The sequence below is a fragment of the Astyanax mexicanus genome, chromosome 1, assembly GCF_023375975.1.
Source record: "Astyanax mexicanus isolate ESR-SI-001 chromosome 1, AstMex3_surface, whole genome shotgun sequence".
Classification (NCBI taxonomy): Eukaryota; Metazoa; Chordata; class Actinopteri; order Characiformes; family Acestrorhamphidae; genus Astyanax; species Astyanax mexicanus.
The window spans coordinates 33,343,751-33,463,907 of record NC_064408.1 but is presented as its reverse complement, the minus strand read 5'-3'; the positions used below and the strand labels follow the sequence as shown (position 1 = coordinate 33,463,907).

Below are 120,157 nucleotides of genomic sequence, written 5' to 3'. Positions count from 1 at the left end.
CACCTGACTTCACCTAATTTCACCTACTAATCCTAGAGGTTCACATAGATTTCCCACACTCACAAATATGTCATGTTGGATCATTTTAAAATAAATAATATTTTGTCTGAATCAAAAACAAACAGCCCAACAATCAATGTAGGCTATATAATTGGTTGATAGAACCAAACTGGCAAAGAATCTTTTGCAGTGAAACAACCTATTTTTAAATTTATTTTTAACTCAGAACCTCAGTACACCTTAGCTTAAGGTTACAGTCACTTCAGGGAAGGTTCTTCCATGTTTTCTCCATTTGTGAATAGTAGCAGTCACTGTGGTTCACTCTAGTCTCAAACCCTTAGAAATAATGTTGTAGCCTTTTCCAGACTGACAGCTGTCAATTACTTCTTTTTTGTTTTCTCATCTGTTCTTGATTTTTTTTTTTCAGATTGGGGAATAATGTGTTGTTTTTTGAGATATTTTAGCTGCTACATATTGTCAGACATGTTGTTAGTCACAGTTAATTCCTTGGGCGTGGGGTTTCACATTGGGCTAGGGTTATTTGGACTGCTTTTTTCCCATAATAGATGTAATTATCATTTAAAAATGCTTATTGTTTTCACTTAGATTATCTTTCTTTGATATTAAAGGTTGTTTGATAATCTGAAAAATCTAAGAATGATAAAAAAGCAAATACTTTTCATGGCTCTATATACAGCTCTGGAAACAATTAGGAGACCACTTCAGTTTCTGAATCAGTTTCTCTGATTTTGCTATTCATAGGTATATGTTTGGGTAAAATGAACATTGTTGTTTTTTTCTATAAACTACGGACAACATTTCTCCAAAATTCAAAATAAAGACAAAATGACAAAAGGGAAGCAGAGCTTTTAATAACCTTATATAATGCAAAGAAAACAAGTTTTAAGAGTTCAAATCAATATTTTGGTTTTTAATCACAGTTTTCATGCATCTTGGCATCATGTTCTCCTCCACCAGTCTTACACACTGCTTTGGTGTGGTCATCTATCTTCCTCTTGATAATATTCCAGAGCTTTTCAATTTGGTAAAAATCAAAGAAACTCATAATTTTTAAGTGTTCTCTTATTGATTTCCAGAGCTGTATGTTACCACTGGCTGGGAGCAGCAGGACAGGCCGCTGGGGGGCGCTGTTGTCGTGTATTGTTTGTATGTAAGATACTGTGTGCGCGCTCCTGCTGTTTGGGGATGGGGTGCTTTTCTGACAGGAGGGAAGGAAGACTTGAGAAGAGAGAGAGAGAGAGAGAGAGTAAGAGTGAGGGAGTAACAGAGAGAGAGAGAGAGAGAGAGAGAAATACTCGTAGTGAAGGAGGCTGAGGGTGAGGCTGTGCTGAAGCAGCTGCTGGACGAACAGTAAAGAGCTCCTCCAGTCTTCTTCAGCTCTCAGTGATGCTCGCGCCGCCGCCTGTGAACCTGCCGTAGTGAACGAGGTGAGTTTAAAACTTTATCCCGGCTCGTGCACGAGCGTGAGGTGCACCCGAGGGAAAGAGGGGCGCGTGCACCTTCCATCTTCATGTAAACAGTGCGTGCAGCACAGTAAACACAGTGTTTACACTCAGTGTTCAGATAGGTGCACGCGCGCAGGAACGCACGCACCTCTTTACAGTGAAGTTAGTTGATAGTTTGCTGCACTGCGCGTTTTTTTCCTGCCCGGTGTTCCGCGCTCGTGTGTTCACCTGCCTCACCGCTGGTGACCCGGGGTTCCGCGCACGGGGAGAGAGATGTTAATGGCTCGTGTCTCGGTGTCTCTTTATTATTTAGCAGCTGGTGAAAGTGTCTCCCACGTGTTGCGTCGGTTTCTAATAGCAGCGTTTCATTAAAGGACTGCGCGTGAGCATCGCGAGACCGCTGGGTTACTGTTAACCAACCGGTAACCCAAGGGTTAATCTATCAATAATCGATCATATCTGAAATGTTCAATATGATATATAGGGTGTGGCATATCGTATCTTACGCAATAATATCCCTAACATTTTTGAAAATCGTGAAAGATATTTTACCTTAAAATATTGTGCCATATCACGTGTATTCTCATATCACCAAGAATATTGTTGTAGCGAAAATACCATAAAATATTGTGATGCTATTTTAGGGCCATATCGCCCACCCCTAGTGGACACTGACTTCTTGGACATGTTTAAATAGCTTGATGTTTTTTGGAAAATAGTTAAATGAATCGTTAAAAAGTCTCAATTTATATTCCTAAAATCTTCCAAACTTCCAAATCTTATTTGTTAAACAGTGTTTTTATGAAATTAAACAACTATGCTGCAGACACAAAATCACAATATATTATGTTGGCCCAAGTAGTGTTTTGCCATCTTGGTGCTGTGATTTTTGAACAGAGCACCCAGTCCTTAAGTTTGAATGTGCCCAGTTAGATGATCATCTAATGTACCAAATTGAATAACTTAAGACCTATCAAGACAAATCTCAAGAAGGTTGACCAACGTACATTTTGAACAGCATTATAGGGCATGTTTTTGTTTGAGTTAGATGTTTACCTGGTTTACCAACATCAACGTGACCAAGCTCTATAACCAGCATGGCAACCATGACCTTGCTGGTTGACCTGAATGATAAAGCTGTCATATACCTTTCCGGTCAATTGCTAACTGTTAACTAGACAGCTTATACAGCTTAGACAACATAGAGTATGTTTTTATCTGAAAAACAGCTGCTTCTTAACCACAATGACCAGCAAATACCAGCATAAACCATCTGAAAGCAGCTTCCAACAGCATGACTGATAAACCAAGTAAGCTTTTGACTAGCATAGCTATTCAACCACCTGGTCAAGAAGTTTCACCTAGACCAAGATGGTTTCCCAGCACAACCAAACTGGTCTGACAGCCCAAATCTTCGTCAGCATAACTGATCAGTCAGCTACTCAACAAGCTTGTTGACCAAATTGGTTTACGAGAATGCCATGGCTTAGCAAGTTGGTCAGGCTAATAGACCATCAAACTACAGCTACCCCATCAAACTCAAATGACAACATACGCTTTCCTGGTCAAGAGCTAAGCTGGTGAACAACTTAAAGAGCTCTCTTACCAGCAGAGGTATGTTCTTTTCTGGATGACCAGCTTCTTAACCACCTGGACCATCACATTCCAGCTCATCTGGTCTTAAGCTGTTTTTAGCTTAAATGCTGGAACACAAATGGTCTAAGTGTTGTGTACATGGCCTTAATAATGCCATGTCAGTTCATTTTGAACTGGGACATTGTGTTTGCAACTGTGGAAATGTGGCATATCAATGAAATATCAGTCCTAAATGCTTAAGAGGTGTGTGGTCAAAGTCTGTGTAAAGTCCCAGTGAAGCTGATTAAACGGTAATCTAGCTCATGCAGTTGGAAAAGGTGTTGTTTTTCGAAATGGAAAAAAAAAGAAACAGAATATATTGTTACATCCTTTAATGACAAACTGTACAGGTGTGACCATCTCATTCATTTGCCATCACTGGGGCCACAACCGTACATGTCTAGATGGAAAGAGGGATGCCTCTTTCCCTGTTGTTACGACAGCAGATGTTCAAATTTAGAAAGTTTATTAAAAAGTAATAGAGTAGTACTACAGGAATTTTTAAATGATTAACATAAACACGATTCAAAGAATCATTCAAAGTATGAAAAATGAATGTCATGGAAAACATTATTACAGTTTAAAAATGAATTTTTAGCCCCAGTATTTAAAGCGTAAAAATACAGAAAGTAAGCTGCAGAAACATTATGATGAACCCCACTAGGCTGAAGTTGATTTTCTGATTGGTTTTACTACTCATTTGACTGTCTGTTGCCCCACCCTTTAGGTATTCTGGCATGTTCTGTCATTGAGGTGACTGTCTTTTGCCCCAACTTCAGAGCTAATTTGGACATTCTGATTGGTTTGGCAATTAAGTTGACTATCTTATGCCTCACCTCCAGAGCTGATTTGGACATTCTGATTGGTTTGGCAGCTGAGTTAACTGTCAGTTGTCCCACCCCAGTGCTGATTAGCTCTGTCATGTTATGTCATTAAATACACTGTTGGCTCACACCCAGCTAAAAAAGGACATTCGGATTGGTTCTGCCACTGAGTTGATTGTCTGCTCAACATGTGGTGAAATAGATCTGTTTGGTTCTGTCAGGTTTTGTCATTAAGTTGACCGACTGTTGTCTCACTCTTGACTGAATTAGACATTCTGATTGGTCCAGTCATTGAGTTGGCTGATATGTTCACATACATGCACTCATACACCTGTACACACTTACACACCAACACAAAAACTAAAACACAAATACAAACACACACATACACACACAATCCGTGTATCATTCGTTCATTTGATATTCAATTGAGAATCAAAATCGGAAAATTAAAAAACCAATTCGTTTTTTCGTTTTTGAATATAATACCAAAAAACGAATAACGGCTTGTATTTTGTATTTTTATTTGGTTATCCAAACAAAAATTGGAAATTTAAAAAACGGACCAGGAGCCGAATTTGATTTTGATTTTGAACTTGACCCATTTGTGTGCCCCGGAAGTTACTGATTTGTTTATTCTTGGTGGGTTTCTGTTGCGCGGGAGTTCACTGCAGTGTTATCTACACAGTCTGTATTGCTGTAGGCTTTGGATGGAGTTGAGGATGGAGAGTTTTATCTTGTTCAGAGGAACTAAACGCGTTGCAGTGAAAGAAGACGATATGACAACAGAAAAAATCGGCAGGATCTTTCAGGTGTTTGTCTAACGTTCCGTAGCTAAATGTCATATTTAGTTAATGTTATTCTGTGAATTGCCGCCTACTAAATATGACATTTAGCTACGGAACGTTAGACAAACACCTGAAAGATCCTGCCGATTTTTTCTGTTGTCATATCGTCTTCTTTCACTGCAACGCGTTTAGTTCCTCTGAACAAGATAAAACTCTCCATCCTCAACGGCCCTCTCCAATTCTGTGTTCGATACATGTCTTTTTCGCTTAAGGTCGTGTTGAACACAGAACCTTCTAACACTCATTGCAGAACATCGCTGGATCCCCATTTGCTGCAACGTGCACGAAATCTCTTCATGCGTCTTACCACCTTCAAAAAGATCTTTAATTAGGCCAGAATGTGGTTCCAGTCCGGCCATGCTGCCTACAGCAATACAGACTGTGTAGATAACACTGCAGTGAACTCCCGCGCAACAGAAACCCACCAAGAATAAACAAATCAGTAACTTCCGGGGCACACAAATGGGTCAAGTTCAAAATCAAATTCGGCTCCTGGTCCGTTTTTTAAATTTCCAATTTTTGTTTGGATAACCAAATAAAAATACAAAATACAAGCCGTTATTCGTTTTTTGGTATTATATTCAAAAACGAAAAAACGAATTGGTTTTTTAATTTTCCGATTTTGATTCTCAATTGAATATCAAATGAACGAATGATACACGGATTACACACAAACTGGGGAGTTAATCTGTGCGTTTTGAGCTGGTGAGGCTGTGGTGAGGTATCAGCACAGATCTGTAACACGCTGCGCTGACACATAAAACTCAGTGTGTGTTCAGCTCAAACAGCGGAGGATGGTCACACTGCCACCAGTAAGCTGTGGGGGGCTACTGTTTACCACACGCATGCATGCATACACACACACACACACACACACACACACACACACAACCATCCTGAAGCCCCAACTCATTAGTTCACAAAAGGTCCTGGTAATTGCGATCCAAACATATACCTCTCACTGTCTTCTTCTCTCATTCTCTAACAATCTCTTTCTGTCTCTGTCTCTTTTTTTCATGTCTCATTTCTTTCTTTCTTTTTTTCTAGTTTGAGCATCTGTCTGAAAGAGGGATTGCACTTTACTCTGCTGTTCTCTTTCAGTCTAATAAATTATATTTCACTCTGTCGACTGTCTGTCAAAATAGCATTTATTTAATGTGGTTAGTTTAATGCAGTTTTTACCTTTTTCATTTTACAGTGGCATTTCAGTTCCTATACATGTGCTATAAACTAGCATTTAAGCATTTTAGTATTCAATCGTATTTAATAAGTCAGTTGAATACAAATGTTTGGGCATGCCTGGCCAGATGAATAGAGAAGAAATTTGGTGGTTGAAAGGTTTGAGCATATTTGCAGCTGTCACAGTATAGTCATCTAATTTATTGTTCATATATTGACCCATTAGAACTTGTTGACATTATGAAATGTCAGCTAATGGATGTTACAGAGTATAATACATTATCTGGCTTTCCATTCAATGAGCTGACAAACGTTCAACCATGGAGAGAATTTGATATTGAAGCTAATTGGATTCTAAGAAAGGGAGGCTACATAATGATTTCAGATTGTTCACAGTTCATAGTTTCCAATTACCAACCTGTCTGTAAGAGATGTGCAGTTAAGTGAAATGAAAGTTCTAGAAGAAGGGTTTATCTCAGGGTTTTGCCGGTTTGAATCCTGTTCATGTAGCTTGCCATCTGCTACCGGAACCCTAAGAGAGCACAATTGGCCTCCCCCAATTTCCCCATGTCAATCCAAACGATGATGTTGATCAGCACAAAGCGTCTGTGAGCTGATGTATCCGAACCGAGTCGCTGGACTTTCCTCAGAGCGTTGTGATGCTTCTTGGTAAAGCTGCATTAGCAGCAGTTTGAAAAGAGGCGGAGACTGACTTAACATGTATCGATGAAGTCAGCCATATATGCTAGTCTTCACCCTCCTGGTGTTGGGGCATAACTAGTGATAGGGGGAGTACAAATGAGTAGGTTGGGTAATTAACCTTGTAAATTGGGGAGAAAATGGGATAAAAAAATTAGAAATTAAATTATATATATATATATATAAAGAAAATATATATAAGAAGGGTTATCCACCACAGGAGTGATGGTGCGCTGTTCTGTTGTGTGATGCTTGGAAGAGTCAGAAAAATCAGAAGGAAACTTAATGTGGTGTCTGGAAGTCTGGACTCGATAAGCTGTACCACGATAAGCAACAGGCATTTTGGAAACTGGTGATGTGGGCTGATAAATTAAATGCAGATTTTTAAATGCAGTCTTGAGTTTGTTCTTAATCAATTATTAATTGTGATTCTTTGCAGGTGGAGGAGGGCCGAACCCTCCCATAAAAACTGGGTCAAAAAAGTCGTGGCAAAACTTATAATAGAGCATACGAAGCGTACAGCTACAGAGTTAATTAGGAGGTTCTATAAATGTTGGCTTCCAGTTTATGATGTATTTCGAATCTTCATAATTGTAGCAGCAATTATTTATCATTGTATTTATTATCCCTTTTTATTCTCTGCTCAGATCCATTGCAAAATGTATACATGATGGTATAGTTACAGCAAGTGTTTAGGGGATTAAGAATATCTGTCTGTTTATTTGTTTTTGTGTATGTATTTGTATGTTATAAGAAATCAGAATCAATAAAAATACTGTATTAATCAATTATTGATTATTTTATAAAAATGTTTTTATGTTATGATGTTTAAAATAGTCATAAATCATAAAATATAAATTATCATTTAAAACTGTGAAGTCACAGTTGCAGTTTATTCAAAAGCTTCGTTCAAAAGGGTTCATTCGTGACCATAAAGTCTGCATTTTTCAAGAAAAGTCATGATACAGAATGAAGAGAGAACACAAGGCGGGACTGGACTGTAGTCTGTTTGTTTGCAGGATGTTCAGATTTGATTTATCTGTAAATGCTGAACACAGAGTTGGAGAGCTAAGATCAGGTTCCATAATTGTCTAGCTACAGAAACGCTCTGTAGATCAGCTCTCGTACTCTGAGGGACATTAGGAGAACATTTTTAGAGCAGGATAATGTTTTACTTGAAAGTCGGAAAGCTCATATTGATTTGTGTGGAGGCCATTAAGGCCATATTTGTGCCAGTGATTTGAGTCTGAAAGACTTTTAACGTGATGTGAGGTGCACTGATAGCATGGAAGCATCAAAATGGATAAGTAGAGGGTGTGAGGAGCTGGAAGTGGGTGTAGCCTGCAGACTGATTGAGACATGTGGACATTAATAATACACAGCGCAGTCAAGACAGCCAATCATCAGTCTACATTTAGGACTCAGCATGCTTGTTGGCTTATTAAAGTTGGTTTGGCCGAGTACTCAAGCTGGGTTTTGTGAAAAAGCTTTTTTGCCAAAGAGCTTTCATTACTTCTTGTTTTCCATTTTTCATTTTTTATCAGAGAGGATATGTGATGTTAAATTCAGCAATCAGGGATACAAAGCTAAATCCATAGTGTTAAAATCACAGGTCTTTGTTTATTTTGGACTGAAATTAAATTCACATTTTAAAATACAGTCTTGAATTTGTTGGTAATCAATTAATAATTACTTTTTAACATTGTTTTAGTTATTTAATGTTTAAAATAGGTCTATCATAGTTCTTTGTCTGTGTTTCTGTGCCTGCCATCCACACAAAACCAGCAATTTAGGTCAAAATAAAGCTTTTCAAAAATGCCGCACAAGGTGGAGGTTTGATGTGCAATAATTTCTATTTCTAAAGACTGATTAAAACATACCCAAACTATGAGCAATAATGTTTAAACTGAGTGCAATAATAATAATAATAATAATAATAATAATAATAATGTGCAATACATCTTCTTCTGGACTCTTGTATATTGTATTTTTCTTATTTTTTTTATTTCTTTCCAATTTTCTTTGTTTACTGTAATGATGCTGCTGAAATTTTAATGTCCCTGATGGATCTATCTATCTATCTATCTATCTATCTATCTATCTATCTATCTATCTATCTATCTATCTATCTATCTATCTATCTATCTATCTATCTATCTATCTATCTATCTATCTATCTATCTATCTATCTATCTATCTTTGTGGACTAATAACATGTGCAGCTTCATTTTATTTTACTCACATATCACGTAACACAGCAGAGATGCCAAAATGCTCTGTCCAGGTTTTTCGATCTGTTATTGAGCAGTACAATGTTAATTTTCTTCTTCAACTTGTGTTTGATGTTAGTTTGTAGGGGGTACAATCGCCCTTTACTGGGCTGGTGTGTTACTTTCAGTGTTTCTGAGTGTTATTGACAGGGATATTTCGGAAATGCTGCTGGTGTGGACAAATGTCTTCCCCAACCTTCCCAAATTTTTACCAACCAGAAAAAGCACTGACAAAAGATACTAGTGTGTTTTATTTTTCAATCAAGAAAGCAAAAGCAGGGAAGTTTTTTAGCCCAAAATAATACAAAATATTCCTCCCATAACTAACTTAATCATAAGAAAAGAAAGAAAAGAAACTCCCTAATCAAAAACATTAACAAACCACATCCTCTTCTGATAGAATGTTTAGAATGTTTTAGCTAAAGGTACACAATTTTACAAACCACCGTAAAGCATTAAGCCAATTTACAAACATTTAGTCATACACGGAAAGCAGGTCACATTGCTCCGCTTCTTTGTCTGGCTGGTAGGGTGATGGTAATAAAAATCAGGAGCCTGGAGGTAGCCTGGAGGTAGCTGTTCAAGTTGGTTATAAACTCTAATAAATCTCTTTCAACAGTCCAACCCATCAACACAGAAAGTCTTGTTCAGCTCAGCAAGCACAACTGTACACTGTAAGATATTCAGAAGAGGGTCATGTGTGTGTGTTTATGTGTTATATTTGCCTGTGGTGGTGTTGGGTTAAAAGATGAATAAGGGTCTCCAGTAGTGAGCCCCCATTTTATGAGGGAAGCACTGCTTGTTAAGGGTATTTCATGCTCTCCTACTGTTCTTAATAAGGTTGGTAAGAGGCAGAGTGGTGTCTCAGTGTTTGCTATGGTGTCTCAGGTGGTTCCTATGGTGTTGCTAAATGGTTGATTGAGGGTTGTTTTGGTGTTACTAAGTGGTTGGTGGGTGGTTGCTGTGTTTTCTGTGTGGTTGCGATGATATTCCAAGTGGTTGCTCTGTTGTTGATAACCAGATGCTGGATGAGTGCTACAGTGTGTCAAGGTGGTTGCTATGGTATTTGTGTGGTATATATGAAGTATACATATTAGGCAGCAAGTAAACAGTCAGTTCACATGCAGGTCAGGCAGGTCTTGTGAGATTTTCCCAGTGTGGTAATCATTATTGACCAAAAGTTCTCAAAGGAAGGACAAACTGTAATGTGGCATTATAAATCAAACAGAAATTATATTACTAACATATTGATGCTAGGTACCATATGACACCTTCCGAGGTCTTGTAAAGTCCATGACTCAAACAGATCAGGTGTGTTTTTGGCAGCATTGGGGGGGCTGCATAATATTAGATAGGTGTTTTGTTATGGATGATAAGTGTATCAGATATTGTAGTTTGTGATGTGTTAATATTCTATGGGATGAAACCATTTACAAGATGTGAGCTAGATACCCCAAAACGAACTATATTATTCAGACAGGCAGATTTAGGCTGGCAATCTAAACCAGAGATGGGCAATAGATCAATATTTTATCATCAGTCCTTTTCAAACCCAACTTTTCATTGCATTTCATTGCGAAGATTGTAAAAAAATGTTAAATTGAATAATGTGCATTACACAATGGATAATCATCAATGTACTGTGCAAGCAATAGTATTTGAATATAACTTTTTATATCCACCACTGTTGATGCATTTTGTCTTTGTGTCAAAATATTGGTGTAAATTCTGTATATCATAAAAATATTTGACATATCCTGATATAATTCACTTAATGTCCTCCATCTATCCACATGCAGCTACAGGCTTTCAGCAACACTGGTTATGTAACTGGATTCTCAGGAAGCAGCACCATGGACAGTGCAGGCTTCCCTGGAAGGCTGGTTGGCAGTGTGAGGTGATCTGTGGTCCCCCTGGCGTGGTCCCAGTGGCCACACATTCTATTAGTCACAACCACAACAGATACACACTGGAAAACCGTTTTAGCGTCTGCATTACACATGAATATCACTATAGCAGGAGAGCTAGCTCCCTGCATTGATCTGCTGATGTCCTGTAGTTCTGTATCATTGAGACACATTTGGAACTAATACAGGTACAGTTCATCAGAATCAGTGGAAAACATTCCCTCAGCGACACCCAAGCTACAGTAATCCAAGCTGTCCAATTTAAAGGGAACAGAGTCGGCCAAATCCCTGCATGCTAGTTCCCCTCCAAAAGATTTAAGATTACAAAGAGCTTCCTGCTCCTCTTTCTGCAGTTAATGGCGACCTGGATCTTCACTCTGTCTCGTAGTCCAGAGCTGGCAATCACAAAGCGTTTTCACACAGATCTACCACAAGTCTCCTGTTACATGACACTGACTATGACGATCATATCAGGATGATTACTGATCAATTACAGGGCCAGTATTCACTGTGTCTGCTGTGTCTTACTCGTTTCTTACAGTTGAGGTGTGATAAACAAACTAGAATAACTTTCAGATTTTAGATTCTATATAGTAACACCTCTTTGCATATATTGCTATTTTCTCAGTCAGCTTTATGAGTCACCTGGAATGGCTTTCAGTTAACAGCTGTGCTGAACTTATCAAGAGTTAAGTACTTGAATTTCTGAATGTGTTTATTAATGTGTAATGAGTTGTAGAAGATGTAGAGTTGGTTTACAGTGAATAGAGACCTATTTGAGGGAGTAATGTTGTAGTGCATATTATGGCAACAACTACCTAACTAAGTAAAGGACAAAATACTTTAAAAATAAAGGTCAGTCAAAACAAAAAAAAGGCTAACCTGCCCAGATGCTTCACAGTGTATTTTGGTTTGTTTAACACTGTTAAGTTAATTACATGATTCCTTATGTTTTATTTCAGTATTCATTTTACATATAAATATATATAAAAACCTTGAGTGAGAAGGTGTGTCCAATCTTGGTACTGTATGTTAGTAAACAGTGTGAGAGCAACAAGAGACACTAACGGCCATTCGTCTTCACTTCTGTACTTGAGGATAGTTACTGAATATTGCTTACAGGGTATTTCTTTATATGTTAAATACCTAATCCTGTTACATGTATTCCGTTACTCCTGGTGGCACTAGTATGAAATGTAACCTTAAACATTTGCGACTCTTTGTGAAAGAGTAGCTGTTTGTATGCTAAGAGTTACAGGGCAGCCAGCTGGCCTGTTTACCTGTTTACCCTTCCATTTATGTCATTTACAAAGCTTTTCAGGAGTCACCTTCCAACAGACACTGAATATAAAATATATATGTGTGTCTGTCAGATGATTTGTGTTTGAGAATGTGTGTATCTGTGTGTATCTGTGTGTGTGTGTGTGTGTGCGCTCAACCTCATTGTCTTGCTGCAGTGCTGAATATTGCATAATGTCCGTGTTGTGGCGAAAGGCAGTTGAAGTTGAGACTGCGGCTCCTTCTAGAGTGACCGTATCGCAGTGGTCAGAGAAAGTGGCAGGTGTAACGTACACCGCAGGACCTGAGCTCCCTCTGTCTGACCAGTTTAATTTGTGTGTGTGTGCGCGCATCCGTTCAACTGTATATATCTCGGTGTCTGTCTGTTGAGTTAGTCAGTCTGACTGTGTCAGACTGTGCCTGTATGTGTGTGGGTGCTCTTGCATGCATGTGTGCAAGCATGCATGTGCCTTTAGTTTAGTATGCCTGCTTCTGTTTTGTTTCTTGTGTCTTCCAAATCTTTTTAATTTCAGAATGATTTTAAAAGTCAAATCACGAAGTGGAATTCCTTTACACTGACATGCCAAAAGGTTATCTTTTAAAGCAGTGGTGGCAGGCCCAAACCATACTTGTTTAATATTGTTTGGTTTCAGTATCAGACAAAAATTCCTAAATATTTTTTTATATTTATATTTTTATTTAAATATAAGTTCTACATATTAAGGCTATGAGAGCAAGGCATGAGTCAGTCAGGGTCACATGTAATGGTACATGACCATAAGAGATTTTTTTAAAAACTAAGACAATATATATGACATCAGTGGTGTGCACAGACATTTTGGGGGGCAAGTGCTCAGGGGGGAAAAAGGGCACTTTTTAGCGCACGTGGAACACTTCATTATAAAAAAAAACGTTATCTATCATTGATTTGGGCTAGAGCAGCTAGTTTATCTCGTGACCAGTCGGCTAAAGATGCTTAGTAGTTTGGTGCTGTATGAGACATTTTACTACAAAATGATTTCACGTTGGGCAAACGGTAGGATTTTACTTGATGTGTATGTTACCTGGCTGGTGGGACACGGAGGAGATCTGTTGCCGTGCGTGCTGTGCTGAAGACTCGCTGAACTGAACTGCTGCTGCAGCGCATCTAGTGTGCCTTGCGCGCGACCGCACGGGGTCATGTGACAGAGGAAGAGAGAGGTCGGGTGTGTGCGAGCTGATTTCATGGCATTCTGTTTTCACTCGTTTTTAATCGCTCAGGTTTTCAAAAGATCATTTCAAACCGGCCTCAGTAAAATCTTAATAATAATAATATACATAAAAAAACAACGTTTCAAATGGCACTTTGGTTGATAAAGGGCAGAGTTGGTGGTGCTTTAGCAACATGTCATGGGGCAGAAGCTAGAAGCGTGCATCATGACTTTTGCCATGTTTAATGCAAGTTGAATGTCTCATTTCATAGTTTTTTCATTCATTTTAAAATGTCTAGTTGTGGTCTCTAGTATGAATGAATGCCATGTGAACTGTTTTTTGTAACAAAAAGTGCTCCGGTGATTTGGTATAACGCTGCTTTAGGCTGGTGGAGGAGAGGGTGGGGAAAAAATATAGGATTTTGGCTCTTGCTCATGAATATTCATACATGCAAATATATCTCCTCTGATTGGCTAACAGCACTGAAAGGCAGCGAGACAGACAACAGTTAGAAACATGTGTAATGCCCTGCTAGGTGCAGTTTAGCCACTGACCTAGTCTTAGAGTCCCTGTAAAACGAAAAATCCACCGGAGATAAAAATCTGTATTTTGTAAAATTTGTATTTTTACTTTTAGCACAAGGACACCTTTAAAGAATGCTGCACTGACCTATGGGAACATGGAGTCTTTTGCACTGAATGCAGATTTTATTTCTTATAGAGTCACTTGTCTGCCTGCTCTGAAAGTTCTATCCAGACGCAGACAGTCACAATAATTTCCACCCCCTTTGCACAGCCTACTCTGGGTCTGAATACTTTCTATGATGTATTCCTGGTGCATCCCTGACTGCGGATGGAGGAATGTGTGTCATGTGAGTGTATTTTTGTTTCCAGACTTTCCAAAACTAGAAATTCAATTGTTGACCTTTGCAGCCAATAACAGTCTCAATAAACTATTATTAAAATGTTCAAAACTGGGAACCCACTTAATATCGCTAATACATTAACACTCTACACTGTGTAAGTGTTTTCTCTGCTCTAATACCTGATTTACCCCATGAAAGACTTGATAATTAGCTGATGAGTTGAAATGGCAGTGTAAGAACAGGTAAACACTTTTGAGTGTGGATCTCTTGCCTTCCAAGCCTGCAGTCTGACACCCCTGAGTCTGAGCCAAGCGTGTCTAACATTAGCAAGCTCCAATTAACCAGATGCTTTAAGTAACATTAGCCTGATTTCTCTAGTACAAGTCAAGGCTGAAACAGTCTCATTGATCTAATTGTACCGTGAAATGCCTGCTTTCTAACTCAATCACTAAATCTGTTCACATAGTTCTACTTATGTCGCTGGTTTCAACCAAACCAAAAAAAAAATATTACAGATCCTTAAAAAATGAAGGAAAAAAAATAAAACAGTACATTAAAATAACATGACTTTGTTTCATTTGCATTGATCCATTTGTTGTGAAATGTTCATACAATGCAAATGGTAGCTAGTATTTTCTAGTTCTGAAAAGTTGGAAGAGTTTTTGAAATGACAGCAACAGTCTTAATGTTCTTGCCAAGGATTAATGAAGATTATATAAAATTCCACTTATTATGCCAGACTGTACACACTAGAATTTACATGTGATTCCATGAAAGAACCACTTTGGGTTATTTGACAAAATCTTTAATTACTGGTAAAATCTAACATTTGTAAATGAGATGCGTAAGTGTAAAAAATCCTTAAAAATTTAAATGACTTCTAGCAAAATGCCCTACATTGTAATATAACCTTTTTAAATATTTCACATGGAACAATAAGGACTTTTTCTGTTGTTGCTCAACGTACGCACATTTTTTAAAAATATGTATTTGAGCTAAACGATGTAACAGAAGTTCCTACTTTCAGTATTTTGAAACGTAAATCATTTATATAAATAAGCAGCCCCAGGGTGACATTGTAATTTGACAGCGTTAGAAAAGTTTAATTTAGTTTTTATTTAGTTTAATTTATTATGCCAATTAATAGGTGAAGATTTAAAATTAAAAAACATAGTAGGCATTACTGTCTTTGGGTGTTAATAGTGAACATCTAGCTAGAACATCAACATAAGTAATTAACATCTAGCAAACATTAGCTGCAGTACTGTAGTTAATATCTAGCTTATTATAGACATGTCCCTAATAATGTACTTCCATATAGGTAAACATGTGTTGGAACAGCATACAAACCTGTAGAAACATAAAATGAACCATAGTGATTTCAGTATATAAAAACTGTGTACACTGCAAACAGTTAACATAGTCTTTTAGTAATCACACACAGCCTTTATTATACGTTTGTTTACTATAGGTTTATAGGTTTCTATAAGCTAATATAGCTAACAGGTAATGGGAGCGAATATCCACTAGTTACCCTCATGCTGACTGCCTAAAAGAATCACATTTTCACCAAACCATTTAAAGTAGTTTAGTTATCAGTTATATATTTGTTTATGCATTTATACTTGGTTTCTGACAATTAATAACACATTGAAAGCTACAGACATGGACAAAACACGTTGCATAGTCAAAACAGTCACAGATATACAGTGAAGGAAATACTTATTTGATCACCAACAGTTGTCTTTTTCTTACCCAGTGTCTTACTTGTAGTTTTGTAACCCATTTCAGCCTTGTGCAGGTCTATGATCTTGTCCCTGACATCCTTGGAAAGCTCTTTAGTCTTGCCCATGTTGTAAATGTTAGAGTCTGACTAATAAATTGAGTCTGTAGACAGGAGTCTTTTATACAGGTGGCAGTTTAAGACAGCTCTCTTTAATGCATGTAACAAGTTGAGTAGGAGTTTCTAATCTGTTCTGTGTCTGTAGGAGCCAGAACTCTTAACCCTTTAAACCCCAGCCTATTTTGGTGAGCTTTTTCTTCGTTTTTATCAGTTCCCCTTTCACTTGTTAGAAAACAGTTATGTTAGGAGACAGCCACATGCTATTATATTTCTTTATACCAGAAGACATTGAGCTGCTCGAAAATGTCATCAATTGAGATGTAAATGCTTCCAGAATCTGTAAATCTGTATTGAATTTATCATGTTTTGATACAAATTTTACCCAGTTTTACACAATTGTACTTATTTTTGAATGTACAGACTGTAAATCAATTAACACAAGATTTCTTTTTAGGAATAGTTAGATTAAAGTGTATTTTAGTTGAAAGAAATTACATATCTTATTACTGTGATAGAATACATGAGCAGCACCAGTTGGATTTAATTTTCTTGATATTTCCACCTCTAGGATGCAGATTGCTAAAACCTTGACAGTCTAAGCAAGCTAATAGTTTGAGTAATTTGGGCCAATCTGGACACTACTGGGTTTATTCAAATGTTATTTTATTTCTTACCTCATATAAATATTTAGAAACACTAGAAGCAAATATTATTGGCTGAAAAATGCATTTTATTAGCATTTTTAATTAATTAATTAATTAATTAATTAATTAATATATATATATATATTTTTGACGAATCAGTGCCAGCAATGGCGTCATGAGTTTTACTGCAGACCCCAGGGTGAAAGTAAACATACGGATTATGGTGTTTTGAGACAAGAAAAGGCTTTATAATGTAATAAAAGCACGGAAATATAAGCCTATTCTTTAGGTGTTTTTCACTATAGATTTTTCCAAAAACACTTCAGTTCAGCGTGAGGTCAGTGCTAATTTTTTAGAAACAATAGGGTTCCCTATTTGTCACAATGTTTGAGTCATGTTGGTGCGTTCCTACAAGATGCAAGATTTTTGACGCAATAGGAATGGGGTTCTAAGGGTTAATGGTTGGTAGAGAATCAAGTACTTATTTCTATCTGCAAAATGCAAATAAATGTATGAAATGTATACAATATGATTTTCTGGTTTTTATTTTTGATATTTTGTCTCTCACTGTTAAAATTAACCTACTTTTAAAATTACAGACTGTTCATGTGTTTGTCAGGGGGCAAACTTATAAAATCAGCAAGGGATCAAATCATTACTTTCTTTACTGTATTAGCCTGAGTTTTGGTAAATTGTCAGAAACCATAAAAGCAAGCTCAGTAGAGAATACTTTTTGAGACTAACTGTTTGAGATTAGTGTGTAATAAGTTAGGTGTGCAGTTAGCACCATGCTAACTGGTTTGTTATTAGCTTATTGTTAGCCTATTGCTACTAGGGTGTCACGATTCTCTAAATCCTCGATTCGATTTTATTTTCCGATTTTAGGGTCACGATTCGATTCTCGATTTTCTTTTTTCTTTTTTTCTTTTTTACAGCAGAGAGGCCAATGCTAGTTTTAGATTAGTCTATGGTCATTCATTGGTTTGATTCATCAAATTTGCAATATCTTATTTCAAAAGGTGGGCTTGATATATAAGTGATGCAAAGTGATACAAGTGATCTGCCTTTTTTTCGTAGCAGCAGTGTGCACTATTAAAATAGTAATGTGCAACATAACAAAATAAATAATAAAAAAAAACAGGAACAGTCATGTACAAAATAATAGAACAATTAGAGCCTTAACAAACTGAACTCTAACCTACTATAACAGTTAAACATGAAAAATAAGACTTTAAGACTTTTTCGGTCCCTGAGAATGACAATTTTTTTTCTTTAATAAAGATATATTATTAACTTAATCTGAGAGAAAGATGCTTCTTAATGTACCAAAACTATTAACATATTTGAGGCTAGACAAAACAACTGTTATTTTTATATTTTTATGTTTTTCTTTAAGAAGATGAGAATGTCCACATTCTCTGGAGAAAGGGCGGCTCTTTGAGCAGTCACAATGTCCGCAGTGTCAGCCACAGTGTGCTGCGCCATTTGCGAAGCATGGGCGCGTGCTTGCGTAAGTTAGAGGGAGGGATTGTCAATCATCTTTTTGAATTTGAAGCTCGAGACCATGACATAATCTTGACACCCCTAATTGCTACATAATGCTCATATCTTCAGTGTGAAAAAACAAGCGAACTTCAGACACCAAACGACTTCGACTTGGACAATCGACTATATTTTGGAGTGAAGGGCACTGTTTCTATTTTCTGCCAAACTGTCACTTTAATTGTCAATGTAGCCAGAGCCTAATGGTGCTGCTAATAATAGCTAATGTTTTTAAGATCAATATGTGTGAGAGTGCGTGTGTCTGTACTTACCAGAAAACAGAGCTAACAGTAGACTCCTGCCTGCACAACCACAATAAATATGTTAGTATATTCTCATTACCTTGAATAAATGGGAAGCAGACTTTTTTTTTTTTTACAACCTTAATTCAGGCCAGTTTTAAATGATTGAAGCTTTTGTGAATCATGTGTGCAGGGAAAAGTAACTGCTACCTCACTTTTAAATACAGTATACGACATGAGCTAAAAACTTGGGATGGGCAGTGAATTGAAATGTTTACAATAATCAATACACCCTTCTGGATATGCCTTTGGTATCACCAGTACCTCTAAACCACTGAACAGCTGCATGTATAATTAATGGGCAAGCTGTGACAATGGGGATCTTCTGTCCATCTTTTTTGCATCGTGCCAAAACCAGATACAGCAGTGATTGGTGTGTTGAGTGTTTGAGTTCTTGTTCCGAAAATGTTTTCCTAATTGTACAAGAAACTATATCAGCCTATATAAAGTACACATTGGATAGTAGTGTGTGAATTCATCATGAAGTGCTAACTCAGGGAATGGCTTGTGAATACCCACATCTGTATTGTGTAAGTTGTGCTGTGATATCTTGTGGGTAGGGGTGCACAATATGGACAAGAAATGCAATGTGCAATAATAACATTATTATATTACATTACATTATATTTGGCAGACACTTTTGTCCAAAGCAACTTACAATAGTGAAGTACAAAAGTAATAGAAGTTAAAGATAAAAACATATTTAGACAGGGGCCTTAAGAAGGTCAAAGGGAGGAGTAGAGGAGGGGAAGAAGGAAAAGGAAGTTAGAAGTAGTTAGTTTGTTAGAGGTGTTAAGAGAGTAAGTGATCTTAGTAACACTTTTGGATATTCTGATATCAATGTGGAGTGCACTAACTTCTGTGTTAATTGTTGATGTTAATTATATATATATTAGAGCTTCAGTTAGGATATTAATGTAAGTTGAACTTCATTCTGAATATTGAATTTTTAGAGTTAATTTTGTTATTTCAGTTCTTGAAACTTTCCTTTGGATATTCCCCTTAGGTTTAACTTTATTTTTGTTCAGATACTTCTACATACGTTTTAGCATTCTGGATTTTTTGTTGTTTTCTGATTCTTATTTTCTTTTAGTAATTGGTTTTAAACTGAATGGTAGTGTGCAGTTACTAAAATGTAGTACACAATAAAAGGTTATTAGCTATTGTAAAAGTGGAAACATATGTTCAATATTTTTTACTATTGCTTAGCTTGTGAAACATTAGCAGACTCCAGCTAGCCCAGCATTGAGTAAGAGACAAAGGGAGAGAGCGGGTGAGATTATAGAGCAGTGATACTGATAACAGATCTGTGTGTGTGTGTGTGTGTGTGTGTGCCTGTGTGCACCTGTGTGTGCACGTGTGTGCATGTGCATCCCGGAGTGATGGCTGCTTACCGGAGACATGTCCAGGACATGGAGTGCTTGGGCTCAGTTACGGTGGTTTGTGTGCTCAGTTCAGATATTCAATATTCAAACAAGTACTGTACAATATTGAAAAATAAACTGACATTGTGATATTGTGATATTCTGATATGCAACCCCAAATAAAAAAAAGAAAAGTATGAATAATACGAGACAAAACATAAAGTATTTATTACATTGACTTTGACTTTTATCTCAAAATATTTCATGTTTTGTCTGCTTAATTACATTTCATTTGTTAATATACAGCTCTCAAAAGAAAAAGGGGCCCCTCTGTAATATTATTGAGAGGAAGATGGATGATCAAAAGCCATCAAACCAAGCTGAACTACTTGACTTTTTGTTCCAGGAGTGGCATTAAGTTATCCAAAAGCAGTGTGTAAGACTGGTGGAGGAAAACATGCCAAGATTCATGAAAATTATGATTAAAAATCAGGGTTACTACACCAAATATTGATTTCTGAACTCTTAAAACCTTATTGATATGAACATGTTTTCTTTGCATTATTTGAGGTCTGAAAGCTCTGCATCTTTTTTGTTATTTCAGCTATTTCTCATTTTCTGCAAATAAATGCTACAAATGACAATATTTTTATTTGGAATTTGGAAGAAATGTTGTCTGTAGTTTCTAGAATAAAACAACAATGTTCATTTTACTTAAACTTATACCTATAAATAGCAAAATCAGAGAAACTGATTCAGAAACTGGAGTGGTCCTGTATTTTTTTTTTAAAGCTGTATATTCATACGTTCCATTTCAGACCTGCAGAAATTCTGATGGTAAAGCATTTTTCACTTTCTAATGTTGCCTTTTCTTCTCACTAGACTGCAAAAATGTGCAACAGTACAGGGTCATTTTCACATTTTTTTGTTGTTTAATTTTCCAAACGTTATCTATTGGGAACAGGTCAGGAAAGCAGGAAGGCCAGTTCAGTATCTGTAAACTGTTCCGGATTAGCAGTGTCTTAATAATGTGTGCAGCATGTGGTTTTGCTTTGTCTTATTAAAAAATGCAGGGAAATCACTTGTAAAAAATGTCTTATCTTCAGTGTACATTTTTACATTAATGCTGCATATACTGACAAATCTCCACATTCTGACAGAGCCTAGCTTTTTGGACTTGTTCCTTATAACAGTCTAGATGTTTCTTTTCATCTTAGGTTAAGAAAGATTTGAAATGCTGACCTGTCTGACTCACCGCTTCTCGACATGGTTAGGATGAATTATACAGATTCATCCCGATCTTTCTTTGCTTTTTATTGTTTTTAAACATTTCGATATTTTTTTTAATTTGTTACAAAAACGGGAGATCCTCTGCCCATCTTTTTTGTTGAAGTATCATGAGATCACTGAGAAATATTTTGGGTTTAATAAGCACAGGGCAGCCAGAATTTGACTGAAGTAAACTGGAGCAAAGAAACGAAAATGATAAAATCTGATGAAAACTTTCTAAAACGTTTTTAGCGCTTAAATTATTAATGCACAAAAACACAATTGTTATGGCTACTGTTCCTGCACACGTCTCCAAAGTGAGGGGGGCTTCCCCACTAGTAAACTGACAATCCTCAGCTCTCTGCACAATCAGCAAGCTGATTGGCTTGTTTTGATGAAGTGCGGGACTATTCTTGAACAGATACCATTATAGCATTACAAGAACTCCCATTCATACTGCAGTCAGGGGCTGGTCTCCTCATTAATAAGGACTCTGCCCCCAACTGCTCCCCCGACACTGGATCTAGGGTTGTCTACCCCTCCTGGACTCACAGTTCCCCTTGTGTTTTTTTGTGTGCGCTCACTGGTATGTGTGTATTTATGTGTTTCCACGTACCTAATTTACCTTATCTCCATGTTTTTAGACCATGAGAGGAAACCCCCCGCAGAAACTTTGCACAGATGAGTTAAAGGCAGTGACACAGAGCGTCTAAACGTGATGTCACCTCAGTTTCTAATCTGGCTCTGTGGTGGGTTTCCTAAAAGGTTCTTAGCAGTAAATTGACACTTAGATGATCAAGGGAGCATCACACTAACACTCTCTCCATATTAAGATCATCCTAAAGTTCTTAATGCTAAGATGCTTTTGGGAAACTGAGCCCTGATTGGTTTATAAGGTAAAACAGAAACAGAAGGATGACTAATTAACAGACGACAATTCTCTTATACTTAACACTCCAGTTGTGTCCTGCACATTGTGTGTGTTTGGTGTGTGTGTGAGTAATTAGTACGAAGTGTAATACATACTCTGGCCTGCACACACATATGCGTGCACACACACACAGAAACACAGAGGAGTTGTAATGAGTGGAAGTGTTGAAGAAGGAAGAGTTTAAGTGTGTATAAAATGCTGCTCCATTCTAATCCTCACACCATCACTTTCTTTTCTCTTTCCCACCTCTTTTCGTCTTCCCTGCTTTCTTCTACCTCTTTGCTTCTCTTTCTCTTCTACTGTTTTTCTCCACACTTATTCATTACTAATTACCTCCCTCTCTCTCTCACACTCTCTCGTTCTCTTTCTGTGTAACTCTCTCCTTCCGTCCCCTCATGTAACCCCCCAGCCTAGCTCTCGTTCACTCATGTGTGTGTGCGTGTGTGTGTGTGTGTAATATTAACCGGTAAAAGGTGCTAACTCCCCCTAAGTTGTCAGAGCCTGGTGTGTAAACCAATCTGACCAATCACTTATCGCCAACACTGACGGACAGAGACACTGTCACCGCGGTAACCTGAGACAGACACTGTCACACTCGCATACGCTCACACACACTCACATACACATATCTGATACACACCTAAAGCTGTCTGTTCACATAACAGTTAGAAGATATAGACTAAAGTAACTGTCATTCTATGTGAATTGCACTCCTTGCTGCGTTCTTGAGTCTGTGCGTGTGTGTGTATTGTTCTATCTGTTGTATTTGTGTTGCTGTGCTCTGTGTCTTTTGTGATAATGGTATACTACTGTGTCTGTGTGAGTGTGTGTGTGTGTGTGTGTGTGTAAGTGTGTGAGCGAGATTCAGTTTACTGGTTTCTTTTAACTGTTAGTTTTAATGAACTGAATGATTCAATGATTTGATTCAATTATTGATTCATTAATATGTTATAATGAAGGGTTCAGGTATGTTGTGTGTGTGTGTGGGGGGGGGGGGGGGGTTGTGTGTGTGTGTGTGTGTGCGCGTGAGAGTTATTTTTGTTGCTAGTGTAGTGTTACAGTGCAGGTAACCATAGCAGAGCTTGGAAAGTGAAATATGAGCCACAGTGTTCAACTCACCATCCTTCTGTCAATCTCTACCACACACACACACACACACACACACAAATATGCATGCATGATACAGTACCTGCAAAGTGGGGATCTAATATTAGATCATTAAGAGACAGTAAGAACGAGAAAAATATATAAAGAGAAAGAAATAAGGTGAGATGACAGTGAGAAGGACAGGTAGATGTTTAGAGGCAAAGTGAAAAAAAATTAACACTTGACCCCCCACTAAAAGGAGTAAAAGCAATTATTTGGGGAGGTCAAAACATTTATATATATTCTTTTTACCTGTTACAACATCCATGCCTGAAAGAATTTATAAAAGTATGAAGAAAAAAAGATTGCAGAGATAGAAGTATGGAGATATAGTGAGAAGGAGAGATCAAGATATAAAGTGACAGAGAGGGTAGATAAATGTATAAAGAGTTTAAAAGGGGATATAGAAGAATAGATAGGAGATATAGAAGTATATAAAGACAGAGAAAATGAGAGGTATAGGGAGAGAGAGAAGAGAGATAGAGGTATAGATTTAAAAAAAGGAGAAATGGAGGTATAGAGAGACAAAGATGAGGAGAGATAGAGGAATAGATAGACAGAAAGAAGAGACAGTGGTGTAGATAGACAGGCAAAGAGAAGTATAGGTATAGAGAGAGAAGAGAGATAAAGGTATAGAGAGAAGGAAAGGTATAGGGAGACAGCGAGAAGAGAGATAGAGTTATAGATTGAAAGAGAGAGGAGAAATAGAGGTATAGAGAGACAGTGATAAGGAGAGATAGAGGTATAGAGAGAGGAGAGAGGTATAGCCAGAGGAGAGATAGAGGAATAGATAGACAGAGAGGAGAGACAGCGGTGTAGATAGACAGGCAAAGAGAAGCATAGGTATAGAGAGAGAAGATAGATAAAAGTATAGAGAGAAGGAAAGGTATAGGGAGACAGAGAGAAGAGAGATAGAGGTATAGATTGAAAGAGAGAGGTATAGACAGAGAGTAGAGATAGAGGTGTAGATAGACAGGCAAAGATAAGTATAGGTATATATAAATAGAAAGAAGAGAGATAAAGGTATAGAGAGATGGATTGTTATAGGGAGACAGAGATAAAATAGAGGTATATATTGAAAGACAGAAGAGAGATAGATGAATAGATAGAGGAGAGACAGGAATAGATAGACAGAGAGGAGAGACAGAGGTGTAGATAGACAGGCAAAAAGAGGCAGAGGTATATTTATAGAGAGAAGAGAGATAGAGGTATAGATAGACAGAGAATGAGAGGTATAGGGCCACAGAGAGAAGAGAGATATAGGTATATACAGAGGAAAGATAGGGGAATAGAGAGACAGAGAGGGGAGACAGATATGTAGATAGACAGGCAAAGAGAGAGATAGAGGTATAGAAAGACAGAGAAGGAAAAGTATAGGGCCACAGAGAGAAGAGAGGTAGAGGTATAGATAGACAGAGAGAAGAGAGATAGAGGTATAGATAGACAAAGATAAGGAGATAGAGGAGAAAAAGAGGAATAGATAGACAGAGAGGAGAGACAGAGGTGTAGATAGACAAACAAAGAGAGGTAGAGGTATAGAGAGAGAGAAAAGAGAGATAGAGGTATAGAGAGACAGAGAAAGAGAGGTATAGGGCCACAGAGAGAAGAGAGATAGAAGTAAAGATAGACAGAGAGAAGAGAGAGAGGTATAGATGTACAGAGAAGAGAGATAAAGGTATAGAGATACAGAGAGAAGGAGAGTTAGAGGTAGAGAGACAGAAGGAGAGATGGAGGTATAGAGAGACAGAGAACATGAGGTTTTACAGTGTCAGAAACCACATAAGGAAGTGAATTAGAGATTACTGAACTGCAGGTAGAAGCAGGTGTGCTGCAGGTTCTCTATATTGTCCCGATTCTAAATAGAACCGCTGCTTTGTAAGAGTGTACATTAACCTCAGAGCTTCAGGTCAAAACTAATGAAGCAAAACTCACCATCAATTAAACATGAAATATGACTCGACAGATCGACTGTTTGATGGAAGTTAATGTGAGGGTAAATGTAATGTTTTCTAATTGACCATATAAAAGCTGGGCTGATCAGAAAGGCCTGTTCTGATCTGTTTTTTGTTTCAGAACAGTACTGGTACTCTACACACTGAGTTCTCCTGGTCACATTAGTCCTCTCAGACGCTGTTAATGAGGAGCTGAATAATTGATTAATGAGGAGTTCTACATGAGTAAGACTTTGACGTAAGCCAAGAAAATGTACTCCTAGTGCACTGGCGCATTTACATTATTCCCGTTCTGTTATTTAACACTGTTTAATACAAGTGCCAGCTCCAGTCTGTCCGTTCAGACTGTAAATCGACTGTTTTTAATAAAATAAAAAGAAGTCAACAGCCATTCTCTTGGGAATTGGGATTATTAGGAATATATAATGTATGTTGGTATCACTTTAAACTAAGACTTCTTAATGAAGGGTTTATAAATTATTTATTAAGAAATTCATTTGTGGTTGTTAATTAGGTTGTAAATACTTCAAAATTAATAAGATGATGCAACACGTACATAGCAAGGTTAAGAGTGATCTGTAGTTTGTGGAATGTTATTTCACATTTATTCATACTGTCAGAGCTCAGATCTTTCTGGATACTTATCTTGCTTTGTCGTTTCCACCAGTGAACATTAACGTAACTGTTTATAACTTAATTAATTTAACTTCACAGATGATTTATTTATCTAGTAATCATAATGGTGTCTATTTGGATATACTCATTATTTATTGTTTCTGCATTGTAGATTAATACTTAAGTCATCCAATCTATGAAGAAAAACATGAAATTATTTAGTAAACAAAAAGTGTTAAACAAAGCAGAATATATTTTAGATTTTTTAAAGTAGCACCTCTTGCTTAGATGGCAGCTTTGCACATCTTGTTTGGATTTTCTCAATTAGCTTTATGAGATGGAGTCAGCTGGAATGGCTTTGAGTTAACAGCTGTGCTGAACTTGTCAATATTTACAAGAGAGACTTGAGTTTCTTGACCTTTTAATGTGTTTGAGAGCATCAGTTGTAAAGTTGTAAAGAGGTAGAGTTGGTATACAGTGAAAAGCTCTATTTTAGTAATGTTCTAATCCATATTATGCCAAGGACTACTTAACTAAGTAAAGTATAACATCACTGTAAGAAATGAAGGTGAGTCAATCTGAAAACATTAGGAGTTTTGAACATATCCTCAAGTGCAGTCACAAAGACCATCAAAAAACTTTATGATGAAACTGACTCTCATCAGGACCCAGGAAAGGAAGACCAAGGATGAGTTGATCCGAATCTGCAGAAACTGCAATTCAATGGCACCCCAGATAAAAACACCTAAATCCTTTACAGAGTATTTTGGCTTGTTTAACACTCAATTTAATTCATGATCCCTTTTGTGTTCTAGTCTGGATGACGGCACTGTATATTAATACTGACTGATGCAAAACACAAAGTAAGATCCAGAAAGATCTGAGACGACAGAAAGTGAAATTATTATTTGGCAAAGGACAGGTCAGTGTTGTGTAGTAATAACTAAAAAAAATAAAATGTTTGATGTAATAGGAGTGTCAATTGATTGAATGTTTATTTTGTGTAGTTAAATATGTGTAATCCAACCAGAGCAGTGAGAGAGCATAATTAGCTTTGCTCCCTCTGGGTGGGTAGATGGCGCGCTCTCCCCAGATCACTCTAGAGGGTGATGTCAATTAGCACAAGCCATCTATGAGCTGATGTATCAGAACCGAGGCACTGCGCTTTCCTCTGAGTCCTCTGTGATGCTACTCAGCAATGCTGCATCAGCAGCAGCTAGGAAAGAGGCAGTGGCTGACTTGTGTCTGAGGAGGTATGTGCTAATCTTCACCCTCCTGGTGTTGGGGCATAACTAATGATAGGGGGAGTCCTAATAAGTGGGTTGGGTATATATATATAAAAAAAAATATATATATATATATATATAATATATATATATATATAATATATATATATATATCTAATCAATTTCTCCCATTCTCTGTATATCTCTCTTATGCTCCCTCTCTCACTCTCTTTCTGTAGGAGGAGACACTCTCTCTTTCTCTCTTTTCCTCTCTTTCTCTTTCTTTCTCTCTCTCTTCTCCTTGGTCATGGCTCCTCCTCCACTCGTCCCTGTCCTCCTCCTGCTCCTCCTCTCTGTGCGGTTGTGTGTGTGCAGTCAGAACAGCAGCTGCAATCAGAAGGTGGAGTGCAGTGACGGCATTATTCTCCCTGTATGGATGCCCAAAAACCCCCCGCTGGCCGAGCAGATCGCCAGGGCCATCATCTACTTCCTGTGTCTGCTTTACCTCTTCCTGGGTGTCTCCATCATTGCTGACCGCTTCATGGCTGCCATCGAGGTCATCACCTCACAGGTAGTGGAAAGTTGGGGTTGTTACAGCTACACACACACATACATTTATCATATCTTTATCTGTATTTATTGGACACTAAACATTTTAACATCCCAGCGCATGTACCAACTATGCACAGTATGACTTAAAATAAGAATAGAAATATGTATTTATTAAGAAAAAAATAAATAGAGCATCTCACTTTACACAGTTTAATTGTGTTATTAACCATTGTTTGTTATATCTATTACTTTTTTTTTTACATAGGCAGTCCAACCAAAATCACCAAAAAAGCTTTTTTCCATTTTTGGCTATCTGAATTCCTATATTCCTATATATTTGAAACACAATTTAGATTCTGCTCCCATGTCTATGTGAAAGGGGAAATATAAAAGAAAAGGGAAATGTAAAAAGAGAAATCTGGTGTAAAATGGACTTGGTGTGAAACATAATAAGGAGTACAAACTTTTATTGAATAGCTCACTTCTATTCATTCCCTACATATCCAAAAACAGTGCTTTAAGTCTATGCTTCCAACAGACTTACAATGCTAGAATGCAGAATTCCTAGGGCCCAGCTATTTAAAATGAGGCACTCAAAACTTTGAAAGTGCACAGCTAGTTTATTAAAAACACTCTTATTATATATCAGTACCTTGAGGTTGTTCTCTGGGTGCACCATCTTGAAATTAAGTCATGATAAGTCCACTGATGAGCATGAACAAGTAGGTAAGATACAGAAACATATTGCAAAATTAATTGAAAATATCCCTAATATTTATGAATTTCCACATAATTAACCTAATCAATTAATCTGCAGCACCCAGAGAACTACCTGAAGGTACTGTCTGTATAAACAGTATTTTTAAAAAACTAGATGTGTACTTTCAAAGTTCTCAGTGCCTCGTTTTAAATATCAGGGCCCTTAGAATTTTACCAATGAAGTGTGAAGCTATAAATATAGAGATTTCTTTGCATGGACAAGGCTATGCCCCTATCACTAATACTGTAAGCCTTTGAGAGCATCGGCTGAAAGCGCTGTATTGTTGTAGTGTTGGGGGTGAATGGAAGTGGGCTATTCAAAAAAAGTCCATTTCACACCAAGTTTAATTTATTACAGGATTATTAAACACTTTAAAAACATGTGTTAATAAACTATATAATACTACTGCTGATGTACAGTGCAGACATCTTGGATTCTGAATGTGGGGTTAGTGAGGCTCTTTTAAATATCAAAATAAGAAATCCAAACATGTTTCAGGTAATCATTTCCTACTTGGAATTCAAACACACCATTTATTTCCACAAATAGACTGTATGTACTGAAAATTCAGTTTTACACTCTATTTGCATTTTATTCAGAATTTGTACTCCACATAATCTTTACTAAGATTTTCTTGTGTGTGTGTGTTCTGTAGGAGAAGGAGGTAACAATTACAGGTGCAAATGGAGAGAAGACGGTAGCAACGGTGCGGATTTGGAATGAAACAGTCTCCAATCTCACACTGATGGCCCTCGGCTCCTCGGCTCCCGAGATCCTGCTGTCAGTTATAGAGGTAAACACACACAGATACACACACACACATGCAGTGACACAAATACGTAACGAACAGCCCTGGGTCATTTTCTCCTGAGATGCCTGTTATAAAGCTACACACTCATGGCACTCATTCACCCTAGATACCATCAATCTCACACTCACATACGCACACACTCTCACTACAGTACTTTCCTGGGCCATCTCATTCATCTTGACCTCAGATACTGTCAGTCACTGAACAGCGGCATACCCACACACACACACACATTCTCCTGCTGTGCTAATTCTTAACTAGGGCTGGATCTAGCATTTTTTTAACCTTTTATTACCTTTTATTCTACGTATACATTTTTGTTTAGTCAATTAATCTAACACCTAATTTACAAATTATTTTAAATGGCTTCTGGTAACAGGTAACCTCTGTTTCATGTCAGAGCAACACTATTTCACTTGGTTTTATTTTTTGGTTAAAATGGCTTGTCATGCTTTGATTACTTATTTCATCCTTTGTATTTGTTCTTCATATAGAGACTAAAACAGAACACAGTGATGCACCCTTTGCTCTCTGAGATCTGCCGGAACTTTTTTGTTACTGGATTATGCTGGAGGTCCACCTACTCATTAACACAAAATAAGCTTGATCATGTCTAACAGTGATAATCCAGAGGTGTTAAAAAGAAGCTTTTTAGCCAGAACACACCTTTCCTCAGCAAATGATCAACTGACCCTCTCTCTCACACAGTCTCTAAATTTCTCTCCCTTGACACCCTTACAATTTGCAGATCCGGAATGAGTCCGTTCTTTTGAACCATTTCTTCTTTATTATTTAGAGAAACAAATTTATGATCTTTACATCTTTGATAGGGGCTGGATACTTCTAGTAAGTGGTGTTTTATGTTTCAACTGAAATACTACCAAACACATTAAAGCACTTCCACACCAACCTGTCTGAGCCAAAATAGCTGGTGTGAAATGTTCTGTAAACCAACAGAGGACCAAAATCTGGTTTAACAAAAAAAGTGGTTTTGGTCCGAAACTACTGAAACATGTTTTGGATTTTTTTGCAGTGAGAAAACACCTTGTTAAAATATAGTCATCATCCATTATACAACATAAGAAGATAAAGGAACCTGTGTTGTGATTAAATTTGACATTTTCGTAGACATTTGTATTAAGCAATATGGACGCAAATGCGTACTCTTGTGGTTCCTGTATCTACTGTAACTGTAGATTAACCCTTATTTATAAACAGAAATAAAATTAATCAGAGGGTAATCTGTTACACTAATTCTGTTATGTGATACACTTGCACTCATGCATGATTTTGGCTAATGACAGGCAACTTGCTAAACTGACATTGTGTCACCTTCCAATGCAAGCCCTTGTAAAAGCCAATAAATGTCAGGTACAGGGAGACAAGGCCCATGTACGGGACAACAAATCTAGTTATTTTCACCCTTTTTATTTTGGTCGGATTTCAGGCGTAACATCTATAAATGACTCTAAATGATCTCTTTTTGAGAATCTGAAACATTAATTGAATATAATATCAGGGCATGAGATGGAGATGGTAAAAATTAAATTTTACTTGCAAGTCAAAAAATCATTGAATCTACTCAGTTGAGTTTAAGTTTAAGAACACATCCGATCCATTCAAGCTCCTAGTTACCTGCAGCCTGTATATGCACAAAGTGAAGTGATTAAATTACTTCTCATTACTTTTTTCTAACATGATTTATTATTTAAGGCATTTTTCCATATCTTATACTTTAATCAGGATTGTATAGTAAAATATATGTTGTCTACTTCACTACATAAAATTTTTAGTGTATTAGCTACTTTAGCAAATGCTAACCAAGCTAGCATATATTCTAGTGATGTCTCCACGGCACTCTTAGACTGTTCCTTATCTGTGACCAACAGGTTAATAAGAAGGAGTCTCCTTAGAACATACTTAGTGTAGTGTTCCCATTCTCTTTTTAAGTAAACTTCACCACTTCATTCTGTTTTAAATCATTTTGCTCAAGTCTAACTGTTTTAGAATCCGCTCCCTGATTGCAAGAAAGATTTCCCCTATTCACTCTGTTCTAGAATGCTTTATATAAACCTTGGTAGCATGTTCTTTCACATTCACTATTCTAGAATATTTTTCCCTTCTTGGAAGTTCTCATATATTCATGGTGTCCTAGGAGGTTCTTAGCCTGTTTGCACTGGTTCTGTCAATCTGTTTTTTATAGTAATTTACAATAGAATACTCTTGAATACTCCTTTTTCACTGTTCTAGAATGTTTTGCTTAATTTACACTGTTTTAAAATATTCTCACCAGTTGTAGGATGTTATCATGTATTCACAATGTTCTATGAGGTTCTCTGCCCATTTGCACCCATTTCTGTAACAGTATAGTTCTCACTGTCAGCATGTGAGTGATGGCGTTAAAGGCTTTATTTTTCTTTCTAAATAATAAACTATAATGAAGGAGTTTGACTTGAGTTAAAGCCCAACCAGCTTGTTTAAATCTTTTTTAGGAAAATTGTGACATCTGCCCATCTCCAGCCACTCTCCAACCAATCATTAACTCTTTACACCTTCGGAAAATTGCAGTCATGTTTTCCAAACGAGGAGGAAACAAAACTTTCCAAGTGTGTGTAGAAACTTGTTAACCTCAGGATCCTTTTAGAGACTCTTCTCTCAACACGTTTTTCCATTTTACTGGATTATGAATTCTCTGATGGTTTCTGCTGTATCCTGCTACCCTCTGCTGCCCTCTACTGCCTGTCTATAGTACTGTGTTTCTTTGGTAGTAAATTGTATTGACCTTTACTCCTGTTGGATGAGTTCCACTAGCTTCTGTTGTCTGGGCTGGGCTCCTAACTGAACTGTCCTCACCTATTTACATGCTGATGTTGTGGCAATGCCCTGTACTTCCACATACCATGTATTTGTATCTGTTCTCTAAATTTTGCAAACCATTTTGCAAAAATTGGGTTGCACTGGACAATCTCTGATCCCTGTTAATGCACACCCAAAAATCCTTCAAGTGTTTCTATTCTATTTAAAAAGTTATTGATTTGCCAGCTCCTCTATGTTCTGGTCTCTCTCTGAGATGTCTATTCTGTTTTTTAGGCTAATGTCTGTCTCTTTCACTTGCATCCTTTTTGACCTGTATGTATATTGAGTTTGAAGTGTATATTATTTCTCATGAGCAGCTAACAAATATATATTTAAATATAAGCAGAATCATTTATATCTGTAAAGGTATATCCAGACCTTTTATATCTGTAATGTGTTCTAGAAAAAAAAACTAATAATAAGACATTTTAGTTAATTACTTTTGTTAACTGAACTGTTCTTGAATGTGCTTCTCATTCACATTGTTTTTAAATGTACTCTCCTTTACATTCTTCTGCTGTGTGCTTCTCATTCACACTGTTCTACAATGCTTTTTCTAGAATGTTCTTCTCAGTCACTCTGTTCTACTATGTTACTCATTCACCCTGTTCTAGAATGTTTTCACTTATTCACTGTTCTAGACTGTGGTCCCCATTCACACTGTTTTAGAACCAACTCCTTATTCACATGTTCTTAGATGTGTTCCCAGTTCACCCTGTTCTATAACCAAGTCCTTATTCACATTGTTCTTAAATGTGTTCCCAGTTCACCCTGTTCTATAACCAAGTCCTTATTCACATTGTTCTTAAATGTGTTCCCAGTTCACCCTGTTCTATAACCAATTCCTTATTCACATTGTTCTTAAATGTGTTCCCAGTTCACAATGTGTTAGAACCAAGTCCTTATTCACATTGTTCTTAAATGTGTTCCCAGTTCACCCTGTTCTATAACCAATTCCTTTTTCACATTGTTCTTAAATGTGTTCCCAGTTCACACTGTTCTATAACCAATTCCTTTTTCACATTGTTCTTAGATGTGTTCCCAGTTCACACTGTTCTATAACCAATTCCTTTTTCACATTGTTCTTAGATGTGTTCCCAGTTCACACTGTTCTATAACCAATTCCTTTTTCACATTGTTCTTAGATGTGTTCCGCATTCACACTGTTTTAGAATGTGTTCCTCAGTCACTTTGTTTTTAAATGTGCTTATCATTTAAATTGTTCTTAAATTAAATTTGTTCTAGAATGTGCTCCTGATTCACATTGTTTACAAATGTTTTGCCCATTCACACTGTTCTAGAATAAACTCCTTATTCACACTGTTCTTAAATGTGCTCCTCATTTACACTGTTCTAGAATATAATTTTTATTGACACTGTCCTTGTATGTTTGCTCTCTATGCACACTCTTCTGTAATGTGTTTTCAGCCCATTGTTTTGTATGTGTGTGATGATTTGTGTGTGTGTGTGTGTGTGTGTAGGTGTGTGGGCATGGATTTGAGTCGGGTGAGCTGGGTCCGGGCACCATCGTGGGCAGCGCTGCTTTTAACATGCTAGTCATCATTGGGATTTGTGTGTGGGTGATTCCTGATGGTGAGTCGAGGAAGATCCAACATCTCAGAGTCTTCTTCATCACCGCTTCCTGGAGCATCTTTGCCTACATATGGCTCTACCTCATCCTCGCTGTCATCTCCCCTGGGATTGTACAGGTGGGAGGGGGTTAATTGTGTGCTGTTTTATAACGATATTTAGAAAAATCTAATACACATTGTTTCCTTGTATCCCAAGTATAGTCTTTCAGTAAGGTCACATTTTTGCACTGGAGCTATGAGGCTGATGTTGTTAATGAGACCAATAATTATAGTGCTAAATAAATATCTGATTCATCACACACTCTTCTTGAATGGATTTGCTTATGTTGTTTATGATGCTGTGTCACTGCTATCTGCAAAATAGCATTTCTGCAACTGCAGCATTTAACTTATAAGTGTTATTTAAATAGAATTTACTTTACTTTTAAAATTGTCTAATCATATTAGGAGTACAGGCATAAGCTTTTCTTAAACATTAATTTTATTCATTATTCAGTGCTTATGAGAAGTATGACAAGTAGTAGTTCTGCAAACAACAAATTATGCATAACATAATGCAACTAATCAGAGTTTTGGAATCTGACATGCCCTTATTTAGTTTAAAACAGGACATGCTAGGCTAGTGTTGTTAAAAACCTTGGAATATTATCAGCTCAGCTTGGATGCTATTAAAAATGTTACATTCACATTATTCCTAAATTTAAGTCTCATTCATACAATTCTACAATGATCTTTACATAAACAATTCCTAAATTGAACAGTAAGATCTTTTAAGAAACCAAAATCAGAAACAGAGCCAGAAAATAGGAGGTGACTGTAGGAGATGGATTAATTGGGAAGATAGTGGTGAGGATGCTGTCAACTTCACAGCTCTTCCTAAGACAAGTAAAAATACACTATTTTAAGTTGGAGTACAGAAAATATAATACTAGACAACAAACAGATTATATTGGGAATGGTAAAACAGCCATAGGAGAGAACACTTAGTATTCAGGTGATGATGAGTGTGATGCTGTTAGTCAGAATTTGGAACATGTAAATTGCACTCAAACTGCCAGTAAAGTCATATTTACCATATTTACATGTGGAACTTGGAACTCTAGATTATAACAAGTTTACAATATGTTACATAAATCAAGTTCAGCTTTAAATCATATTTTTATTACATTTTCTATGCTTAGTGGGTGGATCTTCTGTTCAGTAGCCAAATAGACTAAAGCTGTATTTTCTAGTTAACCATTTGGCAAATACAACCTTCCCATGTGAGCTCCAACAAAGCGTGAGATAAAAAAGTAACTGGTCATTTTTACTTTTTTATGGGTTCAAAATTCCCCCCTTATGTATATATCCTTAAAAAAGTCAGTTTAACATAAATTACTAAATTCAGAATAGCCACACCAGCAGTGGAAGCACTTTGAAAATTTCATAAAAAAAAAAAAGGTTCATGTAAACTTCACTGTAATTGGTAGTTGAGAGTGAGCAACTGGGTGTGTGAGCAGCTGATCTATGAATCTCTGTGTGATCTGTTTGTGTATTTGTGCCTGAATGTGTGTTCTGTGTTACAGGTGTGGGAAGCACTGGTCACGCTGCTGTTCTTCCCCCTGTGTGTTTTAATGGCGTGGATTGCAGACCGTCGACTCCTGTTCTACAAGTACATGAATCGCAGTTACCGAGCAAAAAAACGCAATGGCATCATCGTGGAGACGGAGGGCGAGCTGTCACCTAAAGGCATTGACATCATCATGGATGGCAAATACCAAGGCAACCCCAACAGCTCCACCAGCAACTCCACCTCAAACATCATCAACATAGAGTCCAACAAAGAGCCTGAGCAGGACCGAGAGGAGGTGGGTGTTGGAGGGGTTAAAACAAAAGCATTCAGACAGGATTATTTTACCTGGGGAAGTGAAGTCAAGTAGTTTAAACTACAGGACGTCTGTAATATGTATTACTGATTCACACAGGATAGGTAATTTCAGCATTAATGACCTGAATGAGATCTGAATGACTACTTGATTTACACACTGCTATCACTTCCAAAACATATGCAAACAATGAGTTGCTTCTTGTTTATTACAGTGCTTATTGTTAGATTTAATATATACAATATAATACTTATATACAGTAGTAATAACATTTTTCCTTAAAGCTGCCAAAAGCTTTGCACCTCTGAAGAGTCCTTTGGCTTGTCTTCTTGATTTAAATGTTGCACGTCATACAACACCTGAAATGTGCCACTGACTTGAATGATGTGAATAAAGATATTAGTGCCATAGAGGACAAAACTGTATGGCTCCTTGAATGTTTCCTTTTGTACAGGAATATTTACCCACTAGGGCGCAATTAATGATTATTTTGGTAGTCAACTAATCTTCCAATTATTTTTTCGATTTGTCGATTAGTTAGCGATTATTTTTGTCATGCCCTTTATCTCTAAAAATTATAGAAACAGCTGATAATGACATTTAAAAGGAATTTAAATGTCTAGATGTTTAAATGTGGAAATTACTGATATTTAGTGAGTAACTATGTAATCTGTTGTGTATGGGCACTTTTGAAGACCCAGACTGAGTTGAGTGTGACCTGTGTGAGGAAGCCATTTACCCATCTCCCACTGTGTTTCTGTCTCCAGCACTTTGTGTAATGCGGTACTGTTATAAATAACGATTAGTTGTCAATGAAATTTGTAGTCGTCAATTTTAAATAATCGACATTCTCGATTACATCGTGTAATCGTTGCAGCCCTATTGCCCACATGTCAAATTACATGGGATTAATACAATCTTAAAAGTTTTAAGGCTTGTTTTAGAAAAGGTAAAAAGTGCCGGACTCTTTACTGATACAAAAGTGTGCAGTTCTTAAAAATGACTGACATGGCTAAAATGACAAAAAAAAAAAAATTACATTACCCCACCTCCCCATGTGAAATGTATCCTGTATAGAAAAAAAAAACTGCTGCTATAGTGTCAAATGTTAATATCAGATGTTTTTGAAACATTTCTAAAACATGTCTTTATTGTTTCTGAGGCATTTTATAGACGAGTTGTGTGCTGTTGCAGGTCATCCGGATGCTGCGGGACCTTCGCCAGAAACATCCAGATAAAGACCTGGATCAGCTGATTGAAATGGCCAGTTACTCCACCCTGCAGAAGCAGCCGAAGAGCCGGGCGTTTTACCGAGTTCAGGCCACGCGCATGATGATCGGAGCTGGGAATGTGCTGAAGAAACACGCGGCGGCAGAACAGGCAAAACGAGCGTCTTCCAGCGGCCCCCTAGACGACCTGGCCACCTGCGCGCATGTGTCTTTCGAGCAGATGCAGTACCAGTGCAGTGAGAACTGTGGAGAGGTCAGCCTGTGGGTCGCACTGCTGGGTGGCAGCGGCACTAAAACGTTTCATGTGGATTACAGGACAGAGAACGGTTCAGCCAGCGCTGGAACAGACTTTCAGTACTGCGAGGGGACGCTGGTGTTTCAACCTGGAGACACGAGGAAGGAGATAAAGGTGGAGTAATTGAGTGAGTGAGAGTGTGTGTGCCCCAATGTGGCATTTTTGTGGAAAAAAACATTTATAAAACACTGATAGGCTGAGATGCTGAGATGCATATTGATACCTATGTGTATAACCTACATTTTTCTGTGCATGTGTGTCACAGGTGGGTATAATAGATGATGAGGTTTTTGAAGAGGATGAACATTTTTTTGTTCGTTTATCAAACCTGCGAGAAGAGGGTGGAGACAGCACAGATGGAGCACGGTTGGTGGACCCACTGGTTACCACAGTCACGATCCTGGATGATGATCATGCAGGAATCTTCTCATTTGGGCAGAGGGAAATGCAGGTGGCTGAGAATTCAGGCATTGTAGAGATTCCGGTTAACCGGAATTCGGGAGTCCGTGGAACAGTGACCGTGCCATATCACACCGAGGACGGGTCTGCGCGTCAGGGAGTTGACTATGAGTTTGTACAAGGAGAGCTGGAGTTCACCAACGAACAAACCTGGTAAGCACAAATACACACACAGTTAGTAATGAAATGTGTTCAAACTTTTCACTTTTTTTGCAGCAGTGATGTATTTACTTCTGCTGACTGCATGTGATTAAAATTTATATGAACATGTAAGCATTTGTAGTTGGCTTTAAAGAGCTCTAATAAACAATCACATTTTTTAAAAGTATCCGGAGATCCCTTAATAAATAACTTTTAGATAAGTTTTTGAGCAGAAAACTAAAGTGATAAAAATAACTATTTTTTTTAGATAATCAAGACTTTAATATCAGACCAAGATAATAAAAAAAGTAAATATGATGATTTCATTTATCAAGGGAAAATGCAATCCAAACAAACCTGTCCCAATAGGATATATGTAAAAAAAAAAAAAAAGTAATGGCTCTCCATCATGTAAAAAAATGTAAGCATGGCAAAAAGGAAAAAACAAAAGAAATCTGTAGGGGAGCAAATAGATATTCACAACACTGTTTGTCTGTTACTGTTACATATTGGTAACATTCCTGCTACATGGAAACAAACACAAGGATTGGAAAGGTGTCATCTAAGTTTATTTCTAAAAAAGAAAAGAAAAAAAAAACTGAGGCAGAATCTGCAGCTAGCATGCTAATCTACTAGCACTTAAATTAGCATTGACTACCACAGGAGCTGCAGTTCCTTGTTGTTGTTGTTTTTTTTTTTTTTTTCAAATATATGGCTGACTAACTAGTTAAACAAAATAAAGGCTCTTAATTAAACTGGGAAGGTTTCTGTGGGAACGCATGCCAGTCTAGGGTCAGGTTTTCTGAGGAAGGATTAAGAGAAGGAAGTACTCATAGATGGGGAAGGGCTTAATTATTATATAAAAACAAAACTAGCTAACAAAGTTTGAAAAAACAGAATACCACCATTGTTTATCGTTATATAAAAAAAGAGACCGCAAACCACTAGAGGAAGCCCACAAAGGAGTCCTCAATGAATGGGTATCTATATGGTCAAAATGAATGGGCTTTTCAAAAACACTTAATGTATAAAGGCTTGACATGGGTTTTCTTTGCAGTGAAACCCATTAGAAGGAAAAATATTAACATGGCTTAATGTGCTAAAACATTGAAACACCATACTTCTTTCATTTATTTCACTGCATAATAAACTTAATCTGACTCTTTAAAAGATAAACTAGTCACTGCAACTTACATTACTGACCCGCTGTAAAATCCAGAGAGGCTGGGGAGTAAACAGGCTGGATGACTGGATCTTGACCAGAACAGCAAATTATGTATTTTGAGTTTGATGATGTAGCTGGTCTGTCAGGATATAATCTGGCTAGTTATTCAGCATGATTAGAGCTCATACCAATAGAGTAGCGTGTAGAACAGCTTAGAATCTTTTCCTCTAGTTAAACAGGGTGACAGCACTCACCTCAGCTACACTGGTAAAACGTGCTACAGTGTTTTCCTGCTGTAACACTCTCAGCTCACTTCAGTAATGGCAGTTAGTTCATTAGTTGGATCAGCTGTGTGTAATATGCTGTAAACATACTGAAACATTTAATATTGTTCTGTGTTCAGAAAACTAGAAAATTGTCTTAAATTATCAGTCAGTTATGAACTTTTATTTTGTTTAGTTGCTTCATAAAAACCCGGCCATTTTGTACTCACTCGGCAGCGCCTCCTAGTGTCTGACAAAACCAAAAAATATACTGGTAATTCCCTGTGGTGGTGATTATATTGGAGAGCGCCCTCTTATGGCCAGTCACTGTTCTCCACTTATTACAGTTCAGACACAAAAAGAAAATTACACAAAATAACAGTAGCATGCACGCTAAGGAATATTTATGTTTGGGGGCCATGACATCTGAATAGTTCCTGAGAAATTCAGTGGAATCATGTGTAAACAGAAGCCGATACAACATGTTACAGTTGAAACAGTGAATGCTGTAACACGTTACATTTTTACCCAATACTTGCAGCTAAAATCGAGTCTGTAGCTGTGTATGTGGCTTAATTAGCTGAGGGCAACTTTTTGACAAGTATGAATGTGTACACTTGGTAAAATGCCTCAACATTACCACTAAAAGTATCCTGACAATGTCTTGGGTTTAGTGTGCAAATTAAATTACGCGGGGATGGTTTGTTCTGTGTCTATGTGTGTGTGTGTGTGTGTGGGTACTGTGTGTGCATGTGTGGAAAGTGTTTTATTGATGCCGTGGCGTCTAGGGTGGGACAGATCTTCTTCCCATTAAAGATGTAAGCAGTGAAAGCAGCGGCCTTGTTAAACCTTCACTCAGTAATGGAGCCATTATAAACCATTAGAAACCATAGCATCCTGTTGGCTTCAATTTTCTAATAATGTGTTATTGGCCTTTGATTAATTTAACATTGTATAGTTTTAGACTATACAATGAACAATTAGAAGGTAGTTTTTAATGTGGGGTCCATCCATATTTGATTGATTACGTGTACCAATCAAGAAAAACATCTCCATATGACGGTTGAGCTGGTAGGCAAGCAAAGTGTTTGCATTTGTTTGAGGTTTACCAGCGTGACCATCCTGACCAAAGCATGACCTAATTTTAAAGGGTTTATAAAAGACCACTTAAAAATTATTAGTTTCTTTGATTTTACCAAATTAAAAATCTCTGGAAAATAATCAAGAGGAAGATAGATTATAACAAGCCATGAAACCAAACTAACTGCATGAATTGCACCAGGAGTGGCATAAAATTATACAAAAGCAGTGTGTAAGACTGGTGGAGGAGAACATGCCAAGATGCATGAAAACTGTGAATAAAAACCAGGGTTATTCCACAAAATATTGATTTCTGAACACTTTGAATATGAACACGCTAAGAATATGAACTTGATTTCTTTGCATTATTTGAGATCTAAAAGCTATTTTTTGTTATTTCAGCCATTTCTGATTTTCTTCAAATAAATGCTTTTAATGGCAATATTTTTATTGGTAATTTGGGAGAAATGTTGTTCGTAGTTTAAAAAAATAAAACAACAATGTTCATTTTACTTAAACATATACCTATAAATAGCAAAATCAGATAAACTGATTCAGAAACAAAAGTGGTCTCTGTTTTTTTTCCAGAGTTTTATGTAAAAGTTCCTTTCTTTCTCCTATGTTCCTTCCCAATGCCCCAAGATGTTCCCAGAGTCCTAAACTCCAGGCAGGGCAGCTTTTAGTCAGGTATTAAGCCTAGTCTTGGACAACACAGCATTTTAATTAAGATTTTCCATTAAAAGGAAAAACTAGGCTTAATCCCTGTCTGGGAAACTACTTCCAAGGGCCCAATCTTTTTAAACACACAGATTATTCTACACCATATAGATTATACTTTTAAATGATTCATTGAAATGTATTATAATTAGAATTTTGAATCAGGAATGTCTTTGGTCTTACCGTATACCTGGCTGTACCCTACATATGTACAGAACAAACGTGACATGTATATGTGTGCATGTGAATGAGCGTGTGTGTGTTTGTGTTTAAATTATTTACTGTCTGTGTTGTTAAGTATTGATGTGGGTTCAACTGTGATGTGATTTAAGTGGCAGGGTCTCAGTTAATATTTCAAGGGTTATGCCCCAAGGAAATGAGCACTTGTCTTTCTCTCTCTCTCTCTCTCTCTCTCTCTCTCTCTCTCTCTGTGTGTGTGTGTGTGTGTGTAGTAAGACATTACAGGTGCGTATCGTCAATGTCCAGGAATATGAGAAAAGGGAAAACTTCTACATAGTCCTTGAAGAACCCCGGTGGCTCAAGAGAGGGATTTCAGGTGTGTGTGTTTGTGTGTGTGTATGTGTGAGTGTGTGTGTGTGTGAGGGAGCAAGATGGCTTGACGGATGAGTGTGTGAGTGAGATTTAATTTGTTCAGAGCATCATGTTGCAACCTTTCACTCACCCCACTAACCTGCACACACACACACACGTGCACACACACACACACACACACATACACACGTGTGCACGCACACTTAACTAACTGATGTTTGGTTTCAGATGTAAACTAACTGTACCAAAAGACCAACCTGAACACACTTCACGTGCAAAATCCATGTGTGTGTGTCAAACAAATCCTCGTGTGTGTATCTGTGCATGTGTGTAGGATTGACTAGGATATGTGTTATTTTCACATATATAAGAACTAATTTACAGCATTTAATTATCAATTGATTCATTTCTTCACTCATTAACACACGAATCACTGATTGATTTGTTGGCTGATTTGTGTTTTGCTGCAGATTTGCTGTTAAATCAGGGTAAGAGAAGTTCTTCTTTCTGCGTTGCTCTGCTTTTGTTAAGATTATATGTAAATGAGCACTGTTCTGATTGGCTGTCATGTACTGTGCCTTATGCAAAAAACAGTCTTGGGTGAAACACTTTTAAGAACTTTTTAAGCGTAAATGGGTTGAGGAAAACTGATATATAAGTGCACTTAGTTTTGTTATATGAACTGAACAATGAAATCTTTGTTATGAAACAATATTGAAATGCTGCGATTGGCTTTTAGGAAGAATAGAAATCAATCTTTCATTATATTGGCTTATTAACATTTGCATAACTTACACACACTAATAAAAATAATCTTCAGCAAGTAGTTTATTTAGTAACATTACTGTTAAATAAACTAACACTGAGAGTTTCTCAGTGGTTAGATGATTGGATAATTGATCACAAGGTCACATGGCTGGCACTGTTCTCTGACCCCAGCTTTCTAAATTGGTTTATGTGAAGATTTTTTTTTTGTATTGTAAAAGTGTATTAGTTTAATAGTAAAGACACTTAAACTGTTTGACCCATCCCAGGTACTCCTGCCCCAGAGCTAGAGGAGGCGAAGAAAATAGCTGAGATGGGGAAGCCTGTGCTAGGGGAGCACAGCAAGCTGGAGGTCATTATAGAGGAGAGCATGGCCTTCAAGGTATAAACACATACACAGTAGTTATTGAATATGTTAATATGTATATTTTCTTCATACAGCATACATTTTTAACAGACATAAATCATACAGCTTCAACATGCATATAAACTAAAAACAACAATGTTTGTTAGGTTTTCCATATTTAACATGAGTCAAAGTTATGCTTACAGGTTTGACAATAAACAAAAAAAAAAAACAGTTCAGCGGCACTGAAAGTTTCAAAATGTATTTTACCTTGCCAAGACGAAACCTAACTTCCTGGTAGTGATCATGATTGACTACAATGTTTGTTATGCAGCTCACATTGGATTCACTGACATCCAAAATCTAAGGATTTTGGGGCAGATCTGGAAAAGATCAGAAATGTTCCTTCGAGCCATTTCTAAACAACTGCTGACTCCAAACTCATCAGTTTAAATAACTTTAATCACAGAAAAAGATATTGGGAGGTGTACCCATGAAGAGCACAGGAGAAAAGTCATCCTCAGCTGGGAAAATGAATAAGATGGTCAGGATCCCTCAAGAACCACCAAGCGAAGGCCTCCCATTTACCAGAAGCACCAGTGTCGTCATTTGCAATCAAGCTAGTCCCTGTAGAAGGAATTAGAAGAATAGCGTCAGGATTTTTCAGCATAACCCCAAACCATCAGCTAGAAATTTGGACACAACTGGGTTTCCAATCAGACAATAACCATAACACACATATAGGGTTGTTATGGAATGGATAAAGCAGACTAAACATTTGGAATGGCATCTATCCTCTTCAAATAAATAAAACATTGTGGACTGTGCTAAAAATGTCAGGTCTGTGCCAGAAAATTTGAATGTAAATCTACATTTTCTTCAAAAATTGTGGTGTAATATCCAACCAGGATTTTGATGGCTGCCAAAAGTGTTTATTTAGGCTTAAAGAGATATTTACCAAATATTGAATATTTGATTTTCTCCAAGCATTATATTACAGTTTTCAGTGTGTGTGGGTGGGTGTGGATTTGTTCTTTTGTGCTAACACCTCTTCATCCTCTCCTGTAGATCCGGCAGGGAATGGCACCCAATGGAACATTAGACCCGGTACAGGAGGCTTCGTCCCTCCGCATGAGACGTGGATTGGTCAGAACTTTGTCGCTCTCTTTGATTGGATGCTTTCACACCAACTTCAGCTGGACATTATGATTAGATTGTCCACTTAAAGCACCAACCAATCAGAGTGTCCAATACACTCTTAAAACTGATGGGTTTAGATGTGCCACTTTATCTGACAAATTAAAAATATCAATAGAAAACGCAGAATTATATTTATACAAGGAATTATAAAATGAATTAATATAGTCTTATGAGTATGTCCATAATTACAAATACACAGATCAGATTAGAACTGTATTATCAGGCGGGGCCTGAACACTGAACTCTTTCCTGATTGATTGCCCAGGTAAAAGTGTGTGTAAAAGAGGCTGTAGAATGTTCTGAGAGAAAGCGCATCAGTTTTAAGAGTAAAGTTTTTTTTTTTGTGAAAGTGTGAAATGTACTGATTGACCAATCACTCTTTTCTCATCTTCTCTCTCTTTAAATGACAGGATCCACCCCTGCTGCTGTCTTTCATTCATCCTTTGTTTCAGTTGTCTGTGGGTTCTCAGAATCATCTGTGTGTACTTAAATTACCTTTAATGTGTGTTTGTGGTAATATTTTGATCAGTTTTAATTGATCATTGGAACAGTTTGTTTTCTCCTTAAAACTAGAAGGATAATCTTTTATAGTAAATAGTTTGTGTGTTTGTGTGTGTGTGTGTGTGGGCGCACATGCATATGTTTTTGCAGAATACTGTAGATCGTCTGATGAAGGACACTAACCTTGCAGAAGTAATCGGCACACACTCTTGGAAAGAGCAGTTTATCGAGGCTATCACTGTCAGTTCAGGTACTGTGTGTGTGTATATATATTCCAATTAAATTTAAACAAAATTTAAGAGTGTTTGCTGGAATCCTGCGATCCTGTGAAATCCTGCGATCCTTGATGTGTTTTTTCTGTTGTATCGTACTCTGATATTGAACCCTGATGTTTGTGTATGGTTCTTCCTCTAGGAATAAGTGTGCAGAGCACAGATTAATCCAATTTTGCCATTAGCAGAATATAATTATAAATGTATTGATCCTTGTCTCAGGGGAGGAGGACAGTGAGGAAGGGGCGGAGCCACGGCATCCGTCCTGCTGTGATTACTTCATGCACGTTATGACAGTGTTCTGGAAGGTTCTGTTTGCATTTGTTCCTCCAACGGAGTACTGGAACGGCTGGGCATGTTTCATCGTATGCATACTGGTCATCGGTTTCCTCACCGCCATCATTGGGGACCTGGCCTCACACTTTGGTTGCACCGTTGGCCTCCGTGACACTGTCACTGCTGTGGTGTTCGTCGCCCTGGGAACCTCTATACCAGGTAAATTGTTTTAGATTGTGCCATTTGTTGCTCTGGGGATTCACATGAAGTTATATATATATATATATATATATATATATATATATATATATATATATATATATATATACAGTGAGTCCAAGAAGTATTTGATCCCTTGCTGATTTTCTTCGTTGGCCCACTAATAAAGACATGATCATTCTATACTTTTAATGGTAGATGTATTCTTACATGGAGAGACAGAATATTAAAAAGAAAATCCAGAAAATAAATCTAAGGAATATATATTAATTGATTTGTATTTCATGGAGTGAAATAAGTATTTGATCCCTTAGTATTTATTAGCAGTTCTGGCTTTTACAGACCAGTTAGACACTCCCAATCAACTTGTTACCTGACCTGAAGCCACCTGTTCTCACTAATCACTTGTGTGAAAAACACCTGTCCACAGAATCAGACAGATCACACAGATTTCAAGTCTCCAACATGGGTAAAACCAAAGAGCTGTCACAGGACCTCAGAGTCAGAATTGTTGACCTTCACAAAGCTGGAATGGGCTACAAAAAGATTAGTAAGGTGTTGGATGTGAAAGTAACAACTATTGGTGCGATTATCAGAAAGTTTAAAGAGTATAACATGACAATCAACAGACCTCGGCCCGGTGCTCCAAAGAAGATTTTGCCTCGTGGGGTGGCAATGATGCTGAGAACGGTCAGAAATCGTCCTGCAACCACTCGGCAGGAGTTAGCAAATGACCTGAAGGCAGCTGGGACCACAGTTTGCAAGGAAACAATTGGCAACACTTTGCGCAACAATGGATTCACATCCTGCAGTGCCGGAAAGGTACCCCTGCTGAAGAGAGCACATGTGGAGGCGCGCCTCAAGTATGCCAATGATCATTTGAAAGATGAACCAAGTTATTGGGAGAAGGTTTTGTGGTCAGACGAGACCAAAATTGAACTTTTTGGCCTCAACTCCACCCGCCATGTGTGGAGGAAGAAAAATGCTGCCTATGACCCCAAGAACACTGTGCCCACCATCAAGCATGGAGGTGGAAGCATAATGTTTTGGGGGTATTTCTCTGCCAAGGGTACAGGGCTACTTCACCGCATCACTGGGAAGATGGATGGAGCCATGTACCGCACAATCCTGAGGGACAACCTCCTCCCCTCTGCCAGGGATCTGAAAATGGGCCGTGGTTGGGTCTTCCAACATGATAACGACCCTAAACATACAGCAAAGGCAACAAAGGATTGGCTCAAGAAAAATCACATTAAGGTCATGGAGTGGCCCAGCCAGTCGCCAGACCTCAATCCGATCGAAAATCTATGGAGGGAGCTGAAGGTCAGAGTTGCCAAGCGACAGCCCACCAACCTTCATGATTTAGAGAGGATCTGCAAAGAAGAGTGGGCCAAAATTCCCCCTGGTGTGTGTGCTAAACTTGTGGTTAACTACAACAAACGTCTCACCGCTGTGCTTGCAAACAAAGGCTTTGCCACTAAGTATTGAGTGTGTTTGGCAAGAGGGATCAAATACTTATTTTCCTCATTGAAATACAAATTAATAAAAATATATTCTTTAAAATTATATTCTGGATTTTTGTCTTGATATTCTGTCTCTCCATGTTAGAATATATCTACCATTAAAAGTGCAGAAGGATAGTGTCTTTATTAGTGGGCAAACAAAGAAAATCAGCAAGGGATCAAATACTTCTTGGACTCACTGTATATATATTTTCCCCATTTTGCTCCCTCTGAGTGCCGGGAGCTGATGGCAGAGCTGCATGAACGGGATTCGAACCCGTGACCTCCCGTTCATAGTGGCAGCGTATTAGACCGCTGGACCACTCGGCCCCCTTAACGTGAAGTTTTATCAAGAAAACACTTTATCCATTGATTTTGACTCACTGTTTTTTTTAAAACCCAAGCTGTGGAGCAGTGGACCTGGGTTCTGTGGAATGATGGTGCGTCACCCAGTAGATTTGGGATGAGCTGGGGGTGTTAATATCCAACATCCTTGCCTAACTTTTGTCACTGATTGCAATCAAATACCCCAGCAATACTGTACTCTAGTACAGACATTTCACATACAGACAAATACATTTTCAAACTGTGTATTTTTTGTAAACTTAACTATGTTTTTTGTCTTTTTCAACTTTGTCTCTTTCTACTATCTCTTAATTTCTGCACTTTCTTTTAGACACCTTTGCAAGTAAAGTGGCTGCAGTTCAGGATCAGTATGCTGACGCCTCAGTGGGGAACGTAACCGGTAGCAATGCTGTTAACGTGTTTCTGGGAATCGGCGTGGCCTGGTCCATCTCCGCTGTGTACTGGGAGGTCAAAGGTCAGGCGTTTAAGGTGGACCCGGGCTCACTGGCCTTCTCCGTCACGCTGTTCACCATCTTCGCCTTCATCACAATGGCCGTGCTGATGCTGCGGCGACGACCCGCAGTAGGCGGAGAACTGGGAGGACCAAAAGCCTTCAAGATTCTGACAACCATGCTCTTTATTGGCCTCTGGCTGCTGTACATCACATTCTCCAGTTTGGAGGCATACTGTCACATCACAGGCTTCTGAGGAATGCACCCATATGTTAAGGGAGCACAGTATATCTCTGATTGATCATTATAACTATATTGACCTTTCAAATACCAATACAAATAGTGCAAAACAGAGATTAGCTCTCTAACCAATCACAGTGTTTTGCTGTGTGCTTTGACCAATCACAGTTGTTACATATTTACACAGATATTTAAGAGTCTTTCACCACTAATGGCGTTTAGGTGATTTAACATACACAAATAATTTCAGTAACAAAAAAAGGTAAATGTTTCTTTTTTGGGGGCCATATTAAATTTGGGGCTTTTTTGAAGGCCATGTCCTTATATTTTAATATATAGTATATTTATATTATAATTAAGTGATAGCATAAAATGTGTGTGGTTTTGTGTACAGAAAAATACATAATTCGTTTGGCCAGTTCTAATCTTACTTTTTTCATTACATCGACTATATGATATATGAACCATGTTCTATTTGGTTTCCCTTGGTGCTGTCCCTTATTTAAAAACAGTACAGACTGAAGTGCTACTCCACTGTAAATGGATTGGGGTAAACAGCTGCACTCTAAATAAGTACAAATCCACTGCTCACACTGCTTTTGCTAAGGTTCCATATAGTCAAATAAAAAGGTCAGTAACTTAGGCATCCCTGGTTAAAATGTCTGCTACTGTTATACCTAATTATGTTATTTATTTTAATTATGTGATTAGTGATATTGGTAAATTAAGTCCTTAATATGCCTTGTCCCGTATACAGGCTACATGTGTAGGTGATACAAAACCCTTTTTCTGCTGTAAAAAGGTTATTTACATTCTGAAAATTTAAGGGCTTTGAAATCTCCAACAGGTTACTTGGGCTGGACGCTGCCTGTTTTCTCTCTACTTCACTTAATAATTCCAGATCATTAACAGGAATCAACCCCATGTTTGAAAATAAACGTGAACACTAGACAAACATAACAAAACTAAAGGTTTGAACTTACATGAACTGTTTGATTAATATTGAGGAAAATATTGATTTTAAAAAGAAGTTCAGGAAAGAGCCAGTGTAATGATTTTATTCATTATATTTTTACATTAGCAGATTTTCTCACATTTTTATATTTTTTATTACAATTACAATTATGCTTTTCAGGAATGTTCCTTATCAATCATGAAAGCTTTTTATGTAACGCTTGAATAAAAATCCTTGAGATTTAGTGGTGTGATATCAGGCAGACAACTGACAAAAATCCTGGCCTGTTAAAAGGTTAAACAAAGATGTCAACCAAACATGTGGTCATATTATGCCCAAACATTAGAGCTGATTGATATGGACAAAGTACCATAGTGTGATTATTTTGTTATATATCAACATATCCTTTGCAGTGTATTAAAATATATTGCTCAACCTCGATGTTAAATAGTTAACCATTGGACTGAAAACAGAAACACTGATCTAGAGCTGTGATTGGTCAGGATGGACAGGGCAAACCCTGTGAATAGTTAGGGGGCAATAACAGAAATTCAAAATGCTGATAATGCCCCAACAAGTAGCGGTGATCAAACATGTACCCTCAAAACACATGGTAATACCTAATATCACCCTCACACATACGAATAACATGAAAAAAACGTAATTGATTTATACATTTATGAACATGAATTGGCACTATGAAAAACAGACAAAAAGAATATTGGCTAAGCAATGTATACTTTGGTGGAACATTCTTAGGGGCAGTAAGATCACATGGCAGTTGGACAGGTCAGTAGGCAATTACTTGACAGATTTGCACACAGTGATCTTAGATTGAGAGATTAATAGTTCTGCATAATTGAAAAAGATTGACTTGGACTGTATTCCTTAGTAAATTGATGGGGTGATAAACTGTGAACTTTTGACTTTAATCCTGCACCCCATTGAATCAACACTGAGATGGACAAGACGTGCTATGCCATGTTCAGGGGGAATTTCCCTCTGATTTATATCCTGCTCTACATGGACATCCATCAGTCTGTCTTCACAAGAGAAACCAAGTCATTCGCATGAGAACTGAACACTGGTAGTGTCACCAAAGGGCTCATGACACAATGAAGGAAAGGCCTGAGTGATGATTTATTCCATTACTGACACTACTTATATAATATAATTATAGTATTTATTCATTGAAATGGATGTATCACTGTAAATGTTTCATTATTAACTAATGGTCATACTGAGTAAAAACATACACAGAAAAAGTGTGCCTCATGTTGCAGCTGTTATATTCACAGGTATATTCATGTAACTCAAACAGCCAAGTTGAAGACAGTTAATTCACTTGTTTTCTGAATGCACTGTGTAGCTTTTCTTTTCACTTGAAATGAAATACTTGATTAATGTTTCATAATAAATTCATAAACTATAGCGATGTTTAATGTGCTCAAATCATATTTTTAACTTTTTGCACAATCTTTACATTATGTTAACTAATGATTCTCAACAGGTTAAGCTAAAGAATTACAACATGAAATACCCCATGGTAGGCCTAAAACAATTTTTTGCGAACATTATGTTGTTCCAGAAATTTTGTGGTAAATGATATTGTAATTATTAACTATTAAATTACTCTATTATAATGCTAATATAATTACAAATAAATGAAAATATTAATAGTATTTTTTTTATAATAAAAGAAAGATTTATGCTTTTTTTCACATGAAGACTCCAATCTGCTTAGGCTCCACCTAATTTTTTAACCATTCTGCTCATTTCCACCAGCAAAAATAGGCTCTGGAACCTGAAAAGTTTGTTCCCAGCAGAAACCAAGGAATAATTTGTTCTTCAGTGTGAACCGAGAGCATCCTCAAGTATCCTCGATTTCAATAAAACTGGTTTGCTGAAAAGCACCAAGGTTCTTATAAGCCTGAACTGAACCTGTTCTGGAAGCAGATGTCTCTTGGTCGAAGAGTCGCAGTTATTGATGCACTGGTTCAACTGACCTAATAAGCACAATGTGTTTATTACAAACATAAATTACTATTATCAAAATCATTGAGGTCATGTCCATATATTGTCGATAATGTATTGACTGACAATTATTGTTACAGGCCTATAACACTGTAATATATTAACAATGAGTTTCATCCATTTTCTGAAATTTCTGAATCATTCCTCTGCAAAATGTAAAGTTATGGCAGATAAACTTACCTCATACAAATAAAGCTACTTAATGTATTAAATTCCCCTAAAATCAGAAAATATATATGTTTTTTAATATATAAAAATTAATTATAAAACATAAAAAAATTAATAATAGCATTATACACATGAGCATACCTGATAAAATGAAATTATGAGAATAAACGTAGAAAAATAATAAACAAAAAACAACAAGAAAAAATCGCGCCTTCCTGGCTCATCGGACCAATCAGGTGGCTCTGTCCGAGCGACCCCGCCCCTTACGAACCCCTCAGGAGCGCGCGCCTCTCCGCGTGCACTTCCGTGAGCAGAGCGCGTGCGGGACTTCGGGGCGCAAGAGACGGTGAGGAAACGGAGCGCTGGATCGGTTTTACGTCTTTTAGCGGTTTAATGAGGTTTTGTGCTGCTCTGTAGATTCGCTCGGTTTAATCCGCGCTGTGTTCCGGTATCGTGTCGCTGTTCTCGGCCTGGTCGTGTCTGGAGGCGGAGGCCCAAGAGACGCCGCGGAGATGAAGCTCGGGTTTCCTTGTTAGACAACAATCCCGGTCCACCTTAAATCCTGCAGTGGTTCAACACAGGCGCCTGTTCGCTGCTGTGTCCTGTAACGCTGTGCGGTTTAAGGTGGAACGGAAACGTCGCGTAGGAAGCTAGCCGATTTAAGCCTCGTGCAGCGGAGAGACTGAGACTGTTTGGGGATTTAAACAGAGCTCGCGCTGTTTAAACAGGTTTAATTTGAGCTCTAACGGACACAAAATTATTCCAGATATAGAGCCGCGTTACTGTAGTTTAGCCGCATGTTTGAGTTTATTTTCCTGTCAGAGCTGTTTTTGCGCAGAGTGAACAAAGCGGCTCGTCGGCGTTTAGCTTAGCCTAGCTTGGCTGCTTAGCTCGCGGCCTGCTCGATTAGCTCCTTTATTAGCCTAGCTCCTAATGCTAACCGGAGAGCAGTGCCTCTGAACACGAAACCCATGAGAAAGCTCATTCCCGCCACTTAAAATGAGCAAGCAAACTACATATATAAATTGGAATATCATTATTTTGCATTAAGTAATCTTTTTTTTTTAATCCTTTTTCATTATTTTGGTACAGTAAGTCATTGTTTTGGGCTTGTGTCTCATTATTTTGAGTGCGTTCACATTATACTGAAACACTACTGTTATTTTAAACCGGGTCATTGTTTTGAGATACTAGGTCAGTTTTCGATATCGTAAGTTAAGTCATACAGGCACTCATTATTTTGGTTTTGAGATGTAAAAGTCATAGTCTTGATGTAGTGCTTAATTCAGGGTTTGTACGATCAGGAAAAAAACATGGAATCTGAAAATAGCTCCAGCCCTGGATAAGTTACGTTTTGGAAAAATAAAAATATTCCGAAAGTTTTGGAAAAGGCTTTTTTCCGTTTATCGATGGAGAAAATCTAGTTTGAGCTGACCAATAAATCAGCTCAGTTAATTCAGTAAAGTAGCCCCTCGCATTGAAGCTCCCAGGATCTGACAAACATTTTTTGATAAAAATTCTGATTCATTTTAGGCCTATTATAGCCCATTTTGATTGTAGTTCGTTTATTTCTGTCCATGTCTGCACGGATGTTTTAAAATTCGTGTCGTCACGAAAATGTGCTTTGAAGACATGGAAACTAATTGTTTTAAGTTATTGTTTTTTGAGATACTGGCTTTTTTAATATAGTATCTCATATTTAAAAACTATTTTGAGGTGCTATCTCGTTGTTGGAGGGAACCTTGAGGTAATAGAGCACAGAAGCTATGTAAAGGCTTTAAAACACTTCAGATAATTACTTGGCATCTTAAAACAACTAGATGGCATCTCAAAATATTTTATTTGTGTTCAAAGTTACAAATAAGCAATTTGCTAAGTAAAAACGTGTTATTTTTATTTTAAGTGCTGGGAGTGGCCTTTCGTAGAAAACATGAATGTGTGGAGGTTTAAGACATTGTTTTCAGGATACCTATTTTATTTTATTAAATGCCCTAGTATTATTTACAAGGGTTATTGTAAACCTGTATTGGTAGCTTAGCTGAGTTTGGGAGAGATGAGGTGTGATACAACTTAAACACCTACTGAAACCTTTCAGCCATTTTTTTTATTATATCTAGTGTAATTTTAATCCCCTGCACCCTGGTTTGTATAGATAAGCAAATTCACACACACACACTCTGTCTAGAAGTAATGACAGTAAAATAGGATAAGGACCAAAACCAGGCATTGACTAGAGGGCTGGGATAATGGGGTTCCATCCAGTACTTTTGGGGGGATGGGTTTACTTACCAATCTTGTTGCTGAATGCAGTACGAAGTCTGTAATACTCAAGGTTTCATATACAGTGAATTAGCAGGTGTCACAATACGTTTGCCTGTATAATGTACATTTCTGTCTGAAAATAAATCATGAAGATGTAATGCATCCATAAATATAGGTTGCGGAAAGCTTGCGTGCATGGTTCATTGTGTTCTGATTGTTGTCTTTCAGGTTACAGCTTTGAGATGTCTTACTCATCGCGAAGCCAGGCTGACTGTAAGGTCTATGTGGGTGACCTGGGCAATGGTGCAGCGAAGGGTGAGCTGGAGAGGGCGTTCAGCTACTACGGGCCACTGCGAAGCGTCTGGGTGGCGCGAAACCCACCTGGTTTTGCATTTGTGGAGTTTGAGGATTCCAGAGATGCAGAAGATGCAGTGAAGGGGATGGACGGAAAGTGAGTCAGCTTGAGTTCTATCTGCCTACATTTGCCATGATGTACATTTGACCCCCTGACCTCTTCAGGGAACTGTAAGGGTGAGTGCTAGATGGCCGTACACATTTTCTCTCGCTTGGAAATGTTTTAGGCTTTGTTGGGTTTGTGGACTTTAAGGTCCAAGAATTTGAAGGCATATTTGTGAATGTAGCCTCACTCTTAAAAAGGTGTTTAGGCGGAAGTCGATTTGCATGTGCTGTGGCAACTGAGCAGAAGATTGTATGTAAACTAGCTTTAAGGCATCCGGACGTCTCTTGATTAGCCTTAAACTTTTTTTTGTTTTCTTCTTTCTTGCTTTCTTTTTTTTTTTGTAATTTGCTGTCTGTCATCAAAAGAGTCACAGGCAGTTGGCATATTTATATTGATTACTCTTAAACAGGCAAACTAGTAGAAGAAAGTAAGCTGGCGCTTAATATTAAAAAAAAAATTAAGTATGAAAGAAAAAAATGAGGGGATGGTTAACAGTATTTTTATGCTCAAAAGCTTTCAAGATCCATCTCAACCTGTTTTTCCCCTTTGCCAGGGTACTCTGTGGAAACCGCATTCGCGTTGAAATGTCCAATGGAATGACACGGAAGTCTCGCTTTGGACGGCCAAGCCGACGACAGTTTGACCCAAATGACCGTTGCTACCAGTGCGGAGAAACTGGTCACTACGCATACGACTGCTACCGCTACAGCGGTAAGAGAGGTGGCCGACGCAGCAGGTAAGACACTCTTCAACCCCGGAAATGCACTTTAAAAACAGTGTTTACAAAATACTCTTATGAAGATTATAGATTAGATTATCTTTATTAACCATTGCACCACAGTATAATGATATTTAGCATGTGTTGCCTATTTGAGGATGTGAACATGCTTGTTTGTAAAAACATGCCCTACTGGTTGTGGACAGCAAGTTCACAAATCCAGAGGGGTTGTTGCCTTAGTCAGCAATTTAGACAATGACAGAGTGAAGTGACTGCTACTGATTTGCAGAACTTCTTCAACAAACAGTTATGTTCTCTTTAGTGTGTGGGCTTTAATTTTTATGTATGACCTCATTTGTATTGGTCATATGCCAGAAAGTAATTTAAAAATCTTGCTTGCGTCTGTATGTGATTGAGAGCCGGCTAATGCACGAAATTTGCATGTGGTGGGTGGAAAGCATGTTTTTCTATTTGATGTCATGCATGGGTGCAAATGGCTGAGCCCACTGTTTTGTTTATTCTTGAGGCTGATATTCTGTCATTGTGTTTTAGTGTTGACTCTTAAATTAATTGAACTTTTCCTTTTTGGTTTAGAATTTAGAAACATTCTAAGCACTACACAGTTTATTTTACACTACTCTAACAGACTATGAAGGCAGATAGTTACTGATGTGGAATTTTTTGTGAATGCTCCATGCAGGTCTCGATCTCGGTCCAGATCTCGGGGGCGACGCTACTCTCGCAGTCGTAGCAACGAACGGTAAGTCAGTGCTTCCCCCTTCCCTCACAACTTAATGTACAAACTATTGTCTAAGCAAACCTAAGTATGAGGTTTGTGTAAAATCAATATAATGTAGATCAGTGGTTGCTGATCATTCCTGGAGCTATTTGAGGTTGTTAAATAGTTAATAAGTGGAAACTTCAAACTGTGCAAAGAGGTTTTATGCTTTTTTTGGCTTCTGTTTTGCAGGAGGTACCGTTCCCCATCCTACTCCAGACGAAAGAGCCGGTAAGTTGTCCTGATGTCAGTAAGTTTGGAATTGATTTAGAGCTTTACTTAAGCTAGGAGTGATGTGTACTTTAAGCTTTTAAGCTAAACTGGATTTTTTTGGTTAAGCTATTGAATGTAAGATGAAATTATTTATTTTATAATTTCCATCTTAAAACGTGCTGTTGCTCTGCTAATGTAACTTAAGCACCTTATGAACAATTATTTAAAGCTTAATGATGGTCCTTTACAATCTGTTTTCTAGATCAGTGTCTCCGGCTCGTTCCAGGTCCAGAACACCAGTCCGGCACTCTCGATCCCCAGTGCGCAGGTCCAGAAGCCCCGCTAGGAGGTCCAGAACGCCAGTCCGCAGGAGCAGGTAACAGATTTTCTACGGTCTATACACATCCGAGTCTGGTGTAGGTTTGTCTGGTGTAGATAAAATGTTTTCTATTGACAGTTACATTGCCCCAAACCCTGATCTGGCTGCATTAATTAAACAAGAATTTGACCGTATTTCACATGTTAAATTGATTCTTTTGGTTGTTTTGCCTGGGAACTGACTTTTTTTTTGTGTAATGTGTGCAGTCGCTCCCGGTCTCGTTCCCGTTCTGGCTCCAGACAGAGAGCACGCAGTGCGTCCAGGTCCAGATCCCGCTCCCACAGCACCAGAAGAGACAGGTAAGCATCACGTGGGCCAGTCATAATTTTTTAAACGATTATTTGCAAGCTGTGTGTCTTGTTTTGTCCCAAGCTGGAAACTTGTGTTGTGGTGTTTTCAAATTAGATGATCTATCTCTTGGGCCGCAGCTATTTTAGTATATATTTAGGATAAACATTGGCTTTATGTTGTGCGTCTTAGCTTCTTAACAGCAGAGACCGGTGTTGGATAAGCTCGCTGCATTCTTTTACCAATCAGTGGATTCTCCTTCAGGGGATGTTCTCCAAAAAATGTTTGATCTAGTAACTCGAATTACTCGACTAATGATTCGACCTGTATATATCTGCCCTTCAGTAACACTGTCATGGTCTTGTTTGATTGCTCACTGGTTTAAATTGCTATTTTTGTTGTGTTGAGTTATATGCAAATTAATGGTTGGTCTGGGTATATCTTGGCCAATGGTTTGTGCCTGTATCGACAATCATTAACTGAAATGGATTTATTGTGTTGACTTGCATAGCTGGTGCTCAGTAAACAGTAGCAGAATTATGCGCACTCCTGTAAGCTAACGTGTATCTGTATGTGTCTCAGTCGTTCTAGGTCTGCCAGTCCGAGAGCCAGTCCAACACCTGATGCTGACTGATCTGAAATGTTGACACCATTCTCTCTACCTGCTCTTTTTCTCGGTTTCCCTCTCATTCTGACCCGAGGAACATTTTTTACATTTTTTTTTTCTCCCTTCCCTTCGCTCTGGTACAGTGAAGTCTCCCCTAGTGGTCTGGAATTCAGCTGCAGCGCTGGTTTCATTTTGAGGTTTTTAGTTCTATTTGACTGACCAGCCTTCTCCACGTTTTTCATTTTCAAGTCCGCATCTTCAGCCTGTTTTCTAAATCTTTGAAACGTTTTTTGTTTCCCTCCCTCAGTCTATACCTCCTTTCCTGTATTTTAGTTTACAGTTTTAAATGATTTTAAGGTTTTGTTTTTGTTTATTTTTGCATTTCTTTGTAGACTGGTCTGTTATGGATGTGGCTAACAGGACAGTCAGCAGTGTTGTGATGAATCAGTGTATTATGCATATAAAATTAGTTATGATTACAAAGTTGGGCTTAATGTATTGTTTTTCCCTCTTCAGATGTCAATCTTTTTAATAAAGTGAAACTTTACACACGGTGGCTTTTTTTGGTCAGTATTCTTACAAATTTTAGCATTATTGCAGAATAACCAGATAGAATATCAAAGTATCAAAAAATGGGCTGTCAACATTGAACACACACAATTAATTCGGAATCAGTAATTGATGTATTTTTTTAATGCTCATTATTTACGTCACTAATTTGACACCCAACTTCCACTGTGTCAAGTCAAAGCCAGAGGAGATCTCCTGGTGTGCAGTGTCCAGTTGTAACACTCCAGACAGGTCTTAGTTCAGACTTCCTACTCCATTCCCGCTCCATGCTGTTTACACATGGTGAGCGGTATGCACAGCGCTCACTTCTCACAGCCACACAACTCCCTTTATTATGTGGGGTTCTGTGTTGCAACTGGAACACACACTTCTCTTTATATTTACTTTCTTGCTCACGCTACACACCTGACCCGCCCATTTAGCATAAGGGTCCCCCAACATTGAGTATGCGTGCAATGCTGAACAGTAGCTGAGAAACAAGTTTCCTCTATTCAATTTGTCATGCATTCTTTTTTCTAGCTCCCCAAAAGTATATATTAGTATTTTAATTGACACCACTAATATAAATACAATTTATTTGCATTGCATTTTACATTCATTCTTTTATTTATATTAAAATATCTGCTACAAGAACTTGCATTTTATGATTTTTTTTTTTTTAACATACGTAACATTCTTTTAGACTTTTTTTTTTTTTTTTGGAATTTTGTGTTAATTTTATCTCCAGAGTTTAGTTTTGGTCTTGATGGCAGATTCGTTATCATTCTTACTACCAAATAATGTCACATTTTTTTTTTTTTTTTTTGTATTACCACTCCTATGTTCCAGAGTTTTCATAAAACGGTCGTTAATTAAATTGTTGACACTGTTCGAAAGTTTTGTTTGTTTGCAAAATGTCAGATGTTTAACGTTTAAGTATCCTCAAAATAATGAGGTCCTGCAATATTATAGAGAAAAAAGACGTCTTAAAATGGTGAATGTATTTCAAATACGTGATCTTCCTAAATCTTTGTTAAACTGTTACCATATATAGATACATAGATAAACAGAGGTAGTTCAGGAATCCAGTAGCCTAAGACACTACAATAAATATACCCAGAAAGGGTATAAAAACTTAAGACCATTGCAGTAAATGGTGTAAGATGCAAGAGACATTGATCAGAAAGGGAACCTCTGTGCTTATATTTGTGTACTCATGAAGTGACTGGTTAAAAAGCCTAATGCCTCAGGGAAGAAAAAACGAAGTCTGTCCATTCATGATAAACAACTAACAACATTTCTCCCAAATTCCAAAAAACAATATTGTAACATAGTGTTTATTTGCAGAAAATGAGGAATGGTCAAAATAAAGATGCAGAACCCAGTGCTTTCAGAACCCAAAATAGTGTATTTAGCTAAATAACCACTTCGTGTTAATCATGGCTTTCACATGTCCTGGTATGCTCTCCACCAATCTTTCACAGTGGAATGCAATCAAGAGAAAGATTGTCACAAGCCATCAAACAAAACTAAACTTTTTTTTTTTTTTTTTTTTGGACAAGGAGTTGCATATGGTCATCCAAAAGCATTGTGAAAGACTAGAGGAGTTCTTGATCAAGCTACAATTTTTTATACCGAATTTACTGTTCAACCTCTAAAGCTGGTTCAAAGGGCAACTTCATCAGTCAAAATGGCTGGACATCATCGGCCAATCAGCATTCAGCAGGATTTTTGGCAGACTTCTCATTTGCCAATCAGGATAAAACTTTGTTGTTTTATGTTCAGGTGATGTCATGTTGCAGTGACCTGCAGAGTTTTGAAACAATCCGCTGGGGGCGCTGTTTATAATTGCTAATTGTTTCAACAAAGCTTATGCCTCATTGACATTTTCACTTAAAATAGTGTATGTACACTAAGCAATCCTTGCGTCCTTGGTATTTCTATCATAAATTGCTGTAACTCTTCAGTATTTGCTCTGATCATCTCAAAATGTTTAACACTTCTGTAGAATATCATTTTGGTGAAGCAAACATTTCAGCACTACACTAAGAGATATCCAAAATTGTAAAAAATCTCATTGTAATCATATTCTGCTGTCTACAGACAAACAACTGGTGTCATCTGATTCAGAACTAGAAAAAGAACAACGTTTTAATTATATATTATGTCAGAAAATGCACTCCCTTGTTTTAATGTTGACTTTTTTGGTCAAAAACTTCAGCTTATTTTGAAATGGTCAATCTGAACACAACTTTGTGAACATTCTGATTGAAGTCTCCTGATCAATAACAATAACTTGTACACCTTGACAGCTTTGGGCAAAGTGTAACTTGAATTAAAGCTCTGATTATGTTTCAAAAAGGAACATTAATGTAGACATAATGAAGGAAGGAAAGAAGATGAGCATTTTAAATTGGGTTTATGCCATAGCAACACCTAGCGTTCAAGCCTTAAATCTCACATTATAAATGATAAAATGATCAGAATGTATCAGCAGATATTAAGGAAACATGTTGAATGAAAGAACTGGCAGCTCTTGTCAGCAGGGCTTCAGCCAATACGTTTCTATTTACACAGCTTAAAAAGCCTCAGCATGTTTCAAAAAATCTCAGTGACCAAAGAAGGAATATAACAAGAGGGAATATTGACAGTGAGTTTGAAAGGTGGAGAAGACTTAGAGCTCAGAAAGACTACAAGGCCGACCGAGAGCTGGCTACTCCTGAACAGTTAAACTGGCTAGCTGATTTAGTCAGTTAATTTATCACCACCACTAGATGAGCTTAATAGGGACTGGTGTTCAAATTCATAAAAAAATGAGTGTTCATATTCATATTAGTGGCCTGTGTGCAGCTGGGATAACAAGGCAGAGGGTACCTGAGGGAGCTAGTTTAGCAAGGTTAGGTCTTTCAAGCGGCGCAGAACAGCGCACAGCCCGGCCAATAGCTCTCTTGTGTGACATGCAGTCCCCTTGTGTAACATACGGTCAATATAGCGCTAAATATGGGTGGAAGAAGGGTTTAGAATTGCTGTATTTTTCCTCCCTCCTCTCACTGGTAATCCACTTAAGTTCTCCACCTATCCTACTAGTCTAAACTTTATGTAGATTCAGCCTCCTGAATTTGGCAACCCGAGGTAGCTTCGTGTCTGGGGAGGGCTGGGTGGGTCAGACTACTCTCTGTGATGTTTTGAAATTGGACTGCTGGAGCCTTTTACACGCTTGCTCTCATTTCCTACAGAATGTACCTTTAACAGCAGGCTAATTTTCATTTTATTTTTAAAATGCTGGGCCGCAAATGGGTCACGGGCCGTAGTTTAGACACCCCTGTATTTAACCTTCTCACACATGACCATCCTGGTGTTGTACAGTAGGCACCACCATGCCAGCTGGTGCTTGCGGCTATATTATTATTATAAGTAGTAGTAGTAGTAGTAGTAAAAGTAGTAAAGCTTTAAAGGATCACATGTGTCTTGGTAGTGTTGTACAGTGTAGTACAGTAGAGTGTTCAGGTCCGGGTGGGTGGGGTTTAGAGGTGGGCGGGCTGTACTGGGAGAGGGGGCGGGGTCAGTTTAACACGTCTGATCGTGTTAGAAAATCTCTGCTCTTTCGTCACCCTCTCCCCCGCTCTGCTCGGCTGCTCGTCCTCCTCCGTGTTGCCGTATCCCATTTTAAAAGCTTTATCGGGGACAACATGGCTGCAGCGGCGGGACGCTACTACAGCGAGGGCGGCAGAGCGACTAAACGACAGAAGACAGACAGCGACGGCATGGCGACGGTGAGCATACACTGTAAAACAGACCTGTTTCTTATTTTTAAAACCACCAGGAACTCCCAAAAAAGGGCGAGAAGCGCGTTTGCGGTCTGCTAACAATGGCCAGCTAGCTAAGCTAATTTCTTAGCATGTTAGCTTGGCGACTTCGTGCTCAGCGCTGCGGCGCAGCCTTTCCTCTTTGATTCGCGCAGTTAGCTGGGTAACTAAATATATTTTAATTTTATTCCTGTACTAAACTGGGTTCAGTAGGAGGACCGGGCGGTTTAATAGCTGAAAAGTTGATTAGAACGAAGTGGAATTTGCCGTTTATGTTAGCTAGCTGTTCATTCGAGTTTTATTTGAATTCCCCGTTCCACCTTAAACGCGGCAGCGGTTACGTTCGCTGCTTCTCCGTTTTAAGGTGGAAAGGAGAATTCGAATAGCCAGTTTCGCCTCTCGAGCTAACCTTATCAAATCAATGGCCATTGTTTCGTCCGTACAAAGCCACGCTGTACAGTATCAGGTAATTTCAAAACACATATTTTAAACGAATGTAGTTTATAGATAATGGGTTTGTTCAGAAAATCGCCTTTTAAATGTGAACGTGCCGTTTAATGTTGTATTAAACGTTTAGAAAATCGTCAGTAATCTTCCTCGAGCGAGACTGAGGGTCGTTCACACTGTCCTCGTTTTTTTGGTCGAACTGTAAAAGGATAGTCCTTTTTCGTTTTTTCCCCCTTTTGCAATAAATCACTATAGTTTATGTTTTAAGGTCCAGTCTACGAAGACAAACCATGGTAAATCTGTTGGCACAAAAATGATCTATGCAAAATTCATGCAAAAACGAAACAATACGAAGTAGTTGGGTTACATTACTGTAGTGCAGATTATATCTCTGTTCTGTACTACGTGCATTCTTATTTTTTTCCTTTGCCAAGCCAATATTAGTATCAGTGTAACGTTTCTTAATTTATTTTTCTGACCGTTTGAGCCTAAATGCAAACATAAAAAATTGGATGGGAAAAAAAGTTTTTTTTAATGCTGTGCAGTGTACAAAGGAATAAGAACATAGAAATAAATGTTCATCCATTTTTCCTATTTTAGTTTTTTCATCTCTGCCCCTCACAATCATAATTTCAGGAAAAAAAATATTTTATTTTCTGATTTTTTAATTGCAAATAGCAAGTTGATTTATACCATCAGATTTGTGCTAAAAGATACAAAAATAGACTCATCTGAAAATTGCAGATTCAACTTTTCATTTTCTTGAATTTCTGTTTAACTCTTAAACTTGATAATTGAATCCAAAAATATTGGATGAAAACCTATTTCTTTTTATTTTAAATTTAGCTTGGTGCAGTCAGAAAATGAAACTGTTAAACATTACACTGACCTAGTATTTTTAGTGGTAGAAACTTTGTGTTTACTCTTCCTTTCTGTATCCTAAATTTGCTGCACTTCACTCAAAAAATTGCAATCTGTAATGAAACTGTTGATCTGTTTTCTTTAAGCAATATTTATATTTACACACATGCAATATGCTTAGATGGTGTATTGTCTTACAATTTGTTAAAATATTGTCTTTTATAAGTTATACACTGCTCATATTTAAACATGCACAGATGGATTACTTCAACAAAGACATTTGCATTTAGTAGAGGGGTATGGGTGTAAAGTGTGAATGCCTGTGTAGTTTAACATGTACAATACACTATAAAGCAGATCAATGAGTAATAAAGTAAAAGAAGCTTACTGTAAGAAGCTAAAATTTACTGCAGTGTAGGGTTTATTTGGAAGAAACATATTGCTGTATTAAATTACTTTTGGTGGCGGGTGTGTGGTGGATCAATGTGAAATGCAGGCACATCAGTGTAGGGTATAGTTGGGGATCAGGAACAATAGACTTTTGGTTTATGGTAATGTTTGCTGTAGATACTCTAAGTTATATTGACCAAACAGCTAGGGGAAATTGTTCTCATGGCTAAGGGATACTTTTTAACTGTGACCATTTGCTTTACAGGTTGCGCTTTTTAGTAGTTTATCTCATCTGAGACATTTACATTCTGTGGGGGAAATGGGGTGTGAATGTTGGAGCACAAAAGCCATCATTCCCTTCCCCCAATTTCTTTGATTTTAAGCAGTCATTCAGTAGTGCATAGTAATTAGTAAGTTTGATTGGTTTCTGCACGCACTTTTCAATTGTCTGAACATCAGCCCACTGTCTTCGTCTTATGCATGTAATGTAATTCATAGTTGTCAAGTCTAGAAAGAGCAGTATATCTGATTCTGTGCATATTTTCAGTCCTGCAAACAGAACATAGGTTAAAGGGTAAAGAAAGGAAATAAGCCTTTTGCTCAACATATGGTAAGGAGAGACAGCTTAATTTTTGTGACCCTAGCAGTTAGGGGTGGGAATCGTTTACTATCTCACGATTCGATTCGATTCCGATTTTGGGGGCCACGATTCGATTCAAAATCGATTTTTGATTCAAAACGATTTGAATTATAAAAATTTCTGCTTCTGGCTTATGAATCTTATTGAAAAAAAACCCTCCATAATATACACTGGTCCTGGAGCAGGTAATGTGTTACAAAAACAATAAAATGTGCAGGAATGTGGGTCCTCAGTGACAGAGGAATCACTGGGATATCACAATGACGTTAATGAACAATAAATAAATAATAAATAACACTGCTTTATTACCAGGCTACTAGCGGTGGTGTGTAGGTGACGCTGCTGGGCTGATGTGATGATAGCAGTGGAGCGCTAAAGTTCAGGAGCAGCTGCTGATTAACTAGTTAATTTAAGGTCGTTGTATTTCTTCAGAAAGGGGGCAGGAGGTGGAGAAATTAATTCATATGGTCCATTCCTTAATTCCTCTGTGATGAGGAGCTGAAATTAGCTCTGATTAGCTTATTGTATTTTTCCGTTCCGCCTTAAATGCTGCAGCCCGCTGCCACCTGTAGCGTTATTTAAGGTGGAACTGGAAAGTTAGCTAGTTAGCTAGCTAACAGTTACTGAAACTAACTACTAGCGATCTTTTTTATGCTTGTTATGAAGCATTCTGCCATAAAACATTGAAACTACACGTTAATCTAATGTAATATAGTGCTTGTTCTGCCATCTTACCGGTGATTCTCAAACACCTACGCTCTGTGTGTGTCTGGAAGATCTCCGTTTGAAAGGACAAGCGCTATCCCCAGGGTTGCCAGGTCCAACAAAAATACCCAGCCCAAAATCAGTCTAAAACCCGCCCCTCAGAATCGATTTTGGGACATTTTAAATCGATTCTGAATCGTAGTAAATGAGAATCAAGATTCTTATGTGAATCGATTTTTTGGCACACCTCTACTAGCAGTACCCTTTAGGAAATTTCTAAACTTTACTTTCATCAGATTTTTTGATTGTGTAAAAGCTTTTCAAAAGCTTACTGTGTAATACACATTGTACTACTTTGTGCATGAAACAGTGACTGTTGGTACACATACCAGACCGCAGAAGCCCTATTCTGAGTATATTGTGGGTACATGTGCAGTACAGAACTACAAAACAGCTCTGTGCATTGATCAGAGACTGGTATGTGATGCACAACATGATCTAGTGCCTATGACTGTATATCTGATTCTGTAGACAAGCCTGTATGTAATTTTCCCTAATTATTTAAAGAAACACGGTATAAAAACACACATTCTTTTATCCAATCAGAACCATGGAACCTGAAGACAGACTGTGTAACATCTAGTGGTCGGGGTATAAAACAATATAGAATTGAACTACTGTCTGACACTAGTCTTTGCAACTATTAATAAAAATATACTAGGAATGCAGGTTTACAAAACATAATGCTCTGATATAGTAAAATTTCCATCCATATGCTTCAATAGGATACATGAATTTTTCTGTACAGTGAGTGTCTATTTGGGTTTAGTACATTAAATTTACCCTGTTCATTTCCATTTCTATATTGCATGCTAATTTGCTCCCTGCATTGTTTGCAATGTTGGTGTTTAGGAGGGGTACGACGACCCCCATAAGACCCTGCCATCTCTGGTGGTGCATATAAGGGGGCTGATTGATGGCATCACTGAATCTGACCTGGTGGAGGCACTAAGAGAGTTTGGGACCATCAGGTAAAAACAGTTTACCTATTTTGACAAATGGCTGTTTGTTGCTAACAAGAAAGGGGATTAGCCAAAAAATTACTAATGTTTCAGCATGGGTGTTCAGCAGAATTGAACACCAGGTGAATCAGAAGATTTATTTATTTTTTTTTAATCTTCAGAAAGCTCATTTAAGGATGCACCCACCACATTATCATAAATAAAAACTGATATATCCTGTGCTTTATTTTCTATAGTGTATGTCCTCTTCTAATTTTATAGGCAAGTCTGTGAAATACTGTTGTCAGCTATTTAATCGTTTGTTTTTCTGTCTATCTGTGTAGCTATGTTGTGCTAATGCCAAACAAGCGCCAGGCTCTGGTTGAGTATGAGGACATGAGCGGCTCCTGTAACGCAGTGACGTACGCTAACGATAACCAAGTGTACATCGCTGGTCGACCCTGCTACATCAACTACTCTACCAGCCAAAAGATCTCACGGCCTGGAGATTCAGGCGATGCACCCAGTGTCAACAACATCCTGCTGTTCACCATTATGAACCCAATCTACCCCATCACCACGGTAACACCTTTAGAAAATGTGTCTTTCTCGTGTAGTGATTAACAGAGAACAGTTCTGCCTTTTTTTTTCTAAAGAAATCGCTTAATTTATTTTATATGCAGTTTAAGTTTTTAATGTAATACAAGTAATTTTAAGCGTTTAATTGTTTTAAATTTTCACTTTTCAGTGATTTTTGATCTTTACTAAGCAAAAACATTGTATGCAATCATCTGTTGAACAAACCAATCTTATTTAATCTAAATGATAAATACTCTTCTGCATTCTGTAGAATGTAACAAATACAGTAGATGAATTGTGCATTTAAGCTCTCTAGAGGATTTTAACTTATAATGCGTCCACACTCAGTAATTTTGTGATGTGCATACATTCTTTGACTTGTTCAGCCTTCCTATGACTGTTATCTTCATCGCATCTGGTTAAACTGCATCCTGTTTTTTTACACCTCAACTCAAAGTGCTGGCAGTCGCCATGGCAACACGGCTCTGCCAGCTGTTGTGAATGGAGAAGTGCTTGGTGATCTGAGCTAAGCTGGTCCTTTCCTTTCTGCAGGATGTGCTGTACACCATCTGCAACAACTGCGGCCCTGTGCAAAGGATTGTGATCTTTAGGAAGAACGGTGTTCAGGCCATGGTTGAATATCCTTTACAAGTGTTCTTACAAGTCTTCTACTCACCTTTAGTCTGTTATGTTATTATAGATGGCCTATGTTCACGCAGTGAACAGAATAAATTTTCTTTCCAAATTCTTTGTGTTCAAAGTTGCACAAGTTCTTATCTGGCTGCTTCAGAATAAGTCACAATGCTGCATATTGAATATGTTTAGATTGACTTCAATACCGTATATGAAGGTGTCTAATCGGAACTGAAAACATCTGAATCAATGTTTTTCAAACAACTCTCATCACAAAGTTTGAAATTGGGCCTCATTTACATTTGATCTTTTTGTGTGATTGCTTAGTAACAATAGCAGCTGTGACCAGTATAGATGGCAACCCAATCAATCACCCACGCTAACCTACTTAGTTACCATTCATCATTCTTATACTGAATCAAGTTGAGGGTTATGCCCTAAATTGTTAAAGTGAACACTTAGAAATTATAGTGAAATATCCTAATCCTAATATAGTAGCTGTTTCTCTTCATCTTGGTCTGTGAATCCTTGACTCCTGCTCACGTTTGACTCTGTCCAGAGTGCTCAGAGAGCAAAAGCATCTCTAAATGGAGCAGACATCTACTCGGGTTGCTGCACTCTCAAAATTGAGTATGCTAAGGTTAGTAAGCAGTTTTTTTTTCTTTTCAGTTCTGTACGGGAAACTTGCACAACCATGTGGTGCAGAAGCAACTGTTACTGTGTTGCTGCATTTTTTCTGTGCAACATGGGTGGCATATGCACCCTTATACATTTCTATATGTGTTTACACTGTTGCACATTTTAACTTAAGTGTGTTTGTGTAGCTATTATTCTTTATATTAATATAAGGGCCAGTATGTACATTGATTTTATTTGAATGTATTATCCAGGAGTATTATTATTATAAAAAAAAATTGCACAGTCCCAGAGTGACTCTAGAACATTCCTACTATAACTTTTATAACTTCAATTTATTCTTTCATCTTACTACAGCCAACTCGTCTCAATGTGTTCAAGAATGACCAGGACACTTGGGACTACACAAATCCTACTCTGAGTGGCCAAGGTAACTTTCATTCAGTCCCACAGACGCGCGCACTTACACTGTCTTCCTGATCAGGTTTGGGGATACCCATGTGGGCACGCCTCCTGTAGTAAAAATCCTGTGGAAGTCATGTATACGTAGCAATACAAGTCATTCCACAGGATTTTCACTTTTGTGATGCGGCTGTTTTTTTTCTAACAACCACATACATGCATACACACGCACACAAAAGGCGCACACACACTCATTTAAGAACAGCCCTTGTCACAAAACAGTCACAAAAACTGGTGAGGTTTAATGTTGCACATACACTTTCCCTTCTTATAGGTGTTCCTTTTTATATCCTCTCACGGCACATTGCATGTCACCTGATTCGTGCCGAACACACAAGCATGTGTCGCGTATGCACCCTCGGCTCACTCGTGAATCAGCGTAGTTAATGGGTTGACTGGCACTTTTTCACAGTCACACAGCATGCCCCTGCACTGACATCACACAACATGGTGGAGAGTTCATTGAATAGTGTTTATCAAATAGTGGAACAAGGAAAGCGTCTTAGCTTTTAGCTACAAGCTTAGCTTATCCCTGCTAAGTTTGATTGTATGGCATTTACAGTCCTGTGTTTATTAGGGATGCATAGAAATGAATTGGGCCTGAAACCAAGGAACATTCGTCTGAAAGCCAAATACAAAACTTTTGTTTTTGAATATTAAAATAAATTTGCTATTTAATGCAAGTAATACAAGATTTTTTCTCCAGCTGTGTCACGTGAGTAAAATTTACGCAGAGAAAGGTAAATGGAAATGATAAGGCTAAATCTGCTCAAGTACTCCTGTAGCACTTATGTATTTCAGATAGTAGACACAGTAAACTGATACAGACCATGATACGTCATTTCATTTCATTTATTTGAGTAGAGTGTAAAATTATTTTAAGTCTACAGTTTTGTTGGCTCCTTGCACAGAATGTTGTGTGAACCTGTCACTGTTGTTGAAAAAAAGTCCTAAAGTTGGACAAAACGCCAACATTTTTGTCTTTGGCTAAATGTTTTTGGTTGCCAAACATTCAGTGCATCCCTAGTATTAATTACAATGTAAAGGTACTGTGCTATACTTTAGCCTAGTTGCGAGTACTACATGCTGCGACTATTGTTGTCTTCACTCAAACACTTCTAAGCCAGTACATGAGAAGCTTGTTATTGGCTGATGAATTGAATTGGGTGAGATAGATTAGGGAAGTCACAGATAGTGTATACAGGGATTGCTAGTCATAAGTGTGTGGTTTGAAGTTAGTGCTCTTTGCTATATAACTGAAAGGTTTTTATAAAACTGGAAAAAGGTCATAGCTTATTAAAGGTCTAAAATAAACCCTGTTTCCTGCAGATGTATTTGGGGGAATCAGGATTTGTTTGTGGTTTAGAGTTTGCTTATTTAAGTTTTGCACTACAAGGCTAAAGTACCATAGATGAGTGTAGCTTAAGTGTAAAATTGAAGAAGCAAACCTAAGGCCACAAAGAATCACATCTTTCTGATTGACTTCACATTAATGATGGTATTTTTTTTATTTTGAGCTCAGTTTTATAAGATAGGGCTGCACTCTATATATAACATGACTTAACTGCAGTTGTGACTTGGACCTTATGACTTGTTCATTGCTCTGTAGACACAATGGAGAAATTGAATGGTGTGTGAGCAGAACTTGCAGTTATACATATAGATTGTATAGATAGTAAATCATTACGTGATATGGCCAGAACTAAAGGTACTGGCTACCAAACATGTTTTAACACATTTGAGCTCTGATTGTGGCAGCGGTCTTCAAACTAGTCTTGGGCCTTTTATTATGGGTGCCTCAGTGCCACCCTGCATGTCATTTTATTTTTTTTCTGGCCAAGACCAGAAATGTGTGCCCTTTGCTAACTAAGGTTGGAGATATGTGCGTTGTTGACTGTGTTTACTTGCGCATTATGACCTGTGCTTCTGCAACACACGCACAAGCTTCGACGCTTGCAAAAATACTAATACTGGTTGCGAAGCAGGCATTCAGCATCTATATAAAGAGCAGTTTTGAACTGTAGAATTTTCTAAGACACAGCGAATAGGCAAGGATGTGAAGGGTTGTGTAAATGCTGCAACTGTGGGCAAAGCGTGGTTGCACTCGATAGACTGTCAACATTAATTTACTTGAGATTACAAGATGTTCTGCTCTCTACTAGAAGGCCCATGAGTTTTAAGTTGAGAACCGCTGGTTTACAATCATAGTTCATTAAAGCACACACCAAATGATTGTTGTTGTCTACTCTGCGGACACTGTCCCAAGCATTTTTATACACTTTAAAGTGTGCGTTTTTCGGCATACCAGTATGCACCGAACATTCTCGTCAAATCTACTCCTCAGACAACATGGAACAAACAGATGGACACCAATCCCACAACATCGCAAACGCTCCAAAGACGTTCATTTTATTACTTACATGGAGCAAACACTTCACTGCAGCTGACATTCTTCGCTAGCATCCTTATCCTCAAGGCTACCTTCCCTTTATTTGATTTTAGCATCATATTTGGGAGATGGCTTTATCTCTTTGGATAACACATTACAGCCAATCACAGAAGATGTTTCCTTCACATCACCACAAGTCAGCCAATCAGCCTGCAGACATGACATTCAAAGACACTCAGAGATTGCGGGAGGACCATACATTTTATTTTCCCCCCTTTTCTCTGCTAATGTCTTGTTTCTTTGGTGCGTGGGCTGCCTTCTGCTCTCATTGCTCCACTCTGATGAGAACATGACAGAACATTCAACAGACACTGCCATTCAAGAGTTCTGCAACATGAGGTCCATGAACAAAGATTGCCACGGTCACATTACAGTGCCAACACACCAAGACTGTTGCATCACACCCAGTACGTGTTTCTAGAGGTTTCTTCACAACATGCCAAACAGATACTACCAGGACAGCGCACATCAAGCCACGATCGTCACTGCACGTTACATCAAGATTGCTCCATTTAAAAAAAATACCTCAAACAAGCATCGTCACAACTACATATGAAGCATATCAAGTCATTGCTCACCACGTGCCAAGATCGTTCAAGCGGGCATTGTCTGTAGACGCGATGAACAGTGATCGTCACATCAACATAGAAGGCAAAGGTTTCACACCATAGCTCTATGGTCATGGTCACGGCCTCACATAACAAATAGCACCACAGACACACCAAGAGCCCAACTGCCACATTGTGAACTTTGAACGTCATCATGAGAACACAAGAACGCTTGAGCTTCACGTCCATCATCACAGTAGCGAAATGCACCAGAGCATCACCAGGACACCACTACGACCAACACTACATTACAGCACATGGAAAGGATCACTGGGGTTACTGTGGAGATACAAGCACCGAAACATGTAGCTAGAACCTCGTCATCCCTCCCTAAGCCCTCTCTCTCTCTGGACTCAGGTGCTTCTGTCTTTTCTTTCTTTCCTTCCTCCATCCCTCCTCTTGCTTCTCCTCCTCACTTTGTTAACTCTGTTTCATTCTGAGCGCGGCGTTTCCTGTTCTGACTGCTGTTACGCCTTCCGTGTGACACAGGTTTGGATTAGCTTGACTGCTGCAGTTGGCATCTGTCCTCAAAATCGCCGCTGTGTCTGCAGCCCCTCTTCAGAACGGTAAGCTTCGTTCATGCCCGGAAACCCTCCTAAAGGCTGCCAGCCACCAAGCACTTGGAAGAATAACTGAAATACAAAGGAAAACGATTGTTTGCTGAAAATGAAACCTTGAGGTTGAGAAGGAAAGGTTTACGGCCCATGCGCCGCACACGATCAAGTGGTTATGCCTTGGATTTCTCATGATTCTACCCACTGTAAGTAAGTGCCGCCGTTCAAATGTCTCACTTGTGATGACCTTTGTACAGGCTGTTGGACCAATGAGAGCCTTTCAGCCCTTTGCAGGTTCAGTTTACAGTATGCAAGTTGTCAGTTTGAGTTGTCTTGGTCACTTTATTTGCAGAAAGTCTTGTTCCCTTTGGCCTTTATGCCTTAAATAAAGAGAATTTATTTTTTACCAACCTAGAATATGCGCACTCATTCTTATTTATTTATTGTTTCCTCATACTCAAATGATTATGCATAAAATGCTAACGTTGTTAACCATTTGGGACCAGAGTACTCTTCGCCAATAGGTATGCACTCTTGTCCTAGCAGAAATGCATTATTGGCAACGTTAGCATTTTTGCTTTATGATTTAATTGAGAATCAGTGTCTTGAATAGATTTATGTTAAAGCTAGGAAAAAATCTTAGTTTAAATTAATTGGTTAGGGAAAAGATTGACCCAGTGCATTTACAGACACTTTGGCAAGGTTGTATCTACATTTTGGTTTGCTACTGGGTCATTGGGCATACAGCGACAACAACCATAAAGTTGATTTGGATCAAAGTCCATTACACTGTTGGTGCCATGACATCTTTTCAGTGCTGTTTTTAAACATACTTTTCAGCCAACCTCACCTCATTAATTTGAAATGGTAGAAGTTTATAAATATATCATATGTAGTTGTCTGCTATCTAGCATATTTTAGAAATGTAGGTTTGAGAACCATTGTTAAAGAACAATATGATCCCCAAACCACTTCTTTACTTTTAACAGAATTCAACCCACATGGTGATCTAGGAAGCTTTACTTAGCTTAATAATGTTGTAGTGAAACAGACTTTAAGATTGCTTTCTATTAGGATTAAAAACAGTACTGAAATGGAGACACACTGCAATAATTGTATTGGCAGGTCATGTATGATGCTTCCTGCTTCTTTGGGCTAGTGAATTCCAGTTAGAATGGGACCACTAGTTCACGAGTTCCCTTTAAAACCTGTTCGTATTCTTGATTTAAAAAAAAGTTTTCATTTTAATAGTTACATTTTAAATTGTTTTAATAAAAAAAATAGATGTAAAACTTTTTTATGAGCAGATTTTGGTTTCTTTTCTTGTTTTCTTTGTTTTTTATGTGTCTGATGTGTGTGTATACCTGTGTCTGTACAGATGCTGATTCAGACGGCAATTGGAACAATTCTCAAGGTGTGTTTGTGTGCGAATGTGTGCGTGCGTGCGTGTGTGCGTTATTGTGTGTTCAAGTGTTGCAAATCGAGTATGTATGTGTGAGACAGATTCCATAAATGTGAGTACAGGTGAACATATCCATTGTTCAGTAGTTACTATAGCCTTAGAAAACTTATAGCAGGGTGCTGTTGTAAGAGATTCCATAGATGTTGCCCCGCCACCATGTAATGTTTACAGCTAACGCAAGTCTTAGGTTCTCCTGCATGCTAGTCACTATTGCACCACACCTCTGCCTGTAGTTTGTGTATCTGATTGGTTCCTATGTGAGCTGCCCTCAAAGCCGATTGGCTTCGCTGTCGTGTTGACCTGTGTGTGTATTCTCTCTGTTAGACCCCAATGCTAACCCAAACAAGCGCCAGAGGCAGCCAGCCCTGCTTGGGGACCACCCACCAGAATATGGTTAGTCGCACACATACATACACACTTGCACCACTCGAACACCTCTATATGGTGTACCTTGCATCTGCAGCGCATGGTCAAGGTGTGCACAGTGTCACAATGCTCTACACTTTTGGTGTTTGCGTTTTTATTTAAGGGCTGTTTTTCCCCCTCTCTCTCTCCCACTGAAAGTAATTCTTTATTAAGCTGTTTGTGTTTGTCATGTTGCGGTCTAATATAAAAGCTTCTTATGTCAGTGTTTTATTTGCATGTGCAGATTAAAAGAGAACACAATACAGGACCTGAGATATTAAATTTAAGGGTGTAATAATTTCAATACAGAGTGTAAATCATAAATCATGTTTTGGTAAACTACTCCTGGGACTACTGTTAGAAATGCCAAAATCTAAGCACCTGAGTGCGGTCTCTCAGAATAGACATGGCTAAGTTTATAGGTATACTTGAATGGCTGGACTTTTTTTTTATATATATATAAAAATGATTTAAGTGGTTCTGTGGAACATTCCTCATTTTTGACGCTTAATTTGTCAATTTAATCAAACTTGACCTATTAAATTTTGCAGATGCCTAGCCATAAGCATGTGTTTCAGACATAGCCTTAAAAAGGCCCTATTTATGTGGTTACTTAATGCATCTTGAGAATCAAGATAACTGGAAAAGGCTAAGCCAGTTAAAATGCTGGTACAAACACCCCAAACACATATTTTTAACTAAAACAAATCTGATTACTCAAACCATCTTGGTCTGAGACCATTTGAGCCATGTTATTGAAATGTACAGATATTTCTCTGATCAAATTTGCATATTTTATCCCACACAGCAGTCGCAGAGATTTGACTACCTAAATGTAAATTCATGTGTATAAATCTTATTAGAATACAATCCAGATGCTAGCCACGTACAGTGACACAGGTGTGAATGGAGTCTTAACTTTTTTAAAGCAATGTAACACTTAATATTAGTCTAGTCTTTTGCCATTATCTCTAATCTCCTCAGGATTAACACTAACCCACCATGTTTTACTGTATAAGTCCATGTAATGATCTTTTTCTTAAACTCCGCCTCCCTCAACTTGCAGGAGGACCTCAGAGTGGCTATGGACATTATGACGACACATACGGCCCCCCTCCCCCTCACTATGAGGGCCGGCGTATGGGGCCTCCACTAGCCCGGGGACGTGGTGGGCCACGCTATGGCGCTCCACAGTACGGTCATGGACCACCTCCGGAATACGCATCTCAGGCAGATTCTCCCGTCATTATGGTGTACGGCCTTGATCCTTACAAGATCAATGCCGACCGCATCTTCAATGTGTTCTGTCTCTATGGCAATGTGGAGAGGGTGAGTGGTAGTGGATATGTGTTGGCCACATACAGTTCATCATTCGTTTGTTAGACTGGTATCACAGTTTGCAGCTTGTCCATCTAAAATTGTATTTGAACAGAATTAGTTTTTCTTAGGGAGGTTGGGCTAAAGTAGTTATTGCTGAAAATCCTTAGTGATTTTAAGCCCATCTGAGTTCACCATGTCTGTCACTTTTATTGACTGTGTTCTCCCGGATCATTTAAAGATTTTGAGACAAATTGACTTCAGATTATATTAAGCCCATGTGCACTGACATGGGTGTAAACATTCCCTCATATCCCTTTAAATTAAACCTAAAATGCTCTATTGTCTCTGTACTGTATTATTTTTTTTCAAGCTCAATAGAAAAGCTCCAAGACCAGTTTCGTAACAAGTTTTCTGTTTCTTTACAGGTGAAGTTCATGAAGAGTAAGCCTGGTGCTGCCATGGTGGAAATGGGAGACTGTTATGCAGTGGAGAGAGCAATCTCTCACCTCAACCACACCATGCTCTTCAACCAGAAGCTCAATATCTGGTACATACAAATTGCTTCAAAATAGCTGTCAATATTAAATATGCTAGTAATAGAGTATAATTTATAATCTACCATGGTTTAGGCTAATCAAGTATATATTTTCTCATTGAAATGGAAAAGTGTTGCAAAAATTTATATTAATGTTCAATATTACCAAGGTTAGATTAACATAACATGTTTAAGCTATTTTTAGCATGTTCTTTTTCAACTCTGCATTTATGAAAGCAGCGCATTTCTGAAACCTTCATTCTGTATCCATTAATAAAGAGCGTATATTTTATTTTATAATCCTTTTAATTGTAATTCAGTCCCAAATATGATTGTAGTACAAACTTCTCTTTTTGTGTTTGTAGTGTTAACATTGTTCTGTGATTGTTTACTTTAACCAAGTTATTGTTCTCTGTTTGTTTAGTGTGTCAAAGCAGCAAGCTATAATCCCAGGCCAGTCATACCAGCTGGAGGATGGCAGCTGCAGCTTTAAGGATTTCCATGGCAGTCGGAACAACCGCTTCACCTCCCCGGAACAGGCAGCCAAGAACCGCATCCAGCGGCCCAGCAACGTGCTGCACTTCTTTAACGGCCAACCGGACAGCTCCACTGAAATCTTCAGCCAGGTATGTATCCAACAACATTAAACAAATTGCTATAAATATACGTGAGTTGAATTATTCTTGGTACTGGTTCTGATACAGAAATGCTTGTTGTTTTTTGCCTGCAGATCAGTGATGAACTAGCAATAAAGCCTCCAACTAATGTCAAACTTTTTACTGGAAAAAGTAAGTGTTTTGTTATCTGTTAAATCAAGAACATTAATTAAAATTTATGGAGAGGTTTATGTACTGTGACAACTCCTTTTCTTTCCATTGTCATTGTGACGGGTCATTTTCATTTCAGTGCAATTCATACAAGGTTATTTTGATTTAGTATAGTATCTTGTGTTGAAAATGTAAATAATAGTCATTGTAGAACAACTTTTTTTTTCCACACACATTAAATTTCCCTTTTGTTCTTTATGTTGTCAATTTAATGATTAATGGACCAGTTAAAATGTTTCAAAATGACTTGCCTGCCAATCATTGAAGCTCCCATTTTGGAGATACAACAGTTTTGCTTGACAGCAAAGCTGTATTAACCTTTTTAAATATTTTCATTTATAGTCCATCATGTTAACACATTTGCACAGTCCTGTGTTACAGATGTTTGGTCTGTGTGGCCTAGTGAAAAACAAACTCACTGAATCTGATTATTTCAGTTCTCTTATGTGGTATTTAAATCTGCTACATATATGATATGTGATGGTGTGAGTTTTAACATGCAGATTGGAATGCATGCAACGTTTAAGTTCCTCTTTAACACTAACTGAACAGAATAGAAATTGGGTGGCAACAGTGAGAGGAGCAGTGGCAAGGTGGTGAGATAAGACACCTCATAAATACTTGGGGTGAGATGTCTGTTCAGACCTAATTAGAAGGCACATCTCTTAACTTTGGCTGTATTTGGTCAATTCATTAGAAAATGACTTAAAATCCCACAGTGTTAAATAAAAAGCTCAAAAAGCAGATGAACCAAATATGTGGCTGCAGACAGTCGATATGCTCTTTACAGAAGGTTTGAATGCATTTTCTGTGATGAAACCCACTTAGCCATTAGAACTCCTTGATGGCACATGCAAAATAGTTTATGCCCATGAACTGTTCAGAGGAATGTCAGAAATGTTGCATTATATGGAGGTGTGAACAGCTTACCAACAGAAGTATGCTTTTGAATGTGTGTATGTTGTGTGCACAAGACTTTATCTTTTTTTTCTTTGATGATAACTGGGTTTTTTTGTTGTGTAAATGTTGGCGGGTCTGTAGGTGAGCGAAGTGCATCTGGACTGTTGGAGTGGGAGTCTGTGAACGATGCAATGGAAGCTCTGTCCATGATGAACCACTATCAGATGAAAAACCCTAGTAAGTGTATCTTGTTTGTATAAGGTTTTTTTATTGTGCCTAATGCTCTTAAATGTAAATGTGCTAATTTTCTTTCTTTTTCTCTCTCTCTTTTCTAGGTGGGCCATACCCATATACCCTTAAATTGTGCTTCTCCACTGCACAGAATGCTAACTGAACATTTAACAACCCTAAACTGACCTTGGCTGACCATTGTTTCCTCACAGGCCACTAGCACAGAGTGCAAGTGCGTCCTCTTTCAGTTCAGACCAGCTGAGGGGTGGATAGCAGATAAATTCCCCTTAAAGATTACTACTTTTTTTTTTGTACAAACAGTGTTGAACTTTTTCATTTACAATATTTTTTATTATTATTCTTATTTACAATTATGTTTTTGTTCTGCCCTGTCATGTTAAAATTTGAAACAAAAGTGATCAAAATTGATTTTGTTCTTTAAATAAACACCATCAGTGTAAACCAGTCAGGAGTATGTGGTTGTGTATGCGTCACCAAATACATTTCTGATGTATAAATCTGTATAAATAGTATTTACTGTTGCAATTTGACCAGATACGAATTGTAAAGTCTCTTGGTAAATTAATATATTTCTTATTTCGTCAGCCTTGCTCCCACGAAGTTAACAAAACGCCTATTATCAGTCAAATCATCCCAGCCCACCACTGAAGAAAAGCACACATTGTTGAACACCACTAAAAAAGGCAAATGTCCAGATTAATATATCTTAACAATGACCCTACTCAAGTTTGTGTTTCATCCAATACAGAGTGTAATATAACTAACTAGAGGGTCGTACCTAAATAATTTGAGCTTGTGAAATGTTCAGATATTTTCATATAAGCCTGCTATATGCTGATTGGCTGTTAGCCCAGCTTTTAGTGTTATAGCAAATATTCCTTCAGCTGCAAATCTTACACAATCACAAAATTTGACTTGTGAATGATTCATCATATTCACACTTTAAGATGCACACAGTGTGATCTCCAAATGCAGACTGAAAATATTTCAGAACTTTTTACAAGCGTACATTTAATGACTGAATTGATTTATGACCCTGATTTATAACTGATCAGTAACATCATTAGCCACTTCCTGTCTCACCTGTTATTCCAGTAATTGACTGCACACTTCAGTTTCATTTCTTTTGTATCGAAATAAGTCGAGTTTAAAAGCTTTAATAAACATGTTTGCAGTACTGAAACATGTGATAGTCTTGTGTATATGATTACATATTTTTAAATAAAATACTAACGTTTATAAACCCTAATTTTGCTCAAAACTATGGTTTATAAACGTCTGACGAACCCAGAACTAATTATAAAGTGGGGTTTTGTCCTCTCTAGAAGTGATCTGGTTATGAGCCAGCTTACTGAAGGTTAAAGTCTTAGCCCTTTACTTCCAGCAACAGCTTCTTTACAGTAACACTTCTCCATGAAGAGCCTGTCCACCTGTTTTATCAGATAAAATAAAAAAAAAACCTTCACACCGCTAGAGGGAGCCCGCAAGTGAGTCCTCAATGTGAGTGTGAAGGGAGCTAATGGCTAAAATTAGCAAAAATACAAATTAAAAATAGTAATTAACTATTTGTTTAGGGTATTCATTTAAATATGAAAAGTAGCAAAAATCAGAGAACATTTACTGTTTCTAACTATTTGTTTATAGTTAGGGTCAGAGCCTGTTTAAAAGGCTTTCAATTTTAAAGCTACTGAAACGTTTTTGTTTTGTTGAGAATATGTGTACATTTATAAACTCTGATTTTGAAATTCTCCATATTAAGACATTTATTTTGGACTCAACATTAGTTTTACAAACAGAACACAATCTCAAATGTACTTTGCTACTGTATCTAGCCATTTCGTATTCCACAACATGCTGGAAACTTTTCTTTGAGATTCTGGTTTATGTTCACATGATTATCCAACGGGTTTTTCTGGAAAAGCACTACACCAGGGGTGTCCAAACTTTTTTTGTTGGGGGCCAGAAGGAGAAATATATTTGAAGTCACGTGCCACACTCTGTAATAAAACAAATAATGAAATATACCACTTTAAATAATACTTTTTTCCTGATTATTTCATTTACACACCATTTTTGACCTACTATCTTTGACAGTGTTGTGTAAACTAAGATTTTTCAAATTGATGTTTCATTTCATGTTGTCTCTTCATATAAAACCCTCTAATTACGGCAACTTTTGGACTCTTTGGCCCGTTTTTCTGTGCTAGAAATGCGCACCCTCTCCGCTTTTAGACTCTTTTGCCCCGATTTTCTGCGCTAGAAATGCGCACCCTCTCCGACTCTTTTGCCCGTTTCTGACACCTAGCGTTCAAACTTTGAATCTCACATTATAAAAACCTGCTTAACAGCGGGCCAACTTTCATTCTATTTCTAAAATACCTCTTGCGGCCCGTTTCCTTTTTTGGAGAGATTGAAATTCTTCAGATTTATACATCAGACTCACCAATTTCCTCTCCCATGTGTGTGTATGGGTCCAAAGCTTAGGCTTTAGTGAAGGCAGGGCAGCTCCTCAGTAGATCTTTTCAATAGTCTATTTGTCACGCATATGAAACATTTTGACAAGGCTGTGTGGTGACATTACTAGAAAGGGCTCATCTCTAGCAATCTCAATGTGAAATATGTGAGCTCATGTATTTGGAGGAATATTAATTATAATTATTAAAAAATATCTTAAAACCACTTCCCCAGTTTTCTGCACCTTTTCACTGCATATTTATGTAATGTTGTTTCGTCTCTTTTACTTTGTAAACTAGGGAAGAATTGTGAGTAACTGAGGGCCTAGAAGGATACATCAGTTGCTTCCTCAACATCTGCTTGTCTTTCTCATCGTTATAAAAATGGCTCTTCACTTTGGATAAGCCTTCTATGATGTTGCAGTTAAGGAATACAGCCAACTTAAACTGCAGCCTAGGCTTTGGGATGCAGCTACTCATCGTAATGCACAGATTTGAGTAACAATATGCATGCAATTGGTCTGTTGAAATAAACAAACATTCGTATTTAAAATTTGACCCAGTGTTGTGTTGAAAATCTCACATCAACAGCAAAAAAAAACTCAATCCAGACCTTCTGGCACCAACAAATGTCATTCAGCAATTCTAATGGCTGACATGGACACCACAAGAAGCTTCTGACACATATCTGCATCTATTTTTTGATGCTGCCACATGATTGGGTGGCAGATAATTGCATAAATAAGTAGATGTACAGGTCTTCCAAATACAAGTGTAGTTAATGCAGTTAGTTGAATGATGAATGAATGATATGTTTTTCAAAAATAAAGCAGGACTGTAAAAGCAACATTCAGGAATAATGAAATCACTGCCACTGTCACCTTTGTATGTTTCATTACTGTTTTATAATTTGTTTTAGTTGAGTTATAGTAAGACATTCTTAAGACAGGAATGTTTCTGACCAGTGAGATTTAATGTCACAGTGAGTACAACGAGCCAACATCAGTTTATATAGGTATTTATTTATTTATTATCCATGTAGTTTTAATGTACTAGATCTAGACTGTCCTAATCTATATTCTGACGCCTCCTTATCCATCCATTCATTCAGTCTTTCTAACACTTTTATTCATTCTTTCCAATTAATCTCTATGAATTAGAGATGCACCAAAATAATATGTTTGGGTAAAAATTACATTGAACAAAATGGAATATTTGTTTGAATGCCAAATGCATTTTTTTTGCAGGTTTTCATTCATTTTCCTGCAAAAACGTTGTTTGCAAATGGCCATTGTTGGGTCATTCTCTGACACTTTTCAAAAAGGTGATATGTTGCTGCAATTACACAGATAGCGCCTTACTGCACTTCGGTCTAACTCTGGTCTTTTCACTTATTTTGATCAAATATTTTTGGTTACCAAATTATTTAAGCTGATAAATATTTAGTGCATCAGTAATGTTAATAAGGAATTTCTCTCCTCTTATGCCGCAGTAACAGCCACTACTTTTTTTTGAAGTGGGTGACATTCCGATTGAACTGGATGTTTAGTTCTGGCATTCCATCCCATCCCAAAGGTACTGGATGGAGCTCCATCACTCCAGTTAATTCACATAGAATTCCAGACCCATGTTCTGGGGGACTTTAGATCCCTCTTGCACACACACTGTGCATTTGGCACAGTGATCTCAGGCGTATGTGCTGCCGCAGAGCAACCCATTCATAAGGCATCTCAGCTTTGGCTGAACACCTGTATCAGCAACAGGTGAGGTTTAAAGTCACTTCATTCACTAATTAGAAGGACTGTCTGAATATTTTCAGACTTATGATATCCAGTCTATGAGACTGAAGTGTTCTGTCCGTTCTTAAGTGAACTCTCTTTTTGTTCAGCATCCTGGTCTGTGATTGGCTGATCTCTGGGCACTGTTGACAATTTGGCCACCGTGTTGGCCAGGCGCTGCAGGACCAGGTCAGCTGTACTGGTTAGACTGTGCTAAAGGGGGATGAAACAAAGAGAATGGGAAAAAGACGGCAAACAATAAATAAATATTAACGCACATCTGAGCATTGATTAAAGTCGATCTATATTCAGAATGGACCTTTATTACTATGTGCCTGATCATATTAAGCATTAGAGAGTTCATTATATTATACAAATGACTTCGTTCTTATTTACCCCGTGATTAATATGAAAATAGTTTAGAAAAAAGTTTCTTTATGGTGTCACCATGTTCCAGTGACGGGCATATTTTATTAACCAATTATAACCATGCTTCACCTAAATCTTCTCTAATTCCTACCAATCACAGAGACAACATTTATCCTGTGTGATCCTAGGCATTGTTATTGTTGGTTTTTTTTGACAAGGCAACTTGTCAACTACCCAACCCACTAATTACGAATCCCCCCAATCACTAGTAATGCCCCAACACACCAGGACAGTGAAGAATAGCACTTGCTAGTGAAGTCAGACTCTGCCTCTTTTAGTGTGCTCGGAGGAAAACACAGCAACTCTGTTCCTATACATCAGCATTGTTATCCCATTATTTAAACATATTTGGAGGTGGTCAGCGATACATGCGCAGAGATGCACAATATTATTATTATTATTATTATTATTATTATTATTATTATTATTATTATTATTGTATTGTGAACATCAATGTGTACTGATGCATTCCTGATAGCATTAACTACATCACTGTAGGATCATACGTGAAGAAAAAGAACACTGGAAGATTCTGATCTTAACCAGCCCCTCCTACAGCAGAGTGAAGAAAGCAGATCACAAGTGTTCACAGTAGATGCATTTAAAATGCCGTATGTGAACAGCTATGTGTTCTGTGTATGGCTTTGTGATTGCTCAGGATGTATGTTAATGCCAGATGTGAAATGCATAATCTTGCCAATACTTCTAATTTACAAACTGTCTGAAAATTTACCAAATGTTACACAAGAGAATGATTAAAAAAAACGTGTGAATAAATAAACAGTAAACCTGTAATATGTGAAGTCCTTTTATAGTAAGAATGGCCAGTTCCTTCAGTCCGTCTCCTGTGAGGTCCAGGTAAATGACTGACAGCAGGGGGCTCTTGAAGCTTCGTCTCCACATCAGCTGGAACTGTCCCTCTGTTGTTCCATTTGGCTGCTGGAATTTGTAGCACAGAAGGTCCTGTGGAAATCAGAAAAGAGATTAACAAATTAAAAGAACATAAGGGGGAAAAAAGACTCCATAATCTGCTTACTATAAAGAAATATCCTTCATTCCTCTTAGGAATGAACTGTGTGCGTGCGTACTCTACCTGTCCGTATGTCCCCAGCAACACCTCCTGTTGTCCATCAAAGTCCAGATCAATGAGGAGAGCACACAGTACAGCATCACACTGATCGCTGTCTGTTAAACACACAGGCTTGCTCATTCCATTCTGCTCCACATTTCTGACAAAACAGAAAAATATTTTGTTTTTATACAGCGTTATAGGTTATAGGGTATAGGGTTATACATGTAGGGTCATACATGTCCGATAGGTATTTTATATATATATGCCCCATGATGCCCCATTTTTGTCCTTTACATATTTAAACATAGGAACTTGGTCATACCTTTTTTTATCTTGTATTTTGACATATTAAATATGTTGCTAAGAATATATAGGTATAGTTGTTATAGTTGCTAAGAATCACTTAATAACCCCACAAGTCTGTAGCTCTCAGCTTGTAAAATGCGAGTAAAAATGTGTCCTGAAAGCTCAAAGCACAAATTCCCCTTTCTGACTGTAGGGGGAGTTCAGAAACAAGAAACACCAAGGCCGTTTCTCAGTCTGCGTTCTTGTGTGTACTTGTGTTCTTGTGGACTCGGGAAACGTCATCAGCTGCAGCCCAAGTACTGTTCCAATTAGAAGATCGCAGTTAACCAACTACACAACTAATACCCGGATGTGTTCTTGCTCCTCCCACTTTATCGAGGATGCATGGAAGGTGACTTTTGTGGACTTCTTACAGCCCGATAACCCAGAATGCACCTCGCAGCAGTATCAGTGTAATGCAGGAGGAGAAGGTACATAACTGTACGCACCTGTATGTTTTCTAAACAGTACTGCTGTGTGCTAAAACAAGGTTTTAAGTTATTTTTAGGCGAGAATGTAGGGATTTAGACTTCAGATATGTGGTTTATTTGGTAAGAAAGCAGCTGGGTGAAAATGTGTTCCTACGTTTTAGGAACAACGCTTTCTGCTCCTCTAAGAGGGTGACGTCATCAAGTACACAGCTGTTCCAATTACACAACAACCGTCCCGCTTCCTCCCGTCCTCGGAAGTCTGCACTCACGATCCGAACTTCCCAAGTCCGTACTTGCCAAGTACGGGAGTACAGACTTGTGTCCTTGTGTATTGAGAAACGGCCCAATTCTTTCAATAAACCTTTTTTCCCCCTCTGAGACATGGGCATTTGCTTGGTGTGCATTTTTAAATTCTCCTAGGTATTTGGGATTAGAAGCACCTAGCAAAGTATAAAAAAATAAACTATTTTCAAACTAATGTTACTTTCTCGAATGACTGTAGAAACCTTTGGTTGAGACTCCTGACATCTTGATTTCAATTATTTGAGTATAATGTCATGTGACCACTAGATGGTACAGGCAATGTCTCCATACGAGGCCAAAGGGTTAACGTTTCAAAAAATGAAGCATCATGTTGCAGAGAAGCAGAAATGTTATGTCCCTATATGAGGATGCAGGGTCTAAAGAGGTTAATAATATTGGCACATGTATAAAATAAATAAATAAACAGGGCAAAACGTAAGATTCATCTGTCCAAAGTACATAGTTGCAGAACTTGTCTTTGTCTGTGTGTTATTTTGCAAACATTTGTCTTGCCCTGATGTTTTCTTTTTGACAGCAATGGTTAAACATTTCCACACCTCCTAATGAAATACTTGTTGGTCTTTGTCTGATGGTAAATGCTTTATCTTAACATCAACTGTGCCAAAAGCCAGCTGAACGTCCAATGAGGACACTTAAGGACACATTATGGTTTAAATTGTATGTTAAAAACACGTTTTCATTGGTTTACCTATTTTTTCACATGACAGTAGGTATTATTAATTAGATCCATACATATAAAAATAAATAAAACACAGACAAAACAAGGAGCAAGCACAAACTCATAACTATGACCCTTACCTGTAAACCACAGCCATCTCAATAGTGCTGGTCACCAAAAGATTATATTCTGTCACCTCATCTGCCTGAAGCCCTGCTGATCAAACACAATCATTCTATATTTAGAACTGTAAACCAACTACTTACACATACTGGGCATGTTACACATAATTACTGCTATTACCTTTTGAACTGTTGTGGGCGGGGAGCTTCAGAGGGAAGAGTAACACAGTAGAAATTGGACTGTCCTGCTGTAATCGCCAACTACTGACAATCTCTATCACACAGGCACACACAGGCACACACAGGCAGAGAGTGAGGAAGATTATAATCTTGTCTAAGCAGAGGGTATGTAGTAGAAGGAACGTTCACTGAAAGTCAATTTTCAAAAAAATCTACAGAATTAATGTTCTTGGGCATCTGTTTCTGTATGCTCTTACTGTGTATATGCTGTGTTTGTGTGTGTGTGTGTGTGTGTGTGTGTTACCAGGTCCTCTCTGGTTGACAAGAGCGAGTCCAACGCAACCATTCTGACAGCCAAAAGTGGTCAAACGACGACAGTTATCAATGCTTAGCACATCCATCCACAATACACTGCAATACACACAAAACATATTTACACACAATGTTAATAAATAAAAGTGAAATAAAAAATAAATAAATAATACAAAAATCATATTCCAATCAAATATGACATGAGAGTGTGGTTGAAGTGGTGGTGTCACATCTTTACTTAAACTACGATCACGTCTAGATATGTCCATTCCTTGTAAAAATACAAATATAAATGTATCCAAGATGCATTTAAAGCGTGGGTTTGCCTCAGTCATGTTATAAGCACCAGCCGAACTGAAAGCCCTCCAAGTACAAACTGGTAATAATTAGTAGTCACATGGCGTGATCAGGTCCACACAGTTTATTTCTGAAGTTGTGGTTTAAGGTGTTGGTGGAGAAATGGAATAATACTGCAGGCTATAACAAGTATTAGTGGATATTAATTATTACACTGAGTCATCTTGTGAATGTAGCCTGTTTATTATTGCTATGATTGTGTTGTCATTGTGATCAATATTCTATGTTTAATATGCCAGAGTCACACTGTTAAAACAGTGGAATTACATGTCAAAAGGACATTATCTATTTACTCACTTGCTGGGCAGCTCGCTCAGTTCAGGGAAGAACTTCTCCACTGGCTGCTCTTCAAACTGGTGCAGTGAGGCATTCTACAGAAAGACACAATAATATAATAAATGATATAACCGAAAAGAGGCAGCGTGTACTAAAATTCAACAAATCAACCAGTCATAAAGAAACACAAACACAGGCAGTTCTACAAATCAGAGAGAGATGCTTCAACATACACAGAACTCAACACTTACACTACCCCACGCACACACAGACATACACACACTACACACCTCTTTGTACAGATGAATACGCTGGTCATGCCCACTAAGCAGAAACACAGTCTCTCTCTGGCCTTCTTCAAACTGCAATCTGCAATACAAATACAATGGATAAAAAAAAAAACTGAATGAAGTTCCCTAAGCCCACAATCGTGCTAGCCGTGTGTATGTAATAATACAAAAGACCCCATGAATGGATTGCAACTTGGGTATTGTGGATCTATCAAATGAGCGCATGGAACAAACAAATGTAAAGGTGAGTTTGGCTCCACCTCTAGTTTCTCCTGCTCAGACTGTAGCTGCAAATTTGACAACAAGGCAGACAGTTTTGGTCTTATTTTTAAATGGAACCGTGGCATCCATGCCTTTCTGCAGTCATTGGTTAGAGCCGCCTTAACTGAAAGTTGATCATTTCAATTGATTTTAAACTCTGTGTTACACTTCTTAAGTCATATAATCACACAATGTGTATTTGATTTTAAAGTTTATACTCACTCAGTGTGATAGAGCTGGAAGGGGGTGAACTGTAGCTCCAGGTTCAAGCAGCTCTCTGTGAGAAACGTTAACCATTATCCTTACTTATTGTGTCAGACTCAATTACTGTACTTTCATCAATAACACTGATTTCTGAAATCAGAAAACTATGTTTTATGTTTAATGATGCATAGTTTTTAAATAGTGCAGTCATCCCTGAAGGCATAGAACCAAGTTGAAATATAATTTTGTAGTGGACAGCAGATTGTCATGCCCATATCTGTCCATATTATAAGACGTGATTGATTTGGTTGAAACTCCTTAAAATATATTGCAGATTATCTCTACAGATGGTAATTTAAAGTACAACACATACCGTAATGCACATCTCTGCAGCACAATTTGGTCAACGATAGCAATGTTAAAGTCAACAAATGACAGCTACAGATGAAAATACAACAGAAGACCCTAAGAGCACGGTCCTCTGCTCTTCAAGCAGACTCAATTCTTTATAAATGTAATGTGTGCTGAGTTGAAAGGTAACATGGTAGGTATAACTGCTTTAGTTTATAGTGGCTTGTTTTGAAGCACTTAGTTAGTTAGTTAGTTAGTGGCCAACCCTCTCATGTGGTCATTCAGGTGTGACTGTGTATGGAAAACACAGAGCACCATCTTTATATACTACAGTTAATCCACGATTCTCAAACCAGTGCTTTTAGATTTCTGATAGCCAGAGAGGTTCTGGCTTTTGAGTGTACTGACAACCACTGGTTTAAAGCAGATCAGTGACTTACGTGCGATGGACTCCAGATTGAACTCAGACCCTGGCTCATAGTCACAGTAGATGTTCAAAAATGGAGTGGCTTTATCCCCTGAGTCCTTAGAGAGAAAATAAATCAAGCGAGTGAGCAGAGAGAGAGAGAGAGAGAGAGAGAGAGAGGATACGATTGATAAAGGGCATAAACTCAACCGTACATTAGGGCTGCAATGATTAATTGGCCTAATTGACAATGTTGACTATTGAAAATTGTCAACACAGAATTTAATGTGTGACTGAGTAATACAGATAGAATGCGATTTAAAAAAGGGGGTGAGAGAGGAAGACACAGAGACATAGTAAGAGAGAGACCAATCCTGATTGGCCTCTCCTCATACTTAGTTGGTCAATGAGGTTTCAGTATGGGTGCGACTTGCAGCGCAAGAGAGCGGGAGAGACGTGCATACAGTGTAATAGCAGCGCTGTGTCCATTAAGCACAAACACATTTAACGCCACAATACTCTACAGTCTGTCTTTACTAATTCTGTACAGTTTAAACACTGAATTCTGTATTATCTTACTTCTGTATTACTGTAGTGATGAGTTAAATTACTGTGGAGAGCTGCTGAGGTGAGTTTAAACAGGCTTCACTCCTTCATTAACATTACTAACATTAGTTAAACTATCGTAAGCTGGATAAGTGTTAGAGAGATACTGTACTCCACTCCATTTAAATTAAAATATATGTTACAGTAACTACAGACTAAATAAAATAAAAATAAAAAATAAAATAAAATAAAAAACATTTTTTCTTAGACAAACTTATTTCAGAGGGGTATCTCCTTGGAAAAAAGTAAGAAAAAGAGTATAAAAAATAAATAAATAAATAAAATACATACTAGTATCCAAGAATCTCCTGAAAATAACATCCAGCCTGTGTGAATGTTTCCTATATATTTACTTTGTAGTTTTTAGTCTAATATAGGTTCTTCAAATTATCAAAATGTACTGCAAAATTGGTTCTGGGCCCTAAATGTTTAGCGGTCCTCATCAGTAGACAGAACAAATGAAGGGCATGACAAAAAAATAATCGCGACTAATCAAACAAATAATCTACAGATTAGTCAACTAATAAAATAGTCATTTGTTGCAGCTCCACTGTACAATCCTCCTATTCAGGATTTGAAAGCCAAAACAGTGATTTACTTCCAGATGAAGAAGTTCGGCGTTAAGCTCACCTTAATAAACGTGATGCCCACAACCAGGCCTCTGTTGGGAGAGGATTTGTTAAATGAGTCAATAGACACAATCTCAGCATCCACTGTGTAAAAAGAAACAAAATACCTTTTTGTGTACCTTTTTACATTGCATACAACAAAATGCATTAATGCATGACTCCAATAAACATTCAGGAATTGACTTTCTTACTATAAGCAGTAGAGGTGTGCCAAAAAATCGATTCACATAAGAATCTTGATTCTCATTTACTACGATTCAGAATCGATTTAAAATGTCCCAAAATCGATTCTGAGGGGCGGGTTTTGGACTGATTTTGGGCTGGGTATTTTTGTTGGACCTGGCAACCCGCTTGTCCCTTCAAACCGAGGTCTTCCAGACCCACACAGAGCGTAGTAGGTGTTTGAGAATCACCGGTAAGATGGCAGAACAAGCACTATATTACCTTAGATTAACGTGTAGTTTTAATGTTTTATGGCAGAATGCTTCATAACAAGCATAAAAAAGATCGCTAGTAGTTAGTTTCAGTAACTGTTAGCTAGCTAACAAGCTAACTTTCCAGTTCCACCTTAAATAACGCTACAGGTGGCTGCGGGCTGCAGCATTTAAGGCGGAACGGAAAAATAACAATAAGCTAATCAGAGCTCATTTCAGCTCCTCATCACAGAGGAATTAAGGAATGGACAATATGAATTAATTTCTCCACCTCCTGCCCCCTTTCTGAAGAAATACAACGACCTTAAATTAACTAGTTAATCAGCAGCTGCTCCTGAACTTTAGCGCTCCACTGCTATCATCACATCAGCCCAGCAGCGTCACCTACACACCACCGCTAGTAGCCTGGTAATAAAGCAGTGTTATTTATTATTTATTTATTGTTCATTAACGTCATTGTGATATCCCACCTCTGTCACTGAGGACCCACATTCCTGCACATTTTATTGTTTTTGTAACACATTACTTGCTCCAGGACCAGTGTATATTATGGAGGGTTTTTTTTTCAATAAGATTCATAAGCCAGAAGCAGAAATTTTTATAATTCAAATCGTTTTGAATCAAAAATCGATTTTGAATCGAATCGTGGCCCCCAAAATCGGAATCGAATCGAATCGTGAGATAGTAATCGATTCCCACCCCTAATAAGCAGTATATGGTCTTATTTACTAACTTTTACTTATTTAATGCTATGATATATTAACAAAGTCCACTTTTTAGGTCAGTCTACAGACCCATTCAAAAACATTTTATATCATGGAAAAGTTAATTAATTTCCATAATTCCATTCAAAATTTAACTTTCATACATTTTAGATTCAGGGTCCACAATTATTTTTACATCATTTGGGCTTCCAGATCATAAAACCCACAAAAAAGGAATTCCAACAATTAGAATACAGTGGAGAAATCAGCCAAAAGTGCTTCTCAGTTTTTGCTTAAAAGAAGGAAAAGAAATTAGGATCACATAAATAAATCAAAACAGGGTGATGGATATGATATGTCAATCTTCAATATTTGGTTGGGAATTAACCTGTGGCATTGCCTGGGACTTATGGAATCCCAGATTTCCTTGATGCTTGCTGTCAGCTCTTTTTGCGGTTCAAGAACTGATGACATGCATGAATTTGAAAACGGTTACAATAGTATCTGAAAAAGCCTTGATGTTCACGTGTCCAAAGTCTACAAATGGAGAAAGTTCAGCACTGTTGCTACTCTCCCTAGGCTGGTCATCCTGTAAAGATGATTGCAAGAGCACAGCGCAGAATGCTCAATGAGGTGAGAAAGAATCCTTGAGTGTCAGCTAAAGACTTGACAAATCTACAATAAGGAAAACATTAAATAAGAATGAAGTTCATGGGAGGACAAGGCAGAGGAAGCCACTGCTGTCCAAAAAAAACAAGTTGCTGCACGTTTGAAGTTTGCAAAAGAGCAGCCAGTAGTACTGGCTAAATATACAGTGGACACATAAAACTAAACTGTGTTGTTTGGTAGAAACACATAACGCTATGTGTGGAGAAAAAAGGCACAGCACACCATCATCAAAACCTCATCCCAACTGTGAAATATGGTGAAGGGAGCACCATGGTTTGGGGCTCCCACTCCTGTCCTGCCTTTAGTAACAGGTCACCTAATAAGCTAGTTCGCTAGGGTAGCTCTTTTATTAACCCGAAGAGGATCTGATCAGTTCAGCTAGTACTATTTGGATGCTCTGAATCAATCTCAATAAGAGGAAAATCCTAGATAACTTTTGGATCCTGCAGTTCCGGAGTTCAGGAATATGCCCAGACCCAGCTGTTTACTCTCCCTGCACGGTTCTACAGGTGGAGTTACCTGGTATGTAGGTGAACTGCACCTCTTTAGCCACGGGCCTGATCTTGTGCTGCAGGTCCTGATATCTGAAACACACCACCTTCCCTTTCAGAGTGGCCGCCAGCAGCTCCTGCTCCCCGGCCTGACACAGCCCGTACATGTTACTCTGAGACGGGAAGCGGCTGAAGCTGTCCTCAGCGAACGGACACGACCGCCTGGTGTCGGGCAGCATCGTCCAGGGAGGATTTAGAGCACGATAAACCAGGTTTAATGAAAATAAACACCTGAACTACTTCATATTTCACCCCGAAACTGAGCGACGACCCACACCAGAGATCCTTCACCGAGGAGAGTAACCACTAACAACCTCTTCCGGGTTAGTCTGGACACCAGGGGGCGCAGCCGAATGGGACAAGAATACATCGTTGCTGTCCAATGAAAAACAACTATCTCCAAAACTTTACAGGAGAGAGAAAAAAAACTTCTAAACTTTCTATGGAAGTTAATGCAAAAATAGTTTATTTCTCTTTTGAGTATTTTTATTGGTCCCTTAATAAAAAAAATGGCACAGTGTGAGTGACAGTTTGTCTGTTCAAATTTTGAAGTTAACCAAAAATCAACAAAAATTGAGATACTTGTGCAGTTTCTTTTTTCAAATGTTTTGTTGCTCAGAAAACTAATTGAGACCTATTGTCCATCAGAATAGATCATAAACCAGCCAATGAAACTGTAGCTTAGACCCGCGCACTGCACTGGGAAGAAAATAAGAAACTCAGACATTAGGGCATTAGGGCATGTCAGCTCTACAAAACAAATGAGGCAAAGTAATACAAGCTAATTTTTACTAATTCTCTGTTATTTAGAACACTTTTTTAAAATAATGTTTAGGAATAAAATATTTAGTTATAATTGCATTTATTTTACTATAGATTTAATATTAGGATAGTCATTTTAGGAATTTTGTGTGCATTACAGACAAAAAACACCTTTATATATTTTTCCATAACCTGGAACTCTAAAGTCTAAAATGGTTAATATTTTCTATACTGAAAATTGTATTTATTTTCTCGACACAGAACAATACTAGCACTGTGGCCATATGTAGTCGACATGTTTCAGTGCTGTAGACATTATTTTAAAAACTTCAGTTATTAGCCTTTTAAAGATTTGGCTTTGGTTGTATCTCCAGTGTCATCTCACCAACCCAGTCAGTTAACTCACAGTAGTTGTTTGCTATGCAAAATGGAAACATAAAACGTGTTATTTACTGTTTAACTTGCAATATAATTTACTATACTTTGTAATATTAAATGGATGTCTTGGAATTGGTAGTCCATTATTATTTTACATTTTAATTTTAACCGTTTGGCACCCTTCACCCCCATTCATTTTGGACTCACTCGCGGGCTCCCTCTAGCGGTGTGCAGTAATTTTTGTAATATAACGGGGGAGATGTAAAGTGGTCAGTCTCTCCACAAACCAGCTCTGGCTCTGACCAAAACGTTCAGACAATCATGACGGCTGACCGCTAGAGGGAGCCAGTGAGTGAGTCCAAAATGACTCAGGGGGTGAATGGAGCTAAAATAGTGTCTTAACTACTTTAATTTAATTCCTTTACTAACAGAAAATTAGAATACAGTGTTTTGTATGTACATCTACATTTTTTTGGACATCAGCATTACATCTTATGTGAGCTTACTGGTTGGTGAGCTAATGTTCGAAATACAACAGGAGCACTGAGATTTAAAAGGCTTTTAACTGGAGTTTAAAAGCTTTAAAAATTGTTTGTGCAGTACTGACACATTTAGTATTGTTGTTTGTTGAATTTATACTGATTTATACTGATTATTTATACTGTATAAAATCAGTATAAATAATCAGTATAGATAATCAGTATTTTTCAGTAAAAAAAAAAACTAAATGTTGTAAAAATTATAATTGTTATATCTCCCAAAAGTTAAATATATCTTCCTGTACTATTAAAAAATGCATCGTAAATTGTTTGATTTTTTTTGTCCTTCCCTAATCAGTTTACTATCAACAGTACATTTACAATAATTTATTATATGGATTAATAGTAACCCATTCATTTTGGACTCACTCAGGGGCGCCCTCTAGTGTGTGACAATCCCAGAACACAACTGGGTATGTTCCTCTGAAGAAACTCTTAACAAGCCTCTCAAAAAACCAAACCATAATATGATGCAGCATTATATATATCACTATGCACAGAGTTAAGTTTATCCAGGTCCTGTATGGCTAAAAATGTCTTTTGCAAACAAAGTATGTCTGTGGTCTCCAGAAGCTGGTCAACAACAGCACGATGTGCTCTGTCCCCAGCAGACTGTCCTAGGCATAAGCCTCGGGAGTTGTAAGGGTCCGTAATATGGTCCGTAATATGTTTTACTTCCATACGTGTACATTTTGTCAGTTTGATTCTTGAACTGAATAGAGAGCTGAAGAAATGGAAAAACGGTTCGTTTTTTCATTTTTTGGTTTGAACACACAAAAACAGAAACGGGAATTCAATCCGAATATTGGTTTTCTCCTTTGAGTCTACAAAACGAATTTATGGCTCATTATTTTTATTGCGAAATATGGGCGGGCTTTAATCGCACCTCCTACCACATTGGTTAGTCTGAGAGATCACATGTTTGCAGCCGCTAAGTTCAGATATAATAAAAGTCCCGAATTATCAGACATCAGTAATTATGACCGCAGGAATATTATCAGTGTCTAGAAAAGTGTTTGTACACGCTACTCATCTGAGGAAAACTACATTTATATGTAACAGGAATGTACGCTGTAAAAGTAATAGAGCCCAAAATGATACACGTGTAGAGTACTACTGATTTTTCTCTGTACCTACATATTTTGTTTGAATTCATTGTATTATTACATTCATACATTTAAATGTAATATGGTCAAACCATTGTTCATCTTCTGTGCTACACACTCATGAACTATGTACCAGTCCCACCATGCATGACAAAAAAAACCTTTGGATGAAATTTATGGTGGAAGTAAGTCTGTTAAAAAATCCAGCTCTTTACCTGACAATAAATATTTTACATTGAGAAGTTATAGTTTATAATTATAGTTATTGGGTTTTTTCCCCTAAACAATTGTTTATAATTTATTATATTATTATTTATTATGTTGCGGCTATATCAATCGGACGATTAAAAAAACATGGAATTTAGGTTAAAAAGGTGACATTTGCTTTTATTTGCTGTCAGTCCGTCAAGAAAAAGTGCAGTGTCATTTCCTCCTTTGCCTCAATTATGATATTATAAAAGCCTATTTTTAATTTTATAGGGGGTAAATTGAATGGTGTGACCGCACAGCCGGCCCAATGCATACTCAAATTATGCGGATGCTTAGGGGCCCTAACGCCACCAGGGGGCACACCAAGAGCACCAAGACACCATGATAAAAAATACATGTTTGAAAATAACGTTGAATAATACAAATGAAATGGTAGGACGGCGTTTTAGGGCCATACTAAAAAAAAGGGTTTTTGTGACCAAAGGAACAGAAATACAGTATAATTCATGCATGAAAAAATAAAATAAACATTTTACTGATGCAGGATGATTGTCTCTGTGTCGTCAAGATCAAATATACTGTGAAACATGATATGCGTTTAAAAGTTATGATGGAAATGTGTTTAATAATTTCTCAATAACTATTTAGTAATATAGGGCTAACATGTATTAATTAAATTAACATAATTCATATTAAAATATTCCTAATATTTCCCAGCAGATAGTATACCTTACAAAGCACCTGCTATAACTTTACACCCAACCATGTAATACTTTTAGTATTAGACACTCAGTCAGCCTCCAAGGAAATGCACCCCGTTTTAAACCTGGTTACTTAATTAAATGAACACATAATTCAGAAAATATAGCTTTAACAAATTGTAGGTCTTTTATATGAGGCCTGTGACATATTTCTTAAGCAGGACACTGTGATTTGACAATATGCAGGTCTTCAGACTATTTTATCAGATATAGAAACAGCATTATGTGATACATGAAATGCAATTTTGTGTTTCCGTCATTATATACCTGTGAAAGGTGACCAAATGGTCCGACCGTATCACTAAAATATGCACAAGAAACAGTATCAGTGATTACACTGTTTACGTACAGTTTTTTTTCTGAGCTCCTTAATCTGCATTATGGTTTTGACTTGTAATAATGTATCAGAAAATAATATGTTTAAATGGTTTAATTTACATTTACTTTGCATTTAAGTGTAATTTATATTAGACATACAAATTAGTTGTATGAACAGGAACTGTAGTGTAATTTCTTGATATTAATGTCTACATCTACATCTTACAATTACATTTTTAATTACAATTACACTTTTTTAGTTATTGGAATAAATGATCAAATCGATCCAAATTATATTAGAAACTGCCCATTCAAAGAAACATCTTAAAACATTGTAATATTATTATTTTAAGACAGCTATTTTAATTTTATAGTGTTACAGATTTAAAGCACCTCTATAACCAATTCATAAGTGTCACACACTGCATTATATATATATTTTTTATTATATTTATTCCCTTTTTTTACCGTGTACAGTTGGACCTAAGTCTTATAATTGTATATTTATAAAAAATATATAATTCTTTACATTATATTTTTTGTTGAAAATAAGAAATTAATAAACACAATTGTTGAGATAATTGACGTGCATATCAGTATATTTCACATTATATTTGATCTTGATATAGTTTATAACACACAGTCATCCTGCATCAGTAAAATTTTTATTTCCTTTATTCATGACTGAAATATACTAAATAGGCTTTGCACGCAAATCTCAATGTAAAATATTTATTGTCAGGTAAAGAGCTGGATTTTTTTAGCAGACTTACTTCCACCATACATTTTATCCAAAGGTTTTTTTTTGTCATGCATGGTGGGACTGGTACCTAGTTCATGAGTGTGTAGCACAGAAGATGAACAATGGTTTGACCATATTACATTTAAATGTATGAATGTAATAATACAATGAATTCAAGGTAGGTACATAGAAAAATCAGTAGTACTCTACACGTGTATCATTTTACAGCGTACATTCCTGTTACATATAAATATCGTTTTTCCTCAGATGAGTAGCGTGTACAAACACTTAATCAGATTCTGTAATCGGAATTAATTCAGTCAGACTGGAGAAAATCTTTGCACGCAAATCTAGACACTGATAATATTCCTGCGGTCATAATTACTGACACCTGACAATTCGGGACTTTTATTATATCGGAACGTAGTGGCTGCGAACACGTGATCTCTCAGACTAACCAATGTGGTAGGAGGCGCGATTAAAGCCCGCCCATATTTCGCAATCCAAATAATGAGCCATAAATTCGTTTTGTAGACCCAAAGGAGAAAACCAATATTCGGACTGAATTCCCGTTTCTGTTTTTGTGTGTTCAAACCAAAAAACGAAAAAATGAGCCGTTTTTTTATTTCTTCAGCTCTCTATTCAGTTCAAGAATCAAACTGTCAAAATGTACACGGGCCTCAAAAAGCAGGTTGGAAGAGTTTAATCCATTCTGATGCTAAATGGTCCACAGCCATCAAAACAATCTCATCCTGTTTCACAGTTTTGATCTTAATAAAAAGAAAGTTTGAAAACTCATCTTCCACAATGACTTTTCCTGAATCTGTGCGGTATATTCCAGGGTTTGTTCGAGTTTTGCTTTGCAGAACTGCGACCTGTATGTAGTTCTAACAGTTCCAAGGACTACAAAAAAACGCTATTTGGAGTTGGTTAATTCTTTACAGAAGCTAACTAGTAGTAATGAGCACAGCAGCTCTTTTAGATGAACTGAATCATTAAAATTCGTTCACTAAAAAGATTCGTTCAAAAGATTCGTTATTTCAATCAATCTATTTTGCTTTTCCTTTCTGCTGCACCGTAGAAGCTCCAGATAAAGACAGATTATAAGTAAATCAGTCGGTATTTCTGTTTTGTAACAGCTTAAAATGTAAATAAGAGAGTTAAAAGGTTATTAAAACAACCAGAGTGTACACATGTGATGTATAAGTTGAGTTAAAGTGTTTGTTTTAACTGCTAAAGCTGTAGGCTAGCAGGCGGAAGCTAGCAGCGATTAGCATTAGCGATTAGCATTAGCGATCGGGTTAAATGTGCGAATATATCATGTTACGTTTAAAATATGGCTGTAATCTTAGCTTGCAGTAAATTGAAAAAAGCTTTTACTGATACTGTGTTTTGGTTTATTATTATTTCATGCTGTGCTTGTTTGGTGGTGAGGGCTAACAGTGCTACTCTGTAAACATGCGGTTTTATCAGTTATAGACACAGGAGAAATGATTGGTTTCAGTCGTGATTAAAATTAATAATTTCATGCTAAAAAAGACAAGTTGATGATTGTTGTAATTATTTTTGTGTGTTTTTTACTCTTTCTGATGGAAAAAGTAGCTTACATGCAGGTGGATTTTTCCTTATTTATGTAGTACATAAGTCTATTGTAAATATGTTATATATATATATATATATATATATATATATATATATATATATATATATATATATATATATATATATATATATATATAGCCCCTGGGAAATATTGTTGGCTATATTTTAACCCCATATGATAAATGTGTTTAAATCTTAAATCGGGGGCAAAAATGTGATCAGTATATTCCTAGTTATAGTGCTGAACTAAACATGATATAAATGTTGCAATAAATGTTATGTTTGCTAAAAAAAACATTGGAAGCCCAGATCAGACAACACTCCTGACATACAGTGCATCCGGAAAGTACACCATTATGACCATGTGAAAAAAAGTTTTCTTGAGAGTTTTGAAAATTGATTAAAAATAAAAAACTAAGAAATTACATTTACGTAAGTATTCACAGCCTTCGCTATGAAGCTCAAAATTGAGTTCAGGTGCATCCTGCCTCCACTGATCATCCTTAAGATGTTTCTACAGCTTAAATGGAGTCCACCTCTTGTAAATCCAGTTGATTGGACATTATTTGGAAAGACACACACCTGTCTATATAAGGTCCCACAGTTGACGGCATGTCAGAGTGCAAACACCAAGCATGAAGTCAAAGAATTAACAAAATTGTCTCGAGGCACAAATCTGGGGAAGGATACAGAAACATTTCTGTGAATACTTTCTGGATGCACTGTACGCAGACACTGTATATGCAGAACTCTGGCGATGACTGAAAACAATGGGTTTATTGTTAACAAATAAACAAATAGTCTTTAATGTCGTTCACTTCAAAATTTCATTTAATTGCAAAAAAACAGAATAATCTGGACTTGCTGAGAGTAGATGTATCTGAACTGCAGTTTTCTGTAGGTGGCTGTGATTTAAAAGCAGAAATAACAGTAAAAGTAAATTTTTACAGCTGCATGTTCGTCGTCACGCTCCGCTGTCTGTGCGAACTATCGCAGTCCTAAAAGCAGCCGTGTGTTTCTAAGTGTAATTCAGTTCAGCACCCGTGCTGGCCTCTGGACCCGTGGGGCTCCTGGTAAGCCGGAGAGTTGGGAGCGGGTATAGGGCGCCGCGGGGCCGGGGCCCGCACTGCTGAGACGCCTGCCGCTATCACATGAACGTACAAGTAGTAGTGGGAGATGGCACAACTTCAACTTTCTCACTGATTCTTAAACATTGTTCTCAAGAATCTGCTGATATTTACTGGAATCCATTCGACCCTCAACTTTAACAAGCTTCCCAGTACCTGCACTAATCGCACAGCCCCACAACATGATAGAACCACCATCACATTTTACTGTGGGTAGCAAGTGTTTGTCTTGGAATGCTCTGCTATTTTTCCACCACGCATATTGTTTATGCACCTGCCTAATTTTGTTTAAAGATTTTTTGCACACTTTTCTGTAAATCCTATAAACTCAAATATGATATATATATTTAACTGAAATTGCTGATATGAACAACCAATGATTATAAATGGAATATTATGAATACTATCAGGGGTGCCCAATGTTAATATTTTTTTCTAAAAGAGAGTGAGTCCCAAAACATTTGGCTAAATATTGTAATACCAATGTTTTAGCTAATAGAGCAGTGTTCATAAACTTTTGGCTAAACTGTGAGATTCCAAACCTTTTGCTCAAAAGCTATTGGTTCCAATATTTTTCCATTGGCTAAAGAGTTTCTGCATTGTGTCTCACTGACATTCAGCTGTTTTATCTTTTATAGTATAGGTATGATCATTGGCGTAGGAACCAAACAGGTGGATTTGTCCCCCCCAAAAATGAAATAGTTTCGCTCAGCTCAGTCGTACTGTTAATGAAGAGACCGACCGCTAAGCGCTGGGAAACCAATCACGGTGCCGGTTCAGGGAGAAAGTCCCGCCTTTCAGGAGAAACAGCCAATCAGCTCGCTGGTCTTGCGAGAAGAGTTAGCGTGCTGGTGGAGGAGAAGCCCCTCCCCCTCGCTGTGAGATTTAGAAGCGGTGTCCAGCATCAGCTGGTGTTGAAGTAAATCTGGATATACGGCGATTTTTCTAAGAGGTAACGGAGTTTACCATGTGGCCTGTGTTGAGAATATTTCTGATAGCTGGTTAAGAAGACTCTCCAAATCAAAACACACAGATTAAACCCAGCGTGTGATAATAAACTGCAGCTGTGTTAGTCAGTTAGCTTAACTTTGGAATTAGCTAGACAGGGAGTCAAGGCTTAAAAAAAAACATGTATGTTATGTTCAGCTTGCCCTGATCAGCTAATCACTATTTCATTTTCAAATTGTGTTTATTAATTTAGGATTGCAGGACTTACTGTAAGCTATAGTAAATGAAAAAAATAGTTAGCTAGAAGCCAGATGTAGTGGATAGTCAGAATTTAGAACAGTACTTTATGTTGGTAGTTTAAAGCAGTTTATTAACCCTGATCTCTGCCCTAAAATTGTGTGTTTTCTACCAGATCCAACTGATTAGCTAATAAACAGTCCTTTACTGAGTTTACCTGTTTAAATCCTTTTCATTATGTATGTCAGCAGTGTATTAGACACATCATACCTCCACTTACTTTATTAAGTGACTTTAAAGCAGAGTAGGCAGTGGGGATATGCAGTAGAATGTGTAGGAACAGGGTTGAGAAACACTGCTCTAACCTGACTTCTGTTCATTTGTAGTTCACAGTAAGACTAAATCCTGAGTAAATAGAGGGATTCCAGGCGAATCCAAATGTTTTTTTCTTTAGTCTAATATTTATATTAACTTCTGTCAAAAATCTCTATGAAACGTAAAGTTACATTCTTTTTTCAAAAAAGGACACCATCATAAGAAGTGCTTTCAGTAGAAACAACTAAAAGCGCAGATGATAACTGATCAGTTTTTGTCATATATGTATGTAATTCAGACATTTCACGCATATTTGTTTAAATGTAATTTGGAGTAACATGGCGGTTGTAAAGTCACCTTTACTTGGATGTAACTAATAATAAACAGAGTACAGAAAAAAGGGATTATTTGTGATTAAAAGTAATTCCTTAAATGTTGTTCTAAGAAACTATATGGGCTTTGGTGCATTAGCAAAAGTGTCCCCCCCCAATATCAAACCCGCTCCTACGCCCTTGGGTATGATACCTCCTTGTGTAGTTCTGTCTTTGTAGTAAGGGTGCAGTTTGTAGGAGAAGATGTTGTCAGCCATAGCAAATCAATCCATTGAATTATGGTAAAATGTAAAGTACTCACTCAGTTGTAATCATGTTAAGCATGAGATTTAATCCTGCATTGTGCGGTGTCTTTTTTCAGAGCAGATAGATCTGAAGATTTTTGTCAGAACTCTGTTTGACTCTGTTTTTAACCTGCCTGCTCTCATCAGTTCTGATTCTGTGTTTCTTTGCTTTAACAATGTGTGAATGAGCGGGCAACAACTAAGTTAGCTAATCTGATATCTCCATTTTTGCATTAACTCTTGTGTGAGTGCCATTAGCAGTACTGCGGTTGGTAAGGTAACAAAGGTATTTAATGTAGTTTTTTTTGTTTTGTTTTTTTGTTTTTTACTCTATATTATATATGATTTATATCTATAAATCATACAATTCTGTACAAGTCTATACAAGTCTCTCTCCTCATTTCCTCTGTGACACTGAGCAGCAGAAAAGCAGGAAATCATTACTGCTCAGTTCAGAGTAAATGAAAGTGATCTCAGAATGCTGCTCTCTCTCAGTCTAGAAGTGCAGGAAAATGGCAGAGGCCAGTATTTCAGTAGATCACGATCAGTTCAGCTGTCCAGTCTGTCTGGATCTGCTGAAGGATCCAGTGACTATTCACTGTGGACACAGTTACTGTATGGCAGGGGTGTCAAACTCATTTTGGCCGAGGGCCACATTGGCATATTGGCTGTCCTCCGAGGGCCAGATGTAACTTATAAATGTAATAAAATGTAACCAAATGTAATATATGTAAATGAATGTAATTACTCCTTAATGTTAAATAACTCTCAATATATTATTTATTCAATCAAATATTACAGTTGCATGGAAAAAATGTTTGCTTGTTGCTCTATTAACATAAATCCTTTTAATTTGTCATGTCATGAAATCCAAAAACTCCATCAATCAAGAACCAAACTATTCAAGTGAATAGAAATGACATCAAGTTATATTAACTTTGAAATTATTAACTGAAATAAGGCTTAATAAATATAAAATCAAAAATTGTGAGCTGTTAAGAACATAGCATTTCCTCAGATTTAGCAGTTCCTCATCCAACCACTAGTGGGAGCTGCAGCAGCAGCACCACAAGTCCGCAGTCTTTACTGAGTCAGAGCTACAGCCCAGCCACGGGCTACAGGGCTCAGCTCAGCCAGTCTGGAGCGTTTTTAAAAATGTTAAGTTCTTCTGTGTATGAAATAAAGATTTTTGTAACCGAATAATACAGCTCTCTACAGTTCATCTTTCAGCCCAATCAGCTAACAGCAGCCGTTTAGAGCATGAGTCACTGCTGGGATTACATTATAAACAGGTCAGTTAGCGCGCTGCTAACCTCAGGATGTTTATAACTACGGAGTTTAGTGGACACACCACGGCTGCAAGGTTAGACTGTTGAAGGCTACTGAAGACTATTAAAGGCTATTGGAGGTTATTGAAAGGGTCATTGAGGGCAGAAATCAGTAAAGGCTGGTTAGATAAGTGATTCACGTCCTCGTACTTTGCTGCGGTGAAACTGCGACTAGCGCTGTCACAGTGATGTTTATTAACGTCATTAAAACAGATTTTGTCAGCTATTGTCTTATAAATGTTTACACAGAACTTATATCTCTCCTAAAAAGCGTTTATTATGGTCAGTAACACTCTTCGTAACACAAAAGGCATACCGGTCTTTCGCCTTGAAGCACAGCCGTCCGTCTGCATCAACTTCTCTTTTTCTGGACATTATGGGATAAACATTTATATGTCTCAATTCCACCCGCGAAGTTACACCTTCCCTCCGGCAGGGTTTCCACATCAATGACTACACTGCCGTGTAGTGGCAGTAAGCCGTAACTTTGCGGGTAATACAATCGACAAGCATTGTGGGAAATGTATTTTTTGGTCAAAGAACGCTTCTGACTTATTTATTATAGACACTAAGATCTTACAAGCTCTCGCGGGCCACATAAAAAGACGTGGCGGGCCACATTTGGCCCGCGGGCCTTGTGTTTGACACATGTGCTGTATGGTGTGTATTAATGGCAACTGGGATCAGGAGGATCAGAGGGGGATCTACAGCTGCCCCCAGTGCAGAGAGACCTTCACTCCAAGGCCTGTTCTACGCAGAAACAACATGCTGGCTGAAGTGGTGGAGAAACTGAAGAAGAACATAGAACTCCAAGCTGCTTCTCCTGCTCCCCGTTACGCTGGAGCTGGAGATGTGGAGTGTGATTTCTGCACCGGGAGAAAACTCAGAGCCATCAAGTCCTGTCTGATGTGTCTGGCCTCCTTTTGTGAAGCTCATCTTAAACCTCACTATGAAGTTCCTGGATTAAAGAAGCACAAGCTGGTTAAAGCGTCCACCCAGCTCCAAGAGAAGATCTGCTCTCAGCATGACAGACTGATCGAGATCTACTGTCGTACTGATCAGAGATCTATCTGTTATTTATGTACAATGGATAAACACAAGGGTCATGATACAGTTCCGGTTACAGCTGAAAGAACTGAGAAACAGGTGAGATCTGTACATTTTTATATGAATTAATGCTAACTGGATTCATTATCTGCAATGTGTTTCTTAAGTGAATCTTTATTCTTATTTTAGTTGCTGAATTTAAGTTGTTGATTTAGAAAAAAATTGTTAAAATGCTGTGGGTATGTGGTTGATAAACTAGTCAGACTAGTCAGTTAACCTTTTCCCAGCTAAAAAACACCTGTAGGCTCCACATACTTTATTCACACTGGCAGAACAAGTCAGATCTGTTTCCTCCTTCTGATTTTTTTTTATTGTTAAGATTTTAAGCTGAAAGTGACCAAATCTGATAACTGTGATCAGACTGTAGTCATATTTACATGTATTTGAATCTCTCAAAGTAGCATACTATGCATAACAATGCCACGCATGGTGGAACAAACTTTACTCTTTAATTACATTACCAGTCAATTTTATCAGTCACATTTGATCTGGTTGGAAGATTAGGTAACAGGATCTTCCAGTGACGTTCAGAGACGGTGTTAAAGTTCAAATTCTTGTTGAAGCAGTCTCTGCAACAACATATCAGAAAATACAGCACATAGTTTCTCAACTTGTATGTTTCACAAATTTACAGTGTAAAATAAGAAACTTGTTTACCTTTAAATAAAGTCTTAGTTTGCTGTGTTACATTTAGAACAGGTAAATCATCACCTCTTCATCTTTTTTTGTTGCACATCGTTATGCCTAGTGTTGTTGTACTAGAGTTGTCTATGTCTGGGGGTGAATTGGAAACTGTTGTTGTGACCGCAAATCCAGTACATTTGTCACGTTTAAGGGTGTGTAAATTAACGTGCTCAACAGCTCAGCTCTTATCTCTCTCCATTAAAAAGACACAATGGTGGTCTGGGGGTCCATCCCCTTAAAATGAATTGGATGCCATTTCCTGCATGTTGGTGTATTTTTAATATGTTGATAAACAATTTTACTTATAAAAGTGGCTTAATTCAATAACTATTTTAGAGTCAGACACACAAATTTAGTTGGTGTGCCACATGGTTGAATCTGCTTGTCTTTCTCTTGTTCTGCTCTTGGGCCACTCACAACTCCTAGCCTCGCACACTATTTAGGCTTTTGAATAAAAGGCAACTAAACCAGTCACCTTGCACCAACTAAGATATAGCAACAGATATGATTGATTTAGGTTGTGTAAGCACAAATAAACTATTGTAGAAATAAAACCTTTTTTTCTTTTATTTCCTCTTAAAATTCAACAGGGATACATAATAAATTATAATAAGTGTGTGCCGCTCAAAACAAATAAATATGAAATGGGAAGGAGACCTGTCCCCCTCAAATTTATTGGCGGGACGCTCATGCTGAAGGTGATTCTTCATAAGCATTAATACTCTGTAGTGGAGTGTTGGTGAAGAGGGAACAGTTTGGGGATGCATACAGGCTGTAGACAGTATGTTACACAGGAAATGCTAATATCTAATATCTAATATGGCACACATCTCACCTTAAATATCACCAGAAGTGCCCAGCTTTAGTTATCTGAATGATCTGACTAGACTACCTACTTGAAGCACAGCATAGTGTGGCAGTCAAAACACTGCTAAATCTGTACACAAAGAAGCTGGTACTGTAACAAATAATGATCAATAGATGGTGCTTCTTTTACATGTTATTTAATTAAATACTAATTAATATTCATTTAGACTGTATATTAATTAATGTTGCATTTTAAAACATTTGATGAAGTGTAATATTTATGATTGTATTATATATCATGTAAAAGGAATGATACAGAATGTACAATAAATGAGTATGACATATTTTTCCTTTTTCTTGTTTATTGTTATATTAAAATAAAAGTCTATTCTTTGAAGTCTCGGCATCTCCCTATCGCTTTTGACTCTAACTCTTTTCAAAATATTCATCTTAGTCTTGACTCAGACTTAGCTCTAAAAATCTTGACTTTAACACTTCTGACATAAGATATAAGATGTGATCAAACTGTTATCCAGAAATATAATGAATTCAGATTTTGAACCAATTAAAAATATGTACTGAATTTGTTTTAAAGAATCAAATGTAATGTTTCCAGTTGAAATGTTAGAAAATATTTGTTCAGCCTTAATTGGACATGCTGAAAAATCCAAAGTTCAGACAGGCACATGGCAGTGTCAAAAAATGATTTTGCCTGAACTTAATATGAACGTTGAATGGCAGAATTCATAAATATCATAAACACTACAACTTTTCTTGTTAATAGAATCAGCTAATGGAGATTCAGAGAAAGTTCCAGCAGAGAATCCAAGAGAACCAAAAGAAGCTACAGGAGCTGGAACAAAATTTGCTCACTATTAAGGTGAGTGCTGAGCAGATTCTTGATATTTCAGAGCTCAGTCTGGATCTCCAGTTCAATGAATGTCTCTGTGCAGTAACCCATCTAATAAAGGCTGAAATCTCAGTGCAACCCTGACAATGTCCACCTTAAAGCTGGGAACATAAAAGTTCTGGGAGAGAAGTTCAGAGCAATTTTTCTTATAAGATTATGCATTTCAGAATGTCTAAAGCAACCAAAATGATATGTGCTATGATAGGAACATCTGCATAGCCAGTTGTTTCTAGTCTCCAACCACCAGTACCAAATGTCCTTATTTTGTATTAGTTGTAAACTGTGGAGTATACAGTAGTAAGGAAAATGTTTGGTGTGAGTAGTTCTTTGTTGTGTGTACTCTGTATGTGAATAAATAAAAAGGGAATGCAATAAAATTGTGTGTGTGTGTGTGTAAAAAGGTCTCTGCACAGGCAGCAGTGGAGGACAGTGAGAGGATCTTTACTGAGCTGATCCGCTCCATTGAGAAAAAGCGCTCTGAGGTAACAGAGCTGATCAGAGATCAGGAGAAGGCTGAACTGAGTGGAGCTGAAGAACTCCTGGAGAAACTGCAGCAGGAGATGGCTGATCTAAAGAGGAGACACACTGAGCTGGAGCAGCTTTCACACACAGAGGATCACATCCATTTCCTCCAGGTAACTCTCACTGATCTCCAGAGGAAGCTGCTCCTCATCAAACTTCTAAAACTCCTCTCAGCAAAAGTTCATGAAGCTCCAATAAATAAAGCTGTCTGGAATCCCAAGTTTCCCTTTAGTCTAATTTGCTCTGAGCTCCTTCATTTCTCTTCTCCACCTTTATCTTCCTCCACTGTGTTTCTTCTCTCTGTAGAGTTTCCAGTCTCTCTGTGTCTCTTCTGGATCTGAGGACTCTCCCAGCATCACTGTCCATCAACATCCCTCATTTGATGGAGTGAGGAAATCTCTCTCTGAGCTGAAAGAGCGACTAGAGGAATTCTGCAGAGAGGAATTCAGGAAAATCCCTCCACATGGTGAGAGCTGCTGTCCTGCTGTCAGACAGAAGAATACAAGTTATTTTATTCAGATCACTGTAGAGGAACAAACCCACTCTTTACAGTGCTGCTGATGAGATTCAGGGTTCTCTGTTATTACACTATTAATATAGACATTTTATGTACTATCTAGAACCCTCAGTAAGTGTTTTGTGGACTATTTTATTTTAGAACTTTCTGCATGTTTCCCTCTACCATAAATGAATGTTTAAAAATAGGTTTCAGTTTAAAATCTTCTGAAAAGGATGATAAATCAGTGTCTCAGACATCATTCATAACCAACTTTCTGTGAGGAGCTTTTAGAGACCTCTCCTCTTCAGGTGTCTGGACCCAGAACATTTCTTTAAAACAGAACGTTTCTACCAAACCTATGACTTTGAAAATATAAGCTGTTTCATTTTACAGGAATTTATTAAAGTCTGTGGCATTTCTCTTTAAATCAGAACCATTTTAGTTACATTAAATACTGACAACACATATTTAATGTAGAAATGTGTTAAGAGAAACAAACAGACCTGTAGAGTTAATTCTATTCTATTCTGTTATGTTTTATTTTGTTCTATCCTATCCTATCCTATTGATTGTGTTGGACTGTTGTGTGCGTGTCTGTTTCTCCACAGATGCAGTTCAGATTTTACGCTCAGAACCAAACACCAGAGAAGACTTTTTGCAATGTATGTATAACAGAACACGCACACCAAAGCATATAGGCATACATTCACATATACACACCAGACTTTCTCACACGAACAGGTAAATAAAATACTGTTTTTATGTTTCTGTTACTTTTAAGATTTCTGTCGACTGACTTTGGATCCCAATACAGCACATCGTTTCCTCATTCTGTCTCAAAAGAACAGAGTGGTGAAGTGGAATAATAGAGTCCCGTCAATCTCTGATCATCCAGAGAGATTTGATTACTACTGTCAGGTGTTGAGTAAGGAGAGTGTGTGTGGACGCTGTTACTGGGAGGTTGAGTGGAGCAGTGGATGGTTTGGGTGTGTGGAAATATCAGTCTCATATAAAGAAATCAGTAGGAAAGGAAGGGGTCATGATTCTGGCTTCGGATTCAACAGTCAGTCCTGGAGTCTGGTGTGTTCTTCCTCTCTCTCTTTCTTACAAAACAACATTAGGACTAAGCTATCGGCTCCTCCATCCTCCAGAATAGGAGTGTATGTGGATCACAGTGCAGGAACTCTGTCCTTCTACAGCGTCTCTGATACAATGACCCTCCTACACACACTCCACACCACATTCACTCAGCCCCTCTACGCTGGGTTTGGGGTTGGTGATGGATCATCTGTGAGGTTGTGTGATAAAAATGATATCATCTAGTTTTACTAGGTAAAACCCCAAATCAGAAAAATATGCTTGTCTGAGGATAAACAGTATGTTTCCACTGTGTAAGGGTTCACCCAAGGTGCCTTCGAGCCCAGAGAAGTTGCTGCCGTATCTGGACATAACTAAAAATGAATTAGCTAAATTATTCTGTTTTGCACAGTAAAGTTGAAACAAAGGTTTGGCAAATCAAGGTTTGGAAATTTAATAGGTTTTATGTAGTTTGCTTTTTTCTATCACCTACAAATCACTCATTTCCATGCACAGTTTTACAGCCAAGACTAAAATGCAGACATTTCTGCACTAAGACTGTAGATCTTTCTTTTTTTGAGAGTTTTCGTCCCACAGCTTCTGCACTGCTGAAATATATGAAGTAGGAGATCTGTTGGCATAATATGTTCTATCAAACATTTTATTTTTATTCAGTAGAACTGGTGTCTACTTAAATTTAACAGTACATGGTGTGTACTCTGCAGTTATTGTGTGTGGAATGTGGTGATGGTTTATTCTGGGCAGGCTCGCAGCAGTCTGGGACTCACCTCCACTGTGGGGACTTAAATGAGGCACCCACCATATAGAGCTCTTTTTAAAAGAATTACCGGATGCAAGTAAGCTGTATGTGTTTTCTGATTTACTAGTGTAATGTTGTGTTTAATTGTTTAAATAACGTATCTTGTCTTTTTTGTCTAGATAGTTAATTACATATATTGTGGAAATTCCATAAAATAAATATTATAAAGTTTATTCTCTATATATCATTCCTTTGGAATAAAACGTTTATTAAAATTCATTTATCTTACGTATTCTATTTACTTTGACATTATGTGAGGTGTTTTTTTTTCCTGGACACTTTACCGAATAAAAAAACTGCATATCACTGTTGCTGTATAGAATGCAACTTTTTTAAAGATACTTTATACTTATGCTATTGACAATTTCAATCAATATCACAAAAAAAACACAAGACTCTTAAAGAACTAACCCCTCTGATTTCAGCTGACTCCACCCTCTCCACCCTCCACCCTCAAATTTGAAAAATGCAAAAAGATATATTTTTAGGGGCAGGGCAGGAGGGAGAGCTGATTAGGCTGAGCTGCTGCTGTGGGTTAGAGCTAATGAGTTTTTAGTCAGACAGAATTTCTTACTAGTGAAGCTGCTGGCTTAAACCGCAGAAGAGCTTAACATGAGGGGTCAGAATGGAGAGGGATTTCATATAATATGTATCTACTGACTTCTGAGTTAAAGAGTAGATTTATTTGAATGAATGAATGAAACTTTGTCACACAGTTATAAGCAACAAGTACAGGCACAGGTGAAATGAAGCCATCATCAGGAAATGAGAAGCATAAGGATGGGGACATGGGGAAAGGAGAGGGGAAAAAGCATACTTCCAGACTGCGCTCCAATGAGATTCTTCTGAAAGACGTGCTTCTCTGGAGAAATTTACAGTCTCAGCAACTCGCCTTGGCCAAGGCCAGTGCTGATAAGAGGGAGCCCAAAGCAGATTAGACTTGTTAGGATAACTGCCGCTTACCAGTTTAGCCTGGTCACTCTTTGTCCATCATGGTCCTCAAGTTTCTCCACACTCTGTTGCAAAGAGAGCTTTTCCAAAATGTTTTCTATTTTGCGGTTAGAAGTCACAGTCTACAGACAGCTTTGCCCACCCATCAGTCATGTCGGGCAGATTTGGGGGGCTTGGACCATGGGAGTGGTCGTGGACCTGACTACCCAGGGCCCGAGTAGGGAGAGGGTTCCATGAAAATTCTGATTTTTTTTCACTCACGTTTCTTGTGTACTGGCATGGATAGGGCCCACTGACATTGAGTGTACAGGGCCCAGAATTTGCTGCTATGCCCCTGCCTTGGACAGCTGTCCCCACACCCTTAATTTTCTGATACTCTTTGCACGTGTCCCCCGCATTTGTCGCTTGTGGGCGTGTCAAAGCTTACCGCGCGTGTATCACAGCTTCCAACAAGAAAAAAGGCAAAAACAATTGTATTGCTTTAATGGCCATAAAATATTTATTAAACAACTTAACATACACCATCCAGTCATTTTATTCCCGCTTGAAAATGATACATTTTGGAGGGAAAATCTGGTATAAATATGAGGAATCGCTTGGCCACTTTATTCTGCAGCTATGACTTCCGACCTTGACTCTTGGTTTTTTCTGTGTGATAGGAAGAAATGCGAAAGAGACCAAGAGTTCAGAGAGCAGAAGCCTGAGGACCTCGGAGCGCCTTGAATGTGATTGGTCCAAAAAAGCCAATCGGGTTACAATATCGCTTCATAATTAATTTGCATAAAATTCAGTGTCGCTTGTCGCCTCTCGCGTGTCGCGGCGACAAATCACGCCCTGCCATAGGAAATAAATGGTCACCTGTCGCTTTCCAGTGTGAACACAGGGTAAATGTTAAGCAGTTTACAATACAAACTGTCCGCATCAATTTACTGATCATCAATTTAAATATATTTAATTAATTTATTGACCTCTTGTAATTAACACGCCCCCAACTGAGAAACTCAGGGCTTACCTATAAATCCGAGTTTCACACTGGTAAATACGAGTTTGTGGTGGCGTTCATGTGCTCTCATCTCGTAAACGCGATACTTCTGACACGATCTGAAGGCAGCATTATTTCATCCATTCTGAGATCAACAAGCTGAGGTGTGCTGAGCTAGTTAACTAGACCTAAGCTAGTTACTTGATGTTCTCCCTTGAATTTCCAGGCTCACACGCTGGCTTTCAGTAACGTCACTACCAGTTTGAAATGAAGGACACAAATATAAATCTGTATTGTACTATACTCTGTGTTTACGGTTCAGGCTTTGCCATATACTAGCAGTAGCTGCAAACTCGTAACTCGTAACTGTTACTGCAAACTGTAAGTTAACTGTTACAGTTTACTGCAGATCGATCAGTTTAGCTAGGTGGCTAAATAATAAAAAAAAATAAAAGTGAAAACAGTAAATCTACCTCTCTGCATTTTTTTTTAAGATTAGTAAATGTTTATAAGCAGGACTAGTATGTCTTATTCCTTCAAAGGAACACATTTCACATATTCTTGAGAAAATGTAATGCTTCAAAATCATTGCTGACAAAATCAGATATATATTTATCTTTTCGCATCCGACACAAGCCCATACATTATTTTTGTTCCCACAGTGAAGGTGAGTCCCTTACAGTAGGGCTCTGCAGCCAGACTCTATACTATTGTAGGGTTTCTCCTCCTCCTCTTTTTCTCCTCCTCCTCTCTGTGTCACTCTGAACAGCAGTAAAGCAGGAAGTCTCTCCTGCTCAGTTCAGAGTAAATGAAAGTGATCTCAGAGGGCTGCTCTCACTCAGTGTAGAAGTGCAGGAAAATGGCAGAGGCCAGTATTTCAGTAGATCACGATCAGTTCAGCTGTCCAGTCTGTCTGGATCTGCTGAAGGATGATTGGTTGGGTAACCTCCCTGAAATCAACTTTTGCAACTTGGAATGTCTGGGATCTACAGCTGCCCCCAGTGCAGAGAGACCTTCACTCCAAGGCCTGTTCTACGCAGAAACAACATGCTGGCTGAAGTGGTGGAGAAACTGAAGAAGAACACAGAACTCCAAGCTGCTTCTCCTGCTCCCCATTACGCTGGAGCTGGAGATGTGGAGTGTGATTTCTGCACCGGGAGAAAACTCAGAGCCATCAAGTCCTGTCTGATGTGTCTGGCCTCCTTTTGTGAAGCGCATCTTAAACCTCACTATGAAGTTCCTGGATTGAAGAAGCACAATCTGGTTAAAGCGTCCACCCAGCTCCAAGAGAAGATCTGCTCTCAGCATGACAGACTGATCGAGATCTACTGTCGTACTGATCAGAGATCTATCTGCTCATTATGTACAATGGATAAACACAAGGGTCATGATACAGTTCCTGCTACAACAGAAAGAACTGAGAAACAGGTGAGAAATGTACATTTTCATACATTAATACTAACTGGATAACCTGTAATTATCTTATTTTTCTTATTTCTGTTTATTTCTTTTACTGTCTCTAATATAAAAACTGAAGATCGTAATTCACAATTATCATAATATTTACTTGTTGATAGAATCAGCTGAAAGAGATGCAGCAGAAACTCCAGCAGAGAATCCAGGAGAAACAGAAGAAGCTGCAGGAGCTGAAACAGACTGTAAACACTCTTAAGGTGAGAACTGAGCAGAGATTTGATATTTCAGAGCTCAGTCTGAATCTCCTCTAATCAGACGGTTAGGAGATCAGTGTTAAGACACATTCCGATAATATTCACATTGTGAATCTACATCAATGTAAGAGAGTGAATGATAGTTCAGCTTAAAAATAATTGTTTAGTTTTTCCTTTATCCCAAATGTACCAGATAAACTAAGATATGCTAGGCTCGTGTACAGGGCGATCTCTGAAAATTAGAATATATTTGAAAAGTTACTTTATTTCAGTAATTCAGTTAGAAATGTGAAATTCACATTATATAGATGTATAACACACAGAGTGATCTATTTTAAGCATTTTTTTATTTTATTGTTGATGATTAAGCCAAAAATCAGTGTATCAGAAAAATTAGAGTATTATAAAAGACCAATTGGTACTTTCTGCAGTGTGGGCAGTGTGTCAAGTCCTGTTGTCAGCAGAGGGAAGCATGAAGTGCTGTAAGATCTTGTGGGAAAACACTGCACTGACTTTGGACTTGATAAAACACAGTGAATCAACACCAGCAGATGACATGGCTCTCCAAACCATCACTGATCATCAGTAAATTTCACATTTCATTTGTAAATCAAGGAAGCAGAGTCTGGAGGAAGAGTGAAGAGACACACAGTCCCTGCTCAAGGTCTGTGAAGTTTCCACACTCAGTGATGGTTTGGAGAGACATGTCATCTGCTGGTGTTGATTTACTGTGTTTTATCAAGTGTAAAGTCAGTGCAGAGTTTTTTCCCACAAAATCTTACAGCACTTCATGCTTTCCTCCTTTTAGAATCACTCTTTCAAAGAATAACCTAAGAATAACTTTGCACACGGAGTAATATGAGTAAGTTACCAATATGAATAATAAGTGGAAATGATTACATTTAGTGAAATGAATATGCATGAAGTGATTACATTTCTCATAATAGAATGATTATAATGGTGATTTGGTGATTTCCCATATCAGTGCCTAAAACCTTTTCACAATACTATACCTTGTTAATAGTGTTTTTGTAGCTTTGAATTCCAATCCTTTCCACAAAACATGTTGCATGTTGGGCATGTGAAAGCTGGGATTATAGGGACAGACATGACTGTGTGTCTGTCTCATTGCTTTCCTTCCTCTGTTTCTTTATAATTGTCTCTGATTTAAGCTGTTGTATTCTTGACAAAACCACCGCCAGGTAAAGAATTACGCAGTGGCTTCATCCAGTTGTGAGGGATCAGTTTGACATCTTTCTTAGAGATGCTATTAAGTGGTTTTTGCACCCTTTTTGACCCCCTGCAGAGCAGTGGCCTTGATGAAGTTGTTAATTCAGGACTTGCTATGGTGCACTTAAGACATTCTGATTACATGCCCAACTCAGCATAGATGATGTTGGGTGGCCATGGCATTGATGCCCGTGAAGCTAGTCCTAGCAAGTACTGAAGAAGCAGCTAAGAGCAGCAGTATCCAATCAGCAGTTCCTCAGGAATAATTGAAGTTCTTCAAGATCATTCTACCCTGCTCCCATGGCCAGTCACAACATCGCAAGGAAAAACTCCCATAGTACTGGAGAAAGAAACCTTGGGAGTAACCAAGGCTCATATAAACAGGGGACACACATCCTTCTTTGGTCAGACTATTAATAATGACTCTGATATGAATATGACAGCCTGACTAAAATTAGAACTAAACAAAGGTTTCCATCTAGACTTAAAGATGTCTAAGTCTCAGACATTTTCTGGAAGGTTATTACAGAGTTGGGGAGCATTATAATCGAAGACACTTCCCCCTGCAGAACTCCTTTGAATTCTGTAAAATAATAGGAAACCAGCACCCTGTGATCTAAGCAATCATGATGGTTCATAGTAGGAGATAAGGTCGCACAAGTACTCAGGATTGTGGATGGGTGGGACGGAGCACCTGCCCCTTTGGCTCTACTGCAAAGTGCCCTTTTGTCAGTTTTTTATTTTTATTTTGTAAGTGTATGTGTAAAAGTCATACGTTTGGACTGGAAACTACTGTGTTTTACCCCTCTTACCCGCCGACTTCATGTATTAGTATTTTCCCGTAAATTTTCTGTATTATATTAAATAAAAAAACAGTATGAATCAGGAGACAGGTGTGAATGGGAAAGCTCTTAACGCCAATCATGGTGCCGGTTCACGGATAAAGTCCCGCCTTGTTGGAGAAACAGCCAATAAGCTTGCTTAAATCTTGTGGAGGAGATTTAATGTGAGTGGGGAGCAATGTTTTCTAATAACTTTCCCAGTGGGAGCATGTATGATGTAAATGATAACTGTCCTAGGTAGAGGCCTTGTGTAATTCCTTAATATCAATTTTGTAAGCACACACATTCTCACACACTCAAAGAGAAACACATTCTTTAAAAAAAAATATTCTAATTTTTACCAGTTTTTTTTCCCCCCAAATTTATCCAGCCACTTATCCAGTCCAAAAACGTCTGTCCTGACCAAGTCTTTTTCACTCACACAGTGGAATACACATTGTGTTTGTCAGATGCACACAGGTTTAAAATACTTTTCTTTTTTGTTTTTATTTTCATTTTTTTTTTCTGTCGGCTGACTCAGAATCCCAACACGGCAAATCATCGCCTTATTCTGTCTGAGAAGAACAGAGTGGTGAAGTTTAGTAATAAAGATCAGTCATACTCTGATCATCCAGAGAGATTTGATTACTGGAATCAGGTGTTGAGTAAGGAGAGTGTGTGTGGACGCTGTTACTGGGAGCAGTGGAGGGTGTGTGTTCATCTCAGTCTCATATAAAGGGATCAGCAGGAAAGGATGGGGTGATGATTGTAGGTTTGGATACAACAGTCAGTCCTGGAGTCTGGTGTGTTCTTCCTCTCTTTCTTTCTTTCACAACAACATTCAGACTGTTCTCTCAGCTCCTCCATCCTCCAGAATAGGAGTGTATGTGGATCACAGTGCAGGAACTCTGTCCTTCTACAGCGTCTCTGATACAATGACCCTCCTACACACACTCCACACCACATTCACTCAGCCCCTCTACGCTGGATTCTTTGTTAGAATGGTAGTGAATCATCTGTGAGGTTATGTGATGGAAACTGATCATCAATTTAACTGTGGCCACTTATGAACAGATTCAAAACATGAATCTCACTGATTTATTAACAATCTGCTTTTCATAATGTGAGCGAAAGAGACACACAAGAACTTCACCAATCAACAGCACACCAAACAAAAATCATTCTAATTGTGGATATTTTTTGGTGAACTTTTTCCTATAAAATATAATGCACATAGTTTTTCTTTATTTTTGAATAAATAAGACATATTTCTGTAGTTTCATGTGTGCTATTATATTTCATATATACACTGCCTTACCAAAAAAAGGTCACACTTTTTATCCAGATTTGCAATAATTTCCCCCCATGTTCTTGTATTGATGCTGGTAGATTTGGAGCACTACACACCATCTTCTTCAGCACATGCCAACGATTCTCAATGGGGGTTAGGTGGTGGCCAATCCATTTGTGAAAATGATGTCTCATGCTCCCTGATCCCTGCGCTCTTTCACAATCTGAGCCCCATAAATATTGACATTGGAAGGGAAGAAAAAATACATTGATTGAATAACCTGTGCTTCAGTATATTCAGGTAGTCAGCTGACCTTATTCTTTGAGCACATAATGTTGCTGAACCTAGACCTGACCAACTGCAGCAACACCACATCATAGCACTGCCCCCACAGGCTTGTACAGTAGGCATTTGGCATGATGGGTTCATCCCTTTAGCTGCCTCTCCTTTTACCCTGATGTGCCCATTACTCTGGAACAAGTTGTATCTTAAATCATCAGACTCATGATCTTATTCTATTTCTTCTTCCATTTATTAAGGATACACAGCTGTTTAATCATGTGTACATGCTTATACTTTCACTATTAAACATATCCCTGGGTTCGAATGTTGTTTTTCTGTGATTGCTTTCACCAAACATTTAACTTTGCACATTCAACAATAGAAGAAGAAATAGAAACATGGTTAGACTGAATTACATAGAGGGGATGTGCCTTCATGGTTGTTAGTTAATGTAAGCAGGCTAGTTTCTTGTATTTATCCTTTATGCAGTAGTAAAATCTTACATTGCGTAGAATATATATGTGTTGGAATATATGAAATTTTTTATGATGTATATACAACATATACACATTTCTTACATATTTGGCCATGTGGAAATAAAATATAAATTGTGACAATACATTGGTATGATAAATTAATATATATTGTAGATGTATTTTAGTATATATATATATATATATATATATATATATATATATATATATATATATATATATATATATATATAGGGCACAAAATGATCTACAGAAGCTTCAACAGTGTTTATACAATACATCAAACATATTTTGTCCTATTTTTAAAAAGTGTGTGAAATTCTGTTTTTCATAATCTGACCTTTTTGTTAAGATCTCGTAAAACTTGTCTTGTAGATTTATCTTGTTAAGGCATTAGGGACTGAACGCTACCCACATTTCAGGTCACGACCACTTGCGGGTGCACTGTACAGCAGAAGGCTTTCAGGTGTAAATGTTAAAAATGGCAAACATTTATTATAATTTAGATATTATTAATAATTAATAATCATAATTATAATTAGCATAAATATTATTAATAATGATCATCTTGTGGAAATATAATAGTCACTGTTCCTGTAATCACTGATCCGTTTCACATTTCTCATAGTTTTTAGCACCTTCATCCATTTCTGAACTGCTGACTGAACATATTCCAAATCATACCTGAAGATCATCCACTAATAGCATCCTTCACATCCCCATTAATAAGGTTTATAAAGAGTGGATAAGTGGCTTTTTGCTTTTATGTGCCAAAACATTGGAACACATTACCAAGTATTTATCAGGCTCCCTGTTCTACTGTTTTACTTTGAGCTGCATTTTAATTTATGAAAGGTGCTATATAAATAACGTTTGTCATTATTATTATTATTATTATTATTAGTAGTAGTAGTAGTAGTAGTAGTAGTAGTAGTATTGTATTCTGCTGAGTTTACATGAGTAAAAAAAACTCTCTCTCTGTATGTGTGTGTGAAAATTAGTCATTCCCCACTAAAGGGCAGTAATATTGTCCTTTTTTTCCATTAGGAGAGTTTTTCCTTTATGTTTACAGCTGCTATTAACCCTAGAAGACTAATGTTAAAATTGGGTATTCACTGTATGACAATTAATTTTACAACATACAACATCACATAAAATAAAATAAAAAGGTACAATGGATGACCCTATAAAAAGCAGAAAAATAATTGAAAAATGTCCTAACAAAAAAAAAATAATAATGCTGCCTGGGAACTTCTTTGGTCCACCCATTGCTGGGACATGTGAGTGCCTGATTTAAAAACACAAACACCCATAACATGTGTTACTCTCTATCACTAACATCAGGTAAATTACACCCATTAAATATGTTACTTTCTATCACTAACATCGGATGATAATTACCTGAATACATGCCTCTTGAAAAAAAAAACATAGATGGGAGGAGGGAATCAACCATAACATTAATGACATCAATGAGGCCTGAAACTACCCAGAATCTCACATGAAAATATTGTGTGGGTGAAAATCACCCGGCATTAGCATTCTACAGTTAATGTGTATTTTAGTGATGCCAACGAAAAGTCTGAGCGTGATTGGTTAAAAATGTACTTAAAAAAAAACACCCAAAAAGCCATTTGTAGTGCCTTTATTTTTAAGTGCAGACCAGAAATATTACACTACTGTTTGCAGCATATTCATTAGTATATTGTTAATACTACTGTAGTATGCGGTTTCATTTGGCCTGATTTCCACCAATCTGCCATAACATTAATCCCGCTGACAGGTGAAGAAAAATAACTTTATGTAGTCAATATATCACCACAATGGCACCAGTTAAAATCATTATTATATAAAATAGTCAGTGTGCCTTATAACATGGTCCACCTTATGTATTAATTTTACCAGTCATTTACATTTACATTTACATTTATGGTATTTAGCAGACGCCATTATCCAGAGCGACTTACAACAGTGCTTCAAAGTTACTTAAGATATCCAAAGCTAGTTTGTAGACTAGGATCAAGAGATACATAGAGCTTAATCATGTTAAGAACCCTAGGAACCTTTTTTTTTTTTTTTTTTTTTATTAGTTTAGGAACTCTTTGAAAAGATGTGTCTTCAGTCGACGTTTGAAGACCGTGAGTGACTCTGCTGTTCTGACATCCAGTGGAAGTTCATTCCACCACCTTGGTGCCAGCACAGAGAAGAGTCTGGATGTCTGTTTTCTGTGTGTTTTGAGTGATGGAGGTTCGAACCGAGCCGTACTGGAAGCTCTAAGAGCTCTTGGTGCAGATCTGGTTTTGACCATCGCCATCAGGTATGAAGGTGCTGGTCCGTTTTTTGCCTTGTAGGCCAGCGTCAGGGTTTTGAATCGGATGCGGGCGGCAACAGGAAGCCAGTGGAGGGAACGCAGCAAAGGAGTCACATGACTGAACTTCGGAAGATTGAAGACGAGTCGTGCTGCCGCGTTCTGTCAGTCAGGTTGTAAGTAGCAGTAAAGCCGCTCCAGTTAAGTACAGTGTTATACAGGAGTTTTAGTGCAGTTTTTCTCCATTGGATGCTAAGTGCTAGCTCTTTTCCCGTTCAGAGGAGAGTATTGTTGGCCTGTAGCCCGCTGCTAACCCTGGCTAGCACTGCCGGGGCAGTTTTAGCATTAGCCGCTAACTGCGCTAAGCACCCATGAATATAAAGAACAAAGAAACTGTACAACAGTGAACATATGGGCACTGCATCACAAAATAACTCAGTTAAAATGGTAGAAACTGTAGTATATTGAAAGCATAGATACTATATCACAGCTAACTCAAATAAAATAACAGAAATGTTACCTTTGTGAATATGTGGGTAGTTTATCGCAGTGTAAAATGATTAAAAGCGCACACACTATACTATAACAAAAGTATGGTTATTGTGTCATAAAGATAAAAGAACAGAGAAACTGTACTACAGAGAAAGTATGGTTACTGTATCATGATCTACAGAACAGAGTAAATGTGACTAATCAAATTCAATGAAAATAACAGATAAACTGTATTATAGTGAAAGTATGTGTAACATGTAACTTAATTAAAATAGCAGATAAACTTTACTATAATGAAGGTATAGGTAGTGTATTGTAATCCTACTGAGTTTAAACAACAGGGAAACTAAAGTGAAGGTTTGGGTATATTTAGCAGCCTAACTCAATTAAAGAAACACATTAGCTATACTGTCTTGAAGGTATGTGTATCCTATTATCAACATAAACATAATTAAAACAGCAAAAAACTATAATATAGTGTGTGTATAAAAATAGTAATAATAGTAATTTATACAATAAAATATCAAGAAAACAATTCATGTTTAGCTGAATCACATTTCCACTGTGTGATGGTCCATTCCAGATGCCTCACAGTCTAGAGATGTGAATGCTGTAATTTGGGAATTAATTAATTTACTGTAAATCTGAAATCTGAAGTTTAACAAAGAAATCACTTGCTTATGTGGTTTTATCTGATATTGTTGATAGTGATTCTTGGTGTTTAGCATTGGCTTGCGCCCCAGCCAATTCCACTAACTGTTTAATTATATTATGCTCTGTAGAGGGAGGAATATGCAAAATGGGGAAATCTCTGGCTATATTTGCTCCTTAAAGCCTTCTGTGGATACCTTTGTAACAAATCATGATTATAAACATTTCAGATCACATAATTATTTATAGTTTAAACCTCTGACTAGCTCTAAATTGCCTCATCTCAACTTTATTTTGGAATGTGCTAAAGGTCTTAAATGCAGGAATAGATGTATATTAACACATTAAACGAACCCAAGCAGACAAAATATGAAATAGCAAACATATTGAGTCTGCATACTGCCATGCTGCCAGCAATGAAATTCAAAGTAAATGTGAGAAACACAGTTAATATATTGTTTGAGCATTTTCCATACTATCCCAATTTTTTCAGATTTTGGTTTGTAGTATATTCATATTTTTCTATATTAATAAACTAATAAATATAATAATAATAATAATAATAATTATCATTATAATTATTATTATTGTTTTTATTATTATTATTAGACACATACTCATATGGGACATATGTATGACCCTGTGTCCTTATATTGTAAAAAAAAACAAGTGTGTGTATGTGTATGTCTTTGAGTGTCAAAGAGGGGGTGTTGTGGTGCAGTGTGTCGCGTATATAGTGTGTGTATGTGTGTGTGTGTGTCAGGCGCGTGTGCGTTTCTTCAGGGATTAGGAGTGTGTGAGTGATTGGTGCTGACAGTGGGCTGTGTATTACTGGCTGGGCAGGAGATTAAACCCGTTCTTTTTAGACTGCCTAATCTGGATTATCTGATGCAGTGTGTGCCAGCAATGACGCGGCCCACTCCCTCTCTCTCTCTCTCTCTCTCTCTCTCTCTCTCTCTTCTCTCTCTCTCTCTCTCTCTCTCTCTCACTTACCTCTCTTATACTCCATCCATCCATCCCCCCATTTCTGCCCCTCTTTTTTCTCCCTCCATTTCTTTTCCTTTTCTGTTCCATTCTGTCCTTTATTTCATCTCTTCATCTTGGCATGGTGCAGATTGAGTGTGTCAGTGTGTTGACCAGAGTGTGCGGGGGAGATCCATTTGCAAGACTGTGTAGTTTTTGTGTGTGTATGTGTGTGTGTGTGTGTGTGTGTGTGTGTGTGTGTGTGTGTGCCTGCGGATTAGAGGATAGTCCACTTCCATAATTGCTCTTGTGGCTGTGTAGCTGGTGGTTGCCAGATGGATCCCCCCTCCTCACCCCCATCACCCTTCCCCCACTTTGCATCATCCTCCAGAAAACTTCTCCATCCACACACCAGACTAAACACACAAACA

At 37.7% G+C, this 120,157-nt stretch overlaps 6 protein-coding genes across 18 annotated transcripts; 5 read left to right on the top strand and 1 right to left on the bottom strand.

The window, feature by feature from the left end:
* Nucleotides 1–1,272: 1,272 nt before the first annotated feature.
* slc8a2a (solute carrier family 8 member 2a) lies at nucleotides 1,273–49,837 on the top strand. 6 transcript variants are annotated; one of them, XM_022666566.2, is made up of 15 exons: nucleotides 1,273–1,448; nucleotides 25,277–25,393; nucleotides 27,236–27,567; nucleotides 28,964–29,101; nucleotides 33,457–33,684; nucleotides 35,133–35,414; nucleotides 36,627–37,070; nucleotides 37,222–37,568; nucleotides 41,234–41,337; nucleotides 41,804–41,821; nucleotides 42,368–42,480; nucleotides 43,513–43,590; nucleotides 44,296–44,395; nucleotides 44,640–44,912; nucleotides 47,091–49,837. In XM_022666566.2, the coding sequence occupies exons 3-15, from the start codon at nucleotides 27,304–27,306 to the stop codon at nucleotides 47,465–47,467; spliced, it is 2,766 nt and encodes a 921-aa protein (XP_022522287.2). In that variant the 5' UTR covers nucleotides 1,273–1,448; nucleotides 25,277–25,393; nucleotides 27,236–27,303; the 3' UTR covers nucleotides 47,468–49,837. The 6 variants fall into 6 exon arrangements, with proteins under 6 accessions (XP_022522287.2, XP_049322518.1, XP_015464245.3 ...); XM_049466561.1 differs by lacking the exon at nucleotides 25,277–25,393 and having other exon boundaries at nucleotides 43,513–43,551; XM_015608759.3 differs by lacking the exon at nucleotides 25,277–25,393.
* Nucleotides 49,838–50,849: 1,012 nt separating this feature from the next.
* Nucleotides 50,850–56,864, top strand: srsf7a (serine and arginine rich splicing factor 7a). Of its 2 annotated transcripts, none has more exons than XM_007260977.4 (8): nucleotides 50,850–50,954; nucleotides 53,099–53,321; nucleotides 53,884–54,066; nucleotides 54,749–54,808; nucleotides 55,019–55,057; nucleotides 55,302–55,415; nucleotides 55,625–55,717; nucleotides 56,289–56,864. In XM_007260977.4, the coding sequence occupies exons 2-8, from the start codon at nucleotides 53,113–53,115 to the stop codon at nucleotides 56,338–56,340; spliced, it is 750 nt and encodes a 249-aa protein (XP_007261039.1). In that variant the 5' UTR covers nucleotides 50,850–50,954; nucleotides 53,099–53,112; the 3' UTR covers nucleotides 56,341–56,864. The 2 variants fall into 2 exon arrangements, with proteins under 2 accessions (XP_007261039.1, XP_007261040.1); XM_007260978.4 differs by having other exon boundaries at nucleotides 50,874–50,954; nucleotides 55,326–55,415.
* Nucleotides 56,865–60,450: 3,586 nt separating this feature from the next.
* On the top strand, nucleotides 60,451–76,778 carry hnrnpl (heterogeneous nuclear ribonucleoprotein L). 5 transcript variants are annotated; one of them, XM_007260981.3, is made up of 14 exons: nucleotides 60,452–60,635; nucleotides 64,624–64,742; nucleotides 65,057–65,294; nucleotides 65,844–65,929; nucleotides 66,468–66,564; nucleotides 66,918–66,990; nucleotides 72,012–72,047; nucleotides 72,420–72,488; nucleotides 73,567–73,829; nucleotides 74,246–74,367; nucleotides 74,780–74,981; nucleotides 75,086–75,143; nucleotides 76,224–76,319; nucleotides 76,418–76,778. In XM_007260981.3, exons 1-14 carry the CDS (start codon nucleotides 60,552–60,554, stop codon nucleotides 76,474–76,476), a joined length of 1,602 nt encoding a protein of 533 aa, XP_007261043.1. In that variant the 5' UTR covers nucleotides 60,452–60,551; the 3' UTR covers nucleotides 76,477–76,778. The 5 variants fall into 5 exon arrangements, with proteins under 5 accessions (XP_049322572.1, XP_007261043.1, XP_049322562.1 ...); XM_049466605.1 differs by having other exon boundaries at nucleotides 75,086–75,144; nucleotides 76,213–76,319; XM_049466615.1 differs by lacking the exon at nucleotides 72,420–72,488 and having other exon boundaries at nucleotides 60,451–60,635; nucleotides 75,086–75,144; nucleotides 76,213–76,319.
* Nucleotides 76,779–79,789: 3,011 nt separating this feature from the next.
* Nucleotides 79,790–90,470, bottom strand: kptn (kaptin (actin binding protein)). Of its 2 annotated transcripts, none has more exons than XM_007260982.4 (12): nucleotides 90,145–90,470; nucleotides 87,820–87,902; nucleotides 86,618–86,702; nucleotides 85,845–85,899; nucleotides 85,362–85,440; nucleotides 85,093–85,166; nucleotides 84,431–84,537; nucleotides 84,128–84,220; nucleotides 83,965–84,040; nucleotides 82,088–82,223; nucleotides 81,784–81,957; nucleotides 79,790–80,778 (listed from the first exon to the last, which is right to left on the bottom strand). In XM_007260982.4, exons 1-12 carry the CDS (start codon nucleotides 90,353–90,355, stop codon nucleotides 80,623–80,625), a joined length of 1,329 nt encoding a protein of 442 aa, XP_007261044.2. In that variant the 5' UTR covers nucleotides 90,356–90,470; the 3' UTR covers nucleotides 79,790–80,622. The 2 variants fall into 2 exon arrangements, with proteins under 2 accessions (XP_007261044.2, XP_007261045.2); XM_007260983.4 differs by having other exon boundaries at nucleotides 83,965–84,037.
* Nucleotides 90,471–98,393: 7,923 nt separating this feature from the next.
* LOC103029040 (tripartite motif-containing protein 16-like) lies at nucleotides 98,394–107,810 on the top strand. Of its 2 annotated transcripts, XM_049466629.1 has the most exons (7): nucleotides 98,394–100,450; nucleotides 101,819–102,311; nucleotides 104,548–104,643; nucleotides 105,075–105,308; nucleotides 105,502–105,661; nucleotides 106,303–106,356; nucleotides 106,476–107,810. In XM_049466629.1, exons 1-7 carry the CDS (start codon nucleotides 100,350–100,352, stop codon nucleotides 107,015–107,017), a joined length of 1,680 nt encoding a protein of 559 aa, XP_049322586.1. In that variant the 5' UTR covers nucleotides 98,394–100,349; the 3' UTR covers nucleotides 107,018–107,810. The 2 variants fall into 2 exon arrangements, with proteins under 2 accessions (XP_049322586.1, XP_022522389.2); XM_022666668.2 differs by lacking the exon at nucleotides 98,394–100,450 and having other exon boundaries at nucleotides 101,556–102,311.
* A 1,391-nt stretch (nucleotides 107,811–109,201) lies between these two features.
* LOC125782487 (tripartite motif-containing protein 29-like) lies at nucleotides 109,202–111,607 on the top strand. The gene is made up of 2 exons (XM_049466708.1): nucleotides 109,202–110,952; nucleotides 111,102–111,607. Exons 1-2 carry the CDS (start codon nucleotides 110,500–110,502, stop codon nucleotides 111,249–111,251), a joined length of 603 nt encoding a protein of 200 aa, XP_049322665.1. The 5' UTR covers nucleotides 109,202–110,499; the 3' UTR covers nucleotides 111,252–111,607.
* Nucleotides 111,608–120,157: the final 8,550 nt, after the last annotated feature.

Excerpts from the sequence above, each read along its gene's own strand:
- slc8a2a (XM_015608759.3), top strand. The coding sequence starts at position 27,304 with ATGGCTCCTCCTCCACTCGTCCCTGTCCTCCTCCTGCTCCTCCTCTCT. Across the intron at positions 27,568-28,963 it reads TCGAGGTCATCACCTCACAG|GAGAAGGAGGTAACAATTAC; the intron begins GTAGTGGAAAGT and ends TGTGTTCTGTAG. Across the intron at positions 43,591-44,295 it reads TCCGCATGAGACGTGGATTG|AATACTGTAGATCGTCTGAT; the intron begins GTCAGAACTTTG and ends ATGTTTTTGCAG.
- srsf7a (XM_007260977.4), top strand. The coding sequence starts at position 53,113 with ATGTCTTACTCATCGCGAAGCCAGGCTGACTGTAAGGTCTATGTGGGT. Across the intron at positions 53,322-53,883 it reads GTGAAGGGGATGGACGGAAA|GGTACTCTGTGGAAACCGCA; the intron begins GTGAGTCAGCTT and ends CCCCTTTGCCAG. Across the intron at positions 55,718-56,288 it reads CACAGCACCAGAAGAGACAG|TCGTTCTAGGTCTGCCAGTC; the intron begins GTAAGCATCACG and ends TATGTGTCTCAG.
- hnrnpl (XM_049466605.1), top strand. The coding sequence starts at position 60,552 with ATGGCTGCAGCGGCGGGACGCTACTACAGCGAGGGCGGCAGAGCGACT. Across the intron at positions 60,636-64,623 it reads ACAGCGACGGCATGGCGACG|GAGGGGTACGACGACCCCCA; the intron begins GTGAGCATACAC and ends GTTGGTGTTTAG. Across the intron at positions 65,930-66,467 it reads GGTGTTCAGGCCATGGTTGA|GTTTGACTCTGTCCAGAGTG; the intron begins ATATCCTTTACA and ends ACTCCTGCTCAC.
- kptn (XM_007260982.4), bottom strand. The coding sequence starts at position 90,355 with ATGCTGCCCGACACCAGGCGGTCGTGTCCGTTCGCTGAGGACAGCTTC. Across the intron at positions 84,221-84,430 it reads TGTCAACCAGAGAGGACCTG|AGATTGTCAGTAGTTGGCGA; the intron begins GTAACACACACA and ends CCTGTGTGATAG. Across the intron at positions 82,224-83,964 it reads GAGATGGCTGTGGTTTACAG|AAATGTGGAGCAGAATGGAA; the intron begins GTAAGGGTCATA and ends CTGTTTTGTCAG.
- LOC103029040 (XM_049466629.1), top strand. The coding sequence starts at position 100,350 with ATGGCAGAGGCCAGTATTTCAGTAGATCACGATCAGTTCAGCTGTCCA. Across the intron at positions 100,451-101,818 it reads ATTCACTGTGGACACAGTTA|CTGTATGGTGTGTATTAATG; the intron begins CTGTATGGCAGG and ends TTGACACATGTG. Across the intron at positions 102,312-104,547 it reads CTGAAAGAACTGAGAAACAG|AATCAGCTAATGGAGATTCA; the intron begins GTGAGATCTGTA and ends TCTTGTTAATAG.
- LOC125782487 (XM_049466708.1), top strand. The coding sequence starts at position 110,500 with ATGTCTGGGATCTACAGCTGCCCCCAGTGCAGAGAGACCTTCACTCCA. Across the intron at positions 110,953-111,101 it reads CAGAAAGAACTGAGAAACAG|AATCAGCTGAAAGAGATGCA; the intron begins GTGAGAAATGTA and ends ACTTGTTGATAG.